Below are 144,179 nucleotides of genomic sequence, written 5' to 3' on the forward strand. Positions count from 1 at the left end.
GAGCAGAGCTACTTCCGTCACTGGAAATGGTTTCTGCTACAGCACTGGTGTAACAAGGGCCATGCTCGCATTACTATCCCTTCAATTGTGGAAATAGTTCCTATCAATCAAGAATGAGGGGACTTCCCTGGCGGTCCAGTGGTTAAGACTCTGCGCTTCCACTGCTGGGGGCATGGGTTCGAACCCTGGTTGGGAACTAAGATCCTGCATGCTGTGTGGCAGGGACAAAAAAAAAAAAAAAGAATGAGGGGAGTTTGGGATTAACACATACACACTACTATATATAAAATAGGTAAACAACAAAGGACTTACTGTGTAGCACAGGGAACTATACTCAATATCTTGTAATAATATATAATGGAAAAGAATCTGAAAAAGAATATATATCACTTTGCTGTATACTTGAAACTAACACAATATTATAAATTAACTATACTTCAATTTAAAAAAAAAGAATGAGGGGTGGGTCCCTAATCTGAGATTATTTAGTTGCAAATTTCAAGAACTGTAAGTAAACAATTCTGCTTCTTCCCTCCCTCACCAATCAGGAGACCTTATTTACATGTACTCTTTTTTGTGTGTGTTAAATACGTTTTTCCTCCCAGTATTTTCTTGACCATTTAATACTTTTAATCGTAAAGCAAGTTTTTCTTCCTTCCTTACTCCTGCAATGTGACTTCTTTATCAGATCCTAAGGAAAACGTAAAAAGGTGAAAAGATCATGGCACTCAGTATGAGATTAAGACAGATTTGGATTATACAAATTTATGACAATAATAATTCCAGAAAAAGAAGCTGGATTTCATGGGCGCTGAATAAGCCCTGGTAAAATAAAAATTATAGGAAAAGGCACCCAGTTACGTAGTTCATCCATAATTCCATCTTGCAGACATTCGGTGACTACTGTGTGCATCATGTCTTCGTTTTGGGCAAGCCCTTCAGTGAGATCCACAGTTGAATTACAGCACAGTTTCCTCAAAGAATGTATTATTTAGTGGAGAGAAGCTGTGACAAGGTTACGAATAATTCTAATAAAAGGCAATGAAAGATATATGACTTTAAGAGATGCCTGAACAATGTGCTGTGGGGATTTATGGAACACAAATGTGACTCTGAAGTTTAGAAATACTCCTAATTTTGGGAAGTAGCATGGATTTAGATAAGAGGCCCTATTGAGTTGTTTTCTGTATTCATTTTTGTACAGTGCCCCAGGAGGAGCAATTGTTAAGTACTAAAATATATGAATATGTATATTTTATATTTACATATAAATGACTCTAGGATTTTAAAATTGACACCTCCCACCCCCCTGCAACTTTTTCCATTTCTCACCGGACTCCTCCCTTCTGTTTTCTGATGTTAATTCCTCCATCTTGACTTCAGATTCTGTTTTTTTTGTTTTGTTTTTTTTGTTTTTGCCACGCTGCCCGGTTTCGGGATCTTAGTTCCCAACCAGGGATCTAACCCGGAAGACAGTGAAAGCACTGAGTCCTGACCACTGGACCTCCAGGGAATTCCATAGATTCTGTTTTCATCTCCCCTTCTCAATCATCCTCCCCCACCAGCTGGATCTTCCAAATCTCCCTCTTCTGTTGTTTTCACCTCAGCCTACAAACTGCTCAAGGCTTCCCAATCTCCCTTTGATCCCTTGGCCCACCCCCTCCTTTTTTATACCATTCAATTTCCTGAAAACGTACCAAGCAATAAATCTTGGATCCATCTCTTCACCTCTAATGTATCGCTCAACCCACTGCAGCCTGAATTCTGGCGTCACAAACTCAGTCTGTCTGTGTGTCTGGGTGTGTATCTGAGTGTGAGAGTATAGATTTAGTCACCAATGACCTCTAGGTTAACTACGGAGGTGAGTTATCACAGGAATTAAGTACAGGAGCTATGGAGTCAGCCTCCAAGGGTTTGAATCCTGGTGTAAGTTTAGTGCAAGTTACTTAACTTCCTTGAGCTTCAGTTTCCTCAGCTATAAAGTAGGGGAGACCAAGAGTACCTACCTGGTATTTATTGTGAGGATGAAATGCGCTAGTTTATGTAAATAATTTGGAACTGGCTAGGCGTTGCCAGTTCTTATTATGATTACAAACCAAATGATGCTTTTCTGTCTTTATCTTATTTGACTTCCCTAAGAGATAGGCAACACCTGAACACTCCCACTCTCCTGAAAACTTCTTGTGCCACAGCCCTCTCTGTGTTTGCCTTTCTGACCCTTGCTTATCAGGATCCTTTGTGGGATCCTCTTTTTCTGCTTGTCCCTTAAATGTGGGTGTTTCCCTAGGTGTTGACATCAGCCTCTGTTTTCCTCAAGGGGGACACTCCATCTGGGGTGACCTCATCCAAACCCTTGGCTGCAGCCACCTCCCTATGGCCTGGCCTGTGCTGAGCTCCAGGCCTGGGTGTCTAGCTTGCATGATATCCACGAGCACCTCAGACCCACCAGGCTCAACTCCACATCCTTCACTTTCCATTAAAAAACCTGCTTCTGGGGCTTCCCTGGTGGCGCAGTGGTTAAGAGTCTGCCTGCCGATGCAGGGGACACGGGTTCGTGCCCCGGTCCAGGAGGATCCCACATGCCGTGGAGCAGCTGGGCCCGTGAGCCATGGCCGCTGGGCCTGCGCGTCCGGAGCCTGTGCTCCGCAACGGGAGAGGCCACAACACTGAGAGGCCCACGTAGCGCAAAAAAAAAAAAAAAAAAAAGTTAAAACCTGCTTCTGTGTCTTGCTGAAAGGAAGCATGTTGGAGCTGACATCAGAAATCGGTCCCTCTTTCCACTCACCTTCCACAGTACTGTTGGGGATCAAGGCCTACAGGTCTGCTCAGCATCTCTCTTTTTCACCCCCTCTCACCATTCTCACCTCCACAAACTTAATCCAGTTTACCACTCCTCCTGTGGATCACCACATTAAGCTCCTATTGTCTCAAGTCTTGGGCCCTTTCCATACATCCTTCACTGAGTCTTCCCACTATCTTTTCAAAATGTTAACCTTATCACATCTGGCCCCAGAGTAAAGTCCTTTAGTGACTCTTCATAGCTTGACCCTTCATCAGAGGATGAAGCTCATGATTCCTGGCATGAATAGCTCTTGTTTATCTCCGTCTCAACTCTTCCCTCCCCGTGAGGCCCTGCTGCCCTACTTGTGGTTCATATGCCTCACGCTGGTTCTTGCCTCCAGCCCTTGGCGTGCGTGCTTCCTACCTCTCCCTGTTTTGCCTTCCTCTCCTCTGGATGCCTCAGAATCTGCCATCTCTTTGGGGGAGCTTCATGAGGCCACTGTACAGCATGATCGAGGTGCTCTTCTGTGTTCAAACATCACCCTGTGCAGAGCTCTGTTAGAGCACCTGTAACCATTTCATCTTTGACCCCCTTACGTGTCTCTCTTCTTCCTCTGCACATCCCATGAGGACAGCATCTCTGTCTTGTCTAACTCTGCGTTCCCAGCACCAAATAGAGCACATCTGGCACATAGAAGGTGTTCAGTCAATACTGAGTGAAAGCTTGAACTAAGAACATACATTATCTTTTTTCATCCTCACAAACTGTGAGGGTTATCATTAGTACAGAGTCCACTAGTAAGGATCATATACTCATTTCTCCCATTTGATGGACAAAAGACTTTCAAATCGTTACTGGGAAAACAAGGTCTATTAAGGAGCAAACTTGAAAAGGATTATTCCCTCGATGTAGCAATTCCACCCCTAGGAATCTATCCTAAATAATTAATAGGAGGCAGGGAAGTTTTATTCACCAAGATCTTCATCACCAAGTAATTTATGATGAAGAAAACTGGAAAAAAATAGAGAAATGATTAAACATCCAGAATTATGGTATATAAATAGGATGGACTGAACATTATATTACCATTATATGGTATGTTTCCAAAGAATTTTTAATGATCTGGGACAACGCTTGTGTTATGATTAGTGAAAAAGCTAGAAAGAAAATTAGCAAATATTGTAAAATCAAATCATATAATGAAAGAAAAAAAAACCCTAAGAATAGGCAGAGAAAAAAGGTTTGAAAGAAACACACCAGGGACTTCCTTGGTGGCGCAGTGGTTGGGAGTCTGCCTGCCAATGCAGGGACAGGGGTTTGAGCCCTGGTCCGGGAGGCTCCCACATGATGCACCCGTGTGCCACAACTACTGGAACTGCGTTCTGGAGCCCTTGAGCCACGGCTACTGAGCCCACGTGCCACAGCTGCTGAGGCCCGAGTGCCTAGAACCCATGCTTCTGTGCACCGCAATGAAGAGTGGCCCTCACTTGCTGCAACTAGAAAGGGCCCGTGAGCAGCAACAAAGACCCAACATAGCCAAAGAAAGAAAGAAAGAAAGAATTTCTTTGCTTGGCTCTGTAAAAAAAAAAAAGAAAAAGAAACATATCAAAATGAACTCTTCAGTAATTATACCTTGGGTGATTTTTGTTTTGTTTTGTTCATTATAATTTTTGGTATTTTCTAAATTTTCTACCATAAGCATCTTTTACTTTTACAATCAGAAATAGAAAAAATCTTCAAATTACAGATTTGGGCTGTGTGAGATTACACTGAACGTTTTTGGTTCTCTTTGTGTAGCATCATTCCTCCTTCTTCTGTTGAGAGGACCTCTGTTTTTCTTTGAGAACACAGTCCTCCCCATTCCCTCGTGATGTGGATGAAGTGGGCCCCCAACCCTAGCTCCAGGGATGGGAATGTGACCCAGGCCTGGCCCATCCTCATGTTCCATCTGTTTGGCTTCAGTGACTGGTTCTAGATGGGCATGTGACTTAAGCCAAATCAGTACTTTTGCAGGAGATGTTCCTGAGGGCAGAAAAGCTCTGTTTGCATTGGTACTAATGAGCTGTAAGTCTAGAGCTGCATATGAGGTCAGGGAAGCAATACAGGAAAGTATTGCTGAAGGATGGAGACGAAAAAGAATGCATGTGTGTTCACATGCACACACCCCACCTTCAAGTCTGATGACTTTGAGCTCTTAGATCTAGGAAAGTCTGGGACATTATCACCCCTTGACTTTCCAGTTATCTGGGCTAATACATTTTAGGTTTCTTTGCTTGCATAAACTCGTTTGCAACTTCTACAAGTTGCAATCAAGAGTTCTCATTAATACAGTTATGAAAACAATAAATATACATAAAGTATAATCCATGAAAGGGTCCAGGGCTAATCACAAAACAGAGTACAGAACTGGTCCCACAAATCCCACCTGAGATATAAAACATTTCCATTATTGTAAATGTTTCTACTGGACATGATCTAAAGTATAGTTTATTCCCCTGGAAGTTCACTCATAGCACCTTCTATATGCCTCCTTTTAGTACATAGCTGGCAGGGGGTACTATTAAAAATAGCTAATAACCCTAAAGGCACAAGGACTGGAAGCTCTCTGTTGTGCCTGGCCTTAAACCTTTAATTGCTGGATCTGGGGAGATTTGGGGTATCTCAAGGGAGGAGTTGGAGTAAGAGGGTACTAAGGTGTTTAGGGAGGTAGGTTTTTTTCCAATCAGTACAGAAAGATTTCAATATTCTACCAACCGATATGGCCAGCCTGGGTGTGTACAGGCTGAATACGAGCCCTGTTAACAGATATTTTAGTTTCTTATTTGGGTATCTGTTTTTCCTCCTGGAACAAGAATCCCTCTAGGTAGAGACTCCGTCTCACTGATTTTTGTAGCGTATGCCTATCTAGGTGCTCATAGGTGTTTTTGAATGGTGAACATGAATGATAATCCAGCATTGTATAATTCCCTATTGTTTTTTATTTATATTTTTCTGATAGACTTTTCCTGCCTAGAATTAAATTGCAGTAGGGTCTCTTTTCAGCCACTCTTCTGAAGACTTGTTATCCTCTCCAGTATCAGTTGATTGAAGAAGAAAATTGTAAATTTTCTCTTTCAGGCAAAATGTTGATATTTTTAACACATAGTGATTTTTTTTCCCCACTACAAATGATTTTAGAAATAAATCAAGATCCTAGAAACTTATGATTGCTTTGAGTGGTAGCTTTTATCTCTGTCATTTTAAGAAGAAGATGTGGTCTGATGGCCCTGAGCACAGAGCCCTTTGAATTTCAGTTCTCCCACAGCTGTGTGCCTTGAACCATTTGCTAGGACGTGAGGGTGTGGGTTCCCACACTTGACTGTAAGGATTGCAGCAGGACCCACACCTGTCTATGAACAATGGTCCTCCCAGTGCCTAGCCCGTCCTTTTCACAGTAGACACTTAGATGCTTATTGAATGAATAAATAAAAACATTTAAAGAGAGGCGATCATATATATTGATGAAGTAGTGATAATTTTTAAGTGATTAGCTTTTTAAAAATATGTATTTTATTTATGGTTGCGTTGGGTCTTCATGGCTGTGCGCGGGCTTTCTAGTTGCAGCAAGCGGGGGCTACTCTTCTTGTGGTGCGCAGGCTTCTCATTGTGGTGGCTTCTCTTGTTGCAGAGCAGGGGCTCTAAGGCGTGCGTGCTTCAGTAGTTGTGGTTAGTGGGCTCTAGAGCGCAGGCTCAGTAGTTGTGGCGCATGGGCTTAGTTGCTCCGCAGCATGTGGGATTTTCCCGGGCCAGGGCTTGAACCCCTACCTCCCCTGAATTGGCAGGCGGATTCTTAACCACTGTGCCACCAGGGAAGTCCAAGTGATTAGCTTTAAAAGTCACTTTTCTGAAACCAATTTAGGTCCTATCAACATCGAACAGGTGAGCTTTCAATATTAAATAAAGGGGGTGGCAGAGAATTGGTTAATTATAAATTTTGGCTGCTACTTTAGAGAAGAGTCTAGGTGTATCTAAATTATTCCATAGCTTTTTCTTATGGGCACTTCCCATTTCTTTTCCATTCTGAAGCTTTCTGGAGAGGTGTTTACTGATTTATTAGAATGCACAGAGAAAGCTCATCATACCTGGGGTCAGTCTTATAATGACTGGGTCTCCCCTCTTTTAGCTGTGTGATATTGGGCTACTTTTAGAATTGAAATAATATACATATCTGTTCCACGACCTCACAGAGCTGTTACTGTGAGCATGAAATACCGTTCAGCCTAAGGAGGAACTATAAAACCCTATACAGATACTGTTGTTTCCTTGGGTAAAGCACTTCCTAGGCCGTGAAACTTGGCTTAAGAGGTTCATTTTACTATTGTTTTGCCTTGGTACAGGCTAGGGCAGCTAAGAAGAACACAAGAATCCCCACCCCTGTAACTGTCGTCTGATAGAGAGGCAGAGAAACCCTACAGAAAAAAAAAAAAAAAAAAAAAGGCGCCCAGAGGGCCTCTAGAACAACGACTTTGGCGCAAATGGATTTCAAAACTCGGGCTCCCAGAGTAAACTTCTCAAGGCCCCTTCCCACCCCAAAGCCCCAGTCTCCAGAAAGGTCTCAGCAGGGGCTTGTTGGGCAGAGGCCACGCCGACCAATAGAAGCCAACTGTGATCTTACAGGTTGAGGAGCAGGTGGAGAAACAGAGCATTAATAATTACCTACGCCTGGGCTCAGCTTTTTACCGCGGCGCCTGGCGCCACGCTTGATCCCCCTCGAATAACAGGAATAGAGAAGAAGGTCGGGGCCCAATCCCATCGCCCCCCCCCGCCCCGTTCCTGTCCCCCGCACCACCTTCCACCACTAGCGGCGTCCAGCCTCCTCCCTCGGGAGCGTGCTCGAGGGGCGGAGGCGGACCTTTATTGTCTGGGGAGCACCTGCCAGGTGGCGGGCCGGTCCCCTGATGTGCGCGTGGTGCCCAGCTTCACAAAGCGCGCGGGCAGCGCCACTCTCGTCCGGGAACCGCCTCTGGCAGCCCTATCATATCACAGGAGAGAAGAGGTGGAGAGATGAAGGGGCTCTGGGGTCAGGAGCGGGCGGCGAGGGCCGGTGTGCTCGCTCCCTACCCGCGGGCTCGGTCCCCTGGGATAAGCTCGTCGAAGGCTCAGGGGTCAGGCGCCACAGCCAGGGAGCAAGACCCTGGAGTGGGGGAGGGAGGGAGGGGAGGCGAGGAGGGGCGCGGAGAAGGGGCGTGGCCGGCACGCAGTGGGAGGGCGCTGGGAGGAGGGGCCGCTGCTCGGCGCTCGCAGCTCTGGGGGCCCGGCTTTGCCGCGCTCAGTGCACTTGGGCGAGAGCAGGAACGGGGAACGGAGCTCCGCTCTCAGCGCAGCCACCGCGATGAGAGGCGCTCGCGGCGCCTGGGATTTCCTCTTCGTCCTGGTGCTCCTGCTCCGCGTCCAGACAGGTGGGAGGGCGCTGCGGGCACCCGGACCGCGTCCCCCGGCTTATCCTGTGCCCCACTAGGGTCCGAACACGTTGGGGTGTGTCGGGAGAGGTGGTTGCCGGCCCTCTGGTGCCGGGGCATTTCAGCCTCCGGGAAGATTCGGGGCGGCCCTGGTACTCTCCTGCGCCCTGCCCTGCTCACCTGCGCAGGGAGCCCCCTGTCGTTGGTGGTGGGCGCGCTGAGCTGGGGGTCTTCCGGGAATGGGGGCGGCGAGGGGGGCTTAGGCTGAGCGAGGTGAGGCTGAGGGCAGCGGGTTGCGTGCGAGTTTGGGGATGCTTTTGTGCGGAGGGTGAGCGGGCGCAGAGGCGGGCGGCGAGGGGGTACGCATCCAGCGCTTTAATCTCCGCCGGGCGAGGCGCGACCGCTGCTTCCTTTTGTTAAAAGTTGTGCGTGTGTGACCGGCGCACCGGAGGACCGGCCCGCAGGTTCTCAGCCGCGCGGAGGGCGAAATTGGAGGAGAGCCTTTTCTTTGCTCTGCGGCGTCAGCTTTCCAAACCGCGGCGCTCTTTGTGCCCCAGAGCAGGGGACGGACCCTCTGCCTCTTCTGCTCCAGGCGCCATCCTGGACCCGAGTCGAAGACTGCGTTGTCCCCGGGTCCTTGGGTTATGCCTTTTGCACGGGGAGCGTGCCGCGTGCGGCTCTGTGGCCGCGAACCTGGAGGTGCGGCTCCAGAGACAACTTGGGTAGGGCGTGTGGAAAGCAGCCGCTAGGTTGCAGACTTTTTGCTTTTGTAGATTCCGTGCCCGAGGCTCGCCCCTTTCTGCCGGGTGCCGTTTCTTTCCTGCAACGCGCCTCGGAGCGGCTGAGGGCTGCGTTTGCCGCCTGCTCCCGGGGGAGGCGGGGACGGTGCGCCGGGACAGTGAGGTTCCTGACCCCAGCAGCCACCCACGCACGGCCGGAGTACCCGGCCAGGCTGGCAGGGCTCTGCAAGCCCCTCTACACGGTGTCTGCGACCTGTAATCGCAGGTCCCTGTTTTCTTTGGGAATTTTGAGATTCGCAACACCCGCTCCCATATGATATCTCTGCTGAAGGGCTGCCTGAGGTGAGGGGTGGGAGATGGAGTGGAACTTTCTGCAAATCTTACTTACATCTTAAAGCTGTTATGAAAATCGGTTATATCTGCGCGGGAACTTGGGTCTTCAGGTGGAGGAGGATTTGCAGGCTCCTGGAAGCCCTCAGATTCCTGCCCCTTCTCTTTTCGTTCTGGGCGTCGCTGGTGCGCAAGCAAGTGCAGGTCGCCCGGCTAACCCCTGAAGCCCTGCTTTTTCCCAGGTCTTTTTTTTTTTTTTTAACCTTTAAGGCTAACTTGATGATGTAAGGATAGAAAGTGAGTCTGAAGTGGAATTCAAGGGCTCCAAAGGAAGCATCGCTGTGAACTATTGTGGGACTGTATCTACTGCTGATCAGTTTTCCCATAAAGTCTTAAGATGCAGCCTTCCCCTTCCCGGTCTTATAAGGCATTGTGAGGGCTTTCCTGTGGGGGAAGAGAGGTAGGAGGGATCTTGAATGAGTGTCCGGATTCCCGTGGCGGATTTGACTGCCTAAGTTTCAAATTAGACCTTTGGTCCTTTCCATCTTTTGGCCTTGACATTTTAATTTCAGTGAAGGGGTGTACACTGGACCTGACGGGCACACAAGAAAGGTAGACCACACATACTGTTTCCCATTTTTTAAATTAAATGAATCAGTTGCTCCCTTATTCCTCATAATTAGCCGGCTCCATCCAACAGATTTTTTTGGCAAAGGGGATTTTAAGGCCTGGCTCCTGGGGGGCAGTGTGGTGTAGTGACAAAGGCTTGTGCTGCCTTTCTGGTTCTCCTTTTCTCAGCTTCTGTTGGCTGTGTGCCGTTGTGCCAGTCCCTTAAATTTGTGGGAGCCCGGGGTCCTCAACAGGGCAGCAAGGGGTCTGCACCATGAAGGATCCTTTGGGTCCCAAATTCTCCTCTTCCAGTGTTATGAGCATAGACCCTACACTTCTTCTGAGCTCTTTCCCTGAATCCTTCCTGCCTCCTTGAAATTCCACTGCCTCCTGGTCACAGCGACCGCTTGGTGGTGTCCTACTGGTCTGCCTCTGGTTAAAACAGGGAGATGTGTGTTCTCTCCAGTCCACACATGCTCCCCTACAGTTTCCCTTTGAGGCCTAGGAGGTGCCAACTCTGCAGGACCCTCCATCATCACCACGTCCGCCCCGCCCCAGTGTTTACAACTCCTGTGCCCAGCAGGATGAACCTGCAGTGAATAGTGAATCATACCCTCCCCTCGTTCCTGCAGGTGTGAGGCTAGAGTCACCCCCAGCAGCTGGACACATAACATTCTGAATTACTATCGTGCTGGAAATAACACGATGGTCTTATAAAAGGGAACCCAGATAATTCATTTATCCCCTTCCTGGTGTTTCCCACCCATCCACACGTTTTTTCTTCAGACTTTATAAACCATTCATGCTGTGCTATTGCAACATGTTTTCTAGGGTGCCTCCAATTTCACGTTAGTGCCAGACCCAGTGCTGGTGCCTTTGCCTGCAATTTCCAGTCCTCTCAACAAGCCCTGGAGGTAGTCTTGTTACCATCCCTCCCATTAAAGCTGGAGAAACTGGCTGAGGATAAGCCAGTTCCCAGAATAATCAGGGGTGAAGCCTGAGGTTGGCCCCATATGCCCAGCTGTATATCCAATCACATGATTTCTCAGAATCAGTTGTAAAGTGAGATTTATTTGAAACTCTTCTATATCATATGCCAGACATTGTTGGAGGTTCTGGGAATATAGGATGGCCAAGATCATTACTTTCCCAGTGTTGGTGAAAAAGACCTAGATTTCCTGTCATACAATGTCTGAGTTAGTGTTCTCAATTTGAGGGAAGTATTCATTGAAGGGGGAGTCGTTCAATGATAGCTTCCCTGAGGGGTATGTAGGCATTTGACGCTGGGTATGAGGGCTTTAGGTGTTAGCTGTCCTATTCCAGGTAGAGTCTCTCCAAAATGAAGATGCACTGTCTCTAAAATCATGGCGCAAGTTAGTTGAAAAATTTTTCCATCCCCACTGCAAAAAACTAAAAGTGGTCTTAGCATTATATACTTGTGGGGTACTTGTGAGAGAGAAAAACCCCAGGGATGGGTAACATCATTGGCTGTTTACCCTGGACGAGCACAGTGAGATATAATGGCATCTCAGCACTCAAAGCCTTTCTTTTTCCAAAACAACTGCTCATCAGAAATGTGCCAAGTTATTTTGTGGGCTTCCCTTGGAGCACGTTTACGTACAGATGTTGTTGTGATAGATTTTGCTGCTGTTGTTGACGGCCCTTAGAAGTTGCCCTGAGGATTTTGACTCATTTCCTCAAGTCTCCCCGAGCTGATTAAAGAAGGACACCAGGAAATGAGCCGCGGTGTCCTGAGCGGGAATTCTTGAAGCTGGACTGCAGTGCAGGGACCCCTCAAAGGCAGCGTTCAAGGCTGCAGCGGCATTTTCTCCAGAATGAATTTAGTTTAACAGCTCATAGGCTAAGGAAGTGCTTAATGTTGCTTCATTCACATATGGTAACTTTTTAAAAAAGGGGACTTGAAGGACGTTTGAAGAAATCCTAAGCATGCAAAATTTCACCTGCAGTCTCTGTAACTTGGATATTTTTGTGGCTGCACATCCAGAGTGAAGAGGGCCTACAAGGGAGTCACCAGAGGTAAAAGTTTGAATCTAGGCCGAATCCAGTGTAAATCTTTGTCTTGAAAGCAGAGAGGACTTGTGAGGAAGCCTAGCCTGGCAGCTCTAGTCTCTGACATTTTGGACCCAAGACAGCCCATCGTTTGACTTCAGACTCTTAACTGCAAACTCATAGCCCTTGCTTGGATGTGTTTCGTTTGGCCCACATGATGCTTTTTTAGAAAACATTGGGGCAGTATTTAACATATGGAGAATTTATATCAAGATGTAGGTTTCTTTATTCTCTCGAAGAATCGAAAACTCCCCATCTTTAGATGGGACCTCTACTCTTTCCATTGCTCTAGACAGTACCACTCTATACTGCCAGTTGGGCTTTTAGGCATTTAGCCTTGGGTCCCGGTGAGCACAGGTGGGACCACTCAGGTACCTAGTGGAAGGAGCACAGGCCTAAGGAATGAAAACAGCCTTGTATTAGTCTGCTGGCTCCGTGGCTGACAGCTTTGTGACCTTGGAACAAATTGCTTACCCTTGCTGAGCTTCACTCTTTCATCCTAGTTTTAGCTGTGTGACTTTGGGGAAATTACTTAACCTCTCTGTGCCAGTAAATGTGTGGCTACATATAAAGTTTTTAGAATGGTACTGCCTGGTACGCTCATGGTACAAGCTCAACACATGTCAAGCTCTGTACATATTTATTATCTGTAAATTAGGAATTATTGCTGTCCCTAAAATGGGAATAATGCCTTCTCTAATATGATTACTCTAAAGATTAGAAACAGATTCTTGTAAAGATACTTGGCACAGGGTCTGGGATGGCATAGGCACCTAACAAATGAAGAAATTCCATGAGTATGTAGAATCTGACTATTTCTCTTTATAATCCTTGCACGCAGATACTAATAGGTACTAACTTGACAGCTTTTAAAAGGAAATAAACTTTAATTTTTGTCTTGAGTTTTACATAGCTTTTGACAAAACAGTTGGGAATCACTAGTGTTAAAGAGTGAACAGATCTTGGACTATTTTTTCCCCCGGGGGGGAGAAAAACCCAGAAGATTTTTTTTTTAACATCTTTATTGGAGTATAATTGCTTTACAATGTTGTATTAGTTTCTGCTGTATAACAAAGTGAACCAGCTATATGTATACATACATCCCCCAGAAGATTTCTCTAGTGAAAACATTCATACCTTCTAATTTTTCCATTCATCTTATGCTTTAGCCTTAATGCTTACATTTTGGTTATGAAATGCGTTGGTTAGCTATTTTCTACTGCATACCTTTCTGACAGTTAGGTTTTTAAGGCTTTTGCAAACTTTAAAGTTTAAGCTAAATTGTTATTCAGGGCATGAGGCATCAGAGTTAAGAATTTGGGCTCTGAAGTTGACAAGTTTGTCCAGCTTGGCCTCTTGCCAGCTCTGTGACCTGGGACGAGACCCTTCACCTCTGCTTAAGCTTCAATTCCTCATCTGTAAAATGGGGATGATGGCATAGGCCTACTGAAAGGAGTAAATTAGATCATGCACGAAACACACTTTGCATAGCGTCCCTTACAGGGAAGGCACGGGGACTCCACCATCAGGCTGATTTTATGTTTCTTTTTCAGTATTTGTCTCTTAGGAAAGAAATTTGGAAATGGTTTTAAACCAGATTGTATAGAGGGGTTTCTTTTAGTATTAAGATGAAGCTTATCCATTCAATGTCTAGTTTTTTTTAAAAGGTTCGCAGATAGTATTACTGCATACTTCTCTCCCTGGTTCTTTGTTTAACCTTGTTTACAGGCTGCTTTCCACCAAAGGGAATATAGCTTTCTGGATAAAAGTTTGGGAGGGGAAAGTTCTGTAAATGGCCCAATTTCTCAATGAATAAGTAAGTGTAGCTCACAGAGGGTCCATGAACCCTATTGCCTTGTAAAGTGGCATTGAAAGCACCTTGAGAAGGAAGAAGCTTTTCCGTGACTATATGAGGCCCTTCCCTAGCTGTGAGGGACCAAGCTGAGCTTGTCTGTTGCCCTGGGCTGGACACACAGCAGTGCTCAGGCAATACTGGTTTAACTTCTCTCCTGTTCTCCAGCACTTGTACAGAGCTTTGAACTAGTGAATGCTGAGTCAACATTTCAGATTCAGTGTAACAAAGGATGAGCAATCCCTATGCCTTGGGCCTTGTAGGGACTATACGTGTGGGCTCTGGGGGTGGGGTAGGAACAGAGTAAGAGCAGAGCCAACAATTCAAAGAGAGAATTGGTGTCGTAAGAAGTGCAAAGTGCCCAGGCAGTATTTCCCAGGAGAGGAGTTTCCGTCTTGGTGGGCATGTGATAGAGATCAGGGATCAGTCCATGTGGGAGATAATATTTGACATTAATTTCTAAACTTTAAAAGAGGGTAGAGTGTCTGTAGTGGAGGCTTGTGTTGGAAAAAGCTCCTGAAACAGGGAGCAAGAAATTAAGATCTTATTTGAAGATTTTCAAATCTTTCAGTTGGTGTTAGGACTCGGGGTAGAGAATTGGAGGTGAAGAGGCTGGAAAGGTGGCCTCTGATTAGCCTCAAGGAGCACTGGAGGGGGAGGGTATATTTAGTGTTGAGTTTGGTCCAGATTCTGAAAAAAACTTTGAAGTCAAGGCTACGGTAGACTTGACCCAGTAGTGGCCCTCCCAGCTTTGCTTGCTAGTCCAGGGCTGTTCGCTCTACTATTCTGTCCTGTTAAGCACACTCCCCAACCTGCTCCAAAAACTTGGACATCCCCTTGGTGTGGGCAGCCAAAACTAAGGGAGGGGTGTGTGTGTGTTTAAATTTTAGTAAAATGCACGTAACATAAAATTTACCATCTTAACCATTTTTTTGGTGTACAGTTCAGTGGTGTTAATTACATGCACGTTGTTGTGTAACCCGTATCCAGCACACTTACATCTTGCAAAACCAAAACCCTCTACCCATGAAACACTCCCTGAGCCCCTGACAACCATCATTCTACTTTCTGTCTATATGAGTTTGACACTCTAGGGACCTCATTCAGTATTTGTTTTGTGACTGGCTTATTTCATTTAGCATACTGTCCTCAAGGTTTATCTGTGTTACAGCGCGTGTCAGAATTTCCTTCCTTTTTAAGGAAGGCAGTGTATGCCTATGTATATGTATGTACTGACCACATTTTTTCCTCCATTCATCCATCTATGAGCACTTGTATTGCTTGCCCCTTTTGGCTATTGTGACGAATCCTGTTATGAACATGGGTGTACAGATATCTAGGGGAGAGTTTCTGAGGGGCCTCTGTTAGGATGGTTAGGCCCATGGCTGAGAGCTGTGTGTTGATGGGAAGCTGGGCAGAGGGACCATCGGTCATACTCTTTAGATGGTTAGGTGGTCTCTGGATGAAGGAGTGAGTGCTTGCGTGTTGGGGTGCATGCTCTGGAAAGAAGGGGGAACACTTAAGAGACATGAGGAAGATAAAGGTGGCAGACTTAGTTACTTTGCTTGGCAAATTTACAGGCATCTTGGATGTGCCAGGCACTGACGAGATTGTGGGGAAGGGGAACAGAAACTATTGTGGGTGTGGTAACGGAGATCTGGGGGTGCTATGGAGTTCACAGAAATAAAGCCAAGAAGAGGAGCCCGTTTGAAAGAGGGCATATGATGCTGGACTCTGCTATGTTTGTCTATTGATTATTTACGGGCTGCATTGACTTGACACTTAACTTCACAGACACGATGATAGATATAAATGAAAATCTTCTTAGGGTCAGGACCATGTAAAAACTAAACCCCAAAGGTCACAGACCATGGCTCTATAATATTACAGTAGGATTTGGGGATTATAAAGAATTGTGTGTTGTGTACCCATCGTGTCACGAAAAGTAAATTTTCATGAAAAGAAATCGATGGCAGGAAGATAATTCTTCATTTAGTCTCTGCATTAGACTATTTTAAAAATATGTTTATTGGTTTTCTCAGAGAACAAAATGGATGTTTTAGGCACAGAAGAGGTCGTAGAGTTGATTAAAGCTTTGGGTAATAGGCCCTTTGAAGGCAACTTAAAGAATTGGAATTTTGAAGCCTGGAGAAGATAAGGTAAAGGAAGGTTTAGTGAATAACAGTCTTCAAATATTTGTAGTATGTGAGTGAAGAATGGGACAAAATGAGAATAGTTGCAATTGCCCCAGAAAAAAAATTGAGGTTTTTTTTTTTTTTTTTTTTTTTTTTTAGGGAAAATTCTTTGATTGGAAGGGTTGGAAAAGACTTTATTGTGTTACCAGAGTTATAGGGCCTTGGCTATAGGTATGAGAAAAGCCAAAAGTAATTGTCATTCTGAAATGGTTAGGTCCTGCCCACCTCAGTTGGCTTGATGACCCTTTAAGGGCCCAGCTGAAATCTTTCTAAATAAAATAACCAGCTGTTTTTCTCTCTTCACTGCCTCGGCTGTGGGGTGGACTGTTTCTTATAAATTCTGGGTAGACTCTAACACGATCCTCACAGTTTTTGGTTATATTGAAAATAGCCAATAAAGAACCCACACCTAAAAAGGGGTTATTGATCGATCTATTGGAGTTAGGGACAGTGGATCTAACCACAGGATGAATTGTGCAGTGCACGATAGCTTAAGCTGAGTGCCAAAATAAGAAAAACAAGGAAGTTCGAGGTCTAGAGAAATCTATAATCGACCATAATTAGCCCTAACCTAAGAATGATTGTGCTCTGTGATCACCCGACTGACTGTTGATTCTGAGACACAGCCAGCCATGCTGCATGTAGGCTGACAGATCTGTAAGGGTGAAGGAAGTCCTTTTCCCTTGATTACTCAGGGATGGACTGTTCAGTCTGGGGTTTACCCAGCACCCTCACTTCCCTTCCCACCTGTCCCTTCCCTTTGGTCATTTTGTGGTCATGGCTCAGTGGCACGTTAGATCAGCCAGTGGTCCAGCAGGGGAAGGTGGTAGAAATGAAATTGCAAGTGGGCAGTCTCTGGTTGATTACATCATTTCACTTGTCATGTCAACATGCATGATGATTTCTGAGATGTGATCCTTCCCTTCAAGGAGCCTGGGATCTGTGGAAACATAAATGCTTGGTGTAGATGCTAACCTAGTAAGATTTGTAATAAGATTTAAATACTAGTGCTGGTCCAGAAGCCAGGACACATATTCATTTGCATTGGGTTGGAGGAATGAGCATCATTTCTTGAGTAGAATGGCTGATTCCAAGGAAGATCTGGGACCTGAGTTAAATCTTGAAGAATGGGGCAGGAATTGGTCAAGGTGTGAACAGCAGAAGTAGAGGTTTACAGTTAGCTGAAAGACTCCCATAGAAAAAAATCTCTGTGGAGACGAGCAGAAGATGAGATAGGATAATTTTTAGGGCACCTGGATTTTTCTTCAGTAACTGCAGTGTCTCCTGCGGTACCATATGTGATGAGATTTTTGTATGTGTAATCTGGTCAGAGAAATAACTTTAAAAAACGGAAGAGTATAGGTCTCACTTTTTTTTTTTTTTAGTAGGTCTAACTTTTGCATGATATTACATATATTGTATGCACAGTGCAAATCCAGAGTAGGTCCACGGATGTGTACTTTGAGTTGCTTTTAAGTCCAGGGCTAATTACCCTCCCATACCTCCTACTCCCCCGCCACTCCCCCCCAGCCAAGATCACAGATTTTGTAGGCTCAACATCTGATAGTAGCAAGAGATGGTCTTTGAGTCTCTGCTTCTTAACAAATTTTAAATATTTATTAAAATGATAAGTCAGGGGGCTTCCCTGGTGGCGCAGTGGTTGAGGGTCCACCTGCCGATGCAGGGGATGCGGGTTTGTGTCCCGGTCCGGGAAGATCCCACATGCTGCGGAGCGGCTGGGCCCGTGAGCCATGGCCGCTGGGCCTGCGCGTCTGGAGCCTGTGCTCTGCAATGGGAGAGGCCACAGCAGTGAAAGGCCCGCGTACCGCAAAAAAAAAAAATGATAAGTCAGGAATGTAACCGTCTGCATAAATTCACTTATTCAACCAACCAACCAAGCAACCTGGCAACAGATGAAACCCCCAAGCCTGATAAGAGTCCTGACTGGCTTAGGCCATCTTGGGATTCTGCTGTAGGTTCCCTAGCCCTGCATTTAGAAGGTAATTAAAAGATAATGAGGGGTGCTGGTCACTGCCCTTCCCAAAGCAGTGAGCCTTGGGGAGGAGGTGCCTGTTTGTGGCGGGCAGAAATCTATCACTTAAGGAAAAAGTGTGAGTGATGGTACTTTCCAGGGAATGCCTTGTTCTTGACCTAATGGATTAAAAAATAATAGGGAAAATGAAAAGAGGAGAAATCCTTACTTTTTTCCTTGTGTCTAAGTTCTTCAGTGAGGCAAAACATCCCACTTCATTTGGGTTTATCCCAGGTGACTCACGTTATTTCAAAAGGTGTTATAAAATTCTTGAAAACAATCAGGGCTGCCAGTAATTTAAATGTGATGGCCTATGCAGACTCGTTAGCAGAGGAATTGCTTTGCAGGGTTAGAACAAAGGTGGCGTTGTCACAAAGAACTTTGGAAATTATTTGGTGTCTCTTTTTAGTGGAAGGAAGTATTTATAGAACGGGATCTAATGTAGATGTGGCTTCTGAGGAAAACATTTACTAGCGATTTTGTGTGGCATTTGGCTGTTATTCTGCTTGGCTAGTGCATGCTTAAAAAAACCAAAACTATTGTTTAAAAAATTGAAAATTATACTACTTGGAAAGACTATGGGTCCGTTATAAAGTGATAAGTTTTTAAGTTTATAAATGTTAAAATGCATTTCCAACCTAATTTTCACAATGTAGATTTCTTTTTTAACGGCTGACGGAAGATTTTCATTTCAAGGAATGGTCTGGTAAAACTGCACGGACTGGTCTTTCGGCTTTTCGTCATTGTTAAGTCAAACCAGGATTCTTCCTCCAAAAATATGTCTTTAGAATCACCACTTGAAAACAGTTAATTGGGATGTTTAAAGGTTTTTCTCCTATTTTAGTATAGTCAGTATATTTACTACAGGCAAATAGTAGACAAGTTTCTAGCTCAAGCAAAATGTATCACTTTCATGAAAAAGAAACCCCCCTTTCCAGCTTTTTAAAATAAACTAGCATATGTAGAAGGGTTTATGAATTTTTTAGGAGATCTGAATGTGTAGCCTAATTTCCATTCCAGTCTTTTCAAGGGATAGGATTTTAAATGATCACCTTCGTTTCAGAATGACTGCCTTCTAAGAAGAAGCTGGCCAGGATGCCGAAAGAGCTCAGGTAGTGAGCAGCATGCCATTAGGTGAGGACAAATCCAAGGCAGGTGCAGATGGCTTGTCTCTCCGTTCGGAAAACTTGGAACAGCAACTCTGGGCATAAAGCTGTAGTGCTTAAGATTTACAGTTTCATTCTGTTAGTCCCTTCAGTATCTTTTAAACGGACCCTACACGTACCAGGAATTTATAGATTTGTTCACAAATAATTACTGACGCAGTAGGGGGGCGAGTGGTATAGCTGTAAACACACCAGGCAAAAATCCTTGTCCTCTTGGGGCTTATGTTCTAGTGAATTCTTTTTCTTTCATGAGTCCAGGTCCACAAAGAGCCCAGAAGGAAGAAAAAGTCTAGAGTCTCTCAGAGAAAACGCCTTCATTTAGATTTATTTCAGTTTCTTATTATGGTCAATTAAGGAAGGAAGCAGGGAAAGGCAAGGTTTCCCAGAGGGTTGGGGGACGGGGTTCACAGGGAAGGAGGGACCAGAGGAGGCAAAAATGAAGTTAGGTAGGGGTGGGTTGGGGAAGGGCCTGGGTTGGGGCCGACTCAGGAGGAGCTTTGTGAGATGTTTGTCACTTGAGTCCTGTCTGCCCCGTCAGTGCCCTTGGAAGGGCTGAGCATCACACGCCAGTCTTCCAGCTTGTCACGGCTCCAGTCTTTGTAATTTCAGCCTCTCCAGCAGACATGAGGATGTACTGATGAAGGATGTACCGAAGGGGGTGGCAGAAATGTCTGCAATGCCGGGGGAACACAGATAGGTGTCTTCACTTTCAGGACTTTGTGGAGCCTTGCATGTGCCAAGTGCATCGTCCGTCTGTGGCTTTGGAACCATTTTTCCCAGAATGGACCAGAATGCTTTTTCACAGCTGAGAGAGGATGCTTCAGGGGTCCAGGCTGAATGCTCTCCAGTACGGCTCCAAGGACTGGAGGCTCTGCACCTCCTTTATTTATTTATTTTTTCTTTCCGGTACACGGGCCTCTCACTGTTGTGGCCTCTCACGTTGCGGAGCACAGGCTCCGGATATGCAGGCTCAGCGGCCATGGCTCACGGGCCCAGCCGCTCCGCGGCATGTGGGATCTTCCCGGACCGGGGCACGAACCCGTGTCCCCTGCATCGGCAGGCAGACTCTCAACCACTGCACCACCAGGGAAGCCCCTGCACCTCCTTTTTAAATTCTTTCATCTTTTTCTTGTCGAAATCCGACCACCTTCAGTTTTTAATAATACCTGTATTTAACTAATGGCACTTTTGAGTCTGACAGAGCGCCATTTAGCCACCGTCCGTTATACTGGGCATGGTGTGTCAACTCCCGTGTTGCTGCAGCCAGCCTGGGTGAGGTGACAGGGTGACTTCATCTGACTTTGCATTTTAGCCTTAGGGTGGCCTTTCAGAGTTCCATGAAGTGATAAGCCCTCCAGCTTCAAATCAGGGACTCCCCCAGATGAGAATTGACACTGTTGGTGCCCAGAACTGGAAAGTTCCTTCTCTGTCAAGTCTTGGGCATGGAGTAGGACTCGTGCTGCCTTTAATATTGTTAGTGTTGATCCTCAGGAAGGAATCCAAGATAAACACTGTCCAGGGACAGAAAGTGGTACCCTCTTGAGTTATGGGCAGGAAGGCATCCACTGACCACAGCTGTGATTGAAGGCATTAAGGTAGATACTCAGGTGCTTGGTACCATGTCAGTTAACAATTTCGATGAAACCAACAGCTTTAGGTATACAAGTGTGGATGCTTAAGTAATTATGAAATCAGTTGCCTTAAAGCACTTGGTTTAGATTTGACGAAAGACTATAGTATTTCTAAGCCAGAGAATTATTTTTATCTGGTGTCATCATCCTTGGTTAGCACCTATTGTTTTGGGTGAGAATTTCAGGGCCTGAATTTAAATAGACCCTGTTTAAGTTTGCTATCAGTTGACTAGGAAAGAATTTAAAGAAAAAGGGGGCTGTCCTATGACTTCTAGGCTGGGTTATTTGAAAACCTATTAGCCATTTTATTTCAAGATGGAGGAATTGAATCTCACGTTAACTTTAAAAAATATGTAACTTTGGGCTTCCCTGGTGGCGCAGTGGTTGAGAGTCTGCCTGCTGATGCAGGGGACACGGGTTCGTGCCCCAGTCCGGGAAAATCCCACATGCCGCGGAGCGGCTGGGCCCGTGAGCCATGGCCGCTGAGCCTGCGCGTCCGGAGCCTGTGCTCCGCAACGGGAGAGGCCACAACAGTGAGAGGCCCGCGTAACGCAAAAAAAAAAAAAAAAAAAAGTAACTTTAAAATACATAGAAATGTAAGTATATATATATTTATCATGGGACCATCTCACACACGGAGAATAGTGAACGAACCCTCATATACCTATCATCCAGCTTCAGCAGTTGGATCAACACCAGTCTTTCTGCTTTACCTCTACCCACTTCATCCTCCCATTTTTTTTGGCCGCCCCACGTGGCTTGTGGGATCTTAGTTCCCCGACCAGGGAACGAACCCGGGTCCACAGCAGTGAAGGCCCATGTCCTAACCACTGTACCGCCAGGGAATTCCCTCCACCCTCCCATTATTTTGAAACATTAGCATCATAGAATTGCATCTGTGAACATTTTCAGTATGTAGCTCTAAAATAGAAAGGTTCCCTTCCCTAAACATAATGATGATGCCAATGTCACAGCCTTCCAAAGCAATAAAATTCCACAGTGTCATTGAGTAACCAAGATTCACATTTCCCTTATTGAAAATAAATATAAAGACATATACGAATATATAAATATTTGATAGACTCTAAGCAAGAGCCATATATGGCAGTTTGTTGATATGGCTTTTTAAGTCATTTCTTATAGGTTCTATTCCCCAATGTTTGTTGAAGAAAACTGAGGATTAGTCCTGTGCAGTTATCCACAGTCCGAATGCTGCTGCCTGCATTCCTGTGGTGCTGTTTAACATGTTCTCTGTTCCCTGAATTTCCTGTAAATTGGTCATTTAGAGGTGTGATCATACTCAGGTTTGATTTCTTTTTTAGTAAGATGACTTAATAGATGGTGTGTTCCTCTATTATTCTATTTTCTTTCCCTTTTTTGGATATACCGTTGGGTACTTAAAAAGATTTGTGTTTTCTGTTCTAATGGTTGCCTTTATACTTATACCTTTATATGATACCCTTGGTTCGCTCTTTTTGGGGCTCTATTTTCTATTGGTTTCCTTCTGTGAGTAACAATTTAAATTAGCTAGTAGCCTGTCCTTCCCTCTCCCTTTTCTCCCCTACTTGGGATTTGAAGTAATATCCTTTTACTCTAAGGCAATCAGCAAGCATATTCTACTTTGCAGATACTCTCCCTCCCCTAATTTTTCTGATAACTGCACCAAAACTACTTTATCAGAATATACAGCAATCACATACTCTGTTGTCTCCTTTGTTACCACCATTTAATCTTAGTTCCACAAGTAAATATATTTTTAATGCTTGCCACTAGTTCTTATGTTCTGTCTTTTCTGACATTTTGGTTTTCTGAAGCTCATCCTCTAACAGATACCTCAGGAAGCATTCATGGGAAGTGTTTCCTGAATTATGTTCACAACAGCTTGTCTGTAGCCTTCGCTTTTATACTTACTTGGCTCATCTTTTCTTTGCTCAAGGATCTTTAATATTTTACTATATTGTCTTTTGCCATAAGGTGTTGTTAAAGTCTGCTGGCAATCTGATTTTCTTTCCCTCATATTTAACTTGGTATGTTTGCCTAGATACCCTAAGGCCTGTTTTTTGCCTTTATTCTTTGAAGTCCAGTAGTTCTATAGTGTTAGATGCTCTGGGTTGATTTTTTCAGGGACATACTGTGCTACTTTAGTAAGTACAGTATCCTCCCATATCTGCAAGGGGTTGGTTCCAGGACCTCCATGGCTACCAAAATCCTGGATGCTCAAGTTCCTTATATAAAATGGCACAGTACAGCCGGCTCTCTGTACTGTGGTTGTGGAACCTGCAGACACAGAGGGCTGACTGTAATTTCAAACTTTCTTGTAGTGTAGCTTTTGCTGTTTGTTCTAGTCTTCTTCTTGGCTTTTGGAACTCCCAGTGTGTGTATGTTAGATCTTCTTTGCCTGTCTTTTTATATTGATCATTTTCTCTCAAATCCTTTTCATGTTTCATAATTCATTTGAATTAAAAAATTTTTCTCCTTTCCATCTTCTCCTTCTTTTGAGACATTATTCATTTTATTTCCTCTTGTGTTTTTTTTATTTACCTTTATTTCTGAAATGATTTTTTTCTTTCATTTCTAATTCTTAGTTCTTTACCTCCATTTTCAAATCTTCCTTTTCTCCAGTTCATTTCTTTTTTTTTTTTTAATTGAAGTATAGTTGATTTACAAGGTTGCGTTAGTTTCTGGTGTACAGCAAAGTGATTCAATTACATATGTATATTCAATCAGCTCATTTCTGAGTTTTAAAAATTCTGATTTAGGCTATTCTTTATAGCTTCTTTTTGTTTAATTTCTTTTAGCTCATTTTTGAAATATTAGGTTATAGTTTTCATTTGTTTTGTGTCTTTCTGGCATGATTCTATTTTCTATACTGGGGATGTCATTCTGTTCCTTATTTTTTCTTTAAATAACATATTTGGAATTCAACTGCCATTCTTTTCTGTTGTTCGCTATGAGTTTTCGTATACTCTTAGTAGAGCCATTATAGCTTTTCTAGCTTCACAGTTCTAGAGTACCCACTTAACATTGTTTTCACAAAGTGGTGAAAAAAATGGTCTTTACTTTTCTACACCTAAGATCTTACTTTTTTTTGGTCTCTGTTCTCAGCCCCTACTTATCTGAACCTTTCCTTTCCTTTGCCTATTTAACTCATCTTAGATTCATCCTTAGCAGTTTCTCCTCAGTGTGGGGCTTTGACCTAGTTTGTTAGTTCGTAGGGATCAGACCTCTCCCACCCCAGAACATTCCAGCCCATTAGAAATACATGGGTCACAATCCCCTCTGTACTTCCTAGGGAAGTTGGAACCTGCAGAGTCGTCTGACAGCTTCTGTGGGTGTCCCCAGAATGGCCCTCTGAGCATTGCAGTGCGAACCTAACGGCAGTTCTTGAAGCTGTTGGTAGTTTGTCCCCACCTCCTTCATACATAGGAGGGGGATATACCTTATCACCTGGTTTTGTGGGCAGGGGATACCTTATCACCTGGTTTTGTTGTAGATGCTATCCATAGGGTTTTTGGTTCTGCTCTATTTGTCTGTTTTTATGGTTAGGGTGAGTTGGGGATATTCAATAATTATGCTTCCACCACCATCTTGCCAGAATCTATATGGACATTTTAACATAAAATTTGTAGACCTTTGGGTCTACCAAGTCAGGACGAAAGTAGCAAAGTCTTGAAACATTAAATCAGTAGTACCTGCCTTTAAAAATAATTTTCTTCCAAAATATAAGAAAGTAGAGAGAAAACTTAATGGTTTTAACTATCTGAAAACTGTCCACTTTATGGGCTACCTAAGCCATATTCTAAGCTTACTGTTTTGTTTTTGAACTTTATTAATTTTTTATACAGCAGGTTCTTATTAGTTACCTATTTTATACATATTATCATATATATGTCAATCCCAATCTCCCAATTCATCCCACTCTAAGCTTATTGTTTATGACAAAATGTAATAGTTGAAATCATCTGAGTACCAGGAAGCCCATATCTGAGGAAAAGTTGTAAAGAGTGACACACTTTTGCCATTGTTTGTTTGGTTTGATATTCCTTGAGTTCTGAAGGAGATAATGCTATTTTATAGTTTTAAAAGGATTAAACCACATTTACACTTTTAATACCATCTAATAAAGATAAAATCATTACTTATTAGGTGCATTTTTCTCTTTCAGCCTTTTTTTCCCCCAGTGAAGAATTTGCATATCTCTAATTATAGTCATTTGAAAAAAAAAATTCTGCCAGGACTTGACATAATATTAATTTAGATTTCCAAAAATACTAAATTTCCTTCCTCCAACTTGAGTTTCCTCCAGTTGGCCATTGATTTAAGTTACATACTAAAAGGTGACAGTTTTAGAATTGGCCCTTTATTTCTCCTGTATTTAGGGATAGCCATTGTTCTAAAGCCATAGAAGGAAGAAGTAAAACTTTCTCAATGGGTATATTGGAAACTTTTTTTATTATTCTGGAAAATAGAGTAAGATCATTTTCAGACATTCCCTCTGGTTTTCTACAGAGATTGAGAAGAAATCATTTCAAAATGGGGCTGGTCATTAAGAATTCTTTGCAGACGGGTAGCAGGCTTAATGTATCGTTTGAAGTGAATGTCACCCAAGAAAAATTAAGGGAAAAGTCAACACTCATTAAGCAAATTGACCAGCCAAGTGTTTTGATGAATGTCGCAACAAATTTGAATAAATGAATTTTGTCCATTAGTGTGCTTTTAGACCAATGTGATTGTTTTGGTCTAATTATTTTTTATTTTGTGTATTCAAATGTAGAATGGCTGTAGAATTTACGATTGCAGCAATTATCTGATCAGCAATTTAGAAAATTGGTGAATAGTATCTGACTACTCACCAAGAATGCCTGGCATTTGATAGGGCTGCTGCAGGACCACATACAGTCCAAGGAGAAGCCTGTGCTCTTTTCTCTGTTTCTCACCCACTGCAGATGAGAGCCCAGAGGCCATCACTGGGTTAGCTTAGGCTGTGGACATGGGCTCAGGGCCCTCGGATGTCATGCACCAGATTGAGGTCTGATGTGCTACAGAAGTTGTATTTGCCACCCAGTGTCACTATTCCAGAGTCCTGTAGCTGTGACTGGTGAATTCTGCAACATTTCCCACTTCTCAAGCTTGGGGATTCGAAAAATCTGTGCCCGAGTGGCTGCCAAAGCTTGTCAGGGGGACCCAGTGTGAGGCCGATTTCTAGGTGTAAAAGCCAGGCAGATTTGCTCACTCAAGAAAATCTGTTTTGAGGTTTGCTTTGAATTCCAAGATACAGATTCTGGTAAAAAAAAATTTTTTTTTTCTGCATTAATGCCACGGGTTTCTCCTGATAGCTGCCTGCCTTGTGGGGGAGGGGATAACTGGTCCTCTACGTGTGGTCCTGGACCCGAAAGCAGCAGGATCACCTGGGGCTTGGCAGGAATGCACACTCTCCCTTCCCCTCCAGACCAGGGGGCGAGGGCCCAGCGGTCCCCTTTACCAAGCTGTCCAGGTGATCCTGGTACAGACTAAAGTTTGAGAACCACCAGTCTTCAATGCAAAAATGATTGGGTTTTGTCACAGCGTTGGGCAGTAATCGTTAAAAAAAAGTACTAAAGTTCGTGTGACCTCTTTTTTTTTTTGCGGTACATGGGCCTCTCACTGTTGTGGCCTCTCCCGTTGCGGAACACAGGCTCCGGACGTGAAGGCTCAGTGGCCATGGCTCACGGGCCCAGCCGCTCCGCGGCACGTGGGATCCTCCCGGACTGGGGCACGAACCCATGTCCCCTGCATCGGCAGGCGGACTCTCAACCACTGCGCCACCAGGGAGGCCCCGTGTGACCTCTTGAATGTCAGGCGAGGGTGCAATTCTCAGTTCTCTTTCTGTGGCACTAAAAAGATAGATAGAGGAGTTTCAGTTGGTCCAGACAGGAAGGCAGACAATTGCAGCACTGTGGGACAGTGCCCCGCAGAGGCTGCAAGGGGCCTTCAGAAAACATGCATGTACCAGGGGGAGGGGTGATATTTTAAAGGAATAAATGAGATCGTGTCCCTCTCTGATTAAAACCTTTCAGAGACTTCCCAGTGTTCCTGGAATAAAGTCTGTCCTTGTAGATCCCATCCCACGCCTCCAGTGCCTCCTCTTGATCTCCATTTTGCAGATTACCTGCCTCATCCTTTGCTGTCCGTGCTTTCTTCACTCCTTAAAGATGTCCTTGTTCCTTGGAGCTGCAGGAGCCACCCTGCCCCTCTGCCCACTGCCAGGGGCACTGTGTTTCTCCCTGGTCTCTTAGTGCACCTCAGACCCCAGCTCGCATGTTTCCTTTGCAGTCCTTTCTGACCCCCCCCCCAGGGTAGGTCAGGTCAGCGCCCCTTGTGTACAGTGCACTTCTCCACACTCTGCACATTGTAATTATAAAATTGTATAATGATTGGTTTACAGCTTACCCGTGGAGCTAAATATAAATTCATATAAATTCCACGAGAGACCCTGCCTTGTTTCCCTGCTGCCCAAGGGTCCAGCCCATGGCAAGCATTCAAGAAACATTTTTAGCTGAATGAATGAATGTGGGGGGGGGAGGGGCAGTCCCATTTTTATCCCTAGGACATGCGGCTGGTGAATGTATGCAATTTTGATGGAGGTGTCACCTAATGAATTCTATTTACAAGAGCGTATTTGTCACCATCATCTAATCCTTCTGCTGGAAAGGTGAGTCCCTTGCACAGTGGCAGCAGAATCTCATGATTTGGTTCTAATTTGGGGTCTGGCATGTGGACCACCCAGAAGAAGTTCTTGAGTATTATGCTTCCAGGGATATTGGGAAAGGAGGGAAATCCTCTGACCTTGGAGATGTTCATAATACCCAGGCCAGAAGCCAGCAGCCCGAGTGGTAAAGGTGGCACCTGCGAAGTTTCCAGGGAAATGACTGTTGTCCCCAGTCCCCTCAGGGCTTCCTGGAAGAGCTGCCCGCTCTGCTCCTAGAAGATGGTTTGGGGGCAGCTTCTTTCTCCCCACCCACTTTCAGGTCTATTTGGTGGAAGAATAGAGATGCGCTCCTTTGCCTCATTTTGGTCAATTTGTCTTGACCTGGGTAAAGCCAGGGGTTTTTATTCCTATTCTAGAAGGTGACAGCATGGGAGTTACTCCCAGAGGCAACAGCTTCAAGGTGGGGGGCATTTTACCTCCAGTCAGAAACTAAGTAAGTCTTACATTGATAACTCATGGAAGGGCTGGCAATGGCACACATGGGTGTAATTTATAAAAGGACACGTACTGAGAGCAAGGACTCAAATCCTTTTTAAAGATGGAGATTTAAGATCTAGAGTGGCTTGCGGGAATCTTGCTTTTGATAGAGAAACTGATAATCTGCTATTTGCCAGTTAATTGATTGTTTTTGTTTTACATTTGGGGCTCAGCATACTCTCTTCCAATTTTTTTTTTCATGTATTTATTTTTGGCCGCGTTGGGTCTTCGTTGCTGCACGCGGGCTTTCTCTAGTTGTGGCGAGCGGAGGCTGCTCTTCGTTGCGGTGCGTGGGTTTCTCATTGCGGTGGCTTCTCTTGTTGCGGAGCACCGGCTCTAGGTGCGCAGGCTTCAGTAGTTGTGGCACGTGGGCTCAGTAGTGTGGCTCGCGGGCTCCAGAGCGCAGGCTCAGTAGTTGTGGTGCACGGGCTTAGTTGCTCCGTGGCATGTGGGATCTTCCCGGAGCGGGGCTTGAACCCGTGTCCCCTGCATCGGCAGGCGGATTCTTAACCACTGTGCCACCAGGGAAGCCCCGGGAGCCCCTCAGCATACTCTCTATACCCAGTGTAAACTCCTGTTAGATTTAGTGAAACATAATAAACACAGAAAGTTTTGGAACAAACATCATAAACACTGTTTCTCACTTGCAACCATTTATTGAACATAAGGTAGGTATAGGATTTGTAGATAATGTATGAATCCTGATGTATCTCACCCCCAATTTATAGATGTCAAAACTCTGAGGCTTGAGCTTCCCTGGTGGTGCAGTGGTTGAGAGTCCGCCTGCCGATGCAGGGGACACGGGTTCGTGCCCCGGTCTGGGAAGATCCCACATGCCACGGAGTGGCTAGGCCCGTGAGCCGTGGCCGCTGAGCCTGCGCGTCCGGAGCCTGTGTTCCGCAACCGGAGAGGCCACAACAGTGAGAGGCCCGTGTACCGCAAAAACAAAACAAAACAAAACAAAACTCTGAGGTTTGGAGAGGTCAGGTAACTTCCCCAAAGTTTCACAAAGTTTCACATCGCTCAGTTTGGAATCTGCAAAACGTACACCTTTTCCATTGTATTCCTGTTGCTTCCTGTGCTCATCCAAGCTCAGAAAAGCACCATCAATCTCCAGTCTCTGAGCTTGCTTCTAGACTTTAAAATATTGCTGAATAAAGGTTCAGAAGTTGCAAGATGACTACAAAGAACTTCAGGATACCCTTCACTTAGACTGCAATTAACATTTCGCCACATTTACTTTGTCCATGTAATATACATATTGGCTTTTCTGATCCATTTAAGAGTAAATTGCTAACATGCTCCCCTGAAAACCCATTTGAGCCTCAGCCTTGGGTTTGATGAGAACGCTGAGGCCACCCAGGCTGAGTTCCTTCTTCTGCCCCCCACCTGTGTGGTCTTCCCCCTGGCCTCTAGGCTGGGGCCTGGCTCCAAAGAGGGACACTCAGCTCACTTTCGCCCTCAGCCCTAGTCCCAGTCCTTTAAATTTAATTCAGACGCTAAAACCCATCCAACTCCCTTTCTGGAAATTGGCTCTCTCCAGCACTTAGCAGACAGAACCTCTTCTATGGCAGGGTAACACAGGCAAATAACAGGGGGCTCCCTGTATGTTTCTACCTGTTTCGTGAAAAAGTGGGAGACCAGGGACTTGCCCCAGCTTGTTATCCAGGGCTGCAGCTGAACTGTTTGGCCCCTGCTAATTCACGTCTCTTTTCAAGACAGTTACCAGTGCTGGTAACCTTTTCTCTGTCAACTGCTTCAGATAAAATTGCTTTTTTTTTTTTAAATTAATACTTTTGTTTTTACTTCCTTTGTTTTAAACCAGCCCAGTGGCTATAGAACGACATTTTGAAAGTGGAACAGAAGGAAAAAACATTCTCTCTGTTCCATGTGTGGGATGGAGGGGAAGGTACAATTTCCCTTAACTGACAGGTCTATTAAAAGCAGAATTTAGTATATAATCACTAGTAAAATGTATTGATTTACCCATTATGGTGAAAATTAGCTTAAATATCTATTTAAGCCAAATATTATTCCAAGCATCTTTCAGAACTAGAAAAGCAAAGAGGCCTTTCAAAAATGTAGGTCACATTTGAAGACAGAGTTTAAAAACTGCCTCAGGAAAACACTTCAAATGTCAGGATAAATGGATAAACTAAAATATGATATTCCCATACAGTGGAATACTATTCAGCCTTAAAAAAGGAAATTCTGACCCATGCTAACAACACAGATGAACTTTGGAGACGTTAGGCTGAGTTAAATAAGCGAGACACAAAAAGGTAAGTATTGTATGGTCCCACTTACACGTGGTCCCTAGAGCGGTCAGATTATTGAGACAGAAAGTAGAATGATGGTCACCAGGGGCTGAGGTGAGGAGGTGATGGTGGAATGGGGAGTTATTCTTGAATAGGTACAGAGTTTCACTTTGGGATGACGAAAAAGCTCTGGGGACGGATAGTAGTGATGGTTGTACTACATTGTGAATGTATTTATTGCCACTCAAAATTTGTATAATTAAAAATGTTTAACATGATTTTATGTTGTGTATATTTGACCACCAAAAAATGTTTTTAAATGCCCCAGTTGGCATATATTTATGTTCATGGGTGTAAAAATATTGACCAGACAATCCCTTGCTTATTGATATTACACTTGATGTCATTAGAATGAAATGCTATAGAATTAGAACCAGAGCTTATGGGTGTCACATATTTTTATTTCTTAAAGTTTTCATTTGCTGCTAACACAAACTCACTTCCCCTCCTGAGCCTGGGAATTGGCATGTTGAGGAATTGTCAATTTCTTGGTTGGAGGAAATGGCATAGTGATTACAGGCCCACACTCCACCACACATGTCCAGGACAGTGCTAAGATGAAGGCAGTTTACACCTGACAGGTCCTTCTGCAGGTCCTTTCAAGGGTCTAGCTGTTGCCCTCTGTAAAGCGTGCAGCCAGGAGGTCTGCTTGGAGGTGAGACGCGCACACGTCTGTTTTCCTTGGTACTTGGTAGGTCTGGGGTGAAGCTGGCCTTTGACTAGCGTGGCCGACCTTCCATGCTCTGCTTGCCGTGTTCTTTTTCACTTGGCTCTTTTTTTTTTTTTTCCTCGGTACGCGGGCCTCTAACTGTTGTGGCCTCTCCCGTTGCGGAGCACAGGCTCCGGACGCACAGGCTCAGTGACCATGGCTCATGGGCCTAGCTGCTCCGCGGCATGTGGGATCTTCCCGGACCGGGGCACGAACCCGTGTCCCCTGCATCGGCAGGCGGACTCTCAACCACTGCGCCACCAGGGAAGCCCTCACTTGGCTCTTTATTGTTCTTCAAGTCAAGGAAATTAATGTTGAAAGCAGTCAGGAGCTTCCCCACCCCAGCTTCACAGATGGTAAGGGTCTTGTTCTGTTGTGTATTGGATTTGAGTCCTGCTTCTTATCTGCTGCTTATTTCATTAAGTGCTTTACAGAATTCAAAACGTGGAAATCTACGTATTTACAACAGGAGCTGCACTGAGCTATCAGGAAAAACCCACTGGAAATTAGGATGTTCCTCTTTTCTGCTGCAGGGATGGATCCTCATACATTATGCTTGTCAAATCCAGACCTCATCTGACTCCCCAAAGACCCACTTCATAATGGCCATGCGTATCTTTGAGATCAAAAGGGGAAGTCCTGGGGCTTCCCTGGTGGCGCAGTGGTTGAGAGTCCGCCTGCCGATGCAGGGAACACGGGTTCGTGCCCCGGTCCGGGAAGATCCCACATGCCGCGGAACGGCTGGGCCCGTGAGCCATGGCCGCTGAGCCCGTGCGTCCGGAGCCTGTGCTCCGCAACGGGAGAGGCCACAACAGTGAGAGGCCTGCGTACCTCAAAAAAAAAGGGGGGGGGAAGTCCTGCTCCTTCAAACATCGGGTTGTATTTTTCTTAGGGTGACTGAGTAGGAAATATATTAAGTAACCTTATGTAAGCCTTTGTTGCTGGGGATGTATGCGTGTCTAGAAGAAGTTTTGCAATACAATAAGCTGAGAAGGATCCTCCTTTCATTGTCGAATGGGTGATACATGCATCTCCACACTTACTGTTCACTTTATAAGATGTAAGAGCCAGGAATCAAGTTCCATGTTTAGGCCCTTATTTAATTCTGTGTTCAAACAGTGGTTTAAAAACAAAGCAGGGCTTCCCTGGTGGCGCAGTGGTTGGGAGTCCGCCTGCCGATGCAGGGGACGCGGGTTCGTGCCCCGATCCCGGAGGATCCCGCGTGCCGCGGAGCGGCTGGGCCCGCGAGCCATGGCCGCGGAGCCTGTGTGTCCGGAGCCTGTGCTCCGCAACGGGAGAGGCCACAGCAGTGAGAGGCCCGCGTACAGCAAAAAAAAAAAAAAAAAAAAAAACAAACAAAGCAGGTGATTAGTTATATTATTTATATCATAAGAGAATCACTGCTATTCATTATTGCCATAAATGGCTGAGTACTTTTTATGTCCAGCCAGTTTTGTTTTTTTTTAAATAAAGGGTTTATTTATTTTGACCCTACTATGGCCTAACTACTTGATTACAGATCCTAGAATCTTAGGACTTTTGATGGCCTCTTTTTAGTTTTTCAGAAGAGGAAACAGACGCCTCGAACCTAAGGGACTTGGCCACAATTTAGAATCCAGAATTTCTCTATGTCCCCACCATTACATTTTTCCTTCACTAACTGCTTCAGAGCAAAAATACATAGTTACACATTTTATCTAAAACGTACAAATATTAAATATCTTAGCAGACACCAAACAGTAATTTTGCACGTGCCTCCAACCTGAGAGAAGCTTTGACAGATGTCGTACCTTTAGAAGGCATTTATTGGAAGCCTGAGTCCTTGCTGCTGAGTCCTCTTAGTAAGTTTCTTTAGAAGAATGCAAAACATCTAACATCTCCTTGATCTTGGGTATGCTTTTCAAACAGCAAAAGCAGCCTGAGGGCAGCTTCTCTTGCCCCCAGATGGCATGCTTGTGAACGGTGAATTGATGGAAAAGAAGGAGTTGAGGGTTCAAGTACAAGGAAGCTCCCAGTTGGCCATCGTTGAGGGATCTGCGTGGGGACATGCTTTAATAGCAGAGAACGAGGCCTGCGTGATTGGCCCAGGGATCATGGTAACAGCCAGAAAAGCAGAAAATACACATGTTACAGGAAAGGTGTGATCAACACAGGTGATTTATTAGTGCTGGGTTTGTCCATGTGGTTAAGGCAGAAAATAGAGGAGCTGACTCGGCCCCCAGGAGGAAACCGCTCTCAGGAGCAGAGGCCGGAAGGGCCCAAACCACAGGTGAACCCACCCCGGCTGAAAGCCTGCAGAAAGGTGAGCCAGTGTGGGGTGGGAGTTGGGGTGATGTGGCCCAACCCTGCCTCTCTAGAGAGGGGCACCCCTGTTTGCACTGGGGCATCCCTTTCTAGCAGTAGGGAGCCTGGTGAATCACTCTTGCTCAGATGTCCATGAGAATGTGGGACCCACATGTGGTAGCACGGCTCCTTTGTGCCACAGATGTTTTTCTGAGAAGAGCGTGTTCAAAGAAAGAGGGGCTTAAAAATAGTGTTTTTACCCCGCCTCAGTCACCTCATGGCCACATTCATCAGCCCTTGAGGTCAGTAGCTGCCTAGGCCTCTCCAGCCCAGCCAGTCTGTGTCGTGGTCTTCTCTGCTAGTCACTCCTCTGTGTCCCTGAATCCCATTCCTTCCTTCCTTCCTTTGCTGTTCTCCCTGGCTGCCTGCCCCCTTGGATACTCATCCCCCCCACCTTTTCATGCGAGACCTCTGGCAGCTTCCATGTCTTCCATTTCCCCATCAGCCATTGCCTTCCTGCTCACTGACTTCAGGAGTCCTCCGTCCTCGTCTTCACCCGCTCCTCCCTCCCTTCCTCCTCCTCCTCTCCTTGATGTGCAGTCAAGGCTCCTCTTCCCCCACATCCCAGGCCTGCAGTACTGTCAGAGATTCTGGCAGGATGGGGTTCTGGTGTGCAACCAGGGTTGCAAATGAGTGATATAAGTTCCATGACTCTCCATCCCTCCTCCCTACTGCCAGGGACCAATCCTTTGTGCTGAAGACTTTAGGGCTGGTTCTCTGTCCATTTCTGTTGCCCCCCCTGCTGCCATGTCCTCCAAGATTCTAGCATCCTTCTAGAAGTCCCTCCGCACCCTCTAGCCTGGAATTTCCTGGTTCTCTCTTACCAGTCGAGTCATCACCATCTCCACCCTACTGTAGCCACCTTGGGCCTTGTCATTTCCTTCTCGGCCCCTCTGTTCTTTGCACTCTCCACTCCCTCCCTGGGTGATTTTATGGGCGCCCCGGGATACCACCCCCTGTGTGCTGGCGACTATGTTTGTGGCCCTGACCTCCCCTGCTGTCCCCGCCCCCATCAATTTGCAGAACCTTCCAGCTGCCACCTGCTGATCCAAATGCCTCTACATCAGTTTTTTCCCCCTGCAGTCTGTTGGCATCCCATCCTCTCGTAGGTGTAAGCCAAAAACAGGGGTGTCTTCTTTGCTTCCTCTTGCTTCCTTACTGCCTAGATCCACCCATGCGGAGGCCCCGTACTCACCCAGTAAACACCCACCTCTCCTGTCCGTCCCATACCTCTGGCTTATGTTCTCATCAGCTCCTGTCTGGACCTAGTCTCCTCACTGTCCTTGTCTCTAGTCCTGTTCTGTCAGTACTGTCCTTCACTGCTCCCAGAGGGGTCCCCCCAAGACACACACCAATAGCTCCCCATCTGGGCAGGCTCACCTCCTTACCATGACAAAGACCCTACTGGGTCTCTGGCCTCACACCTTGATGCTGCAGGGATTTTGAGTGACACCTGACTTCAAAGCATGAGTCTTGCTAGTTCTGTGACATTTGCTCCTGTGGTTCCCCCACTCGATAGACCATCTGCGCCTGCAGTCTGGCCAGGTCACACACATTTTTTAATCTGAGCTCTAGGAATCCTTTCTGACCCCTCTTTTTTTTTTCTTTTTAATTTATTTATTTTGGGCTGTGTTGGGTCTTCGTTGCTGCACACAGGCTTTCTCTAATTGAGGTGAGCAGGGGCTACTCTTTGTTGCGGTGCGCGGGCTTCTCATTGCGGTGGTTTCTCTTGTTGCAGAGCACGGGCTCTAGGCACGTGGGCTTCAGTAGTTGTGGCACAAGGGCTAAGTAGTTGTGGCTCGTGGGCTCTAGAGCACAAGCTCAGTAGTTTTGGCTCACGGGCTTAGTTGCTCCATGGCATGTGGGATCTTCCCGGACCAGGGCTCCAACCCGTGTCCCCTGCATTGGCGGGGGGATTCTTAACCACTGCGCCACCAGGGAAGTCCCTTGCCCCTCTTCTTGCCCACACTCTCCGTTGCTCTTTTTGTCTGCCCTTGCTTCGTTATATCGTCGCTATGTGTGTGAGTTCAGCTTCCCCACTGGGCTGTCATGCCCTGCTCTGTATTCCTGGTCCTCCCAGGCCCCAGGCCCCACCCAGGCCAAATGGTAGGAGCTCAATTACCATTGCATCCATGAAGACACGTTTCTGAAGTGCTGGCTTTGTTACTGAGCCCTCTCTCTTTGTCACTAATGACTAATGCTCCAGTTTTTCTTTCTCTGTCTTTCGGTTCCCTTCTGTCAATTAGTTCATAATCTTTACACCAACATTGAACTGTGCTTAAGGAGCTGCTTTTTAAAAAAAAAGACTGTGCTGCGGGGTGTCTTTGTTATTGATATTTTGTGATTTTAAACTGACTTTCAAATGGCTTATCATTGTATAATGGTCTATTGCCATTGCTTGAAACCCTACGCTGTCTCGAATATGGAAACAGATTTTGTATAATCACTAAATATCCTGGACCTAATGTAGTACCAAGACCTGGCATGCAGAGAGAAATTTTATTTTTAAAAGCTAAATACAAATTTGCATTGTACCAAGGAATTGTTTTTTTCAGGCCCCGAACTTAGGGGGGTGTTACAGTGAGAGACTTAAAGGATGGTGAGGAGACTGTGTCAATTACCTATTGTTTATCTCATGTCTAAACCTGAGTAGATTTTAGCAGTGAGTTCTGCTCAGTTGAGTACTTTAAATCTCTATGTTATAAGATTAAAGATATATCTCAACTTTTCTGTTACCCAGAAAATCCTTTGGACAGTGTTCAATTGTGAATTGGAATTCAAGTGATCCATTTAGGACTGTTCTCAAACTTGTCCGTGGAGGTGCTTTTAAAGGTTGGAGGTGGTCGGGATTTGGGTGGTGTGTTTGTGAGTATGAAGTCGTGAGGCAGTTCAATTTCTTTGAAAGCTCATGTTTTCCCCCTGAAAAAAATGCGTTTGATTTTTTTCTTTCTATTTTATGCTATGTATTATAATATAAAAGGATGTTTACTGTTATTTGTCACTGAGTGAAATTGACCTTCAAGAAGACTGTTAGCGGGCTTCCCTGGTGGCGCAATGGTTGAGAGTCCCCCTGCCGAAGCAGGGGATGTGGGTTCGTGCCCTGGTCCAGGAAGATCCCACATGCTGCGCAGAGCGGCTGGGCCCGTGAGCCATGGCTGCTGAGCCTGCGCATCCGGAGCCTGTGTTCCGCAATGGGAGAGGCCACAACAGTGAGAGGCCCGCGTACCGCAAAAAAAGAAAAAAAAAAAAAAAGAAGACTGTTAGCAAACACCCTAGATGAGGAAAGCACTGCTCTGTAAGATGATGTCTCAGATTGTCTTCCCATATCCTGCACCTCTGCATTTCCTATATGTAGTCATTCCTTCGCTGTGCACTTAGTGAGCACATGCTGTATTCCTGATGCCCTGTGAGGCTTTGAGGCTAGTGATGGCTACAGACCTTGCTTTGGATTCTGAGAGCTCACAGTTTGGGGGGTGGGGGGAGTGGGATGGGGTCCTCATAGGATGAGCTTTTCCTCGAATACACATACAAACACGGGCACATGTAAACACACAGACAAAGATTTCCTGGCTCAGCTCTCATGGCCCCTCCCCCTAGAGCTTTTCATGGTCCTTTTGGGCAGAATGATAGCTGCTTCCTTTGAGTCTTGGGACCTGTTTGTGACCTCTCAGTATTTTTGTTTCATTTGTATTAGATTTGTCTCCTACACAAGGCTGAGTTCCCCATCAGCATCTAGTTCACTAACATGGTAATAATTATGCAATAGATGCATGTTGACATGAAAGATTTCTTAATGGTTCTGGTGGCGTGGCCTCACCACAGTGGAATGGGGGCCATGCTGGATCCTCCATGGCGTGGCTTCCTCCAATTTGCGTGGGGATCCAGAGTGGATTCACACTCTCCCTGTCGCTGGGCAAGAGTATTTTTAAGGACTTGTGTGGTTTTCACTGAGCTCATAACCCCCCACCCCAGCTTTATTCTATTGCCAGTATCATCTACTTGTTTTTAAAGCCTTATGGGTGTTGTGGGCAATTACTATGATCCTTCCATCTTGATTTTTATCCAGTTTACTCCTATGGGAATATAGAAGTGTGTCAGAAACAGTAGGATATACAAATCATTAGCCCTTTTATTACGAATTGTGGTTGAACAGTATGTGAACCAGAGAGGAGCTGAACTGCAATGGAGCTTTGAGCTTTGCCTTATTCACAGCTCTACTTCCCCAAAACTAGAATAGGCCTCTCTGTGTGGGTTTTCTTCCCTGCCATTATTTTGCCTGGTTCCTTATATTTGTGTCCAAAGAGGAGAAGGTTTTGAAATGACTTCCTTACTTTTAACCCCAGCTATAAATTCAGTCTTTGCAGCTTTAGACATTTGTGAAGGGTATAAAGAAAGACCTTAGGAGGAGAGTTGAGACTCCAGATTGACTAACAGTTGACATGGTCCAACCACTACTGAAGGTGATTGGGGAGCACCCTGTGCTCAAGCCAGTCACCTCGACTTACACAGGTCATTAAGAAGCTTGTACTGTAGAAGCCCACTCTGGACTCGAGTCTTTTAAGCCACAGATCACAAAAAATACAGGTCTACCTTGAATGGTTTATTTCACTTAAGAAAAGAAAGATGGGTGGCTTTGTTCTTTTTGATGGAGAAACAGAACTTTTTCTTTGAGTTTTGGTTGACTTTGAGTTTGGGTTGACTGATGGGAGTTCTCAGGCAGTCTGAGCTCCTGTCTTCCCCATACACCACACCCACAATATAAGGCCTGCAGTTTCTAATTTCAGTTTCTTTAAACGTAGTGCCTGTGAGAGAGTCAGAATGCAGAATCCCCCTGTGTTTGTGAAGTGGAGACCCTCCCCCAATCTTCTCAAGTTTCACCCACATTTAACCTGAAGTACCTGTAGGGTTTTTTCAGTTGAGCCACCTTATAGAGTCTTGCTTAGTTATCAGAGAATCAACAGCTTTCCCCAAACACACACACACACTCACACACACTCATATATTGCAGCAATTTTCATAACATGTACTTATATATAATATAATATCAAGTCCCACTTCCATAAACAGGTTTGAGAATAAAACCAAAGGACTCAGATGGTGTGAGGAGAAAAGCAAAGATGTACAGGAGAAGAACTCTAGTAGCCTTGAGCGTTCAAGTCTCTTGGGCAGTAGTCAGTGTGGTTTAAAATTTCTAGCTTATTCAGCCCAGAGCGCTAAAAGAGGCTTCTGCTCTGAATGGCTACTCTGTATAAGGTAGTAGAGAGCTGGGAAGAAAGAGAGCTGGTGTTCAAGCCCTGAAACACAGCTGTGTGGAACAAATAAAAATAATAACAGTGATTAATTTGTTAACGCTGTGATTTAAGATAAACTTGGGGGGCCCACAGAGGCTACTACTAGAGGTCAGAGTTGTCAGATAAGAAAGAGTCAAGGTAGCTGAGAAAATTTGAGGCTTCTCCTGGGCCTTGAAGAATTACTGATTTTTTAAAAACTTTAGTTTTTAAAAAAATTGTGGTAAAATATACATAATATAAAGCGTATCATTTAAAAGTGTCTAATTCAGTGCCATTAAAGTACATTCACAATGTTGTGCAACCATCACCATATCCATTTCCAGGACTTTTTTTTAATCATCCCAAACAGAAACCCATTAAACAATAACCCTCCATTCCTCCCTCTTCCTAGCCCTTGGTAGCCTCTATTCTACTTTTTGTCTCTGAATTTGCCTATTCTTGATACCTCATGTAAGTGGAATCATACAATATTTATCCTTTTGTGTCTGGCTTATTTCACTTAGCATAATGTTTTCAAAGTTCATCCATGTTGTAGCATATGTCAGAATTTCATTCCTTTTTATGGCTGAATAATATTTTGTTTTATGTATATACCACATTTTGTTTATCCATTCATCTGTTGATGGACAACTGGGTTTTTCCACCTTCTGGCTATTGTGAATAATGCAGCTATGAACGTTGGTGTGCAAGTATCTGTTTGCATCCTGATTTCAATTCTTTTGGGTATGGTTGAATTTTACACTAGAAGGAGGTTACAGAGGGTATTTTGGTATTTATCTTGAACTATTGTTAAAATCTTGCATTATTGACTGTTCATAAGTGCCCTTTTCCTCCCTTATTTGTGCTTCTTGAGAGCAAGGACTGTTTCCTAGGTCCAGCACTTAGCAAGGTACCTGGGATAAGTATTTGCTGAATAGGTCCTGGAGTTCCTAGCCCAGACCCATCATTCATTATAGTACTTGGTGCCCAGAATGGTGGATTTTGCCATCTATCATTTTTTGGGGGGCTCATTAATTAACATGTGTTCAGGAAACAGAAAGCAACTCTTGATATTTTTATTAGCCAAACATAATTAGGGAAGTATATGTTCAAATGCAAAGGGTCCTGATATAGATAAAACCCATTTCAACAAACGTTTGTTGAGAACTTGCTATGTACCAGATATATTTCAAAATGTGTGATTCCAGAGCAATTTCAGAGGTCAGTTGGAATAAATTATTGGTATTGATTTTTTTTTTTTTTTTTTTTTTTTTTTGCGGTACACGGGCCCCCCACTGCCGCGGCCTCTCCTGCCGCTGAGCACAGGCCCCAGACGCTCAGGCCCAGCGGCCATGGCCCATGGGCCCAGACGCTCCGCGGCACGCGGAATCCTCCCGGACCAGGGCACGAACCCATGCCCCCCGCATTGGCTGGCGGACTCCCAACCACTGCGCCACCAGGGAAGCCCCCGGTATTGATTTTTAAATATAATAAAAGTATGTGTGTATATATGTCTGTGTGTATGTATATGTACATACACACACACATATATATCTTTTAACAGGAATCTCTAGTTGTTTTTTTTTTTCTTGTGAGAGCATTATAGTTTGGAGACAAGAGAATAATATCCACAGTCCCACTCTGATATAAGCTCTATTTTCATTTTATAGTATGAGTTTGAGGGTTGAACTTATCATTTATTTTGAAAATAAAACCCTGGATGTTTCTGGGTTTAAAAACTTTATTTTTTAAAACTCTAGAAGTAAAGTGCAAACTAATGATATCAAATTTGGAGGTATCCATAGTAGTTTTAATGGATGAATTAAGCCGCTCCCTTTTCTTAGTGGAGCAGCAGAATAGACAGTTGTGCTCTTTGGGGGATAGGTCGGAAGACTGTTAACATCTGTTACAGGAGCTGGGTGTTTTGGAACCTGTCCTTCCTCCAATCTTTTATATGTTCAGAGATTGAAGGGACTCTTTTTTATGACTATGCTAGGGAAAAAAGTACAATTTAGGATCCTTACCCTGAGGGCCCTAAGACCTTGCAGTAGGTAGAGAAGGTAAGATATAGATGTAGACCACTATGGTACAACAGTAGAAGCCAAATGGGTGATGGGGCTGAACATGTTAGAGGGATTTAGTGGGGACAGGTGATCACGACCTGGAGTGGTTAGGGAACAACAGCCATGAAGACTGGGCTTTCCGTATGACAGAGAGGTGAATTGGTGGAGTAGCTGTGTCCTGGGGACATGGGCAGAGAGATGGGCATAGCAAGGACTGAAGAGTGTTTGCAGCATCCTTAGCTTAAGGGTCTGTCTGACTGGAGAGGCAGGTTGGGTCCAGAGGAAACAGCTAGAAATTAATCCCGTGAAAATGCTTTGTAAGCCGCACATGATGGCAGTGTTAGCTGCTGCCGCCTCTGTGAGGGGTTTTGAGGCTGGGAGTGGGGTTGTTGAAAAAATGGTGTTTTAGGCTGGTGGGTCTCAGGGTTATGATGTTGGATGATTTGGGGGTTGGGTGAGTGGAGGCTGGAGGCATGGAGATCTTTCAGGAGAGGATGTTCTCTCCATGACATTGTAAATGGCTAGTCTGGGGCAGGACAGCAGGAGTGGAAAGGCATACAAGGATGTGTGGCAGAGGCTGGGGAAAGATTGCTATGATTTTACTGCCAAGGAGGGCAAAGTCAGGCAGAAATCTGTTTGGACCCATTCACATCCATAGGAAGTAAGTCAGGACTGATTGGAGGGAAGATAAGAGATTCTGTTTTTAGAATAATTGTGTCTCGTATTTATTATGTGTTTTTCTATGTGCCTGAGCACAGTTCTGAGTGCTTTACATAACAGCTTTATGAACAGGTGCTGTTACTACCCCTACTTTCAAGATGAGGAAACCGAGGCAGAGATGATTGGTAACTTGCCTAAGGATCACACACTTAGTAAGTGGCAGAGAGAGCCAGGATGCAAATCTGTACAGTCTTATCTCTAGAGATTATCATACAAACTGAAGTAAGTAAGAATGAGAAAGACAAATACCATATGATATCACTTATATGTGGAATCTAAAGTATGACACAAATGAACTCATCTACGAAACAGAAACTGACTCACAGACATAGAGAACAGACTTGTGATTGCCAAGGGCAAGGGATGGAGTGGGAGTTTGGAATTAGCAGATGCAACCTATTATATAGGATGGATAAACAACAAGGTCCTACCATATAACACAGGGAACTATAATTTCAACGTCCTGTGATAAACCATAATGGAAAAGAATATGAGAAAGAATATGTGTATACCTGAATCACTTTGCTTATAGCAGAAATTAACACAACATTGTAAATCAACTATACTTCAATAAAACAAATTTTAAAAAAATTTAGAAACCTCAAAAAAAAATGAGTCAAGCTCTTACCTAGGATGCTTTACTGCTTCACTGTAATAGCTACCATTTATTACAAACTGCAGTGCTGTGTTAAGCTCCTTGCGTGTATTTATCGCATTTGATTTGCATTAGAACTCTGTGAAATGAGGGTATTTCTATCATCATTTTCCAGATGTGGAAACTTGGGCACAGAAAGCCCTAGTGGCCTGCCTTAGGTCACACAGCTAAACCTTGCCTACGTTGGGGTGGCAGGTCTCCAGAAGTCAACAGTATTTATTCAACCAGGTTGTAGTATCTGCATATGCCCTTAAGACCCACTCATGAGAAGATTGAATTGATTGAAATATATTGCAATATAAATTCTTGAGAACTTTTGGATTCAGTTTACTGTCAACGTCATTCATATGGACTAAGAAGTACTCCTTTTTTATTTTTTTGGCTGTGCCATGTGGCTTGTGGAATCTTAGTTCCCCAACCAGGGATTGAACCCAGGCCCACAGCAGGGAAAGCACCAAGTCTTAACCACTGGACTGCCAGGGAATTCCCGGAAGTATTCCTTTTTTAAAGGGGATAAATAATTGAAATAATAGCGTCTCCATTTACCGCTGTGCCCATTTTCATTATTTAATGCACTGTATGACTTTAAAAATAATCCTAACCACTTCATTCCCACATTCTGGCTCCTCCATTTAGATGCTCAGTCTAGTGGGCACACACAGTCTCGTCCATAGCACTTCTCATACTGTTGGTGCTCAGTAACATTTTTTGTTTAACATCTTTATTGGAGTATAATTGCTTTACAATGTGTTAGTTTCTGCTGTATAACAAAGTGAATCAGCTAAACGTGTACATATATCCCCATATCTCCTCCCTCTTGCGTCTCCCTCCCACCCTCCCTATCCCAGCCCTCTAAGTGGTCACAAAGCACCGAGCTGATCTCCCTGTGCTATGCGGCTGCTTCCCACTAGCTATCTATTTTACATTGGGTAGTGTATATATGTCCATGCCCTCTCTCACTTCATCCCAGCTTACCCTTTCCCCTCCCCGTGTCCTCAAGTCCATTCTCTACGTCTGTGTCTTTACTCCTGTCCTACCCGTAGGTTCTTCAGAACCTTTTTTTTTTTTTAGATTCCATATATATGCGTTAGCATACAGTATTTGTTTTTCTCTTTCTGACTTAACTTCACTCTGTATGACAGACTCTAGGTCCGTCCACCTCACTACAAATATCTCAATTTCATTTCTTTTCATGGCTGAGTAATATTCCATTGTATATATGTGCCACATCTTCTTTATCCATTCATCTGTCAATGGACACTGAGGTTGCTTCCACGTCCTGGCTATTGTAAATAGAGCTGCAATGAACATTGTGGTACATGACTCTTTTTGAATTATGGTTTCTCGGGGTATATGCCTGGTAGTGGGATTGCTGGGTCATATGGTAATTCTATTTTTAGTTTTTTAAGGAACCTCCATACTGTTCTCCATAGTGGCTGTATCCATTTACATTCCCACCAACAGTGCAAGAGGGCTCCTTTTTCTCCACACCCTCTCCAGCATGTATTGTTTCTAGATTTTTTGATGATGGCCATTCTGACTGGTGTGAAGTGATACCTCATTGTAGTTTTGATTTACATTTCTCTCATGATTAGTGATGTTGAGCATTCTTTCATGTGTTTGTTGGCAATCTGTATATCTTCTTTGGAGAAATGTCTGTTTAGGTCTTCTGCCCAGTTTTGGATTGGGTTTTTTGCTTTTTTGAAATTGGGTGCTCAGTAACATTTGATGATTATGATTGAACTTACTGTTAATCTTCTGTGAATCAAGGTTGCTGAGCATCTTCTGATCTGGGGGTGTACGTTGCATGACATCATGGAGCTACAGTTGATGCCATGGTTGGAAGGTGCCCAGATGAAATATTTGTCTGAGTAACAAAGTGAAACTGAGACTGGTCATTTATACACACCTTCAGGGGGCAACTTCATCCCTTCTTTAGAGCACCTTTGGTTTGTCTCTCTCCATGGATTTTGTTTCTTCTATCTTCAAATGCCAGCAGGCCTCCTATTTTTTTTTTTTTTAACTTTTAACCTTGTTTGACTACAGACCTATTTCTTCTGTGGTTTCTCCTGCCACAGCTCTCTAAGAAGAGGTCTACACTTGCAGCCTTTAACCTTGAAGCCAGCAGAAATTCCCACTCAACTGAAATTGGATTTTCTGTGGTATCTTTCTAACCAAGTCTGGGGAGGCTTGGTTCGTTCCCTTTGATCTTGCTCAGCATCTGCCCTGGGACCCACCCACCTTCTCTTTGAAACGTTTTGTGTGTTGCCTGCCTTGACTCTTTAGCCTCTCCCCTTCCTTTCCGGTGGTCTCATTTTCAAAAATCTCTTTTGACTCTTTCCTACCCCCTCTTAGCTGGTAAGATCGGTACTCATTGTGTTCCTCTTTTGTCTACAAACCCTTTCCTTGGATTATTTGTTCCTGTCTTTTAACTTCACAGGTATTACTCTTCTTCCACCATCGGAATTTCTGGTTGTCAGGTGAGAAGTCCATCTACCGCCCAGGTAGCACCTGGGAGCAGGTCTCTTGCTTCTCCCTTCCCTGTCCCTTTCTGACCCTCGCTTTCTTCTTCTTTTCTTTTTTCTTTTTTTTTTTTTTGCGGTACGCAGGCCTCTCACTGTTGTGGCCTCCCGTTGTGGAGCACAGGCTCCGGACGCGCAGGCTCAGCAGCCATGGCTCACAGGCCCAGCCGCTCCGCGGCATGTGGGATCTTCCCGGACCGGGGCACAAACCCGCATCCCCTGCATCGGCAGGCGGACTCTCAACCACTGCACCACCAGGGAAGCCCTGACCCTCCCTTTCTATCTCCATCTTTGTCCTGAACTTGTGGAGAGGCTCCTGGTATGGCCTACTCCTGCTGCCGCCCCTTCCTCTACCTGGCTTGGATGGCTTTTGCTCTTCATTAACCCACGTCAGTTCTGTCTCTGACCTTGTATGTGTGCAGGGGGCACAAATCCCAGGCACATGAACCATTCCCCCCATGATCCTGCAGAAGTAGCTGAAAGCCCCCCAGGGGGCTCTGTTATCCTGGTGCCCTAGCCCATCTCACCCAGGTCATATGTGAGTCAACCTTTTGTATTTTTCATGGCACTCTAGCCACTAATGTGCTCTTCCTCTGGCAGTCTCAGATCTTCCTCTTTTTGTCTCAGATCCTTGCTGTGGGTTCTGTGGCTTCTGCCTACCTGAGGACCAGAGCTTTTCACTGGTTTCCGTGAATCCAGTTGATCTCTGGTATCTCACTGTGCATGAGTGTCTCCGTGGCATATATCTCTGGTACATGTCTGTCTTTTCTTTCTCCTCTTCTTATATTGTGAAAATCCAGCCCACTTCTTTTTCTTTAGCCTAAAGCTAAACCTTGTATCTTTGTTTCATTATTCTGACATTGAACACTGTGTACTTTAAGCTCTGGAGTGTAAGGACTGTGTGTCCTATTTATGTGGATTTTCTCCCAGCACCTAACAGTGCTTTTGTAGATCACAAGTAATGAACAGATACTTGCCTTCATGCTACAGATGCATGCATACACAAATGAATGAATGAATTGGCTGCTGTGAATTTTCTAAGGTTCAGGTTTCATATTCAGAGTCTATAGTTTATATCTTTAAACTAGTTTCCTATGTAGGAAACCTCTCTAGGCATTAGGTTGATCAGGCTGCAACCCAACGTAGGCCAGGAAATCTCATGATCTGATCATTAAAATAAGATTTTCATTTTCTGCCTTATTATTTGAAACTTATAGATAGTCCTTTTTTGATGACCATCACCATATAAGGAGAATTGCATAGAAATAACTGAATTCACAAAGTTTTAAGAAAAAGCCAAGTTAATCATGATCATGTACGTTTTGCTTAAAGAGTGACAACCCAGTATTTTTTTTTTAATAGTGTTTAAGATTTTGTTTTTGTTGTTTCTAGACTGGGTGTCAGCATGTCAGTATCATTGCAATGGCCTATGTTCAGAGTGGAAACTTGACCCCGCTGTGTGTTTAACCCAGAGAAGGCCATGGCATCCAGCAAGTCTTGGCTTGCATACCAAGGGTGACCCTCAGGATTAATTGAGGGTTGCAGAAAATAACTTAATTTTCTAGATGAACTTGAGAAACTTTAAAAAGCACTCTCTGCCCATAAATAGCTGGGCAGCTTTGTCCTATTTTTATTGTCGAGTACACAGAAGATGGAAATCAATATTGGAAGAAATCCTTATTTCGCCTAAGAAAAAGATCACATTCAACACGATTTTCATTTTTCTTGGCAGGCTCTTCTCAACCATCTGTGAGTCCAGGGGAACTGTCTCCACCATCCATCCATCCAGCAAAATCAGAGTTAATTGTCAGTGTCGGCGATGAGATTAGGCTGTTATGCACCGACCCAGGATTTGTCAAGTGGACGTTTGAGACTCTCGGTCAGTTGAGAGAGAAAACATACCCAGAATGGATCACCAAGAAAGCAGAGGCCACAAATACAGGCAATTACACATGCACCAATGAAGGCGGCTTGAGCGGTTCCATTTATGTGTTTGTTAGAGGTAAATGCTCAGCTTTCTTTGATGCTATACTTAGACAACTTTATATCCTGTCCTTAATTAGGGATGACATATAGATGGCTGAGTCATGGATAAAATATTACTGGCTGGGTCTAGGAAGCATAAGTCAAATTTTTATTGTTAGTTTCCCCCGTCTTTTGATACATAGTGGCTTTGGGTATGACTCCAGCTGAAGGTCTGCAAGGCTGTGATACTCTTCCTAATGAGATTACAATATGGTTTAGCCCATTTGTCCTGGTGATGTGAGTAAACCCTGAGAATAAATTAGGCCCTTTGGGAAGGTGGCATTTTAATGCCTTGAGATTCCAGATACTCCCACTTAGTAAAAACATTTCAGGGAACTAAAGGCCTCTAAAGGCCTAAACAGACCAAAGCTTCAAATGAATTGACCCATTTTTAGAGAGTAAATTCCAGAAAAATAACTCAGTTGGCTAAGCACCCCCTGTCCTTCCTAGGTTCTTAGTAGAAGTCAGTTCATTCATTTAAAAAATTGTGACCTCTTAGAAACAAAAGGAAAATGTGATGGTTGGATTTCTGTACCTCATCTCATGTGATGAATGCAGTGATTCATCTGTGTTTGTGCTTTTAATATCCTTGTCAGGAGGAGATTTCCTAGGGGGCTAGGGGCAGGGATAATAGAGGAGTCTCTTTTTGCTGATGTAAAAACTAAAGCACTTAAAGCTTAAGACACATACCCACATTATAGGAGGAGAAATAGTTTCAGTTCTAGTCCTGGGTTTGTACCTGGCCTGGGGTCATCCTTGCAACCTCATGCATGGTATTGTGGAAGAGGACCGAATAAACTTATCCTAGATTGTGGATCTGAGCCACCCCTAGAGTCACAGTTCCTTATGGCAACACTTGGATAAGATCGCCTGCTCTGTCTTCCTTATGTAATTGTTATCAGGGAGACAAAATTGTGCAAATTCTAGTTCTGTCAAGGGTTAGTAAAATCGACTCTCATGTTCTCTGTACAGAAGGTTGCCGTGAAACTGACGCTGCCTCTCCTTAGTTTATCTTTTACTCTTTCCTGGGTGGGTCGCTGCAAAGAAAGACGCGTTGAAAAGCCACAGCTAGCCTCCGGGTATGGTTCCATAATTGTTGAGGCAACCATGTTCTGTTCTTTTACATTCAAGAAGGTACTCTGTAATTTCCAGGTGGTAATGAAGTATCATTCTGCTTATTAATAGGATGGGTAGACAGCTGAATAAATAGGGAAACTGCTGCATTAGCCAAATCAGTCTCACAGAGCTCACAGATTTTCTTGATGGGGGAAGTCATCCCCAATAACTTAGAACTATACTTAATTATTACCAATTTAAGATGTTTGGATGCTTAAGTAATTTGTCTTAAACAGCAATGAAGGAAATTGGGGCATTGCTGTAGGAACTATGACTCAAGTGACTTAGAAAGAATAGATGGAAAATTAACCAGCTATAGCCTCGAACCATATTTCAGGCATTATGAGATAATTTGTTTGCAGAATAACTTAGTAAGGCTGGGAGGTGCATAATTTGTTTTGGAAAACTCTTGGAAAATTGGTCAAAATTATATGATAAGTATATTTCAATTGTGTCATTGATTTTTGTGGAACATCCGATTTACAGGTGGAAAGGACAATTAAAAAACATTTTAAGTGTAATCTGTTGGCCCAACCCTGTATCTGTGTTATCTTTACACAGTAGAGGCGGCAGCATATTGTGTATACAGAATGAGGTTTGTATTTGCTTATATGAGGTCCCAGTCGACCGGAGGCTTTCCCAGTCCATGCCTGGTGTCCTGGCATAATTATTAAGAGTACCCCTTTCAGTCACAAGTATCCTGGTTTGGACAATCAAGTATTTGCCATAGCATTTCTGAAACTCATAAGCTCCCCGTTTGCATATCAATTTATTTGATTTCTAGAAGTTCTATTTATACATATCTTTTAAGGAATATGAATAGAGAGAGGCCCACGTGTTATTTATACTGTGTGGCCTCCTGATAGTTTTCTAGATTCTATTCAGAATCTGGAGGATCCTGGAGACTGGGATCTCTGGAAAGAGGCCCACGCAGAGGGGTTAGGGTTTTGTAGGAATGAAAACACTAAATGACAATTTTATGATGATTCAGTTTTGTTCATTTTCAGTCTTAATTGTACTCTATTGTTACTTATAAGCTGATTGAAATTTATCTTAATGAAGAAAGAATTGTGTGGAAAGTCCCTGTGCTCAGGGTGTTCACCTGGTTGTTCTCAGGAACTTTCTGAAACCCGTGTTGTTACAAACAATGGAGATGCTGGTAATTCTCTCACTTTATAAGGAAAAACATCTGGACCCCTCCAGCTCATTCTCCACATTGATGTACTCTGCACTGTTACTACTGATTATCATCCAAGCTTCAGGCTGACCCATGGGGTTCCCATATTCCTTTCTTCTTAGCACATCTTGAGTACTGATAACATGGGCTAGTCCCCTTTTTAAACATTTCTTATTTTTTTCCCTTTCCTCTCATTGAATACCCTCACATGGCTCCTAGATCGTGGTCATTTTGCCTCCCTCTAAACCTCTATGTTCTTCTTTTAATTCATAGACTCTTCCCCATGCCTCTCCCTTAGTCTTGGAGGTGTAGTGTACATATTTGACTTTGAAGTCAAGCACCCTTGGGGACAAATGAGGCAAGTTATTGTATCACCAGAGGGAAATTATTTCACCTTTCTGAACTAAATAGGTCTTCTTACTTGTTAAATAGATTTTTTAAAAAACATACGATTAATTTGGAAACTGGTACAACATGGAAGTATATTTGGACACTTTTCAAAAAAGTGATAAAGGCTCATGCAAAAGTAGAAGTTGTGTCAATTAGATAAGATCAAAACAAATTCCAGATTGGACAGTAGGTGGGAAAGTCCTGAACAAGGTATAATTCCACTTTTTCCCACCCTATTAGATACCATCAGGCTGGCTTATTCTTGGCCCAGTTTCTTTGGAGTGTTACCTGCTGTAGAAAAAAAGTAATTATTACAATAAAATATTCCCAGAGCTTTAAGAGTTCAAATTGTGGTATCAGTCAGACCTGGCTTTGAGTTCTGTCTTGCCATTTCTGGGCTGTGTCACTTAAGGAGAGTTACTGTTTTTGAGACTTCAGTTTATCGATAAAATGGTGATAATGATAGTGCCTGTCGCATAGGGGTGTATTGAGGATTAAATGAGAGTGAGAAGTATGTAATGGTCCAGGCTTAGTGCCTGACACATGGGAAGTGTTTACCAAGTGCTAACTCTTCCTTATTAGTATGATTCGGATAAATTCTACTTTTGTTTGCAAAGAATAAAGTCAGCAGCCATTTGGGCCATTAGGGATTGTTGTTATGAGCGGCAATGTTTTAGATTTTTATAAAATGTTTTCAGTGTCTGTGACCAAGCCATTCAAACTACTGGTTGTTGATATGCTGTAGATCCTGAGAAGCTTTTCCTGGTTGAGCTTCCCTTGTACGGGAAGGAAGGCAACGACACACTGGTCCGCTGTCCTCTGACAGACCCAGAGGTGACCAATTACTCCCTCACGGGGTGCGAGGGGAAACCTCTTCCCAAGGACTTGACATTTGTCGCTGACCCCAAGGCCGGCATCACTATCAGAAACGTGAAGCGTGAGTATCATCGGCTCTGTCTACACTGCTCGGCGAACCAGAAGGGCAAGTCCGTGCTGTCGAAGAAATTCACCCTGAAAGTGAGGGCAGGTACGGGCCCTTGTTTGCTTTCTTCTGGGAGTTGGAGCATCCTTTGATCTAAAAGAAGGCTTCTCTCTTCTCACTGGTCCAACTTAGTATGTCACTCAGGTAGCTTCTCGGATCGTTTCCCCCAGCCTCAAAATAATGCTGGCTGCTTGTGAATACCTTATTTCACAGTCTCCATCCCGTGTGTTGGGTCCATGACCACCTCCAGCTGGGTGTGTCTACCAGGGATGGGCATTCAGATGGTCCTGGGGACAGTCTTTAAACCTACTGACATCAGGACATCCCAAAGTTTCATAATTGCACAAACTGTTCCTTCCAAGAGAAACTCATTGGGAAGCCTTAGTTACACTGAAAAGATTAGCATACAGATTTTTCATTCCTTGATTTACTATTGATCTATAAATTGACTTCCTCCTCAGCTATTTAATTTTTTTTTTTTCTTTCGGTACGCGGGCCTCTCACTGTTGTGGCCTCTCCCGTTGTGGAGCACAGGCTCCGGACGTGCAGGCTCAGTGGCCATGGCTCACGGGCCCAGCCACTCCGCGGCATGTGGGATCTTCCCGGACTGGGGCACGAACCTGCGTCCCCTGCATCGGCAGGTGGACTCTCAACCACTGTGCCACCAGGGAAGCCCTCAGCTATTTAATTTTAATACTTTCTCAAACTATTCACAATCTGAGGAGGAAAGTACCAGCTGACTTTGGACCTTGTTATTAATGTGGCATTATATTTTGATAGCTGGAAGATACCCAGATTTTTGTATTTCAGAGATCATCTAACTCAATGCCAGTTGGCATTTAGCTATTGAGTAATTTTTATTAAGGCTTTTGAAAAAGGATGCTCTTTGGAATTAAGGAAAGTTTGATTATTGAAAACCTGTGATTTTAAGAAATAAGATGTTATTTTTACATCACATGGGAAAGATGCCTGTTTGGTTAAAAGAATATAATTAGTTGGTGGTCACATTCTCATGAAACCAGCAAGTCAAATAAAGATGAAGGCAGCTTCACTATGCCAGGGCTTCTACCTATTTCAAAATAGCATTGCTCAGGATTATTATAATCTCAAAGTAGACAGTCTATCTTTTTCACTCGGTGTTAATGAAGTTACTTGAGGGATGTCCGATTTAATTGCTGATGTCTTCAAATATACAAGTAATACAGATCGGTTAGTACCATACTTTATATCTTATTTAAAAGACCACAAAGTGAGCTGGGCACAGCTGAGGAAAAATGGTAAGTTAAAACGTTATGCTATACTACAGCCAGTTATTTGAGGGCCACGTTTCGTTTTATTCTAGCCATCAGAGCTGTGCCTGTTGTGTCTGTGTCCAAAGCCAGCTATCTTCTCAGGGAAGGGGAAGAATTTGCAGTGATGTGCTTGATAAAAGACGTGTCTAGCTCTGTGGACTCAATGTGGATAAGGGAAAACAGCCAGGTGAGTGGATTGTTTTCTCCATTGGCCTCAATGTATCATTCTCTCTGTGTGGGAGAGTTGAAGGTTTTTCTTTAAAAGAGTCTATTTTTTAAAAATTTATTTTCTTGAAGTAGAGTTGATTTACAATGTGGTGTTAATTTCTGCTGTACAGCAAAGTGATTCAGTTATACATACATATATACATTCTTTTATATATTCTAGAAAAGTCTGTTAATTGTCCTGGGGATGGCTCAGCTGGTGTGTCTGTCAGAGGTGGAACTGTCTGGAGTGTGTACAGATGTGTATTTACCCCTTTCATTGCACCATATGTAGATGTGTACGTTCATTATGAGTAACAAAGAAATGTCATTTTGTACATTTATTTTGAGAAAGTCGTAGAGAAAACTTCAGACTTGTTATTACTCCATGCTGTTTCTTTGAATGACTTCCGTGGGGGGAAAAAATTAATGGTTCAGTGAGTAACTACCTTGATTTTTAAAGCTACTATGGCAACTATTCAGGCCAGATTATTTAAAATATTGGGGAAAGTTGCCAGTTTTTTTCCTTCCATATTTAAAACATAAATCAATGGTCTCAGATGTTAGCCAAGAAGCCCTTCCCTCTGCCACAGAGAGAGCTATCTATTTGAGAGATTTCTTTTTGTATGGATCTGATTTCCTCCTTTGAGGCTGCTTACCCGAGATCAGGTTGCTAATGGTTTTCTATTTGTTTTAGTCGCTATTAATAAAATGGTTGTCATCAATCTGAAACATTTGGACACGTTTAGGTTATCATTCATTTAACAAATGCATATTGAATGTCTACTGTATGTCAGATACCGTGTTAGGCATATCTTAAAATTAAATAAAATTTAGCCAGTTATATTTGAAGGTTTTTCTCCCTCTCTAATACTCATATTAATAACAAGGTCTTTAAAATGTCCAGTTTCCCTAATATTTTACCTTAAGATTCCCATTGACTGAGTTTTTAATAATTTTTGTTTGAATGATGTTGGCCAACTAGTTAATTTGCTATCGTGGTAGTTTTTCTTTAGTACACACATGCGTATTACATTGGAAGAAAGGAAATACTGTCTTTTCATCCTCCTCTTCCTCTTCTTCCACCTCATGCTCTGTATCCAACATTGGCAGTTTCATGCCTGTTTAGAGAATCCTTTGCTAAACAAGTAACTATGGTGATTAGCAAAATGCAAACCATTATAATGGCGTTCATGTAGACCTGTGATGGATGATACCTTGCTAAGTGAAGCCTGCCATTAACAGGAGAATGGAACCAGTGGGTCAGAGAAACAAGTCCTATCATAAAACCAAAAGCTCACATATGAATTTTTGACTAACCTTATAGAACACAGTCCCATATTAATTGCCTTTCTATGATCCTTGATTTCAGATGAGAGAACAATTTATGGTGTGTGGAACTGAGCCTCTACAATAACTTGAAAATTAGCCTTTTTGAGATGAGCATTAAATTGCCCCAGGCAGTTGTGTTCTGAACCACTTTTTCCCAGGAGTCCTGCATGCCATTCCCAATTAATCCACTGGCGCTGGTAGATAAGCCTGCAGTGTTGGGAACTCTCTGGGGAAATCGCAGTGAGCACCTCCAAGGCTTAAGGAAAAGCAAATCACGTGCAAACAATATGTAATGTGTGACTGGCAGATGGGGCTCATGGCTGTATGCCAGGGTTCATCCATGAATCTTTTATTGATACCCTTTGGCTTAATTTGGAATACCTAGCACTGTTAATAGCACTATCAAATTCTTTAAAAATCCGTAGTATTTGATCTGGATCTTTTAGAATAAGTTTAACTCACAATGAAATTTAGGGTAAAACAACTCTTGTAGTATGTTTGCAGCTGTTTGTTTTAAAACGTAAGAGAGTCTTGGAGTTTATTCAACACTGTGAATCTTGGTTAGCTTTTCTAAGGCTTCTAAACCCTCATATTTTTGCTTGCTTTTATTATGATCTTTGACAGTATCCTAAATTATGGCCTTCGGGTTTGGGTGTTGATGTTGTATCAATTATTAACAAACTATTCCTTCTAGCACCAATGTATTCATTGTCCTGTTTAGCTCCCTAAACAGGGACTCCTGGGCTCTTGCAGGAACTAGAAGGAAGATACCGGGAATCTAGAATATAGTCTGTGACCTGTCCCTTGTCACTCTGCCTTTGCTGAGGAGAAGTCTGTATGATGGACTGGAAGAGGCCAGAGAAAAATGTCACTTCCCCTTTGTCTCTTCTTAACAATTACTCTTAGGCAGGAAAATGTCAGCTTTCTGCCAATTATTAGAAGAATCTCTTAGAAGGGATTATCTTCAAATCGACATAGCGCTCCAAACCGGAAAGGCCTTTAAAGATTATTCTCTCATTGCCTTTTAGAAACAAAAGCTGAGACCATAGTGGGTGGCATCCTTGACTTGGCCAAGATCTCACAGTTAGTTAACCAAGCAGGTTTCTCTTCTTTTTAATTCCAAAACATTCAACTTTGGCAGTCAGCTTTTATGTATGCTTATCTTAGTGAAAAAATTTCCAAAAATATAATAACATGAGAAAAAAAGAAATAGCTATAATTCTAACACTGTACATTAGCAGCGCTGTGCAGTAGAAATATAATGTGAGCCTCCTGTGTAATTTAAAATTTTCTAGTAGGCACATGACAGAGTAAAAAAAAAAGTAAAATTGATTTTAATGTATTTTATTTAACCCAATATATCAAAAATATTTTATCATATAATTAACATTAAAAAAATTTTTTAACATCTATATTGGAGTATAATTGCTTTACAATGGTGTGTTAGTTTCTGCTTTATAACAAAGTGAATCAGTTATACATATACATATGTTCCCATATCTCTTCCCTCTTGTGTCTCCCTCCCTCCCACCCTCCCTATCCCATCCCTCTATGTGGTCACAAAGCACCGAGCTGATCTCCCTGTGCTATGCGGCTGCTTCCCACTAGCTATTTTACGTTTGGTAGTGTATATATGTCCATGCCACTCTCTCACTTTGTCCCAGCTTACCCTTCCCCCTCCCTGTATCCTCAAGTCCATTCTCTAGTAGGTCTGCATCTTTATTCCCGTCTTGCCCCTAGGTTCTTCATGACCATGTTTTTTTTCTTAGATTCCATATATATGTGTTAGCATACAGTATTTGTTCTTCTCTTGCTGACTTACTTCACTCTGTATGACAGACTCTAGGTCCATCCACCTCACTACAAATAACTCAGTTTCGTTTCTTTTTATGGCTAATATTCCATTGTATATATGTGCCACATCTTCTTTATCCATTCATCTGTCGATGGACACTGAGGTTGCTTCCATGTCCTGGCTATTGTAAATAGAGCTGCAGTGAACATTGTGGTACATGACTCTTTTTGAATTATGGTTTTCTCAGGGTATATATGCCCAGTAGCGGGATTGCTGGGTCATATGGTAGTTCTATTTTTAGTTTTTTAAGGAACCTCCATACTGTTCTCCGTAGTGGCTGCATCAATTTACGTTCCCACCAACAGTGCAAGAGGGTTCCCTTTTCTTTGCACCCTCTCCAGCATTTATTGTTTGTAGAACTTTTGATGATGGCCATTCTGACCGGTGTGAGATGATATCTCACTGTAGTTTTCATTTGCATTTCTCTAATGATTTATGATGTTGAGCATTCTTTCATGTGTTTGTTGGCAATCTGTATATATCTTCTTTGGAGAAATGTCTATTTAGGTCTTCTGCCCATTTTTGGATTGGGTTGTTTGTTATTTTGATATTGAGCTGCATGAGCTGTTTGTAAATTTTTGAGATTAATCCTTTGTCAGTTGCTTCATTTGCAAATATTTTCTCCCATTCTGAGGGTTGTCTTTTTGTCTTGTTTATGGTTTCCTTTGCTGTGCAAAAGCTTTTAAGTTTCATTAGGTCCCATGTGTTTATTTTTGTCTTTATTTCCATTTCTCTAGGAGGTGGGTCAAAAAGGATCTTGCTGTGATTTATGTCATAGAGTGTTCTGCCTATGTTTTCCTCTAAGAGTCTGATAGTGTCTGGCCTTACATTTAGGTCTTTAATCCATTTTGAGCTTATTTTTGTGTATGGTGTTAGGGAGTGCTCTAATCTCATACTTTTACATGTACCTGTCCAGTTTTCCCAGCATCACTTATTGAAGAGGCTCTCTTTTCTCCACTGTATATTCTTCCCTCCTTTATCAAAGATAAAGTGACCATATGTGCATGGGTTTATCTCTGGGCTTTCTATCCTGTTCCATTGATCTGTATTTCTGTTTTTGTGCCAGTATCATACTGCCTTGATTACTGTAGCTCTGTAGTATAGTCTGAAGTCAGGGAGCCTGATTCCTCCAGCTCCATTTTTCATTCTCAAGATTTCTTTGGCTATTCGGGGTCTTTTGTGTTTCCATACAAATTTTGAAATTTTTTGTTCTAGTTCTGTGAAAAATGCCAGTGGTAGTTTGATAGGGATTGCATTGAATCTGTAGATTACTTTGGGTAGTAGAGTCATTTTCACAATGTTGATTCTTCCAATCCAAGAACATGGTATATCTCTCCATCTATTTGTATCATTTTCTGCATACAGGTCTTTTGTCTCCTTAGGTAGGTTTATTCCTAGATATTTTATTCTTTTTGTTGCAGTGGTAAATGGGAGTGTTTTCTTAATTTCACTTTCAGATTTTTTCATCATTAGTGTATAGGAATGCTAGAGATTTCTATGCATTAATTTTGTATCCTGCTACTTTACCAAATTCATAACATAAAAATTATTGATGGGATATTTTACACTACTTTTTTCATATTAAGTCTTTAAAATCTGGGACATATTTTGTATTTACAACACAACTCAATTTGGACCTACTACATTTCAAGTGCTCAGTAGTCTCAAGTGGTTAGTCCTTATAAGTGCTATATTGCCTACATTTTTTTTTCATGTTTATTTTCTCTCTCCCCTCATGCATATGTATTAACACATGGTTGCTGTCTTAAGGTACACTCATTTTATGCTTTTTACATAAAAGAAGCATTTTTCTTATTTTCACGTATTCATAATTTTGATACCTGGTATACATTTAGGTCTTCTCCAATTTTTCACCACAGTAAATATCTTGGAGCTTTTGTTTTCTTGTTTTTTGTTTTCTTGTTTCCTTGAGATAAATTTCCTGGAGTTGCTCAGTGGTCTGAACATGCTTCCAAGTTGCTTTCCAGAAGGACTGTTCAGATTTACAGTACCGTAAGAATGGTCTAATGCTAATAGGTTCACAATAGCCTGGCCAGGGAATCACCCTTGATCTTGTTCCATGTCAATATCAGCTCCTGTTTATTTTCTTTTTTAGTTGCTTCCCTTCCCCCATTGTAATAGGAATGTGTTCATGTTACAGAAAATTTGGAAGATGCAGAAAGCTGTATGCTATTCCTTTTAATCTTTTCAGAGAGTGGTTATAGTTTATATTATGGTTGTTTCCCCATGACGTTTTCCATACAAGAAATGTCTCCATGTCTTATCTGCAGATAAATATTAACAGTGGCGTGGTGATACCACAAGAGTAAATGCACAACCTTTTCTCTTCAGCTCATGTGTAAATAATTTGGGATTTTGTCTTATATGTCTTATATACTTTGGAACTCCCTTTAATACTTGCCAAAATTCTGCTGGGTAAGAACTATAGGATGAATTTTCGAGTTAGTCTTAGACACTGTAAGTCTATTTTTATTCATGAAAATAATATAAATGTTAATAAAATAGAACGATTGTTACTAGTGATGTGTTTTCTTTCAATCAATGGGATGTAGAATAGAAAAAAATATATACAACAGAAAATATTGATAGGATATAAATATGCTGACTTGTAAAATATCAGTATCCTGTATTATTTCTTATATAAGAACTTTTAAATTTTGGAACTGTTAAAAAAGATTTAGCACTGCAGAGAATTTGGAATTATGTATGCTGTGGTTATTAAGAAATGAATTTTCATGTTTTTACAATCATTAGTAATGACTATCTTTCAATATAATCCTGTAATATGAAGTGTTCCAATGACAGACTTGTCATGGTGTTTTATTATACTTACTTAAGTAGTGATAATGAATGCTAATACGGAGAAGTTAATTGCTGCTATTTTTAATTTATCTAGGAAAGATCCTGAATATAAATTTTATGGTAATCTTTGATTTTTTTCCCTTCCCTTCTGAAACTAGCAGACTAAAGAACAGGTGAAGAGGAATAGCTGGCATCAGGGTGACTTCAATTTTCTTCGTCAGGAAAGATTGACTATCAGCTCAGCAAGAGTTAATGACTCTGGTGTGTTCATGTGTTATGCCAATAATACTTTTGGATCAGCAAATGTCACAACAACCTTAGAAGTAGTAGGTAAATATCTCTGGGAATGGATAAATTACTGGCATAGTGAATGAAGAAATTACTAGATAGTTTCCTTTTTACGTTAATGGAATGTTGAACAGATTCTTAGGGTTTTTATTATTACTGAATGAATGGATGAATATATGAAAGAAAATGATCTTTGTAGCCTCTTCCAACTAGAGCACAAAAGCAAATTCTACCAGTTTAATAGAGGCAGGTGGAAAGTTGTAACTGTGAAGCTATTTGAACATGTCATTCTCTGCTTACCTCCTCTACCTCAACAAATACAATGTAGATTGAGCCTTTCCAGAAACTCTAGTCCTTGCTGAATGACTTGAGTTTGGAAATGGATGGAGACTTCTCTGTGGAGGAAGGCATATGCTTAGAGCTTAATGTATTTCTCTGAATCTTTTGGTGAGGTTCCGCAGCCTTTTGGTTTATCGTTTTATGATTCATGGGCTCTAGTCACCGTTTGTAGCAGGAAGGACTGAATTGGCTTCTCCTCCTCAGTACACCCCTGACCTCACCCTGTCCTCCAGCCTTATAGGCTGTAGAATAAACCTTCAGGAAGGCAGCCCACCAGGCATGGGTCATTGATTCTACAGAGCATAAACTGAAACATGGTAATCTGTGCCCTAACCCCATCATTATCTGGCATACACAACTGGTTTAATCTTCCGTGCTTTAGATCTTACTGAATATTTATTTCCCAAGCATCTACTTAATGAGATCAGAGTGTGGTATTTTGAATTACTGAAAATAATAATAATTTTTTTTTTTTTTTTTTTTTTTTTTGCGGTACGCGGGCCTCTCACTCTTGTGGCCTCTCCCGTTGCGGAGCACAGGCTCCGGACGCGCAGGCTCAGCGGCCATGGCTCACGGGCCTAGCCGCTCCGCGGCATGTGGGATCTTCCCAGACCGGGGCACGAACCCGTGTCCCCTGCATCGGCAGGCGGACTCTCAACCAATGCGCCACCGGGGAAGCCCAATAATAATTTTAAAATTACTTTGTTTACACTTTTCTTGTCTTTTGAGTACTGTTTGCATTTAATCTATTTTCTTGTCTTTTTAATGCAACCATATTCTCAGCGCTTGACTTTAAGTACTTGTAGGGTGGTGAAATTCATCATGAGCAATAATAAAATGATGTGATATTTGTTTTCATTTCTCTCCTTTCCCCCATATTTCTTCAATAATTTATGTAACAGTGTTAGAGGTCTGCGATTTATCCCACAATAATCTCATATGATTTTGGCGTCTCTGCCCATGTTGTAACGGAAAGTATCTCACCAGACTGAACGTGAAAAAGACACTTTACTTGCAATTACAGAGCCAGCCCAGAGGAAGGGTACTACTCTGTCCCTAAACGTGATTGTGAACCATTTATTAATTTGAATAAAAGGCTATGCTTTTAAAATATTAAACTCCATAAGTGCTAATTTGCTAAGTTGATTAGGGAGCATGTTGATATATCAGCTTCAGCTCCAGAAAGCAATTAGTAAGGATGTTTGGAGCTTATTGTTGTATGTAATCAGATTTTTAAAATCCATTCATCAATTTCCAAGAATATAGCTGTATAACTGGAAAGACTTGAGGCCGTGAAACCTGAATCTGGCTTTGTACTATTTCAGGAGTGGGTCGGGATGGGACGAACAGTAAGAGACAAAGAGAAAACGAATTTCTTTAGGGGCTGGGAGTAGGATTTGGACACAGTGTGGAGTAGCGCAAAACACAAGGCTTCCGGGTGGCCCCAACCTGGTTTTGAGTTGGAGCTCTGCCACTTACTTAACTTTCAAATGCACCCCACTTTAACTCTGCCTGCATTTTCTCTTCCAAGAAACATAGCCTCTAACTCCCAAGGCTGTGGAGGGAGAAAGGCCATATATTTTGCAGATGTGCCCGGCACAGTGTTTGCACTTGATTAAATGTTAATGTCTCATCAATTTCTTAAGTCATCCTCTGTACCAACCCAGGTGGGGTTCTTTGAGTCTAATAATTCTTACACTTCATGAATTTGAAGCTGTGTCCTATTATAGGACATAAAACTATATTGAGCAAACTGGACTATAGAAAACTCAGGAGAACTTTAGTATTTTGTACATGATGATAGGGAGAGAAATCAGTGGAAATATTGTTGTCTGTGGTGTTTGAATATTTTGCATTGTGTGATATCTTTGAATTTATGACCTTGAGTACCTGAAAATTTAATGTGACATTCAGACAAAACATTTATTTCCTCAAAATTAATCTAAATTAGCTTAAAGAATGGCAGGGGTGTACCATTTATGATTCGGGTATTAGAACAAAGTGGCGTTTTAATTTCATTTGGATGATTTTTGATTTTCACCTGAAAAATATCTTTTCCATTGATACAAAGGACAGTTTGACTCCATTTTTTTATTCTGAATCTGTAGGAAACTAAAGGAGAGTCAAATACTCTAATGTCAACCTCATGGGGGCTATCAATATATTTAACCAAACAGTGCCAAAGACAATGGCACTGTTTGGTTAAATGACAATATAAAACGTTATAATTAACTTTCAAATTTTGAAAAATAAATGGAAGATTAAAACTCTTCCATAATTCCACAAACTTGATATAACCTTTTTTAGGATTTGGTATATGGTTATATTTTTATATGCAACAGGGTTTTAATTATACATACAATTTTATGTTCTCTCTCTTTCTCACTTAAAGTATGTGGAGACTCTAGGCTGTGCAACAGTAAAGAGACCAGCCTTGGGTTCTTACAGACCTGTATTCACATATAGGCTCTGCTTTGGGTAGCCAGCTATATGGCTTTCCAGGACTTGATTTCTTTTTCATCTATAATTAGCGGTTACAAGCGTTCTCTTTCAGTATTGTTATAAGTTAAATGTTTGTCATAATTATTAAATAAAGTGTATGCTAAAGAACTTAAGGCAGTTCTAATAGTAAGCATTCCATAAATGGAGGCTATAAATACGATATTGGCAATTATTTTATGATGGTCTTTTTCAAGCTCTTCCTTGTATTGTTATTATTATATAATAATTTCTAAGGGCTGCTTTATTTACTTAGCCAGTTCTCTATTTTCTCATTTTTAAAATTATTATGACTAGTGTAAATAACACTTCTTTTTGCACGTAGCCATCTACCTCACTAAGAAGAGTTCTCTGGATTAAATTGAAAAATAGATAATTTTTAAAAATCTATATTGCTAAATGCTTTCCAAAAGAGTTGTGCCCATTTACAAAGTGCTACTTTAATTACACTTGCAAAATTATTGAATTTATTTCAGATTAGTTTTGCTGTTTTTCCAGAGTGGGTATACATTATTTTTTAACAGCTTTATTGAAGTTTTGCTACTTTTAATATGTGAAAAGGAATGCCTTATTTAAATTAGTAGTTTATTTTTCCTTCTATATTTTTATGTCCTCTTTCTCCTATTACCTTAATTAATTTTCCTATATATAGATATTTTTTGAAAATGTTTATGTATTTAGATTTGTCTTTTATGATTTTTATTTCTTTGGTTGCTTCTAAAAAGCCTAGAAAACTCCCCTTGCCCTCCCTCCACAAAGTTTGATAGAAGTAAATTCCGTTGTGTAGTTAAAAATATGGTTTAATTATTAAAATGCTGTCTTAGATTCATTTGTGATATATGATATGGTAAGAAGACCTAAGTTTATTTTTCTCTAAATACTAAATGACATTCTTGCAACATTTTTATTAAATATTGGGGCTCTCTTCCCCTTCTTGATTTATGACATCTTCTTATCACATATACCCAGATCTTGGATCTGGGTATGGGCTAACTATTTAGTCCAAATACTTTTTAGCCTAATAAACATCAGGACTGGTAGTTCTAGAAGACTTATAAGATGGTGATAGATCTTTAACAGACTTGCTTAAGAGACAGAGATAAGAGAATAAACATTTCCAACATGTGTCCTTTCTCACTTTATGACTATGATTCTCCAAGAGCAAAATAAAGTGTAAAATGGCTAGTCAGAATTCTTACTTGTCATTGCCAATTAATACTGGAAATCAGTCAATATCTTTATAATCCAAAGATGAAGTTTTGTTATTCGTCAAGATAACATTTTGGGGATAACAGTTTCTTTCTGTCTCATTCTGCTGTGATTAGATAAAGGATTCATTAACATCTTCCCTATGATGAATACAACAGTATTTGTAAACGATGGCGAGAATGTGGATCTGGTTGTCGAGTATGAGGCATATCCCAAACCTGAACACCGACAGTGGATATATATGAACAAAACTTCCACTGACAAGTGGGAAGATTACCCCAAGTCTGAGAATGAAAGTAACATCAGGTAAGAAAAGGGCCTTGTTTGGGGAATTACACGTTCCCCCCACCCCGTCCCCTTGGCTTACCGGATCCTATTTCTGTGACCCGTCAATGTATGAGAGGACAGCTGATACAGAAGGAAGTTTGGGGCTGCTTCCTGAGTCGTCATCATTTCATTTTGCTGTGTGTTTAGAGCACACAGAAAAGTCCATGCGTCAGTTTTCTTGTTTGTAAATTGGAGGATAGTTCTCTCCTAGAGTTCTGAGGATAGTTCATAGCAGTGACTAGCATATACTAGGACACATTAAGTAATTCTCTTCAGAGAAAGAGAAATGTTATTGCCTTTAATCATTTTTTTAAAACTGTAAGAAAACTAAAAATCATTAAGCATCTTTGGGCCAGGCGGGGAACCTAAGTTTCTTTTACATCAGACATCTCTCTCTCTCTCTCTTTTTTTTAATTTTTACTTACTTACTTATTTATTTATGGCTGTGTTGGGTCTTCGTTGCTGCATGCGGGCTTTCTCTAGTTGCGGTGAGCCGGGGCTACTTTTTGTTGCGGTGCATGGGCTTCTCATTGTCGTGGCTTCTCTTGTTGAGGAGCACGGGCTCTAGGCGTATGGGCTTCAGTAGTTGTGTCACATGGGCTCTGTAGTTGTGGCTCGCGGGCTGTAGAGCGCAGGCTCAGTAGTTGTGGTGCACGGGCTTAGTTGCTCTGTGGCATGTGGGATCTTCCTGGACCAGGGCTCGAACCCGTGTCCCCTGCATTGGCAGGCAGATTCTTAACCACTGCGCCACCAGGGAAGCCCCAGACCTCTCATTTGATCCTCAAAACACTTACAATAAAAACAGTAGAAATAGTGACACTTCATTGTAAGCTGTGTGTGCTTTTTTCCTGCCATGTGCTGTTCAAAGTCCCTCATGTACATTAACTCAATAATTTTGGTCCTCACAAATCCAATGAGGAAGCACTCTTACTTCCCTTCTTTCTATAGAAGAGGAATCTGAGACCTAGATGGGTTAATTTGATCAAGAGCCCACGGCTGATAAGAGGTAGGTGCCTAGATAGAGTTAGTATTTCGTCCTAGTCAGGAGCTCTTGGCTGTTGTAAGAGTGTGGATAAGAAAGGATGCTGTCCTGGGCCTCGGTCTAAGGGTTGGAGGGAAGAGCATGGATTGGGAGGTGTCCAGGCTTCCTCCTTAAAGGTGATCGAAGGGCTAGGAAAGAGGCAGGAGCTGAGGATGCTCTCAGGAGTCTGGTTGTGGCAGCCAGGTTGGATGGTAAGAGGCAGTACTATTCGAGAGGGAGGGGGCAAAGGCAATGAGCTCAGCTTGGGGTTTGTTGAATTTGAGGTTGACTGTGGGATCTGGAGCGGGGGTGTTCAGGTAGAATGTATCGTAGGTCAGCTTCCCTGGATGCAGCGCCTGCGGGAGGGATTCACAGGCAGGGTCTTCATTAAAGGAGAGAGAGACCTGGCGGGGAGTTGGGGGGAACAGGGTAGGGAGGGGAAAGGACAGAAGAAAGGGTGTGGGTGAGCCACAGTCCAGTCCCAGGGGCATTCTGGACTGGGGGGCGTGGGATGTGAGCATAGGTCTGTAGAGGAAGAAGGCATAGGACAGGGAGGTCTGGACTAGAGGTCAGGATCTGTGAGCAGACAGTAAGAAGTTCAGGGGAGCGTGGATTGCCCAGGGAGCACGTGCAGTGTGAGAGGAGAGACTGAACCAGCCACCGAGTGTCGAGTCGATTGTGGGGGTCAAGGGGCGCCCAGGGCGCTCCGTCCATGCTGGAGCCCGTGTCAGTAATGCCCCCGATGGTGGTACTGCGTGCTCAGTTATCACAGCCATCTATGATGTCCTTGCGGTGAAACAGAAGGTCGAATAGCACATGCTGCAGAGGACACTGGGAAGAAGCAGCGGCGGGGGGGGGGTGTGTAGGAGGAAAGCCAGGAGACGGTGGTGTCACAAGAAGGAAGGTGAGGGCAGCGGTATTGACCTTGCCGTGTGACCCTGAAGCATCTGCATGGAGACACCTACATGGAGATGCCTGCCAGCCTGGCGTTTTGCCAGGCAGGTGCTGTTAAAGCAGGGCGGGCGAGTTCAGGACACTGATGAGAGGGAGGCTGAACAGGGCAGAGAAGGATGCGGCCGTGGGGACAGCTCAGGAAGAGGAAGAGGCTGCCATGTCTGTGAGGTTGCTTTAATGCCGAGAGAGCCTTTCCCCACTCTGTATTCTCACACGCCAGGCATCTGTCCCAAATGAAATACATATGTGTGTTCTTGTTTGTTAATGTGGATCTTGTTAATACTGAATTAAGTGGGGCATATTTTTCCAAAATAAGCATGTATTTCCAGGTAGAAACTGATAAAGCCACACGCTCCGAGGCCGGCCGTCCACAGGTGACTGATGGGTTGTCCTTTCTTTGTAGATATGTAAGTGAACTTCATCTAACCAGATTAAAAGGGACCGAAGGAGGCACTTACACATTTCTCGTGTCCAATTCTGATGCGAATTCTTCTGTGACATTTAATGTTTACGTGAACAGTGAGTAGAACGAATGGCTCCTTTTTATTTTTTTATTCTTTTAAGTTGTGGCTAGTGTTTGTAACAGCTGCTGCACTGAGTTCACTGTGTACTGGGTCAATAACGTTTCATGATAATTTGACCTTAACAAAGACCTCGTGGTTTGGTGGTTGGAAGACTGTGTACAAAAACCAATTCCTTGTCCTACATTTCACTGACCACATGACCTTGTAGCTGGCACTCAGATGCTGGGTGCTGCCTTTGAAGTCAACAGAGGAGCCATAGAAGTTAAAAATAGCAAACAGTTTGAGGGAGAATGTATTCTTACTGATTGTTGAAATGGGGAGCCGGAGGTTGAATAGGAGCTAGATTATGGTATTAGGTGGGAAAGAAGTGCTATCAAGCCCTGACAAACAATTTCTCGTTACAACACTTTCTCTTTCGGGGTTGGGGTATTCTTTTTTTTTTTTTTTTTTTTTTTTTGCGGTACGCGGGCCTCTCACTGCTCTGGCCTCTCCCGTTGCGGAGCACAGGCTCCGGACGCGCAGGCCCAGCAGCCATGGCTCACGGGGCCAGCCTCTCCGCGGCTTGTGGGATCTTCCCGGACCAGGGAACGAACCCATATCCCCTGCATCGGCAGGCGGACTCTCAACCACTGCGCCACCAGGGAAGCCCATGTTGGGGTATTCTTTGTGTGAGATGAATGCAGTATCGCTCAGCTCAGTGGGTCCCCACTGCGTATCGCGTGGAGGCTGTGGGAGAAGGGAACAGGTGGTTTAGGGTGGGAGGATGGCAGTGGACGTGGGAACCTGAACACCTGAGCCCCGTGTGGCCCACATCCCACAGTGTCTTGGGGCAGCTTCTCTGCACAGAGGCTGATGCCTGGGGCTGTGCTCACCAGCTGGGACTTTTGCCAAATGTAAGGCCTGCTCTGCTCTGGGGCCCCCTGCATTTCCCAGGAAGGGTGGCAGGTGCCTGCCACACCACACCAGCCAGGGGACCAGAGGCAGGAGGCCTCCAAAGACACGGAATCCCAAGGGACCGGCCCACAAAATGACCATCGGAATTAGCCATCCGGGGCATGACGGGGTGGGGGTGGGGCGTGAGGAGACAACCTGGCACATTCCCTAGAGAACAGCTTAGTAACAGCTTGTGTGTGTTGGGCTGCACGATGGGAGCCAATTCCCTGTCCTCCAGGAGCTTATTACTTGCTGCATAGAGTGATTTTCCATCATTACTTCACTGATGCTGCCGCTCACCAGCGTGGTGGGGTGGCGAGCGTGATCCCTTTACAGATGAAGACAGGAAGCAGCTAGCAAGTGACCCTCAAGACAGGTTTTTGATGGCTAATCTGGAGTCTTTTGTCAATTCCAGCATTTCCAAAATCGTGTTTCCTGAACAAGGTATTAACATGTATTTAGATAAAAGAGCATCACATCTGCATAAACATTTTTCTTAACTACAGACCTTCTCAGCATCCTTCATATGCTAACGTGTATTTTGCCTGCCCAGGAGGAGGCATGGGAATGAGCATATATCTCACATTTGTATGACCACAGAACTCTGCTTTTCCAAGGGAAACATGTTAATTAACATCTCAGTTCCTGGGGACAATTTTGATTATGTGGTATCTCATTGGCCTGCAATTCAAATATCTCTAGATTAATTCAGTTGTTAATCAGAAGAGTTTAGTGTATTACACATGGGCAAAACTACCTGCTTACTGTTCAAGTAATTGAAGAGATGATTGCAGGTAAATCAATATCCTTGCAAGCGTCATATCCATACTGTCCATACAAAACTTTATTTAGGGTGTTCTAGTGCAGTGCTTCTCAAACTGTCTGTGGTAAAGGACCTTTTGTATTTTTAATTTCTTATAAAATACAATACTTCTTATTGTATTAGATCAATACTTATTATAAAATACAGAAAGAACCAGTCACTAGAGAAGTGAGATGGAAAAGAGCAAAGATATATAAAATCCAAGAATGGATTTTTTTTATTATTAGATTTCAACGGATACAATTAAGTCAAATTGCTTAGTCTCGGTTTCTATGCTTAGGTCCCCAGTACCAGTAGATCATGGACATGGCCTACTCGACAGGCCTCACTTTCAGAAGCATAGTAGTTGGGAACTTTATAAAATTGTGTCGTTTGCATTTCTCTTTCCCTGGCTTCAAGGTCCAGGGTGCATTAAGATCTGTCTCTTTCCCCCTTTTTCCTGCTTCCATTTGCCAGTGTGTGTGGTCTGCCAGTCAGTCATGAGTCATTGACCTTAGAAAGACATCTCTTAAGTCACCCTTTCTTTTCTCAGGGTGACAAAATTGCTACCTTTTTACTTACCAGCCTAATTTGCCATCCGATAGGATCGGTGTTAATGACCTCTGCTGGTGAATTCACGCCTGTTTGAAACTAGAGAGGAAATGGCCTGAACTGTCCCAAATTATCCCTTCTTGGATTCCCTGTTAGTGCAGGAGGCCTTTTCTATTGTATACTCTGGGGCCTGGGTCGCAAATACCTCCCAGCACGTACTGAGCTCCTGCTTCATGGCACTGGGCACACGGATGAGGGTGTGTAGTGTCTGCCCTCGTAGGTTAAGCTCTTCAGGGAGTCTCTTCATTGATGTCAGTTTATTACAAACACTAAGCTGACTATAAAGGCATTTATTTCACTTAACCTAACATGCTGGATTTCTTGATCTCCAAATGCTTTGACAGAGGTAGCATTTTTGTGTGAATCTTTTATCTGTTTCTTATGAAGTATGTCCCAATTGCTCTTCACAGATATAGTTAGCTAATTTCTTTGTTAACTTTATTTTTTGGATTGAAAAAAAATTCTAATTGATGTATCATGGGGCCAGATTTTTTTTAATGTTAAATTTAAAATCAAAAGCTAAAAATAGTTTTAAAATTTAAACTTGGACCAGTTGTGTCTATTTTGACATACCATTTTAGCTGAGCCAAATACATATGTAGATCTACTGCATATTTTATTCTGTAAATAAGCTTAGCCCCAAGGGTGAAAGGAATTGTGCTCTGCAAGAACTAGAATGAATAAAAATCAGAATAATAAATGCATGCTATTACTGTAGGAATTCAGGCTACTTTCACTCAGTGACAGGGATGCATAATTGCTTAATAGATTCAGCTATGAGAAATGCTCAGGAAGATCCTTGATTTTGAACAGTTAAATGTTTGGTGGTTGAAGAATCCATTTGTTTTGAAAATTCCACATGTAGATTTGAGGATATCGTGCGTGTGTGTGTGTGTGTGTGTGTTTGTGTTCTAATCACTTATGTGGAGCCTTTAAGAGAAAAATATATGTATACACGTTAAACTTGAAAATGTTTTAATACTGTTTTTAACTTCTCTAACAAGCCATGATTTACATGGGTCTGGTAAGTAGGCTCACTGATATTAAAGGTGGTTTATAATGGCCAAAAAGTGAAACAAAAAAGTCAGTGATTCTTTGCATTGAACTTTCATTACTACAATTACTCTTGAATTGCTTATTGAAGGTGTATACAGAAATCAGATTCTTAGTTCTAAAAAGAAGTTTGATATCTTAGGTGAAAATGGCCATTTGTTTCCCTTTCAGATCAAAATTGGGAGGAAAATAGAGTTCTAAGAACTATAAAACTACCCAAAAGTGCTTTCTTAATAGGCACTACTCTTTGCAAAATTCCTGCAAATGTTTAGAAAAAGTGACATCACCAAGATTCTGTAGGTAGCCTGTGATAATGGATTAGAAACTTATGGTCTCTTTGGTTACAATAAATGGCATACAGTAAAGGTTTTTATCAGATCTAGGACAAATAAGAGGCCAAACACATATTTTAACCCTGGTTATCCACTTGGCCCCCCTGTCTCTCTCTCTCACACACACACACACCACATTTTCTTTACTCATTCATCCACTGAAAGAAATTTAGGTTGTTTCCATACCTCGGCTGTTGTGAATATTACTGCGGTGAACGTGGGAGTACTGATAATCCTTCGAGATAATAGTTTTGTTTCCTTTGAATTTATACACAGAAGTAGGATTGATGGATCACATGGTAGTTCTATTTTTAATTTCTCGAGAAACGTCCATACTGTTTTCCATAATGGTTATACCAATTTATGTTCCCACCAACAGGATATGAGTTCTCTTTCTCCACATTGTCACCAACACTTGTTTTCTTGTCTTTTCAATAATAGTCATACCGACAGGTGTGAGGAGATATCTCATTATGGTTTTGATTGGCCAGTAACTTAAAATGACACTAGTAGCATTATAAAATGTTATCTGGTAGCATTTCCAGATCAGTCTTATGAATTTAAAACTTGTAGCAAATGATATCTGGGAGCCATAAATAGATCCCTCTCCAATCTCAAAGGTCTATCCTTTAATGACAGACCTATCAGCTGAGTGAGAGCATGGTGGTACTCAGGTGGTGGTACAGGAAGGCCATGAGGACAAGTAAGGTCTAGAGAATGAAAGCGCTTGCCTTTCATCTTTGGGATTACACGGAACACCAGTAATGTTAAGCTCGATTGGATATCCAAACAACGGCTGAACTCTACACCAAACTAATTCTCAAAATCACCGATTTCCCTCCATTTATGGCAGAGTGTTAACAGGGGGTTGAAACAATTTAAGGAAATGCTAAATAATATATTATTTCTAAACCACGGCATCATATAATTAACATCCTGTCTGGTGTAAGCGATTATTTATAGATCATACAATATACCCAAATCAGTCAAAGTAATAAATCATCTAGAATGAGGCTTCTTCATGGGAGTGTTTCCCTTTGACCACATCTACAGAATCTGAGCTGCTTTTTATGTATTTTTTATTTTGGGTCATAGTTAAATCCAGTTATGGATAGCTAAGCTATCCTTCTTCCAGGGAGAAGCCACCCTAAGTGCAACACTGTGCAAATAAAGCACATGCGCTGCCCACCATTTGCCGTAGGTGAGGGTAGACCTAACAGGACAGCCGTGTAGCTAGATGGCTTTGGACAGTCTGCCAGCCAGCCAGCCAGCCATCTGGGTCATCCACCTGGCTGGAAGTTTCAGTGACTTTATCCAGGGTAAAATAATACCCAGGGTGGCTGTGGCAGTTTGGGGGTTTGGGGCACCTTTCCAGATCCTCATGAGTCAAGAGAACAAAGTTACTAGGACCTTGCCTTTTGGGAAGGTGGAAATGTTTTCCTACCTCTTAACCTATTAGCCTTTCTATTTCCATTTTTTAAAGATGATAGGGCCTTCCAAACATTTGGGTGTCCAAACCATACTTGCGGTAGAGGCTACAATTTTAAGACTTACTGCTAATACACTTATCAAGTTTTACTTGAGAAGCTTTGCTGTTTAGTGTTTTTCTGTTTTTTCTTTTCTTTTTTCCTACTAGGTGGATTCTATTAGACCTACTCCTATACTAAATTACTGGAATTCTTCAACATTAAATAAAGCTAGTGCTAAATAGACCTCCTTTCTCTGATTTATTTACTTGCTTTTGAGAGTTTGCTGTAAGGCTACCACAGTAACCAGAATGTAGCCTGGTTTGTGCAAACATTTGTATACATGTGTTTTTAGCTTTAAACAATTTTTTCTTATTATAAAAATGTTATGTGAAGGATAGGATAACTTGAAAACACAAATAGGCAAAAATAAGAATCAAACAAGTTTTAATTGTACCTTTTGAAGTTTATTTACATGTTATGGATTACCAGTGCTAATATATCTCTTATATATATCTTTACAGACCATTTTTAAAACTTTTTTTTTTGTGTGGGGGTAGAACAAGAATGAGGTTCTTTTGCTAACTAACCTTGTGTGCTTTGGTGCTGAGCAGTGAATGCACTGTAAGCAATCTTCCATGCCATAATATTTCTTCTACAGTATTACTTTGGTAATCTCATTGCATGGCTATTTGATAATTTCTTTAACCCGTATTTGATACCATTTTGAGACATTGTGGTGTGTGAGGGTGGGACTCTGAAATGATGTGACTGAGTTTTTAAAGAAACCAACCAAATGATTATTTAAAGTTTATAATTATCTTGTTTAATCTCAAATGAGCGACCTCAGCTAAGTGCCTGGAAGTTGATAAGGTTATCATCTGTCACCTTTCATGCTCCTATGTCTCGAACATATGTCACGGAAGATACACTGTGATGGCTTGCAGGACAGTTCCAAATTAAGGAATAATTTTCAGATCTTCTTAGTATGGGTAGTTAATCTATATAAAAATAGTTTCTTATCTTTCTACATTATTTTTTTTATAGGTAATTTGAGACTTGACAGTATCTGAAGTCTGTTTTTATTTTCTTTTCCTGAACTTGAAATGAGTTTTTGTTCTTAAATTGCTTGGGAGTTATGAGTGTTTGGTTTTTTTTTTTTTTCGTTTTTTTGTTTTGCGGTACGCGGGCCTCTCACTGTTGTGGCCTCTCCCGTTGCGGAGCACAGGCTCCGGACGCGCAGGCCCAGTGGCCATGGCTCACGGGCCCAGCCGCTCCGTGGCATGTGGGATCTTCCCGGACCGGGGCACGAACCCGTGTCCCCTGCATTGGCAGGCGGACTCTCAACCACTGAGCCACCAGGGAAGCCCATGAGTGTTGTTTCTGATGTGGCACTTTAATATCTCCTTCTCCTTATGAAGAGGATCTCTGTGGATGCAAGAATTGCTATAGACATTTAAATTAGAAGAAAAAAGGAATATCATGGCAAACTACTTTAGAGTTTGATTCTCTTATATTTTGAAAAAAATTTAGGAAATGTGTTGGTATCATTTTTCTTTCATGTCTCATTAGAAAGTTGGTCTGGTGGGGTCTGTTGGTAATTTGGAGATCTGTTTAATCGCTGAACCAATTGGAGGACAGGGAAACCCATCTAGATCGTTAGGCCCTTTGTTGGTGTGGTCTGGCCATTATTTCATGTTTATGGTGGAAAAGCAGGAGAAGAGGTTTAGGTTTGGAACCATGTAAGCTTCAGCTAGAATTGACCCTGGACTTGGGATATACTTCTGTGAAAATAACATGAGTAGTCCCTTTCATATTAGTGGAACTTCTGCTCTATGGAAATTTCCTTCCCAATTGAGCCACATGTGTTCTTACATCAAATTAGCCCCCTTCAGTTACAAATGTATACAGCATCATCTATAATGTAGTAGAAATTTAAATTAATCCAAGAATAGGTACATAATCTTTCCATGGGCATTGTTTCAGTAACCCTTCTCTTCCACTTCTGAATTATGTGGCAAATTGAGTTCACTACTCATACAGAGTAGAAAAGTAGCACTTTATCACATGCCTGCACTCCTTGGCAGTAGGGAGGGTTGCATTGTGATATATTACACATCCCCCCTCCCTGTCTATGTCACCCAGTGATGGTGCTCCTGTAAATTGGGCACAGTGATTCTGGCTGAGGAAGGCTTTCTCCAAGTTGTTTCATCATTTTTTTTTTAAAGCTAACTTTCAGGATAGGGAGATCTTTTTTGATGGCTGTTTAGAATAAGGATTGGCAAACTATAGCCCTCTGGCCAGATTTGACAAGCATCCTGTTTTTGAATGGCCCATAAGCTGAGAATTTCTTTCTTTCTTTGGGGTGGCGGGTGGGTGGTAGGAATGGTTGGAAAAAAAAAACACCAGAAGATTTGTGAGATGTGAAAATAAAAGTCAAATTTCAGTGTGTGTGAATAAAATCTTATTGGAACACAGCCTTGCACATTTGCTTACATGTCTATGGCTATGTTTGTGGCAGAATCGAGTATTTGTGAGAGACTATGGCCTCTAAAATGTAAAATATTTGCTGTTTCACCTTTTACATTAAAAAATTGCATACCTTTCATTTAGTACATCACTTCAGTAGGAGAATGATTTTTTTTTTTTAAATGATAGACACTCTGCTAAACAGAACTGGATGTAGGACACTATAGTTGAAGTTTTGTTTCATTTGTTAAACAAATTTCTATTAAAGTACCCATACGCCAGTTGCTGGATATCTTTAAGAATGTATAAAACAAAATGTATTTTCTTTAATTTTTTTTTTGGAAGTATAGTTGATTTACAATGTTGTGTTTCTGGTGTACAGCAAAGTGATTGAATTGTACATACACAAATAGTACATATATTCTTTTTCATATTCTTTTCCATTATGGTTTATTACAGGATATTGAATATAGTTCCCTTATAGGACCTTGTTGTTTATCCATTTTATGTATAATTGTTTGTATCCAAAATGTATTTTCAAAATGTCTGTTCTGGGGATTTTTTTTTTTTTAAAGTATTAAAAAAGTATGATATTCCTTTTATAAGTAAAAGTTAACCTGAGCTTTTTAATACTTCTATTTGAGTTGATTTATATTCCTTTATTATAACGATATTATGGCAGGAACGTAGATTTGACTCAGACCCAAACCATGATCGTGACAAATTGCTACAAAGCATTGCTGTATTGCCATTAAATATCATGGGACCCACAATTGTAAAAACATACCCACCCGTAAGATCCCTCTTCATTTTGTCTTTTGTTGTATGGACACTTAAGTCTGTGTTCTTTGCTGATTAGAGAGTGTGGGCAGATGCACATTTGTAGCAGGAGTTGGTGGAGGTAGTTAAGTGGAGCCAAGAACTATACTCAGTGCTTCCCCACCAGTTACCTGTGCACCTCCTCCCACCCACCCCCCAGCTCTTGTTGTCTGTGCTGTGTTCTTTTATTTGTTTTTTTTTTTTTTTTTGCTTTATAACAAATTAAATCAGTTATACATATACATATGTTCCCATATCCCCTCCCTTTTGCGTCTCCCTCCCACCCTCCCTATCCCACCCCTCCAGGCGGTCACAAAGCACCGAGCTGATCTCCCTGTGCTATGCGGCTGCTTCCCACTAGCTATCTACCTTACGTTTGGTAGTGTATATATGTCCATGCCGCTCTTTCACTTTGTCACATGTGCTGTGTTCTTTAAAATTCGATTTGTTCTTGCCTTCCGTATGGACATGATGTTGGTGAAAAGGAATATTTTGTAAGATCACATATCTGTGGGGTAAGTCAGCACATGGTTGGGATTTTTAATTGCATGAGCAATAAATTCTCAGAAGAGTTATAAGCACTCTGAAATCTGCCTACGAGCTGATCAGTGTTGTCGGAGACGCCAGATGACTGAGGTCCACAATGCTTTGAAAGGAGGCAAGGCTAATTTTTATCTCCACAGGAAATACATAGCTTATACACCTCTTAGGCTTATCTAAACCTCCAACTTGGGAGGAATTAAGGAATGTGTCATTTGGTATACTGCTGATTGCAGAATATCTAAGAAAACACTGCTCAGATTTAACCTGGAGAATTGCAGGGAGTTATGTGTCTTTAAAAGCAAAATGTATATTTAATGCCTTAGACGGTGCGTTGAGGCACTTACAAAATGCAGATGAGCCCAGATTTTCATTTTTAGGAATCAGAATTATACCTAGCTCATTCTTTATGCATTAAACATTTTTTGTAGTGCAACTTGCCATGTACAGCCCAAACTGTACTCGTGTAATTTAGCCTTTTCACAATGAGGTCTCTTGTCACCAACATTAGGGACAGGGCTGGAATTAGGATGAGGCAGGAGAGATGCCTAGGTTGCCAAATTTAAGGAGGTGCTCACTCAGGGTGCCAACCTGTATTTGCAAGACCTAGAGAGTGAGAAGCTTCTTAAATTCCTCGCCTTAGGTGCTCTTCTTGCCTCACTCTAGTCCCGGCCCTGATAGGGTCCCTTGAAGATTCTCTAAAAAAGCCCTTTGCTGGGTCAGATACTCAACTTATTAAATCTCTGGAGATGGGGCCCAGGAATATGCATTTTAGCCTCATCTCCTCATGCTTCAAATGCACACTGAAGTTTGAGGAGCCCTCTGAGCTTGGTTTGCCAGCCTAAGGTCTAACAGGACAAAAGCTGCTCTATTAGCCTTAGGTTAGGTTGGGATAGTAGCTTAAAAATCTGCCTAATTAACCAGTACATAGGAACAAGTAGGTCAGCCAGAGCGTACCTTTTGCCAGCCCTGGCCGTTGTATAACTGCTACCAGGTGTCATGCTAGAAGGCTTGGATCTTAGAGCACTTGCAACCAAAGCTAAATGCAATTGATTATGTAATTTTCAGCTGTTCCTTTTTTTTTTTTTTTTTTTTTTTTTTTTTGCGGTACGCGGGCCTCTCACTGTTGTGGCCTCTCCCATTGCGGAGCACAGGCTCCGGACACGCAGGCTCAGCGGCCATGGCTCACGGGCCCAGCCGCTCCGCGGCATGTGGGATCTTCCCGGACCGGGGCACGAACCCGTGTCCCCTGCATCGGCAGGCGGACTCTCAACCACTGCGCCACCAGGGAAGCCCCCAATTTTTTTTTTAATTAAAAAATGTCTTATAGGTTTGTTATTAGCTATGTGTTCACTGTAAAAAAAAAAAATTAGAAACTAAGTCAAAAGAATGAACTAGAAACTATCCATAACCCTGCTACTCAGAGATAACCACTGTGAACATCATCAGGCATCCTTTCAGCCCTTTCCCCCATACTGAGTAATATTTAATTCCACTAAAAATTTGTCATGTAGCGTTAGGAAGAATGAATGACAAAAGGAAGGTTGGTACGAGGAGATCTGTCTTATGAACTTGATTCCCATTTGAGTCCTATCCAGTTATCTTTACTATCTATGTGTAGACCTTCCCCTCTCATCATAAATCTCAGTATGCAAAAATAAATCACATAGCCAGGTATATGTGTGGATTTCTTATGTCATGGCCCACTATTGCAAAAATAGTGTAAATCCTGCCCCTCACCATTAGGCTGTTCTTCCAGGTCCCTTTTTGTGACTCTAATTGAATTCCTTTGGAATATGAGGGACTTGTTCCTCTGGGGGGACTTAATCATTCAACAGCTCTTACTGTATGTCTGCCATAGGTCAGACTCTGCTAGGAGTCAGAGGTACAGTCAGTGAGACATGGTCTTTGCCCTTGAGAACATACAGTGTGACGGAGGAGGAGGCACACCAGGATATTGTATAAGCGCGTCAGGTGCTCTAAAGGGCTCTAAAGGGCTTCAGGAGTAGGGAGGCGAAACTAACCAACTTGGCTTTGGAGAGTTGAGAATGGCTTGGAAAAGAAGATGACACTTGAATTGAGTCCAGAGAGACCTGCCGTATGGTGCCTGCAGTCTTCAGCAAATAGCATTCTCCTAAAGTTCCACTGCTTTCTGTGTTACGTCCTACTTTTCAGCCTGATCACACAGTTGCCCATGATAATTAAATGAAACTTGCCAGATGGATGCTTTCGTAAGACGATGGCTTGTCTTCTTGCTCTATTTGTGAAAGCTGGCATTGGATCCAAACTCTCAAGGATGCCCCTACCTTGAGACTGCTTTTGGAGTGTTGCTCTTTTGTGTATATTAGCCAAATGGCCTGCGCATCAGCAGGGCCAGGTTGAATGACAGGTGGGTGTGCCATGCATGCAGACACTCTGATCCCTGCCAAGCCATTTGCCTGCAAGGAGGTGAGGTGCTGAGAGGTTGTTCTACAAAGATGTCATTTATCAGCTACTTCCTTCCTTCAAGGAAATAAGCTTCTGATCTGTCAGTCTTTTCCTCTGACCACGTATATTTTTCCTATCAGTTGCAACATAATCAATGTCAAATTCCCAATGCATCGGGTTAAAACACACACGTTATCATGCTATCTTGAAGCAGTTTTTAGATATTGAAGAGAATATTTAGAGTGGCAAACAATTAACCTAATTGGTAGCAAACTTGATTAACCAAGGAGGGTGGGTACTCTGAATAGAAAAGAATAACTGAATAAATGAATAACTAATAAATTAGTAATTAATACATTTATTGTTTCGTCTCTGTGAATCATTCTTGGTTCTTTGTGTGCGCCATCTCATTTAGTTGTCACAGCATCCCTATGAAATGGGTACTCTTGTTATTCCCACTGGACACCCGAGGAGACTTGGTGGAAGGCAGAGAACCTCTAAGTGTCGGAGCTGGGGTGCAGGTCTGTCTGCCGCACGCGGCCGCCTGTAGCTCTGTGCTCATGCTTGGCGTCGGCACATGCGATGCTGTACCAGGGATGCAGGATGAGCACATCACCATCCCTGCCATCAGGTGCTTACAGTGGAGCTTACTCATTCTCAAAGGGTTAGAATCCTTCAGATATATTACCAGTAGAACAACTGTATGTAAATTCATCTTCCATTCACTTTAGAAATAATCTCAAGAATTTTCAGTGCTTTAGGGCACCCTTGATTGAACATCAGTTGATTATTATAGTTATACAGAAATGTCAAATTAGAGCATTCCTGCTGATACAGTTTACTTTTTCAGTGATTATACTCAGGTTTAGACATATGTATAAATTAAACTCTTGAACTGGTTTCCTCTTCTCATTTTCTGTTCCTGTTTTGTATTTGAAATAAAAGTTTGGAGTTAAAAGCCCGTACTGGGTTTTACTCTTATGTTTTGGCTTCTCTGTAAAAGGATGATTCACCTCCTTATCTGCACCACCCCCTTCCACACCCCCACCCAAAAAAAGGGGAAATTTCTGAGGGGGGGATACTTCTCTTTTCCTATAACTCCTCCTAATTTCTTCTGTTCTAGTTCCTGCAATAACTTGAAATTCCTATAAAAGTTTCAGTCATTTGAAATCCTGATGGCAGGAAACCTTTAAACTGGATTTCCACCTTTAAGATAGTTGGGAATCCTAGAATCCTGATTAGATGCCATCTTTCAGGTTCCCCCTCACTGGAAACAGAAGCCCTGCCCAGTGGTCTTGCAACCTCAGCCATCCCCGGGACAGGGAGATCTCGGAGACCCTGGCATCCGCAGGATGGACAGTCCACACGGGGGCTGGGCAGCTCTAACTGGGAAAGCCTTTCTTGGTCAGACCCTCACATCTGCCTTCCCTGTGCCTTCCACTCACTGGTTCAGATTCTCCCCTTTGAACAACATGCTCCTGGGGGTCCGCTTCGGCCTCGAGAAAGTTTTTGAGGATTCAGAAAGAGTGGAGTGAGCCTTGGTGAGGTTTTCCAGCAGTCTGACATAAGGCCACTTCTCTCTCCCTGCAGCAAAGCCAGAAATCCTGACTCGTGACAGGCTCATGAATGGCATGCTGCAGTGTGTAGCAGCAGGATTCCCAGAGCCCACCATCGATTGGTATTTTTGTCCAGGAACCGAGCAGAGGTGAGATGATTATTTTGGGTACTACTTAACATGCATGAGGAAAGGACTGCAATTCACTTGAATTTCAAATATGTTTTCAGATTTTAAAAAAAACAAACTTTGTTTTGATTATTTTTTTTTTTCTATCCATGGGGCTTTTTAAAGGACATAATTGCTATATTTTTCTTGGTAGACATGAATTTTGTTTGCTGAAACATGATTACTGAATGACTTCTCTATTTTGATGGTTATCTTCTTGGATTTATCATGCAATTTCCACCCTGCAGGTAGATAAAGCAATTTTCCAGGACAGAGTAATTAGATTTCCAATCTATACACAGGAGGTAATATGTGTGGGAAATGTGGCTGTAGTTATCATGAAAAAAATTACCTCGGAAGTTAATTGCCAAGTTACCAAAAAGTAATGATTGCACAGTACCACATACATGGGGCGTTTGGGGCTATGTGTTTTAAAAAGGTTTTCTCCTTGATTGAGGTGCCCAGGCCCTGAGCAGAGCACATCTGGCATTGTACTTCCTCTCCCTCACAATCCACACTTAAACCTTAAATTGTCCTTTCACATTACCTGAAGATGAAAATGGGGTCAGCATTGCTGTTTTTATCCATCAAATGCTATTTTACACTCAGGCCAGTGTAACGTCACAATCATTTAAATAGTAAGGATAATAATAGAAATTTCATTTTTCACAGAATAGACCTTTTTTATCAACACCAAGTTGGAAGAGGTTATATAGGATTGTTGTTCTCAGCTGAGTTTTAGTGGAGTGTTTTCTTTGGGGAGTAATAGGGGGTTCAAGACCCCACAGGGGAAGCAACCACAGTAGTTTTAGACATCTGTTGAGCAAATATTTATGGAGTTCCCCCTGTAGGCCAGACATGGGTCTAGTGAACAAAACACCTGAGTCCCATTTGTGAGTTTATATTCTAATGGACAGAGATGGGCAGAAGATGAAATAAATAACTACCATATGCAGGTGTTAAGTGCTGAGGGGGAAAGTAAAGAGCAAGGTAAGGGAATAGAAAATTGCCAGGCATATGGGGGGGATAAGTTAAAATAGGGTCATCTGAGTCTTTGCCACCTGGAGTCCAGCCCAGCGGCATGATCGTACCTCGAGCCGTAGGGTCCTCACTTCTGGTGTTTGGCGGCTGGCCCTGTCTTCATCCTCATAGACTTTACTGCTTTCCTCCTCCACGCTCTTCCTTTTCAATCCTTCATACGTTCTTTCACCATTTATTTATAAAAGGCTACTGTGTGCCAGGATATGAACCAACCGTCTTATTGAATTCATCTCTGATCCTTTCGATAACCCTCCAAGATGGGTATTACCACCCCAAGTTTACAGCTGTAGGAAATGAGTCTTGGAGGGTTTAAGTACTAGTCAGTCGGAAGTCAACAGAATAGGTGTTTGGGCCCAGATTTCAAACCCACTTCTCACTCTGAAACCTCTTTCTTCTTTTCCAAGCGCTTTTCTTGCTCATGGTACCACAGACGTGCTCATCCGTCATCACACTCTTCAGTTGTAAAAGGAAATGTCTGATTACAAACCTCTGACTTAGTTTTAAAAGTATGCCACATCCAATGTGTTTGATCGATTGATTCTTTTTCCTAGAGTAAGTCTGCACTGCTGTTTTTTTTTCCCGCTAGATGTTCTGTCCCCGTTGGGCCAGTGGATGTGCAGATCCAAAACTCATCTGTGTCACCGTTTGGAAAACTAGTGGTTTACAGCTCCATTGATGACAGTGCCTTTAAGCACAATGGCACGGTGGAGTGCAGGGCTTACAACGATGTGGGCAAGAGTTCTGCCTATTTTAACTTTGCATTTAAAGGTAACAGCAAAGGTATATTTCTTTTTAATCCAATTTAAGGGGATGTTTAGGCTCTGCCTGCCATGTCAATCATGATTTTAAGTCCATTCCATCACTGGCCATGTCATTTCTGGTAATAGTCACATTGCACATTTGATTGTCATCAAACTTACTGTTTCATTCTGTGCTACTTTGTTAATAAAATGTGTGCAGTAACCATGTACTATATGTATTTTATGCGTGTGTGCACGTATGTATGTGTGTGCATATGTATCTATATAAAATTAATTGTGTATTTCCAACGGTTTCCATTAGAAAGGGGTAGAGAAAGAAAATAGAAGAACTAGACTTACTTTACATCCAAACAGAAACAGAATCAGGGCAATTTAAATATTTAAATTCAATTAAAAATTATTTAAGTTGTGATTTAAAATCAGTTATTTTTAACAGATTGCCAGACACCATATCAGAAAGTTAACATTACCTTTTATGAAATCATGTTAGTGAGCTATTTCTTTTTTTTTTTTTTTTTTCTTTTTGCGGTATGCGGGCCTCTCACTGTTGTGGCCTCTCCCGTTGCGGAGCACAGGCTCCGGACGCGCAGGCCCAGCGGCCATGGCTCACGGGCCCAGCCGCTCCGCGGCATATGGGATCCTCCCAGACCGGGGCACGAACCCGTATCCCCTGCATCGGCAGGCGGACTCTCAACCACTGCGCCACCAGGGAGGCCCAGTGAGCTATTTCTTTACCATCTTTAAAATTTGATTCATGAGTGACCAGCTCTCCTAACATAAGTTGAATGATCCATGTGGATGAATTGATGAATTGGTATGAAGTCAGAAGACAAAGGAACTAAACACCTACATTCTTAGGGCTCGGTTTTTGTTTCTTGAGTTGGCAAAGACGAGTGCCAGAAGGTGGTGTTTGTTCAGTTTTTGAGTAACGAGGGGAAGAATCTTACATTGTTCTTCATCATAGGTTTTTTTTCAGGTAGTGCAGTGAAAAGAACACTTTAGAAGTGTTTTTCTCGGTTGTGAAAAAAGCTCAGTGTTCAGTGTAGAAAATTTGGAAAATCAGGAAAACATAAAGAAGAAACTATAAAATATCCATAAAGGAAACACCTTAAAGTTCAAGGCAGGAATTTGAAGTGCAAAGTTCACTGAGATGTTGCTTTTAACTGACAAACAGCGTAACATTATGCTTGTGCTATGGAAATCGCAACTTCTTTTCCACAGTCATCTGGTTTAAAGCTGTTATTTTAAAAGATTCCTTTGAATAACAAGAATAAGATAATAATCAAGGCAAGGAGCTCAGATGCAACTGGTTTGACTTCTGCCGTGATGGGCAGTAAGGTGGGAGGTGGGCGAGTTGGGGGCAAGGTGGTCGTGGTGAAGATCTGACCCCACTAACAGGTTGTGATTCCACGTTCCTCCTTCATTTTAGAACAAATCCATGCCCATACCCTGTTCACGCCTTTGCTGATTGGTTTTGTGATCGCAGCTGGTATGATGTGTATCATCGTGATGATTCTCACATACAAATATTTGCAGGTAACCATTTATTTGTTCTCTGCCTTGAACGCTGTAATGGCTGAACCATTAACCATTAAAAGATGATGCCTCTTTCCCTTTCTCCCTCCACCAGAAACCCATGTATGAAGTACAGTGGAAGGTTGTTGAGGAGATAAATGGAAACAATTATGTTTACATAGACCCAACGCAACTTCCTTACGATCACAAATGGGAGTTTCCCAGAAACAGGCTGAGTTTTGGTCAGTATGCAACAGGGGCTTTCCACGTAACCTTTTTGTGTACACATAACAGTGACTTTAGGGAACCCCAGTAGCTTCCTTTGTTTTATTCCACCTGAAACAATAAGTGTTTTTTGTGAGATTTCACCACCTTTCATAGATTTGGCATTAAGCACACTTTAAGGAAGTGTATTTAGACGAATTTGTCCGAAATCCTTTATTGGTTTTGAAATGACACAAATAGTCCTTCAGTCCCACCACACCATTGCCACTTACTTCCTTGTGTTCCTTTCTATAGGGAAAACCTTGGGTGCCGGCGCCTTCGGGAAAGTTGTTGAGGCCACTGCATACGGCCTAATTAAGTCAGATGCGGCCATGACTGTTGCTGTGAAAATGCTCAAACGTAAGTTCCTGCAGGCTACTGTGTATGCCCACCATCAGTGTCCCAGATTTGTCTTTTTTTGGCTTTGTTTTTTTTTGGGGGGGGGATATAGTTGTTTTACAATGTTGTGTTAGTTTCTACCATATAGTGAAGAGAAGTAGAGTTCCCTGTGCTATACAGCAGGTTCTCATTAGTTATCTATTTTATACATATTAGTGTATATGTGTTAATCCCAATCTCCCAGTTCATCCCAAGCTCCCCCCCAGATTTGTTTTTTGCTAAAATAAGATGTTTCTTAATTTTAGCAAGTGCCCATTTAACGGAACGAGAAGCCCTAATGTCTGAACTCAAAGTCTTAAGCTACCTCGGTAATCATGTGAATATTGTGAATCTTCTTGGAGCATGCACCATTGGAGGTAAGGCCATGGCCAACCTGACTCTTGTTATGGGTCAAATTATCAAAAGATGGGAGATTTTGATATGGTTTTTGACAATGCTTGATTATAAGCTCCTTGCAAGATTTTGACCCAGGCGGCTAACCTCTTGCTGGATTCCTGCACCCCACCACCCAAGCTATTGTACTTAAGAATGTATATTTCAGGTTTTATCATCATGAGGCAGGACAGCCAGGACATACCCTAGTTACAGTCGTGTATGTCTCACCGACATTGACCTCTTGAATATCTCGAGAATGTCTCATCTCCTCCAGAAAGCTTTTCTTTTACCTTGTGAGCTTTTATATTTTGCTGGATGACATTTAGCCACTAAAGGGTTAATGTTCATGTACATACCATCATTAAAAATAGGCCTCTAAGCCTTCCAGCCCTCAAATATACACCAAATGAGCAAACACTTCACTTCTATAAAAAAGAAATTTCCAATTCGGAAGCAGTCATTAGTCCTCTCATCAAGCCTTTCTGTGATGTTGCCAGAAGGCATTTTGGTCAGAAGCAACAAAGATGTGTAAAATGAGCCATTCCTCAAGGTCTGAAGAGATCCACTGTCAAGTTGACAGGTTTATATGATTTCTTAAAACAACCCCCATAAATGTTGCTTCACCACATCACGAATTGTTCCTGAGAGATTCCTGCCTGAGTTAATTAGTTGCCTGTTAACTTCAGAGCTACAGTTTTTTAGGCGTTCACAACACCAAAAAAAAAAAAAAAAGTTCGACAGATAGTCCCTGGAACACAGGTGATGCCCCGTCATTTCAGGGTTTCCCCCACCTCCCAGTCTCAGCTGGTGGTTCTGGTGGTTGGTTTTCCTATTATGCCACAGTTGTTTTTTGTGCTCATCATCATTTCCATAATAACATTACCAAGAGGCGTGAAGCCCCCATTGTAAACAGAAGTGAATCAAAGGATTCATATAGGAAGCTTGATAATAATGTAACGGTGAAAGCTATAACTCCTGTCTAAAACCAGCAGTCATGCCTGGCCCCTAATCACTTAGAAATTCAGGTAAAAAGGTTACTCTGCTGCTTTTTGCTAAGCAATGTTAATAGATAGGATTGTACTTGTACTAAGTAGGCTTAGCCTTGAACCTGAGTGTGAATGGCCATGATCACCCTTGGGCATTTTTATGGGAGGCTGGATGGTCTGTATATCTCACCTTTTTCTAACCTTTTCTTAAATGCTCGTAGGGCCCACCCTGGTCATTACAGAATATTGTTGCTACGGTGATCTTCTGAATTTTTTGAGAAGAAAGCGTGATTCATTTATTTGCTCAAAGCAGGAAGATCACGCAGAAGCGGCGCTTTATAAAAACCTTCTCCATTCAAAGGAGTCTTCCTGGTAAGACTGATTTACATAAATAGCTGTTGGCAGGCAGTTCATGGAGTCATGAGGGTTTACAATCAAGGCTGATTCTTTAAAAAAGTGAACCTGAGGTACTTTGAGGTACAAAATCAGAATTATTAAATCATTTAAATGTGATTAATGGTTTAGAAAGTTCAAATGGTGTTTTTAAAGATTGAAATAGTGTTGAACTTAAATTTTTGTTGATTCTTAAAAATGCATCTTTAGTGTTTTTCTAAGCTTTAGTTCTATTTAATTGAATGAATTCTGTACCTATTTCTCTTACCATCGTTCTGTTCTTGTGTGTCATTCTCTTTATACTGTTGAGCCAGGTACTGTATGCATCTTTACAGTGAGACACTGTTTATAGGGAAAGTGGGAAAGGCTGCCAAATTGTCACAGTAAATTCCTTTAAAACCTTTAACAGAATGGCAAAGAGCTCCAAACAGCTCTCTGCCCATAAGTTTCTCACCATCTACCTTTGAATTATTTCTGTATACCTTACCCTTTCTTTTCTTAACTCATGCTCTCAAAGGCACAACTACTCCAGCACATTTTTAAAAATTGTGCCCCATTTTCATCTCTTTCATCCTTGATACCATTCTGAATTTGAGTGATGTGTCAAAGGCTTCAAGTTCCTTTAAGGAGAATTGGTGTAGTTTACAACCAGAATAGAATTCTGTGCCATGTCTTGCCTTTTCTTTCCAAGTGTTGTTAAGATCTGCCATTTAAGATTTCCTAGATTTACCCTGCCCAACAGAAATCATAGTAATCATGCCTAATCCCTTATACTTTATATTTCTGCAGTTGTGTGGTGGGTTTCCTCTTTCCTTTTTATTTACTATATCCCCTACATTTTGAGAAGGCAAGACTTGTCTCCTAAACTTAACCCCAGGCCCTCAAGGAGACCTTGGTAAATATTGTTGATAGGCGGTTACCTCCTAAAGTGTTTTTCTATACCTCTGGCTAAAGTTTTAAATCCTAGGTGAAGCTTTTTAATTTTTTTTTCAATCCTGTAAACTGAGTAGTGACAAGTGGAAGTAAAATACAGTATAAACCAAACCATCTTTTGTTAGTTTCTCTAGTGCACATCCTCTTTTTTTTTTTAACATCTATATTGGAGTATAATTGCTTTACAATGATGTGTTCGTTTCTGCTTTATAACAAAGTGAATCAGCTATACATATACATATGTTCCCGTATCTCTTCCCTCTTGCGTCTCCCTCCCTCCCACCCTCCCTAGCCCACCCCTCTAGGTGGGCACAGAGCACCGAGCTGATCTCCCTGTGTTGTGTGGCTGCTTCCCACTATCTATTTTACATTTGGTAGTGTATATATGTCCATGCCACTCTCTCACTTGGTCCATCCTCTTTATATGAATAAATGAGCCACTTTGCCTTATTTCTAAAACCTTGGCCCCTTATATATTTTTTAACTTTCTGAAGTAATGGCCTAAACTGTTCAGTCCTGTGTAGTGTTTTTGTGCTTTGGGACCCCATATGGGATTGGAACCACCAGCACACTCTGAAGGAGATTGTTGTCATGGTGTTTCTATGCTAATCAGAAGCAGGAAGTACTAGAAATCTTGAAGGCTCTCCAGCCAAATGTTGCAGATTCAAGAGGTCCAGATGGTTCAGAAAATCATCCAAATTATTGGTGTTTATCTGAACCAAACTTGGTTTTTTTAAACCTTCTTCCATCAGTTGCTATATGTTAGGGATCTCTGTCTGTCTTCCCCCACTAATAACACATCTCAGAAGCTCTGGTTCTTTGTCTCTTTCATCTTGTCTCTCTTGAGGCTAATTTAGAGAGTTTGAAGTAATGTGGGATAATGGTTTTGGTTCTCTGCTTCTCATTAAATCCCTGTGTCAAGAGATGGGAAATTTCTGACCTGAGTTCCATCTACAGTTGAACACAAAAAAGGCCATCTAATTCCTGGGGATTGGACCCGAATGTTGAATATTAAAAACTCATACCTTACTGAACAAGATTTTCCTTATTGAAACTTGGCAATGCTTTCTTTAAATAAAAGCAGCCTCTTATGTTCAAAAAGGGATGGGGAGATAGAGACTGGCCCTTGTGTGCTCCCCCATTTCCCATTTTATTTAATCATGATTTGATGGATGTTTCATCTCTCCCAGCAGTGATAGTACTAATGAGTACATGGACATGAAACCCGGAGTTTCTTATGTTGTACCAACCAAGGCAGACAAAAGGAGATCTTCGAGAATAGGTGGGTACCTATCAAGCAATAAAAACAACTTCATTGACAGAGGGTTTCTCATACCACTGTGGAATCTGACACCATTCCTGTAGTGACCAGTTCTCCTTTAGGGTAGGATCCAGTGGCCTAGGATCCATTGCCGTTCGATCCAGTGGCAATGCCAGTGATCAATGGCAGTTAAGGGTTGCAAGTGGATATTTGGGGTCAGAGCGTGTGTTATTGTATCTGAGCATTTTACTGCATATATGATAACATGCATATCAAAATATATCAAATACATATTTTGCATATAAAAATATGAGCCTTTTGTATTCATCTGCTGTCCTTCTTCCCTGAAGATTCTGTAACTTAGCCCAGGATTGGGAATATTAGCTTTGTGATTCAGTACCTACCTGTCCTTAACATTGGGGAGGTGATTTGCCTGCAAGTTCACATCAGTTCCTTGATTACCAGCCCTTGGAGGTATTGTTGTCACTGTCTTTTACTGTCCTTACCTTGAAGGTTTTAATTGCTAGGAAAATCCCTTCTCCTCCTAACAGGTTCATACATAGAAAGAGACGTGACTCCTGCCATCATGGAAGATGATGAGTTGGCCCTAGACCTGGAGGACTTGCTGAGCTTTTCTTACCAGGTGGCAAAGGGCATGGCATTCCTCGCCTCGAAGAATGTAAGTGAGGGTGATTCTCAGAAGAGTCCTCTCCTTGCCCCCATGGCCCCCAAGGGGCATCTTAGAGCCATAGTTAGAAGGCAGAGTGTCGTTTGAAATGTGGTAACCAGAAGCAGAGGAAATACAGTTTCTTCATGTTCTAACAGCTGTCTCTTCGGAATTCATGTTCTCATTTATAAGCTTTAAAGTGCAAGCCTGTCTAAAGGAGCTTTCTATGAATATATTTTTATATGCAATGAATTCATTTAAAACTTGGCTTTTAGGATATAGGAACTGCTCTTAGAAAACAGATAATTATTTTATCAGCCAAAGGAGGTGGTACCTCATGTAGTTGCTGTGCTCGGTGAAGCATATACTTGGGTCTTTTTGAAGTTAGACCTCAAATATTGCATGTATGGTTTACAAAGTGCAGGGGAGTAAGGAATCAAGAGAGAGCACTAAACATTTGATCAGAAGGTTGGGGGTGGGAAGAGAATGATGGAACCAAAACAAGGAACATGGTCTCTGGAAGGGTGAGAGGAATTCCTTAGGAAATGGCACAAGCAGAATAGAACGAGGTTACAGAACCTACCCTTAAGTTATCATTGGTGACATTTCCAAACGATTACCAAACTAAAAGAGGATATAGGATGGCTGAAATAAAGAGCCTCTTCCCTTTGTCCTTAGGAGGTATCAAATTGAAGTTGTAGACATTTTAGAAACTCTTATTTACAAGAACATTCAAAGAGAAGCATGTAAAATGAGTTTTCCGTTTAAAAAAATGATGAGACTATTTATAATGTATTTTCCTATGAATGAAAGTAGTCCTAAGGAAAAAAAGAAGCACTTATTCAAGTTGGTTTTGAAAGTGATTATAGTAATTAAGGTCCTAACAATGTGAAACACAAATTTGAACATTATTCAGAGTGTAATCTAGATATTTATTTTTGGTGCACTGAATAGTTTAAACGTAAAGCAAAAGTATTGGCACTGTATGACATAAGCAGCATTCTAGTATTAAACATAGCTTTCACTCTTTAAAAGTTTAAAATAAATGTAAATGGTTTTCTTTTGTCTCCCACTCTCCTAATAGTGTATTCATAGAGACCTGGCAGCCAGAAATATCCTCCTTACTCATGGTCGAATCACAAAGATTTGTGATTTTGGTCTAGCCAGAGACATCAAGAGTGATTCTAATTATGTGGTCAAAGGAAACGTGAGTACCCACTCTCTCTTGACAGTCCAGTGAAGGATTTTTGTTTCAAGTTTTCTTAAGTATTACTTTTTATGATTTTCATAATGCACATCCTACCTTTGCGGTACCATGCATTTTAGCAGTCAAATTAAGTGTACTTTAGCAAAATTCCGATAATAGAATTCCTAATTCAAATTGTGTAATTATGGAGCATGTGAAGGAAACAGAAATAGCCTTAATTTTCATTATAGCCTGAGAATAGCAATGAACTTGATTTTGTTCAAGTGAAACAAATGTGGACCTGAAGGTCACAGCAGGAGAATTTTATCTTGAGATTGACACGCTATGTGAAAAAGATAATCTTAAGTCTAAGATAATGTTCAGAGTTAGGTATATAGAATGTTGAATCTTATAATCAAGAGCTTATTAAAGACATTCATACGGAATAATTGGCTTACGGAACATAGTGATTTTATTTCAAAGTGCTTTCATTGCCAATTTTCATTGTATCATCAGGACAAACCCTTGGCATTAGAATGCAAGTCTTCACGTTTTAAAAGTTGGAGAAACTAAAAACAGTGTATTTTAGTGATATTTGTCTGAGATGACACAGGCCAGTAGAGGCTGAAACCAGAGCCTATGATTTCTAGAGGAATATTCCATTAGTATGGGAAGCCAATAGTCTTGAACATATATTCTTCTACATCTATTTTCCCAGGCCCATACCTATAGTCCAGAGCTATTCCTGGAGGTAGCTCTTGTATGCCTTATAATGATGTAATATTTCCTTCTCCATCACTATGGCATCTCTGTGGGTGGTCTGTACTAGACTTGTTTCTTTGCAGAAATGTTCCTGGATTTACTTCCTGATGATCGCATGCGTTTCTAGTAACTCACTAAGGCTAGGAGTGTTAATAACACCAAGTCCTCTCCGTCCTGGTACACTATTGGAAGGAAGAATGAAAGGTGGCTCTCTATCCAGGCCTTTGAGTATTGACAAAAGGCTACTGGGTTCTGGACCCAGTCTTGCTGAGTTCGAACCTGGTTCTATCATTTAGTGACTGTGTAATATTTGGCAAGGATCACCCCAGCACCTCTGAACCTTGATTTTTCTCCTTTTGGTAATAATACTGTCACCTGCCTCATAAAGTTGTTGTGAGGATTAAATGAGTTAATATACATAGTAGAGTGTTTAGAATAGTGCCAGGCACACTGTGGCTAATACTTACATGAGGCACTTATTATTCTGGCTAGATGTCTTATTTAGAATCTAAATAATCGTGACAGTGGTTATGCTGCAGCTTCTTAATAGCCCGTTCTTGGCTAGTGACCTTAGTTGGAATTAACAGGGATGGGTCAGGTGGTTAGGCCCCACCAGGCTTCAGATTGTGGACTCCAGCTAAGCCAGTTCAACTAACCAGTCACAGATATCACTCTTCACCAGGCTACTGGGTAAGGAGACCTAATGGGACAAAATTAAAAGCAGGGAAACTCACACAACATGTTATTGGCCCCAAATTTACATCATAGTCATTTGAGACCTCCTCGTTGTGTCCATTTCTCTGAAAGTTCTTCACGCGCGTTCTTGGTCGTTTTTGTGCTGTGGCCCCTATCATAGTCTGGGGACACCTGTGGATCCCTTGTCAGAACACTGTTTTAAATGCATAAAATACATAGGATACTGAGAAAAGCCGTTAAATGGAAATGAAGTTATTAAAATATTAAAAAGTACCTCTGTGATATTCATTACACGTGCTTCTTTGTTACACAGAACAACATGTTCTAACTGTGGGTCTAACAACTACTGTAATTTCTAAGTGATGAATATAAAACTGTAATATGAAGGTATCTATGTTACTGTTGGTGACAAAGTCACAGGCACTGCTAAGACCTGGTGCTTTATTGCCTGCATTCATAATTTAAGGAAATGCTCAACTTTAGTTAGTGAACACAAGAATATAATTTTTTCCCTTCCAAGTTCACAAGCCCCTGAATTCCAGACACCTTGTAAATCTCAGGTTAAGGGCCTCTATAAGAGCTTTAGTGCAAAATCTGGGAGGGGATACTGGAAAGCCTTTTTTTTCCTACTGACTAAAATAACTTTAAGACCAGAAAAAATTGTCTTCCCAGTTTTCAATCCTAAATGGATTAAGCGAAGGATTGATTTAGTTTTTTATGGTAAATTAAGATCCAGGAATCCAGAAATGTCTCTAAGAGGAATAGTCACAGAAAGTTTGGCTCGAGGTTAGTGGGAGGAGTTCAGGATGTGAAGTTCAGCCATTGAATTTCAACCCCGAATCTGCCACTCACCACCTTGGAATAGTCATAGTCAGCATATCCGCTACTCTCTATATCACGTGCTTGCTTGTACAGGGCAAGTTTTCACACACTAGTGAGTCAGCAGGACCCGGCTAAGCACTGGTACCCATATTATCTCATTTAACCCACAAGACAACTCATGGAATTTGAAGTATTATTTTTGCTTTACAGAAGAATATCCTGAGGCTTAATTATAGATGCATAAGTGACTTTCCCACTGTATTAGTAAGGGATAGTTTGGGTTGCATATGACAGAACACCCCCAAAAAAGTAAAACAAGTATATGAGTAGCAGGCCGGGCCTGCTACTATGGAGGTTCCATGATGCACTAGGGGAGTGAATTCCTCCACCTTTCTTTTTTCTTTCTTTTTTTTTTTTTTTTTTAACCATCCTTGGTGTAGCCCTTATCTTCATGGTCCATGATATGGCCATGAGAGAGCCAGCCAACACATCCAGAAGGCAGGATAATGGTGGAAGAGACAAGAAGGAAAAGGCCACAGGGCACATGCCAGCTTCATTTTAAGGAAGTTTTCCTAAAGCTGTCACACAACACTTATATACCTTAGTGGCCAAAACTGAGCCACATGGCTGCACGCAGCTGGGAAGGAGCTGGGCCATGCAGTCCCTACCGTGGGAGGCCATGTTTCTATTAAGGGAAAAGGGTAAATAATGTTCAGTGGTAACTAACCTCTGTGTTACACAAGGCCAGTGGTGGAGCCAGGGTTAGAACCCATGTATCTGTGTCTGACATCTGTGCTCCTATCCACCACACTGTACAGACTCAATGTCCCCATCTTGAAAATGGGGATAGTATACAGTTGAACAATGCAGGGGCGAATCTCAGTATAAATTAGAGCCAGCCCTCCGTATCCACGGTTCCTCTGCATCCTTGGATTCGACTCACCACAGACCGTGTAGCATTTATTATTGAAAAATATTCATGTGTAAGTGGACCCATGCAGTTCAAACCCTCTGTTGTTCAAGGGTCAGCTGTACTTGTGATCCACCTATTTCAGAGGCAGTCGGGGTCATCTGAGGTTATGTGGGTGGAAGGCCTTCGTGAGATGCCCGTCAAGTTCTCACCTCCACCTCTCAGCAGAAGCAACATTTATAGGAATATGTTCTGTTCCGTTTTTTTTGAGCTTCATAATTACCATTGTTGACTCTTTTATGCTTCCATTGCAGGCTCGGCTACCTGTGAAGTGGATGGCACCAGAGAGCATTTTCAACTGTGTGTACACGTTTGAAAGTGATGTCTGGTCCTATGGGATTTTTCTGTGGGAGCTGTTCTCTTTAGGTAAAACGAGCCTTGCCAAAGCCTCCTTGATCAGACTCAGAGCATCTTCTTTAAGGTGTTGTCAGCGTCCTGCTTGCTTATTGTTACACTGATTTGCAAACTGTTTGTGCCTCAGGAAGCAGCCCCTACCCTGGAATGCCAGTCGATTCTAAATTCTACAAGATGATCAAGGAAGGTTTCCGAATGCTCAGCCCTGAGCACGCACCTGCAGAAATGTAAGGGCCCGGACATTCTTCCTTCAGATAATGTTTCCCCTTTTATTTTCCTTTTTAAAGACAAGCTCAGACGTTGAGGGTTTTCACTAGCACAGTTTGAAATGTCGCTTGGTTCCTTTTTTATGACATCCTGGTCAAATGGCATTTCTGTAGCTGATTTTCATAATTCTTGTCACCAAATATACAGAAAGTTTTGGCAGCATCTCATAGACACAGTTTTATTTTATGCCCATGTCATTCACTATGTCCAGTTGCGTAGCCCTGGAATTATTTTTGAAATTGCTGCATGGCGTGCACCTGAGGACCAGTTAAGGGCATTGAGGAGTGATAAGTGGCCCTCATTTTGCAGGTATGACATCATGAAGACTTGCTGGGATGCTGATCCCCTGAAAAGGCCAACATTTAAGCAGATTGTGCAGCTGATTGAGAAGCAGATTTCAGAGAGCACCAATCACGTGAGTACACTCTAGCCAGGCAAAGGACCTCCGTTCTCTTGGTTCCAAGCGTGTCCTTCTCAGGCTCTGGGGGTAAGGACTAAGCTACCCACCCCTTCTCTCCTTGGCTTAGTCTGTAAACTGGGCTTTGGGTAGGAAAGTAAAGCAGTGGAAACAGTTTCTTTTTGCCCAAATCCCCATTCTGGGCCAAGGGCTATGAGACGAGGAGATGAAAGAGTAGAGGGCTTGGCACTCAGAAGTGTGGACATGGATGTTTCCATAAGGATTTGCCACATTTCCTCTTCCACCCCAAGAGCTGGTCATGGGGTCGGCATGCGGTCTGCCTCACGTGTCAGGCTATTCAGACTTTGGAGGGTTGGGGTGATGTGCACTAGAATAAAATCAGAGAAAAGACAGCTTGTTGCTGCAGTAAAATAAACCCTCTGCTCAAGAAAGCATAACCAGAATGTGGCAGATAGCTGTATGGCCACAAGCCATAGAGAATGAAAAGTTGTTTGAAGTTGGGAGATCCCTTCCAGTGATTTGAGGAGGGGGGAAGTCAAAACTCAAATCCATCATTTCTTTGGCTTTTAAGGAAGAATGAGTGATCCTTACTTTGACTCAGATTTTTTTTAACCTGCTTTTTTTCTGGTTTGTGTGTTTGGAACCGTCTTTTCTTCAGCATATATCACTGATACTTTTGGGTTGAAGCTTGCTCTTCCGGGTGTCAAAGCACATTTTGAATTAAACAGCGTTTCACACCCAAGAGCCTGGTTCTCAATGGAAAACCCCTGGAAGGACCACCGATTTCTTAGTGACTGACACCAGCCTTTGGATTGGAGTTGGCTGTAGAGATTTATACACCTTTTATAAAAGTTACATCATTCTCTTTCCCAGATGTGTCCCAGCAGAAAAGCACATTTTGCACCATCACTTCTTAGGTAATCAGACCTTGGGGAAAATGAGGGATAGAACAAAGCTTGTCTTTGGTCAGTATGATTTGGTTCTTGGCTGTAAGGTCTTGTAAACCTCCTGGCTTTAGGAGTCTTCATAAGTTGTGATTCTGAGGCTGCAGATGTGCCCCTTTGTTGCTGTGCTCATTATGGGGACTGGCGTATTAACTGCGGACTTGTTTTTCTCAGATTTATTCCAACTTAGCGAACTGCAGCCCCCATCGGGAGACCCCCTCGGTGGACCGTTCCGTGCGGATCAACTCGGTGGGCAGCAGCACATCCTCCACGCAGCCCCTGCTTGTCCACGAAGACGTCTGAAGCAGAATGTGCATCTGGGGGTGGGGGGGGACTCCCCGACAAGAACGGCCCCCATTCTTTTGGTTTTCATAATGGTTATTTTGTTTTCCTTCGACTCGAATCCTACTCCAGGGTAATGGACACCCCACTGTACTCCTGTCTTTATGAGCACACTTTAGTGGCCGATGATTTCTGTCATCAGCTACCATTGAGCTGCATATGTTCCCAATTGCAAGCTAGCCCCTGTTAACGGAATAACTTCACACTTGGAGAAAGGGTGGGTGGGATGGGCTATAGACACCCTGAGTCCTTCCCAGGGCTTCTCCAATTTCTGCCTGAAAAGTATAGTTGATAGTTTATTAGAATACATGGCAGTAGTCACCTTCATTCCTCATAATCATCCGTAATGATATGATGATACAGCAAGATTAGAAGCCGAAAGCTCATCCCTTGATGTGGAAAATAGAATGTTATTCAAAGGGCAGAAGCCTATGAGTATCTGGGCTCAAGAAATCTAGTATTTCATGCTGGGAGTGAGACGTAGGCCGTGGAAAAATGCTTTCCAGGCATGAATAAAGATAGCTGGGTGTGAGCCTTTGTGCTCCTGACCTGTTTTCTAAATAGAGTTCACAATTAGGGAGCTGAATTGGAGAGAAGGCCTCCCCAGCCTGCATTTTGTATATACTCATCTGTAAATTGTACAGATTCACATATTTGATGGGGGAAACCCACAAGGTGTAGTTTCTGGATACGATTCTGGCTTGAGTCTGCTGTGTGTAGGAATAGCTGAAGAGCCAGACAAGTTTGAAGGAAACAGTGCTTTTTTTTTTTTTCTTTTTTAAAGAAAATACATAATTGCCAAGCACAATCTTAACAGAGATCTCCTTTGTAGCTGATGAACTTGCTCTAGAGATTGTCCAGAACAAGCTGACCAGCTTCAGAATGGCATTGTGTTCAGTGGATTCGATGCCATTTGAAAAAGTGACCGATTTACTGCATGACTCCGGCAGAAGTGACAAAACAGTACTGTCTCAGTTGGAGTCTTCTGTAGCCGGAAATAAACTTTAGATTCAGCATCCATCGCAGACATGTCCTAGACACTGGGCCAGTAGCTATATAAGTGTGTATGTGTGCACACGTGTATATGCTTGTAGACAGATATTTTGGGAGTAGTCTTGCCTTGAGCCCAAGAGGGTCCTTCAGTACCCAAGAAGTCACTTGACTTTCTTCAGCACAGCTCTTATTTCACTCCACCTAGCTGTGTAGAGAAGCTTACCAAAAGCTTATGTAGAGGCATATAGGAAGTGGAGTGCTTAAGTACCTGTTTATTTGCAATCCACCTGCATTTAAGGCACTCTGTTATTTATACTCAACATACTCTGCCTGTTCCTTAGACCTTATTAATGCTACTTTCCCACTGAAACATATTTAAATTTTACACTTTAGGCTGTAGCCTGGGTATTACTGTTAGAGTTTACCTTTTTTTTTCCCTGCCCAACTATAAGAGATCCATGGGTACATGGCACGGTTTGTGTGTTGTCTCATGAGATTCAGGTATGCTGCCCTCACGGTTTTCTCCTCCTAGGTCCCTTAGCTTTCATTTAGAGAACTGTGGCCATTTATCGGGAAGTAACCATTTGCACTGGAGTTCTATGCTCTCGCACCTTTCCAAAGGTAACATGTTGGGGCGTTTTGTTGTCACGTAAGAAGTTGTCACTGTTTGCCATACTTTGAAAATTTCCTTTGTGTTTCTATTGACTTTGGTTATAGTAAGAAAAATAGTTGTTAATTGTAGATGTCTAGGTACTTCAGGGGCACTTCACTGAGAGTTTTGTCTTGGATATTCTTGAAAGTTTATATTTTTATAATTTTTTTTTTTTTTTTACATCCCATGTTTCTTTGGCAGTGGCTTAATGTTTGAAATTATTTTGTGGCTTTTTTTGGTAAATATTGAAATGTAGCAATAATGTCTTTTGAATATTCCCAAGCCCATGAGTCCTTGAAAATATTTTTTATATATACAGTAAGTAACTTTATGTGTAAATATGTAAGCGGTGCAAGTTTAAAGGATGTTGATGTTCTATATGTTTTTTCTCTGATATGTTGTCCAATTGTTCACAGTTCTGAAGAATTCTAATAAAAGTGTAAATATATAAATCAAGTGGAATTTTTAATTATTTCAGACTCAGGGAAATTAAACTTGAAAGTGTTAAAGTGCATTCACCCTGACATTAGAATGGTTTGTACCTAGTATGCATAAGATACATGCGAGGCTACCAGATTGCTAGGATTTATATACTTAAAGATTCAACAGACATCTGTTAAGAATTTGTATGTGCTGTATTTTCTCATTTTATCTCTACAACCCAAGGTCTCCATTTAAATTGAGAAATAAATATAGAACACATTGAGATTACTGCACATTTCTATGATGATTATTAGGTTGATTCATGTGAAATGACCATCCTGGTTAGCAGCAATTTTATGTGGTTCGATCTAATATAACTGGCATGTTTCTTCCTAAAAGAGGTTGTCTAAAAATTAATATGAACAGTAAAGTAATTCACAAGGTTGACATGAGGAATCCCAAGAACGTGGTTTGTATTCTTGTTGGCTTGGATTTTTAATATCCCTTCTGAGATGTTCATGCTCCACCCTTTAATCTTTATTCTCACTTGCTTCTGGAACAAAGTGAAGTTCTGTCACTTGCTTGGAGGGAGGTGACTTGTGCCTTTTAATTCGGTAATGTCCTGTGGCTGGAGCAACCTTTGTGATCAGCAGGGACTGTCCAGACCATTGGAACCTGCATAGAGCCTGAGTGTTATTCCAGCTTAAAACAAAGAATCACCCCAAACCACAAAATCCTATTAAAAATGAGTTAAGCACACAAAACACCATCAGTTTTATTTTATTTTTTGACATGGCATCTACACCTGCAGAAGTAACTCCTGGAAGGAGAGGGAAAAGGGGTGAAAGGTGAACTGTAATGAAGAGGAAGCCTTTTAAAATCAGGAGGGAATGATGTGGCCAGAAACATCAATAACCAATGAAAAACACCCACATTTCAGTCAAGCATTTTCCATTATATTATTACAGACAGGAATGAATGCTAACTGACCACAAAACAAAGAAATCCTTTATGAATGGTTTCACTGTCATTTAGACTTTTTCATGTGTGTGCAATCAAGAGTTAGAAGCAGTCCCTGGCCCTTATATTATTAGTGTAGCTGTTACCTTCAGTGGCCCAGCTTTTAATCACAAAGTAGATGCTTGGTCTCCAGTCTGTCACTGGGTTCAAAGGTGCCAGCCTTGTCTCGACCCCTTACCTGCTCTGTGACGTTGGGCAGATGAACTCCTGAAATTTCATTTTCCAAAACCGTGGTAACTGCCTCAATGTACTAAAATGAAGCTGTCAGACCACCTTGTTCATATGCCTATTACATAAATGGCATTAAAAAATGGTGACCTTTGTCATGGCTGATTAGGCTGTTAGGAAGGAAGAAGATGCTCCCGTACCAACGTAACCCAGTGGTTACCCCGCATAGAACTCTACGGTCAAAAATGTGCTTCTAGGGCTTCCCTGGTGGCTCAGTGGTTGAGAGTCCACCTGCCGATGCAGGGGACACGGGTTCGTGCCCCGGTCCGGGAAGATCCCACATGCCGCGGAGTGGCTGGGCCCGTGAGCCATGGCCGCTGAGCCTGCGCGTCCGGAGCCTGTGCTCTGCAACGGGAGAGGCCACAACAGTGAGAGGCCCGTGTACCGCAAAAAAAAAAAAGAGAGAAAAAAAGTGCTTCTAGCTGTTGTCTTTCTCTAAAATGCAAACAGTACCATACTAGTTGGCTGGTGAAAATTGACTTTGCTACAGAGATTTCTGTGTTTTATTAAAATCCCAACTTTTTAGCCAGGAATTCAAGGCTCTCTATTCTTGTTCCAGCCTTCTCTCCACGCTTCTCTCATGTTACCCTCGACTCATAAATAGGCCCCACTCTTCTGCTTCCATCCATTCTGACTTTATGTTGTCTCTTCTCTCCCAACAAGCCCCCCACCCTTCAAGACCAGGGAAATAAACTCAATTGGAAGTTGCATTTGAATCCCCATGACATTTGGTACCCATCGTTTTTATTGCTCTTAACAATCTATTCTGCCTGGTACTGTAATTATTTTGGTGTTTGTGTTATCTCCTCCCCGCCGGTATTATAGTCAGTGTTAAAATTAATTAGCGTAAAATACCTATATGTGGTGGGTCACTAGTTTCTCTGGTTATCATTCACTTGTTAAAATTAGACACTCCAGAGGTTAAATTGCTCAAGAGTTTGCAGGAGGTAAAGACTTGCCCAAGTTCGCTTAGTGGTATGTGAAGTCTGCACCTCCGTGGTGGCAAGTACCTGGTCTTCCCAGGCTGGCATCTCCCTATCCATGTCCGTGCAGACATCACTCATGTAACACAGCAGTCTTTCCCATGGAGATGCCTTAGAAGTCTCACCTTTCTCCAGGAAGCCTGTACTTGTCAATTGGAGTTAGCCTAAGGAGAGACTTACCCGTCACCCTTAAATGATCACTACGTTTTGGATTTCTTGAGGCACAGGTGTTATCTCTCAGATGCTGCTGAGGCTTCTAGCACAGTGGTTCATGAGTGATTAATTAATACTTATTGAATGAATAATTAAACATTCCATCAGCATGGAGTAAGGGAGAGCCATCTGGGAGGAAATGGGTTCAGAAAAGACAGGAAACATACAACATTTACCCAGAGTGGGTGGGACCTTGGAATGCAGTTTCATTTCACACTAGGGGTGAGGCTTTGGGGAGGAGAGAGAAGGGAATTAGGAAAGTTCTTTTGGGCAGCCTCACTGAGGCATGCAGAGCTGCTTTGTGGGAACAAGGAGAAGAGAAGTAGAGAAAAGGAGGTTTTGGGTGGCCGGGGAAGGCTAGAGAAGGGAAAGTGGCAGAAGTTCTGTTCTCTTCTTCATGCAGCGTGGAGAGAGGTGTGGGGGCTGCCAGGAGGCCCCTGGGGGCAGAGAGAACCAGCCAGTGGAGCACAGAGGGCAGACGTAGAGGAAACATTCCAGGTGTTTGGAGACAGCTGGAAGCTGTCCATGCTGATTTTCGTGGTTTTGAAGTCTAACCAAATGGTTAAAATGGCCTTTTCTTTGTTCTGTGTAACGTCTGCCACACTGTGGTTTGTCCAGTGAGGTGTGAGGACTTAAGTTCGAAGCACCTGAGGAGCCGTGGCAAGCAAGCCACAGTAAAGACGTGATTTGGGGAAACTTAACAAACTAGAGATTTCTCATGATGCCACTCATTTCTGTAGCAGAACCATTTTTTTTTCTATGTGTGGTATTAACATGTATGTGCTTCAGTGGTAGGAAAACTTGAAAATTCCAAAATCCTTATTAGTTCCCTATTTGAGAGGCTGGTGAAGTAGGATGTGTGTACGTGTGATGTATTTATTACATTATTTTGAGAGAGTAACCGTCTGTTATGTGGATGTACATTAGGTACAGCCAAATTGAATATTTCCATTTGGCGAGGAAGGTAGGATTCATGAAGCTCAGGCCTTAACCAGTAGGTTGGATGACAAGACCAACAGAAGCCTTATGAAATGTCTTTTTCTTGCTCCTGTTATTTTTGTCTTGAGTTCATTGTCTCATTCTTTATGATTATTCAAATCTTGTGCCTGAAAGTTTATTTTGCTTAATTATGAAGTAGACATGCATGTTTATATTTATGTAAAGTATTTGCTGTAAAGTTTTTTTTTGATTTATTCTCTTAAAAGATCACTATAGGTAAAAAATGAAGGCCAGCAATACAAAAAAAAAAAAAAGAAAAAGACAGGAGACCTCCACTGCAGGCTTGACCTTGGGAGTGATCGGCCGGGCCAAACTCTCCATGAGGAAACCCCTCCCTGCTCCCAGGAGGGGGTCTTGGGACCAACCTTGCTAGTACCAGCTGGGCAGCCTTCAAGTGAACATTTGTAAAGGGAAGTGCATTAGTCTGCTAGAGCTGCCGTAATGAGGTACCACAAACTGGGAGGCTGAAACAACAGACCTTTGTTGTCTCACGGTTCTGGAGGCTAGAAGTCCAAGGTCAGGGTGTTGGCAGGTTTGGTTCCCTCTGAGGGTTGTGAGAGAATCTGTTCCTTGCCTCTCTCCTAGCTTCTAGTGGTTTGCTGGCAATCTTTGGTGTTCCTTGGCTTGTAGATTTCTGCCTTCTTTACGTGGTGTTCTCCCTCTGTGTGTGTGTCTGTGTCCAAATTCCCTCTTTTTATGAGGACAGCGGTCATGTTGGATTAAGGGCCCACCCTACTCTAGTATGACCTCATCTTAACTAATTATGTCTGCAAAGGTCTTACTTCCAATAAGGTCAATTCTGAGGTACTGGAGGTTACCGTTATGACTTCAGTATGAATTGGTGGGACACTATTCAATCCATAAAAGAAGTGTCTCAAAAATTCTCTGTACTGTGGCAGGTGACCTGATCCTCACTAGAGCACTGAAACTGGCTCTCTGAAAACTAAGAAAATGAGTTTTCTCCAGGAAGCCTGTACTTGTCAATTGGAGTTAGCCTAAGGAGAGACTTACCCGTAACCCTTAAATGATCACAATACGTTTCATTGTGCTGATTTCAGAGCACTCTTTTCAATTATTTGATTATTTAGAACAGTGCTTAGAACAGTACCTGGTCTGTAGCAGACACTCAATACTTGTTGAATGAATGACGTTTTATGCTTCTCCTTGGAACTTGCCCCCTGGCCTGCCCTCACTGGTTCTCCTCCTCTCTGTTTTCCTCCATCACCCCTTCAAAGGTCAGAGTTGCACAGAGTCTGGCCCTTCATGTCTTTTCATCTGACATCTCCCATCAAGCCCTAGTCTGTTTCATCTCATCCCTGGAATGTGGCCATCACCTACAAACAGACGATTCCAATTCTGTCTCTAACATTTCTCCCCTTGAATAGACTAGGGTTGCCAGATAAAACAGAGGACACCCAGTTAAATGTCCCATACAATATTGGCGACACATAGATGCTAAAGATGTATTTGTTGTTTATCTGAAATTCAAATTTTAACTGGGTGTCCTGTATTTTGTTTGCTAAATCTAATAACCCTTGTCTAGATTTTGGGAATATTCAAGGTCCAGCATGTGGAAGAAATGAAGAGTTTCAGTGATTGTAAAAAACAGAGGAGGAACTTTATTTTAGTGAAGGTCTGTAGGTGGGAAATCTTGTTTTTGCTGTCTAAATTACTTCACCGTCATTCTTGAAAGATATATTCACTGGATATAAAACTCAAGATTGGCAACTTTTCAGCATGCTTATTTCCATGCTTTCTTCTGGTTTCCATTGTTGTTGTTGAGAAGCCAGAGATCAGTATATTGTTCTTTTGAAAATAGTTATCTTTTTTTCTTTATTGCTTCTAACATTCTGTCTTTGGTTTCACTATTATATGTCTAAGCTCGAATTTCTTTCTATTTATCTTATTTAAGATTCTTTGGACTCTGAATCTATGGATTGGTGTTTTTCACTGATGCTGGGAAATCCTTAGCCCTTTTAAAATTGCCTCTGCCCATCCTGTTTCAGTTCTCCGTCTAGGATTCCAATTCATTGCATCTTAGAGCCCCTCACTCTGTCCTCCATGTCTCTTAATCTTTCATATTTTCCTCCTTTTTGTCTTTCTATGCTGCATGCAAGGTAATTTCTGTTCTTCCTGTTATCTGAATCCCCCTTCAGTGCCTGCCTAGGGAGACAATTTTTTAGCACCTTTATTGAGGTATAATTAACATACCATGAAATCCACTCATTGTAAGTGTATAATTCAGTGATTTTATTAAATTTATAGAGCTGTGCAACCATCCCCATGATACAGTTTTAGAACATTATCCCAAAAATTTACCTCATGCTTGTTTGAAGTTAATGAGTATTCAAATAATTTAAATGAATTAATTTTCAATAACTCTTGCCTTGTAAGATGACAGCACATTTTTGGCACAGCACATGCACGCAGTCATTTATGTCTCTGGGATCTTTCTAGATTAGATGTTGTGGTCATATAAATAACAGTGACAGTTGATAGGTTGCCTTGTTTGGATATTATCAGTGATGATGATGACAATGGTGATGAAGATAATGATGATGGCTACCAATTGTTGAACGCCTACTCTTTACCTGGACCTACATGGGATGTTGTATGACTGTTAGCATTACTGATGCCATCTTGGGCCTACACAGTTCCTCCTGTTCTTCCACTGTCGCTACCCAGGACTATGCAGTGCGGTAAATCACTTCTTCATTGTTAAGGGCTTTGTAGTTAATAGATATCGTTTAATAATCATTACAACCAGGTGGCCTCTATGCTCTGGTAGTCTCTAAACCATGATGAAATCCTTTGTTGATGTATTCCGGCGCCCATGAGACTAGTTATCCACTCATAAATCTCGACTTAGGAATGCACTCTCTGTTTCCAAGCACGTACCCCCATACCCTAGGTTATCTATAAAAGTATCCCAGTGGCCCCTCGGCAGTGTGGAGTGCAGCTGTACATACTTCTAGATCATTGTCTGCCCAATCCACCCCGTAAGTTACCCTATGATAAACTGATCTGTTGATTAAATGGAGCTGCCTGCCTCACTTTTTGATCTCAAGATAATTTCTCAGTTCGATGGGCATTTTTTGTTCTCCCTGTCCTCCAACAGATGTTTTACATATTTTACCTTATTTAAGCTTCAGAATAACACTAGGAGGTAGGTATGATTTATCTCTGTCTCAAGGTGAGAAAACTGCCTCTGAGAGGCTCACTGTCTCGCCCTAAACCTCACAGCCATGAGCAGTGGAGTTGAGAGGCAAACTCTAGTTTGTTTGATCTCTGAATTCTAATCACTATAAACTAGTTGGTATATAGGCAAGCTCCTTATTGTCCTTCTCTGGGCTTTGGATGATGTTTTAGCCATTTCAGTTCACCTTCAAAAATACAAGAAAATGTAGAGAAAACAAATCAACAATTTTGCTTCCTATTACCAACTCCTCTAAATGTTGGTGAGAATGGTGGTTGAAGTCGAAGTTAATGTGAGGCTCCAGAATCATCTGTTGATTTCCCAGGTTCATGATCTGCCCCCTCCCTTTTGTACCATGGGACCTTCCTCATATCCTTCAAGAACATTTTTGCCTTTATATTTCAAAGAACAGTCTTGTTCATTTGAGCCTTGTGAGAAAAACAAAATGTTGTGTTTGCAGAAGGGGCTGGGGTCTGAAGTGCAGAGAGAGGCATTAGAGAAAGAGGGCAAGTCAAGAATTGCAGATCAGTGAGAGTGTAGGTGAAAATACCACCTTGCCTTTGCTTCAACAGTTGTTATTGTTGCTTATAAATTAACAAGCTGTCACCCATATGTCTCCTTCACTGTTGATTCCACTTTTGTTGGTTAAATGCAGCTTTTATGATGTGGGTTCAAGGAGGGGTTTAACCTCACAAAGGCTGGGTCCTCAAGGTAAAGGCTCCTAATTGAAATAAATGTTCTCAAGTGGCTCGCCTAGATGTCTCCGTCCATCCGTGGTTGGCTTTGAAGTGTGCACACTTTTTCAGGCACATCAGCAGGACCCTGGTGTATTTTATGAGACTGACCTTTTTCTTTGTGGTCTGTGGCTTAGCAGCTGCTCTTGTTCTATAGGTAATGAAGAATGAGGACAGGCAAGCACTCTTGTCGTGGTTGCTTGTCTCAGAATGTATTCTAGGGCAGCTGAAAACACTTGTGTTGACACAACAGGCTGCTGGGCCTAAGGGCCAAACAGCCCTTAAACGGCATCATTTACCACTAATCAGGGTATGCTTTATCCTTGGGGAGTGTGTGGTCTAGAAAACTGGTATGGGTAAACTGACTTTCTCCACTGCTTACATCCAAATATTCCAGTTGACTAGGATGTGAAAACAGTTTTCATTTGGTGAGCTTATCAATCAACAACTACTTGGAGCAACTGTTGAGAAGGATACAGGGACCTCAAACAGGTTGAGTGAAAAAGAATGCTGCTGTTGATTAGTTATGTCTGCCTAGACATTGGTATGGGGAATGCAGTATATGTGCTAACCCATACAGCACCCTTATATAGCTCTAGTTATGTTCTAAGTGCTTTACGTACATTAACTAATCTGATCCTCTCAACGACCGTGTGTAATATTTTATAGATGGGGAAACGAAACGAAGGCATAGAGAGATCAAGTAGCTTGACCAAGGTCATTAGCTAGTAAATTGCCAAAGCAGGATTTGAATCCAGGGAGTCTAGCTTCAGAGTTTAGGTTCTGAAACACTGTGTCACACTGCATCTATTGTCCTATTATAATCAAGTCAGACTACCTGGGTTAGCCTCATTCAGTAAAAGCTTCACATTTTTTCCTGGCATCACATACAAGAAGGGGTCTTCTCCACCATGATACTTACTTACTGGACTTTGTAGGTCTCTGTTGCCCTTCCCTCCTCCCAGGATGACCAGGACTTAGATATCTGACCTTGCAAAACGAGATGGCTTTTTTAAACAGACGGTGAAGGCGGAAGTCCCCAGGTGCACACAGCATGTGTGTGTGACAACCACAGGTCCAGGATAACCCAGGTTTCTGAAATGAATAGTGCCTAAAGGTGACAGGAAAAGTTGAAGATAATCGTACCATGGAAGGTATTCCAAGCCCGTCACTTGCCCTGCTCATGCCTCTATTTACCACTCAGGTGAGCCTTTTTCCTTTCACATAACCATTTATGAAGCACTAAGCACTTAACTTGCATTATTTCATCCTCACAACAGCCCTAGGAGGTAGGACTTCATCTGCATTACACAAGTGAGGAAACTAAGACTCAGGGAGTGTAAGCAAATTTTGTTTGACTCCAAAGTCCTTCTCAATGGAATCAGAAATTTACAATTTCTTTCGCTGGGGTTGCTGCTGAATCACCAGTTAAATGGAAATCCCAGTAAGCAAAACGTTCAGTGGCAATGGGGTCCCAGGGGCCCGCCTGGCAGGCTCTTACCCTCCCTTTCCCACAGCAACCCCCCAGACTCTCTAGTCCATCACAGACCACATTTGGGAATCCCCTGAAAGTTTCCTGCAGTTTAGCAGCTTAAAAATCCCGTCCAAACTCTGTGTGGTTGACTGGCCGATGATGTCTCCTCTTGCTGGAAGATTTCCTGTCCAAGGGCACTTGGGGAGCATTTCCCAGCCATTAAACAGAGACTCCTCTTTTGACTCAACAGAAAGATACTGGAGGAAGTACACCTTCCTTTTCTGCAAGTTTTCCAGTCTTCTGTGGCACAAAGGCTGTTGTTTTCAAATTAACTGTTACTCTCTCTTAGGTAATCAATGTAAACTTTGATATGGTTCCTTCATAACTTTCTATTTCATACAAATATATCTCTACCTCTATCATCTCTCTCTCTCTGTATATATATATCTCTTGTTCTTTAAAGTAATGGGATTTTTATATATTCTGCAACTTACATTTTTAATTTCCACTGTACCGTGATTATCACTCCAGATCACTACATGTAAATGAAATTTATAATTTCGCATTTCATGGACATACCAAAAGCCTGGCATTTTCAGGTAAGAAACATCACACTAGCTACTGGAAGTTTAAGACCTTATATTTGGGGCCCACTTCTAACAAATGTAGAGGTTGGAATGCATTTGTTTGTTTGGGTTAAAAGCAGAGTCAGGGGGAAGTATGTGATAATAGATTTTAGTTCGTTTATTAGATAAAGATGATCCACATGTGAAAGCCTAGAGCAGTGCCAGGTAAGGTGCATGTGCTCATTAAAGGTTAATTAAATCTGAAAGTATAATATCCTTTAGTAAGTCAAAAAGGCTGACAAAGTAGAAGGTACATTAGTGTGCCTGGATTGATTTTTATTCAGTGAATTTTAAAAGGAAGATTATTAGCTTTTCTCAGATGTCTAAAGGAAATTGGAAGAGAAGGAGTTATTTTCCAATTACACATACAGTTCATTTGCCTATGATTAAAATAAAGCCAGACCACACCAGGGTTACATTAGATATTCACTGCTCAGACAACAATGGGCTATCACTTTCTCTCTGAACTGTTCTCCCATGATTGCAAGTCCTCTACCCCCAAGAATGTCAATCCTTACCTGTTTGGGCTGATTAGTAAAGCTTTAGCCCGCTCTTAACCGATGATGCAAACAACTGCATGCCAGGTACTTTCAGGCCGTATAACCTCCAACTCCCCGACATTCTGAATCCATCAAAATCCTAGTTGATGGAAACAATGCTTATGCACAATTGTCTAAAGAATAATCAGTTCATCTCTCCTCCCCTATGAAATGCAAGTTCTATCCATGAACATAAGAATGTTATGTGCATGGACGAGACTATATTGTACCATTACTGAATTATACTTTGGGATATTCCATCAGCTTCCACCTTAGATTAAGGAAATTGTAAAAGAACATTATTGTGATTAATGTTTGGCATTTGGAGTTGAGAAGACCTGAATGTTAATCCCAGCTCTGCCATTTATTAGCTTTAAGACTTCAGGTGAGTCATGTAATTTCTCTGAGCCTCGGTTGCCTCAGTTATTAAACAGAAATAGGAACAGCTCCTAGCTCACTGGCTGTTTGTAGAATTAAATGAGATAATCCAGGTTAAGTGTCGGCAGGACAGTACTCAATTCATGGTCTTCCTGGAGCAGCCTTGGCTGAGGGTCTAGACACCTGGAGGGCCTGGCTTTCTATTTCCTCCACCCTGTGGGTCTCAGACAGTCTCCCCACGTACGTCGACAGTGTCCCCACATACGTCCCCAGCCTCCCTGGCAGGTCCCCGCTTGCCTCCCCACCTTTTCAGGGAAAACCTAGCATAATGCCTTCTATGAACCTAGGCTTTAAAAAATGAAGGCTCCAAAATGGAGGGGATATTTTCTTCCAGCAGCTTCTGCCTGTCACACAAACTAACCTTCTAATGAATTATACTGCCACATCTGAAAAAGTTTTTTGACCTTTCAAGTGTTTTGCAAGTGCACAGAATATAACTCAGGGCTTCACTATTTGTCTAACCCATCTGTCGGCTGGTCCCAACAAGCAGCAGCACATCAGCTGTGGGCTCCAGAGCATGCCCTGCCAACAACATGCTTGATAGTACACGGCACCATCCCCATCATTGTTTTTAGTGGACTTGTATTGATTACAAAAGAAGCAGGACATAATGGAGGAAACTTCTTCAGATCTGTCGAATCCCAAACCCACCAAAGGCTGCTCGGCACCCAGGTGCCTTCTGCTGGATCATTTAAACTCTGGTGGGGGGGGAGGCGGGGCGGGGGGGTTTGGACTCACCATCTTTGAAATGAGATGGTCACAGTGTATCAGCGATTTCCAAAATACTCAGTAAACAGGAGGATGGGAGTGGGTGGGACTTTGAGTTCCCACCCTTGGTTTAACCAGAACTACCTGACGTTTATCTGGTCCATATATCTGGTTAGAAGAAAGATGTCTGCTACCCAAAGCAAGAAAAAGGTAAAAACCACTGGCTTGGTTGATCTCTGGGGTCTGTGATTCTGTGAATGCAGCAGAATCTGCTAAGAACGGGCCATGACTTTTCTCTTGTGCGTTGTCCCACCCAGGCCCTCTCTTAGATGTGAGCAAATAACAGGTGCAGCCCCAGCCATGGCTTCAGAACCCAGACACACAATGTCAGGACTGAACCCTCTGGGATGTGCACGGCTTCCTGGGAAACATAAGTTTTGGCCAAGTGCCTCCTAGCCTGGCTTTGGCAATCTGATCACTCTCCCTTGCTTGCCTCACCCTCATCCCCAGTCTTGCCTTGGGCTGCGCAGGTTTGAAGTAGATGAATCCGGACTCAGACAGGCAACTGTCCACTTTCTCTCTTGGCTGCCTTAGCTGCTGCTTTGGTGTTTCCCTACTAGCCAAGTGAAGCCTGCCATTCTAGAACCGAGTCACTAGCTTCAAAGTCACAGCAGGTGATATTAATTAATCAATCATGGAATCCCAATTATCCAACAAACATTTTCTGAGGACCTCCCCCGTAGGAGGCTCAGGACTGGGTGCCAGGCATACAGAGATAAACAAAGCATGGATGGTGCCTTCAAGAAACGTCTGGGCTCCTGGAGGAGATGGATCACACGTGTACAACCCATTACCAGGGATCAGGGTACACACAGTGCCTTGGGAGCACAGAGAAGGGCTCAGTTAGCTTTGCCTGGGGAATTGGAAGGGGAATTATGGTGCGTGGAATATAGTAGCTCCTCAGTAAATATGTACTGAATGAGGGGGTGTTTGAGAAGGTGGATTTGCTTAGAATTGAATCCCAGTTCCTTCAGTTCATCAGACATGAGACTTTTGGCAAGTTACATAACCCCCCTGTGTCTCAGTTTTCTCATCTGAAAAAAAAATGGGGCTAATAGTACTGACTTCACCTCACAGAGTTGCTATGAGGATTAAATGTCAACACGAGGTCCTCAAATCAATGTTTGGCACGCAGTCAGTGGGTCAGTGCCAATGACCGTGGGTACTGAACAGGAGTTGGTAGATTAGAGAAAGGAGGGGAAGATGGGATCCAGATTAAAAACACAGGAGTTCCTTTCAGTAACTCCCAGAGGGAACTTGCTCTTAGCAGCATTCAAAAACAAACAAACAAACATGGGCTTCCCTGGTGGCTCAGTGGTTGAGAGTCCGCCTGCCGTTGCAGGGGACGTGGGTTCGTGCCCAGGTCCAGGAAGATCCCACATGCCGCGGAGCGGCTGGGCCCGTGAGCCATGGCCACTGAGCCTGCACGCCTGGAGCCTGTGCTCCGCAACGGGAGAGGCCACAGCAATGAGAGGCCCGCATACTGCAAACAAAACAAAACAAAACAAAAAAACACAAAAATACCTGGCCCAGGATCCACAGTTCCCTGAATTTGCCTTCCCTTCCCCAGCCCTCCCTTTCCTTTTCTTTCCTCCTTCACCTCCCTTCCTTCTCTTTTTCCCTTGCTCCATCCTCTTTTCTTTCCCTCTGTCTTATTTTTCTCTCTGCTGCCTCCTCTCCTTCTCTTCAACTCCCTTCAGCCCTCTGATATCTGCTCTTTTCATCCTCCCTTTCTCCCCACCACCCCTCTCCCTGTATCCCTGGTCTTCCTGCCCCTACCCATCCCAGCCCAGCTGGCCCTATAAACATTCTCCAAAGCATGGAAAACCAGACCCTCTTCTGCTCTTCGTCCATCCCTCTTCCTCTAGCAAGTGGCATCAGAATAGAATGAAGAGAGACCAGAGCAAAGAAATAAATCTTTTTTGCTGTTGTTATTGTTGCTTCTCAGGGAAAAGTACTCCTGGGTGCCCTTTCTTGCCAACACAGCCAGGGCTCTCTTGATGACATTTGTAGCTTGGGGTGATCACAGCTTTTGGCCTGCTAACGTTTTACTGTCAAACACTCTAGCAGTTTTCAGGGTTTAAATGGCAGCAATCGACATGGACAGAACCACCCCTGCTGACACCCTGAGGGGGACAAAGCCTGGCTCCACAGAAAGACAAAATTCACGAGTTTACTGCACTCAGAAATTAATGCTCAAGCATGAAGAGTGACCCCTTCCCTCCGAGAAGTCTGGCCTGGGCATCTCCCTTGAGGGACCCCCCTTTCCTCTATTCTGCAAATGATTTCTGCACGTTGATCATGAGCCAAACACCATTCCAGGCTCTAAGGAGGCAGCACTGCCAGGACAGAAGGGAGAGGGGGTCCCTGCTCTGCTGGGATAAATTCGAATGGGTGAGGCAGACATGAACAAGTAAAAGCAGGACTAATAAACTTGTAGGTCGTGACAAGTGCAATATAGAAAATAAAATAGAGTAATTAGTAAACGCATCTTGGTAGGGAAGTGTTCGCTTTAAATCGTACAATCAGGAAAGTTCTCCCTGAAAGGGATCCATTGAGCTGAATCTTTAATAACACGAAGGAGCCTCCATGTACACCCGGGGAAAGGCGAGCACCAAAGACTCAAGGTGGGAAGAGTTTGGAGAAAAAGACCCAGAGGGATGGCGTGTAGGGACCTAGTGGAGAGGTGATATGTGATGAAACTGGATAAGCAGGAAACGACCGGGTTTTATCAGACACATTTACAAGTCCCTTTGTAAGTAACAGTAAGTAACAGAGACGGATTGGACGATTTTATCAGAAAAGGAATTTATGGAAAGGAACTTAGGTAGCCCACAGGATTGTCAAGGACATGTGTGGAAAAGTGACAAGAGCAAGGGACAGCAGCTGGACACTGACATTGCTAGTGCTTGTGCTACCATCCCTTTCACTGGACACTTCCACTGGACAGCAGCAAATGCCACTTTGGCTGCCTTCCAGAGAGAGTCCCTGCAGTCACCGAAGCTTGATTCAAATGGTGGGTATGTGGGTAAGTTAGGGTTCTCCAGAGAAACAGAACCAATAGGATGTAGGATGTCTATCTATTCTATTCTATTCTAGAATTGAGTCACATGATTATGGAGGCTGAGAAGTGCCAAGAGCTACACTTGGCTGGCTGGAGAACCAAGAGGGCCTGTGGCATAAGTTTCAGTCCAAGTCTGAAGGCAGGAAAAGACTAGTCTTCTCCAAGACATTGTCCCAGAGCACGGCATGGAAGAGATGCCTATCATCATGCAAATGACAATATAAAGTAGACATTACAGGTATGATTATATGACACGTATGATTCAGGAGAGTAGGAAAGGTTGGAGATAGCAATTGACAGGATGGACTTGGGAGCCAGACAGCTTTGCTTGGACTTTTGTTTCTTCTAATTACTAGTTGTATGATCCTGAGCAACTTGCATAAGATGTTTGAGCTCCAGTGTCCTCAATTATAAAGCAGGGTTGTATTCGTTTCCTAGGGCTGCATTAGCAAAGTACCACCAAACGGGTGGCTTAAAATAACAGAAATTATTCTCTCACAGTTCTAGAGGTTTGAAGGTAAAAATTAAGGTGTAGGCAAGGCCAGGCTCCCTCTGAAGGCGTTAAGGAAGAATTCTCCCTTGCCTCTTCCTAGCTTCTAGTGGTTGCCAGCAAGCCTTGGCATTCTTTGGCCTGCAGCTGCGTCACTCTGATCTCTGCCTCTGACATCAAATGGCATTCTCTTCTCCCCTTTCTGTATGTCTCTGTGTCTCTGTGTTCAATCTCCCCCTCCTTTCTCCTATAAAAACACCAGTCACACAGACCTACTAGAGAATGGACTTGAGGATATGGAGAGGGGGAAGGGTAAGCTAGGACAAAGTGAGAGAGTGACATGGACATATATACGCTACCAAAACGTAAAATAGATAGCTAGTGGGAAGCAGCCGCATAGCACAGGGAGATCAGCTCGGTGCTTTGTGACCACCTAGAGGGGTGGGATAGGGAGAGTGGGAGGGAGGGAGATGCAAGAGGGAAGAGATATGGGAACATATGTATATGTATAACTGATTCACTTTGTTATAAAGCAGAAACGAACACACCATTGTAAAGCAATTATACTCCAATAAAGATGTTTAGTAAAAAATAATAATAATAAAATAGAAAAAATAATAAATAAATAAATAAATAAATAAATAAATAAATAAAAAATTGAACTACCATATAACCCAGCAATTCCACTCCTGGGTATAGATCCAGGGAAAAAAAAAAAAAAAAAAAAAAACACCAGTCACTGGGTTGAGGCCACCCTAATCCAGTATGACTTTACCTTAGCTTGATTATGTCTGCAAAGATCCTATTTTCCAAATAAAATCACATTCACAGTTCAGGGGTTAGTAATTCAACATATCTTTTGGTGGGAACACAATTTATCTCACAACACGGGATACTGTTTTAACTACCTGGTCCATAATAGTTGCTCAGTAAATGATTGCTCCTATTCTTTCTGTTCTCTTTGGTATGGGAAGCTCTGGTGATGGGGTAGTTCTGAACATACTGGTGGAAAGCAACAATGACAACACACATGCTTCCTTAGCACGGTAATTCTGGATCCGTAAGAGTCAGGGAAACAAAACTTTTAGAACACTACTGTCTTTGTCTTTCATTGTCACTTGGAACCTTTTGCATTGTGCTGGAATTCAGTCAATAAGCATTTGTAAGTTAAATACTGGTTGCATTTCATTGTTCTTATATTGTTACCTTCTTAGGTTCCGCTTTGGACTTCAGGTAGCATATATTCTCTCTACTTTTCAGCACTACACTTGGTGCCTAAAACTGGTCTTGGCACATACATAGCAGCTGCTCAATAATTGAATCAATAAATGGTGTGAAAAGCTCCTCAAGTGTCCCAGACATTACATTTTCTCAGACTTAAGGGATATTAAAAATGACTCGCGAATCGTTGCTAATTCTCCTGGCAGGAGTCTGACAGGGTTACTGGGGACAATTTTTTCATTAACTTTAGCTGTATGGCTGGGATTGGCGTACTTCTCAGTAATGTAGAATGGAACAGAATGGGCTGTGCAGGATGTTCAGTCGTTGATTTATTCATAATACTTGTAAACTCAGAAACCATGTCAACTAGCATCAGTGCAGTGAAGTTGTCCAATAAGCCAATGTATTGTGAAAGCTTTTTATTTGGAAACGACTTTGAATTTGGAGAAAATATGCAAGAATAAGAATAGCATATAGGGAATTCCCTGGCAGTCCAGTGGTTAGGACCTGGCACTTCCACTGTAGGGGTCATGGTTTTGATCCCTGTTCGGGGAACTAAGATCCCGCATGCCACGCAGTGCAGCCAAAAAAAAAAAAAAGAGAGAATAGTATATAGTAAAAAAGAATGGTGTATAAAACACAATTAATATCCTTGACCTGGATTTACCTGTTGTTAATATTTGCCCCATTTGCCATCTGTTGGCTCTTCTCTCTCTCCTTCCCTCCTTCCCTTTCTCTCTCTCTCTCAGTTGACCTCATACCTCTCATAATTGGACTCCTTTTGTGTAGGATCAGGGATTGCATTTAGCCATTGTGTCTCCTTGGTCTCCTTTGATCTGGAACATTTCCACAGCCTTCTTTGTCTTGCATGACACTGATATTTTTTAATAATATGATCCTTCCTCCCCCCCCACCTTTTTTTTTTTTCTTTTTTTGTGGTACGCGGGCCTCTCACTGCTGTGGCCTCTCCCGTTGCGGAGCACAGGCTCCGGACACACAGGCCCAGCGTCCATGGTTCAAGGGCCCATCCGCTCCGCGGCATGTGGGATCCTCCCAGACCGGGACACGAACCCGCATCCCCTGCATCTGCAGGCAGACTCTCAACCATCGTGCCACCAGGGAAGCCCCTCCCCCTTTTTAGTAGATTGTTCCTCATTTGGGGTCTGAGTGACATTTCCCCAAGTTTAGATTCATGGTCGCATTCCAGGCTGGATTGCTACTGAGTGATGTCATGCTTGTCTCAAGACGCACATCTGAAGGCAGAGGAGAGCCATCTGTCCCGTATTGGCAAAGCAACTTTTTAAGCAACATTTTTGTTGAAGCATAATATACATACACAAAAGTGCACAAATAATCGATGGACTGCTCAATTGGAGATCACAAAGTGATTGCACCCATATAGTCACCACCTAGATCACAGTAGAACATTAGCAGCATCCCAAACCCCATCCTGGGTCTCCTTTCAGTCACTCCTTCCTCTCTCCCCCTTCCCAAAAGGTAATTGCTAACCTGACTTTACATATCATAGATTAGTTTTGCCTATTTTTGTATGTTTACAAAGGGAGTCATATATATGTTTTGATCCATTTGTCTTGTTTGGCTCAACATTATGTTTGTAAGATTCATCCACATTATTGATATAGTTGTAGTTCATTCATTTTCACTGCTGTAAAATATTCCATTTTACTTTTTGTTTAATTTTTATTGAAGTAGAACTGATTTATGATGTTGTGTTAGTTTCTCCTATACAGCAAAGTGAGTCAGTTATACATATACATATATCCACTCTTTTTTAGATTCTTTTCCCATATAGGACATTACAGAGAAGAGTTCCCTGTGATATACAGTAGGTCCTTATTAGTTATCTATTTTATATATAGTAGTATATATTGACATATACAATCCCAATCTCCCAATTTATCCCTCTTCCCTCCCTTTCCCCCCTGGTAACCACAAATTTGTTTTCTACATCTATGACTCTATTTCTGCTTTGTAAATAAGTTCATTTGTATCATTATTTTAGATTCCACATATAAGGGATATCATATGATATTTGTCTTTCTCTGTCAGGCTTACTTCACTTAGTATGATATTCTCTAAGTCCATCCACGTTGCTGTATAATATTCCATTTTAAAATACAACACAGTACATCCATTTTACAATTGATTGACAAATTGAGTTCGTGGTTTGGGGCTATTAAGAATAGTACTGCCATGAACAGGTTTGAACATATAGTTTGTTGAAACTAAGCATGTACCTCTGTTGGGCACATTCCCAGGAGTGCAATTTCTGCATCATAGTCTTTGAATACATTCAGCTTTAGTAGACATTGCCAAACATTTTTGCAAAGAGGTTATATTAATTTTCACTCACACCAGCAGTGTGTGAGAGTTCCCATTGCCCCACACCTCTCACCTAACACTTAGAATTTACTGACTATAGTTTAAAGACTTGGCCAATCTGGTGCATTAATAACACAATCTCGTTGTGGATTCAATATACATCTTCCCTACTGAGGACCTTTCCTTAGGCCTGTTGGCCATTTGGTCATCGACTTTTGTAAGGTTCCTAAGTCTTTTGTGTATTGTTCTACCGTTTATTCCGAGATTTTCTTATTGATTGGTAGGAGGTCTATGCATAGTCTGGACTAAGTTGTTTGTTGGTTTTCTATATTGCAAATTTCTTCTATTCGGTGGCTGGCCTCTTCACTCACTCCCTTAATGATATCTTTTGATGAATCAGAGATTCAATGTAGTCTAATATAGTAATTTTTTCCTTTATGGTTATTACTCTTGGTGTTCTGTTTAAGAAATAGTTTCTTCTTTCAAGACCATGACAATATTTTCATATTTTATCTTCTGGAAGCTTTACCTTTTACATTAAAACTAGAATCCACCTGGAATTGATTTTTGTATGTGGTGTAAGAGTCAAGCAGGATTTTCTTCTGTATGGATATTTCATTGACTTGCCTCCTTTTACTGAAAAGAGAATGCCTTCCCCTCTGCTCTACTTTGCCACTTTTATTGTCAATAAATTATCCATATATGTATAGATCTACTTCTGTGCTCTCAATTATGTTCCTTCAGTTTATTTGTATATCCTTGTGCAAACATTACATAGTCTATTACCAGAGTAAGTCTGGATGTCTGATAATCTAAGTTTTCTAAATTTGATCTTCTTCCCAATTTTTCAAGGGGCTATTCTTTTTTTTTTTTTTTTTTGCGGTACGCGGGCTTCTCACCGTTGTGGCCTCTCCCGTTGCGGAGCACAGGCTCCGGACACGCAGGCTCAGCAGCCATAGCTCACGGGCCCAACCGCTCCGTGGCATGTGGGATCATCCGGGACCGGGGCACGAACCCACGTCCCCTGCATCAGCAGGCGGACTCTCAACCACTGCACCATGAGGGAAGCCCCAAGGGGCTATTCTTGACCTTTTGTATTTTCATATAAAATTTAGAATTGGCTTATCAATTTTTAAGGAAATGACCTATGGGAATTTAGATTGGCATTGCATTAAACTTGTAGATCAGTTGGAGGAGATTTACATCTTTATAAAATTCATCTTCTGGTTCATGAAAATTGGCATATGCTTCAATTTATTTAGGATTTCTTAAATTTCTCTCAGGAACATTTTATAATTTTTAGAATGTAGATCTTCAACAGTTTTATTATATTTAGTCCTAGGTATTTGATTGTTTTGATGCTTTTGTAAATGATATTTGAAAAAAATTTTATTTGCTAACTATGACTGGTATATAAGAATATAAATAATTATATTTAGCAATCTTACTAAACTAACTTATTTATAATTTATATGAAGATTTCTTGGGTATGGATACAAATCACATCATCTGTAAAAACTGACAGTTTTATTTCTTGTCTTTCAATTCTTTTACCTTTTATTCCTTTTTATTACATTATTGCATTTATTATATGATATTGGCTAGGACCTTCAATATAATGTTGAATTGAAGTAATAAAGCGGGCATTCTTATCTTGCTCTTGATTTCAAGGTACAGTTTCTGTAGGATTTTTGTAGCTACCCTTCACTGAATTAAGGAAGTGTACTTCTATTTGTAGTTTGCAAGAGGTTTTTATTTTGTATTAGTGTTCAATTTCGTGAAATGCTTTTTCTGTTTCTATTCAGATAATTTATATTATTTCTTCCTTTGTTCTATTAATGTAGTAAATTGCATCTATTGATTATCAAATATTAAATCAACTTTGCATTCTTGGAATGAACCTAGCTTTGTCCTGATGTATTTTCTTTCTTATATTCAATTTGCTAATAATCGTCTTGGGATTTTGTATCTATGTTTATGAAACACTCTGACCTTCATTGCAATGTGCTTATTAGGATTTACTATCAAAGTTTTGTTGGTCTAATAAAACAAGTTGGGAAATGCTCCCTTTTTTTTCTATTCTCAGGAAGATTTTATATAAGATTGATGTTGTTTCTTACTTAAATATCTTAAATATTTGGAAATATTCACTGGTGAAGCCATCTGTAAAATTCTTACTTCAGAGTCAATGACTTTAACAGACACAGGATTGTTTAGATTTTTCTATTTATTCCAGAATCAGTTTGGGTAGGTTTTGTTTTTCTAGTTATTTGTCGTTTATCTAAATTTTTAAATTTATTGGCAAAAAATTGATCATAATATCCTTTTATTATATTTTCAGTGTCTGTAAGATGTAAGTGACAATCACTTTTTCATTCTTGATATTGGTTGTTTGAGCATCATCTCTTGCTTTCTTAATCAGTTATCAAGAAGTTTATAAAGTTTTTAGTCTTTTCGAAGATTCAACTTTTAATCTTTCATATTATATATTGTTTTTCTTTCATTAATTTCTGCTCTTGTCTTTATTATTACCTTTCTTCTACTTTCTTGAGTTTTAATTTGCTCTTCTTTTTCTAATCAAGACACTTAATTTCCAAACATTTGGGGATATTTTTGTTATTGATCTCTAGCTTAATTCTTCTGTCATCAGAGAGCATACTTTATATGATTTCAATCCTTTGAAATTTTTGAACTTTGTCACTCAGTATTTGGATACATTAAATAAATATTCCATGTGCATTTAAAAAATACATTTATTCTATGATTGGGTATAGTGTACATATATGTATGCTTATATGAGTATGTATATATATACAAAGGGTCAACTTAGATGCATTATCCACTTATATATTTATATCTGTTATATTTATAAATTAGGTCAATTTTATTAGTGTTGTTCAAAGCTTTTATATCTGTATTAATATTTCTGTCTGCTTATTTTATCAATAACTAGGAAGATGTGTTAAAGTCTCCCACTGTCTTTGTGAATCTTTCCATTTCCTCTTTTAGTTGTGTCAGATTTTGCTTTATAAATTTTGAAGGTTTGTTTTTGCTCCTGCAGGCAGTTAGATTAGGGTTGGATCACCTTAATCCAATGAGCTGATTTGAAGCTGGGTCTTTGTGAGCATTAATCTAGCCCCATTTATCCTTCACAGTTAATATTGTGTAATATTTTTGAATAATTCATATATTCATCAATTTGATAAATATCTCTTGCATGTCTACTATGTGTTAGACACTACAATAGGTGCTGAATCTTCTATGTTCTTTTAGAGTTATAAATAGCATGCAACTGTTTTTGAGAAGGAACCTCCAGCACCAAGGTGGTTATTTCTTATTTGGTCTCCTCATTTCTCAGGATTTTCCATCCTACATTCCACTGCCAGAGGAATTGCTATGAAGCATCTCTTTCTTCTCACCATTTACACACTCAAAAACCTGCTTTTGTTTCCCAGTGCTTGAAGAATAGAAGTCTTTTTTTCCCCAGCTGGGAGGATCTATGAGGGACCACCTTATATCTTCCTCAGAGTCTTAACAAAAAAGTCTTACCCCACGTTTGATCTGAGTCAGTGCCTTGGATTTGATCTTTCCTTGAGAACATTTCTTAATTTCTCAGAACCTTTTTCAGATTGGAAAAACTATTTTTGGATCTCTGTATTTCCTCTAAATTCTGCTTGAAAACTGCACAGTTCCTTCTTTAAACCCTCTCTTCTTTTTTTTCCTTTTTAAGATGTTGGGGGTAGGAGTTTATTAATTTAATTTATTTATTTTTGCTGTGTTGCGTCTTCGTTTCTGTGCGAGGGCTTTCTCTAGTTGTGGCAAGCGGGGGCCACTCTTCATCGCGGTGCGCAGGCGCCTCTCACTATGGCGGCCTCTTGTTGCAGAGCACAGGCTCCAGATGCGCAGGCTCAGTAGTTGTGGCTCACGGGCCTAGTTGCTCCGTGGCATGTGGGATCTTCCCATACCAAGGCTCGAACCCGTGTCCCCTGCATTAGCAGGCAGATTCTCAACCACTGCGCCACCAGGGAAGCCCCAAACCCTCTCTTCTTATGTTACCATTGGCAGCTTGATGAAAACAAGTTGACACTTTTTTTAACATTCTGCCTGGAAATTTCCTTGACCAACTACTAACTAATTACATACCCTTTCTGTCTTCCCTGTGACGGGGGTGAGAGTTTTGCCAAACTTTCTGCAACTGCTTAACACAGGTCACCTTTTCTCTAGGCTCCAGTAAAAATTGTTCTTAGTGTCCATCCAGCCTTTTCTAAAAGTATTCTCAAGGCTCTTCTGGTACCTACCTGCCATTTGGTTTCAAAGCCACATATTTTAGGCTTTTGTTATGGAGCATCCCATTGCCGGTAGCAATTTCTATTTCTGCTATTTATTGATGCTTAACAAATCACTACACAAATTGGAGGGTAAAAGCAACAATAATTTTTAATTTCCCATGATTCTGGGGGCTGACTTGGCAGTCTTTTTGTTTCACATATAGTGTCAGTTGTGCCCATAGTCCTGGGGTGTTGATGACTGAAATCACCAGACTTTGTTCTCTCACATTTCTGGTAACTTGGTAGGGACAGCAGGAAGGTTGGGTTCTGATGAGATGCTGGGATGGCTGGGCCGTTCTCTCACTCTCCACATACTCTCAGGACCTCTCCCGCTACACATGGTCTTTCTGGCAGGGTAGCTGGACTGGTTCCAACTGGCTCTTTATTTCTATTTATTTCATTTATTAAATAAATGGCACTTTATTTCTCATGGCCTATGGATGCCCTATGAAAACTTTATTGGGTCCCAGGTCATTTGGACATCAATGAAAAAAGTAACAGGAGAGAAAAATGCAGTCAGCTTTTCTAACCTCTGGCTGGAGATTAATTCTACAGTTATTAGAGGATTACTTGGGACGTTCCTGGCCACTCTTAGTTGGTACATTTTCTAAAAGTATTTCTCCTTCCTAAGTGAGTGAACAAAGGAGTAGAGGCAAGGGAAATGGGAATCTGTAGAAATGGATTTGTTTGCAACTCTGAGAAAATGTTTGGTAATGTAGAGTGGCTATTAAGTAATTGATGTCTTGGTATTTCCTCTGGATTTAAAAATACCCTGTATTTATATAGCTCTTATTTTTAAACTACCAAAGCACTTTATCTTTAGCCTTTTGATATCCCCAAAAGGTTACAGAAGATGTTTTCATCTTAATTTTTTTTACCATGTTTTCTAGTTTCAGGTGTACAGCAAAGTGATTCAGTTATTTATATATATATATGTATATATATATACATATATATGTATATGTATGTATATGTATATATATATACATATATATATATATTCTTTTTCAGATTCTTTTCCATTATAGGTTATTACCAGATATTGAGTATAGTTCCCTGTGCTATACAGTAGCTCCTTGTTGTTTCTCATTTTAATTTTATACATCTGGTAGAAGATGAAGATAAGCTAAATAACTCCCCCAACATTATCCAGATAATAAAACCATCCATCTATCTAGTCATCAATTAATTTTTTAAATTATTTATTCTTTCACCCATATTTATTGATTACCATTATTTATCAATGATCAATTTCAACTTATATTTCTTGATTACCCAGGTTTCTGGGTATACAGTAGTAAGTGACCATTCATGAAGCCTGTATTTTAGTACATGAGCAGACATTAATCAAATAATTATATATATTCAAATTTGATTATGACATGTAACACATAAAAGGAACCATGCATGCATGTTTTAGGAATACATGATCTATCTCAGGGGGTCAGAAAAAGCTTTCCTGAGAAGTGACACTGTGGTAGATGTAGATGGAAAACTAGAAGAACATCCAGTCAGAAGATAGATTGTGTATAAGGCTCCAAGGCAGGAAAGAGCTGTATACCTCTGAGAAATGGAGTGAAAGTCCGTGTGGCCAGAGGTTTGACAGCACAGGCCAGGGAGTCGTGGATGTGGCTGATGGGGCAGAAGGAGACCACATTCTAGGGGCCTTTACAGGTTACACTTATGAGCCACATGGCCTTAGGTAAGTCCCTTAACCTTCCTAAGTCTCAGTTTTCTTAAAATGGGCGTAATTTTCAATATGCTAAAGCTCCAGCCTTGACCTCTCGTCTGGGCTCTAAGTCCTTTAGTGCAATTTGCCATGTTCATTTAGAAGTCCAACCAACACTGCAATGCATTTCCAAAACAGAACTGTTGATTCCTGAAGCTGCATCCCCGAAACTTCCTCCTCCTCTATCTTCCCCTATTTCAGTGACTCCCTCCATCACCCACCCAATTGCTCACATCAAAGTCTCAGGAGTTAGCCTCCATTTGTCACCTTCCTCATTTTCCATATAAAATAAGTCTTGTTGGCTCTGATGCCAAAATAATGATTGATTGCAATCGTGTCTCAGCCGTCTCCCTGTCTACTCTTGCTCTCCTAGAATCCATTATCCATTCAGCAGCCAGAATGTTCTTTTTAAATGTATATTTTCATGTCATCCCTTTACTTGAACACTCCTACAGTTTCCCACTGCATTAAGAACGAAATACAAACTCCCTACCATGACAAATCCCCAGATGAGCTAGTCCCTGCCTGCCCCTCCACTACTGTCTGGTACCACTTTGCTCACTATGCTCCAGCCACATTGGCCTCTGTTCCTCACACATGGCAAGCTCGCAGCTGATCTTCATGTTACTGGGTCCTTCTCATCACTTAGTCTTCAGCTAAAAAAATCACATTCTCAGGGCTTCCCTGGTGGTGCAGTGGTTGAGAGTCCGCCTGCCGATGCAGGGGACACGGGTTCGTGCCCCGGTCCGGGAGGATCCCACGTGTCGTGGAGCGGCTGGGCCCGTGGGCCATGGCCGCTGAGCCTGTGAGTCCGGAGCCTGTGCTCCGCAACGGGAGAGGCCACAACAGTGAGAGGCCCGCGTACCACAAAAAAAAAAAAAAAAAAAAAAAAATCACATTCTCAAAGAGGTCTTCTATTCGATCTAAATTAGGCCCTCTCCAGCCTCCTACTGGGTAGTCACTGTCCCATCACCTTTTTAGTTTCTTAATAGCCACCACCATTCTCTGAAATTATCTTATCCATTTACCTATTTCTTTCCGACTTCCAAATATAAGCTCCATGGGAGCAGGACCTCGTCCATCTAATCCTCCTCACCTGGTGTAGGGTCTGGCATGGAGTGGGACCACAATACACAATACAGTGGGAGCAATTTGTTGGGCTAATGAATGAATATGTGAATGAAACCACCTCACAGGGGTATTACTAGCCCAAGAGCCAGGATCATTTTGCCTGGACTGCATGCTCTGGCTTCATGGCTGGGACACACTGAAAGCAGCTAGTTCTTGGATTACAACCAGAATTTTGTTAGTGCAGACTCAGTTTCAGCTTTCAAGACCCCAAATCCATTGTTTTCAGTATGATTCAGGGACTGTTCTCAACATCATAATCTATTTCAATAAACTCATCAGAGCTCAGATATTCCATCTTGATGTGCGAGTTCCATGGGTAACTTATACCCATGATCAATTTTTATGTATATTTCAGTTTAAAAACAAATATAAAAGTCCTCAGGAAAACCCTCTCCCACGGAAGGGCATAACTTTCAAACAGTGGCTTAAAATGTCTATTGATTGCCCAATGGATGATTTGTAATCACAGATTACACATTTGGGTAATAGGTCTTTGTGGGCCCTCTGAAATTTGTTTTATTGGGTTAACAGATAATTAGGGTCTTTCACACAGACACACCATAACCGCTCCTTTGGAGCAATTAAAGTTTGTGGAATGGATGCCTGGCTCTGCTGTTTCACTGGTGCATCCCTCCAGCTCTTTTTACAGCCAGAGTAGCAGGGAAAGGCCCAGCCTGGTATTTAAGAAGGGAGCTGTTTTGAACTAAGGTAGATCCTAGCAGCAGCAGCCTGGGTAAAGGGAGGGAGGGAGGGAGGGAGAGAGGGAGGGAGAGAGAGAGTTGGTCCTGCGTTCCTGGAGGCCGCCCAAGCCCCGCACAGCTGGCCTTGGGCCCAGTGTAAACTTTGGACTGCTTGCCCAGCAGGTGTGGGCCCACCTGAGCTGGATCAGCCTCAGCACATTCTTCTCTAAGCAGGACACACCGTTTTGCAGATTTCAGTTCCAAGTATTTGTTCCCAAGCTGGTGCCATGTCAACACCACCTTTTCTTTTTTCTTTCTGACTCCTAGTTTGAGAAGTACTTTCATATACTCATCCCAAAGTTCTACTCATTGTTCAGGCTCACGAGAAACATCCTGGATTAGAGCCTGGACTCTGACGATTCTGGGTTTTTACCCTGGCTCCGGTGTTTACTAGCTGTGTGACCTTGGGAAATTACTTAAACTCTCTGTAAACCAAGAAGAAGGATATTAGTAGTAGCCAACTTTTAATGGACCCTCGCTTAGTGCCAGACACCATGCTATTTACATGTATTCTTCTGTCTTAATACACACAAGCAATACTGATTTATTTTAAAATTATCATCTTCATCTTCAAGATGATGGAATGCTTTGGGCATTAAATAACTCTCCAAAGGCCATAAACCTGATACATGAAAGAGACCATTTGAGCCAAGGTCTGGCTCATGTGCTTAAACTGTTATGTTCCCCTGCCTCCTAAAAGCGCCCTTCTCATTGGATTGTTTTACAAATTTGATAATGTTCCTAAAGCGCTTAGCACAGAGCTAAAGAAATGTTCAATAAATGCATGTTATTATGACTTGTATTCTTCTTCTTATAGTTTCCTTGTGAAGTTTTCCTTGACTCTTCCTTGACCACTCAGTGGCCCCTTCCTCTGGGTTCCTGTCATTTTGTACCTATTTCCCTCTATCACATTTGAACTATTCTTTGTTTACCCACCTGTCTGCCTTGCTGGCCTGCAATCTCCTCAAGGCAGGAATTTTGCCTTATTCATTAGCAAGCACAGTGTTAGGTGCAGCGTAGGGGCTCAGGGAAAACATATGGAATAAACAGCAGTGAGAAGATGGACTTTATAATTCATGGATGGTAGCATCTGTGAAGCCCCAGACTCTTGAAAGAGAGCCCGGCCAGTTTTGGACCTGCGGGCAGGGAATCATGGCTGGGAATAGAATCAGGCAGAGGTGGGGGGTGATTGGAGGGAAGAATTAACAAGAGATAATGCTGAGGAGGTAGCCAGGCCTCTTAGGCCATGTGATGGCGTGGATTTTATCTCAAGAGTAATGGGGAACAGTAGAGGTGCTTGAAGCAGGAGAGCCGTGTGATTGGGTAAGTTTCAGAAAGGTTGCTCTGTGTGAAGTGTTGAGAATGGATGGGGGTGGCGTGGAGCAGAGGCCAGACCAGAGGCAGGGAGCCCACTTAGGAGTCCTTTGCAGTGGCCCAGGCAAGAGACGATGGGGGCCTGGGTCAGGAGAGGTCCTGGAATGAGGTTTCAGGGTGGTAGAAAAGAAAGAGTTGATTCCCAGTGCCCAGGAGACCATGGGGCTCTTCACAAGCTTTCCCCTCTTCAATACCAGAAAAGAACCCCAAATAGCTATTTGGAATACCACTTGTACTATGGATTATTTTCTCACCTGTTTCAGAAGCCAAACCATGGGGAATGGAGAACTCTGGATCTAGCCTGTTCTGAGGCACTCTGTTCATCTCAAAATACTGGAAGGTATTAGAGAACTTCTCGAAGGTTCCAAGGATGCTGATGCCCAGGTCACCAGTCTACTCACTGCTGAGAAGAAGGAAGTCAAAGGAAAACATATATCCTATACTTTGGTCTCCACAGGTGACTTCTACCTACTCTGATCCTTCCCACAGAAGATGACCTCTAGCCATCCTGACATTTTCCCTAACATAGTTACAAATACTACTGCTTTTTCAAATCTAGATCAACAAAAAGGAAGAAGACTTTCATCAAAGCCCCTGAGAAAAGTTTTAGGTTACATTGGACACAGCCCTTCCTTCGCTAAGCATTTAAGAGAGTGATGTCTACCTTAAGGACAGATGAGAACCATATGTGACATGTACCTGCAGAACTTTTCCATTTTAAAGTAATCACCAGACACTCTGATCCTCCAAGGGCATTTGCTCTGTCGATACACATGCCCCTGTGGGTTTCCCTTTGGCTTTGTGCTTTGGAGGAGAAGTCAGTTAGCAAAGAGGACAAAAGGTCAGACAGGAGGTGGTTGAGTTTATGAAGCCTAAGTCAGCAACATGAGCCTGTAGGCTCAATCAAGGGACCAGTTTATTCCTTGGGGCATGAGCTGGGTCAACTTCTCTCCTTACTGAACCTCTGAGTGCCCTGGAGCCCAGTTACAAGCCTTGTAAAAATTGCCCACGTGTTGTTCACATTTGCTTCTTCTGCAAGTTTAGCTTGGTAGACTGGAGGGAATGCCCTTTGCTTCAGAGAGATGATGCTGGATCTAATGTTTGAAATTTTGTAATACGGTTTAATGATCTATGAAGCATTTTGTATACATTATCATATATCTTCTCCCTACAGATCCTGTAACATGGTTATTATGAAGTCCATTCACATATGAAAAGATTGAGACTTAGAGAAGAGGTTGAATATATTTCCAAAGGTCACATAACAATTAGGTGGTTGAGAAGGAATCAGGCTTAAGAGTCACTCAACTAATCAAATATTTCATCGGTACCTAACATGTTCAGACAAGGTCTCAGGCACTGAGAATACAATGGTGATCAAAGACATAAGGAATTTTCCCTTGTGGAGATTACAGTCCAGTTGGGGAGACACTCATTAGACAAAGAAGTACTCAAAAAAATAGAAAATGATCCATATGAATAAGAGGTCTGAAGGGAAAACACAGGGTATTAGGAGAAAGTGTAGCAAGGATGTAATTTAGATGTGGTATGTGTCTGTGTGTATGGTGGTGGGGAGGGATGTGTGTATCACTGAAGACCAACTATAACATTTGAGACCTGAGAAACAGGGGGAAGGAATTGGAAGAAGAGGAGGGGTAAGGGATTTCAGCCGGAGGTGGCAGCATGTGTAAAGACACTTAGGCAGGACAAACTTGGTGTGCTTGAAGATCTGAAAAAGGCTGAGTGAGTCAGCTTGGAATGGAGTGAGCCAGGAAAAGAGAGATGTTAAGATGAGATTAGATTATTGGTAGGTTTTGCTGGATCACAGAGAGCATTTAGCCATGGGTTTTATTCTAAATGTGATGAGAAACCATTGGGGGATTTGAAGCAGGGAAGTTGACTTGGTTTTGCACATTAAGGTGATCATTCTAAATGCTCAATCAAAATTAGATTGTAGAGGACAAGTGTAGAAGCAGGGAGACCAATTACGGGGAGGACGTTGCAACAATCCAGGGGAAAGTTGATGGCCCTATATCTTTAAATCCTGAAGTTTTGGGTTATGGTACGTGCTATTGTAATTCTAGAGACCTGGCTGACAGTTGAGAAGGGGTGTCACTTACTACATTTTTTAAATCACCCTTGAGTTTTCTCTACTTACTTAGGTGGTAAGGGACTTAGATGTCGAGGGACAACAAAACCATTGACACATTCAAGGATCAGCAAAGATTGCAACCACACTGTTCCAGGATTAAGAAAACCATCTCTTCATGATCATAAAATGCCATGCAAATGACATTTGGAAAGGAAACTGACCACCAGAACGTTTACTAACTGATCCTCACTCAATAAAGGACTCTATCGTTTTTACTAGCTTTATGACAATGAACAAGTTACTTAACCTCTCTGAACCTAATTTACATGATCTGTGAAAGAAGGATAAAAGTAGTACTTTTCTCAAAGAATCATATTAGAATGACATTAGATTAAGAATTAGATCCATATGAAGATTAAATGAGATACTACATGTAAAACAACACAATGCCTAACTGAATAAGCATTCTGCTTTCAATAAATAATAGCTATCATAATTAATAATAATGATGCCTTTAAAGGGTAAATGGAATAAAATTAGGTACCAACATTACTTCCATGGAATAATTAATTTCTGTCCCCAGGCAAAGTATTGACATATGTAGCTTAACTTATGAAGCATTACATTTCCCATCACCCCAAACTTTTAAAATGCTTTGAAATTCTTGGATGAAAGACATTATAAAAACATAAAATATTATTATTCCAAAGAGAAAGTTTATCCTACAGAGCGAGACTTTCCCTAATGACTATAAGCCATCTTTAGAGTAGCCCATTTTATTATCAAACTGAACAGCTGGCAGTATTGAACACAATTACATACTCTGCTTTAAAAACCAAACATTAATTGGATTTCTGAATGCCATTTGAGCTACAGAGAGAGACGATTCTTCTAACTCTAAAACCTACTTCCTTTCAGCATAGCACAGGAGTTTTACATCTTTGAGAGTCTCCTGATGGCTTCAGGTAAGTCTGGAACTAAAGCATTAGATTCTCAGTGGAGGAAGAATGTATCAAATATCAAATGCATGGGGCTGCCATTTATCTCTTTCCAATTCTGCTGAAATGACTGCCCTTTGAAAAATCTGTCTGATGAGAGAGTACTGTAGGGGAAATTCCTGCAAATATCATTGTTTCTAAACTTCAGTGGTCTGACCTTAATCCAAAGACAACTCAGAAGTCCCTATACTTACCGGAACTTCGGTGTGTAGCCTGTATGCCTCCTTGACCCACGTGGCTCAGTTTATAGAGAGACTTTTATTCAAGGATTTATGGATCAAACAGCCAAAAGTAATCAAGAAGGAAACCAGGCTCTAAATTGTATCTCTTTAAAAAGAGGTTATGAGGATCCAACTTATAACTGAGCAACACTACTCATCTCCCCTTTTTTCTCCCCTGAGTCTCTTGCACCACATGTTACTTTGCATTCCCAGTCACTAACAGCCCCTCTTCCCACAAAATGCTTCTCCATCTCATTTAGCTTTTTGTCTCTCCCTCAGTATTTAGATGAACTTGGTTTCTTTCTCTGCCTTCTTTCCCATAACCTCCAACTTGTGATCTTCCTTTTTTCTTTGCCCATTATCCAGTTCTGTATTATGAATGTCAAGGAATTCAATTGACAGTGGCTAATTCTCCACAGAGAGCCACAATCTTCCATCTTAATAAGGCCTTGATCTTTGGTCCTGTGATCTGGTGAATATTGTACTGGAATATAGTGCACTGTGGGCATGGGGCTTGGATCATTAGGTTCCTTGTGGATTATACTCAGTCCCAGTTTGGACACAGTCCCCTTGTCCTCCATGGGAAGGAATTGAAATGGGACAGGGAAGGAAGGGTGGAGGGCAGTGCGAGTGAAGCTGACTATGTCAATCCCAGTGGAAACTTAGAAATATGGAAAATAGTATCTGCCATCAGAGGTGCTGAGGAAGGAAAAAAATGGAGCAGAGAGAAAGGAGTAGGGGAGAAAGGGGATGATAAAGATTGTAGAGGGTCCCAGGGGCTGGGGCAAGAAGGGGTGAAGAGAAGAAACCAGGTGCAGAGAGAGGTGAGGGACCCTTCCAGAAAATCTATAATCAGCAACTTGACTGCTTCTGACAGCAGTCACTTGATTCATGATCCAGGGAATTGAAAGGATTACAGTACCTTTGGTGATATGTCAGGAGCAGGTTTCTGATGGGAGACTTGAGACTGTGATCAAAAATGTTTCTTGGCTGTTAAATAGTTGAATTAGCCTCCTAGGAATATGGCCCCAAATAATGAGCAGGGATGACACACTTCTCTGTTATCTACATCCATTTGATTATGCTTCAGAAATATGCCAAAATCTCTTCCCCAGCTCCTGAGACATCCAAGCCCAGAATACCTGTTTCTGTGGCTGAGTTATAGAGATTAGGCTGAAGTTTACTTAGACATTGCCTCTCATTCCAAAGGAGGTTTTAATGGACTGCTGGCATTTTTATTTTAAGGTTGGAAGAAACCTTGGAGATCTTACTAAAAACTTTCTTCCTTTATAATACAAATGGAAAATGAGGGGCAGAGTGACAACTTAAAAAAACATCGACTTCTGAGCTTGCACCCATAGCTCTGCATCTCTGGAAGAGGTAGAATGAACTCTGTGTTGCCTCAAGCTTGATTAACAGGACAGGACTAATGATGAATAACAGAGGGCAGAGCTCTTCCATTTCTACCCCCAGAACAATGCAGTGACAAGGACAAGTGGGGCAGACCCACTTCACAGATGAGGAAACTGAGTTCAGATGGCTGAAAATGCACAGATAATAGGGAGAGGGACCTCCTGCTTCTGACAGTCCAGATGAAATGTGGATGCCACCCTAACAGGCTGCTTCCTTCTTACTTGTGTGAACGGTTTTCTTTACCCGAGTTTCAATCTCTGCGGTGCTGCTGAAATTGAACAGTTCCAAAGTGGAGCCATTTTGACTCATCAATGCTTAGTTTTAATGTTGACCACACAGAGGCCTTCATAGTGTCCACCAGTCGAGAGAATCACTCAAAGGCAAATTGCACAGTAGAGAGACCATTCAAGAGTCAGGGAGGCGGTGACTGAGAAGGAAAAGAATCTTCCTTCCTGCTTCACACCTTTGGTTGCTTCTTCCCCCAGGGTGGTCCTTTGATGCACATTTTAGTGAGGGCATCAGGAGGAAGATGGTACAGTGCGGTGTACCAGCAACATTGCCATGCTGCTGGCTGATGGGTAGCCAAATAGGACAAGGCAAATAGCATCCTTCCCCTACTAAAGACCTCTCTTTAATTTGTACTGCCTAAATACCCCAAACGCTATGTATGAGCTCCAGGAAACCTCAAGAGGGGTCTGGTCTGTATCTCCTCTGATAACATTTTCTGCATATGTGATAGGGTAAAAGCCTTAATAATATATAAATATTCCCAGTATGTTTCTTAGCATCATCCTCCACCAATGAAGAGGATGCTGTCTTTGGTGGCTCAGTTTTTTCCCTCTCCCGTTACCCGCTCAGGGGACCAGCCCTTACTTTACCATAGATTGTTCCAAAGCTCCCCAGACTACCCAGTGTGGCATTTAAATATTTTCCTTTCCTGACTCTCCAATTGGTCTGCTTCTCCCAAACTCCTTACTTTCTGCTTCAAGTTATCATCCTTTTTTTCCTCTTTTAAATCATTAGGTCAACATCCACTTTCTCTACTGGACACGCACAAATGAGGAAAACTTGGCGACTTTTTCTTCTGTCCTCAGCCAAGCACAGTTTCATGACAGCTCAGCGCTGGTAGTGGGAAGAGCCTCAGAGAAGGATCCTCATCCAATAAACCTGGGCTGTTGTTTTTGGATCACAGGCTGTGAATTGATTTATTGTTTGAAGTGATGAAAAAGGGTGTTTGGAGACTCGTTCGCTCTGTGGTGATGCCTCTGCAGTCAGGAAACAGTTTTCTGAGCAATTCGGAGTGAGGGAATGTGGGGTTATTTTGGTAGTTGTCAGCAGGAATTGGCTAGAATCTGTATGTTAAATGAATACAAACTGCCTATTTAATTATTTAGCAACTAGAACAAACATCCCACTGTTGGCAAGTGGAAAAACAGCTAACACTCAAACTCTGTAAAATCCCATCTCATTAGTTCCCATGATGTGATGTGACCCTGCTCACACCACAGTCCTGCCTTCAACCCTCCAGGGCATCTTATCTTGATTTTATTGGAGTTTGCTGGAATTGGAGTACAAGTGTCCTTAAGCAAGGAAATGCTGGGGAAATAAGAGCAAGTCAACCTCTAAATGGGTTCCAAGGCAACCACTGTGTTGAAACTTCACTTGGGTTCCACTGGCTGTTTTGTTTGGTTTGTTTCCTTCTGCCTCTGCCAGATTGTTGGCATCCTTGTCTTCTAGAAACTGCTGAATTTGAGCAACCAGGGGCAAGGAGTCTCTCCTTAATTTAGGAAGACTACAACAAGAATTCAAACTTGTTATTTTTGAGAAAAGAGCTGTGATCGTATGTTGATTTTACTATTTGCTTAAAAAGACCCTCAAGGTTAATTAGATAGCCATCTAGAAACAGGCTGAGCTAACTAGAATTTGTGTGGCCTAAAGCCCTGAACACTAAGAAACTATTTGATTCTAGCCTCTACCTAGACAACCCTTTTAATTTACTCTCTCTGTGTGTGTGTGCGTGTGTGTGTAAATATAAATAAAACTTGCTTTTGTGATAAAATAAAAATTTTGCCATGTTTTATACACATTTTAAAATTTTGGAACCTAGAAATGCCTGATAAGCATTTAATATGAAAAAGTGGCTATTTATAGTCAAGCTGAATAGACTAGCTGACATGAATCTATCAAAGTGAACAAGAAGGTAGAGGGAAGAGGAGACAAGTAGAGAAACGAAGGGAAGGATAGAAGAGAGAACAGACCACATCAAAACTAGGAGAGCTCTGGGCACCAGAACTAAGCGTTGTGCTTCTTGCTAGTAGTTTTTGCAACTTCTAAGGGCAGCAAACAAGTTGGAGGCCTTGTCTGCACACAGATTTCCATTTTTATAGTACGTCGCATTCTTAGTGTTTAGTAAATTGATTGGGCTTTAACCTCGTTTTCCATGAAGCCCTACCTTTTGATTTGGTCTAAGAATTATGATTTTGCTTTGCGAAACTGGAACTTTGTGGAGAATCTCCTGCCTCATCCATGGTGAAACCCCAGAGCCGGTGGTTTTTATTTCCACATCCTCAGCAGACACAGCGTAGAGACTGTAGTTAACACCTGCTCATCCTGACATCTCAGCTCAAAGGCCCCTCCCTCAGGCGGGGCCAGACCCCTCTTCTTATACTGATACATTCTCAGGACCCCTGTGCTTTTCATTTGGAGCATTTACTCCAGACTCTAATTATATATTTAGGTTGTGATTATTTATGTCATGGTTTCTTCCCAGTTAGATCGCAAGTTCCATGAGAGCTGCGGCCATACCTGTATCCCTTACCCTTGTTGAGACAGCAGCTACACAGGTCTTAGGACGTAGTAATTGTTCGATAAATATTTGTTGAATGGATGCTATACTACTATACATAAGCATGTATGCACATAGTCCTATACTGTAGGAGGCATAAATAGAGTTGACCTTTGAACAATGTGGAGGTTAGGGGCGCCAACCCCCCCAAGCAGTTGAAAAGTCTGTGTATACCTCTTGACTCCCCTCAAACTTAACTACTAATAGCCTTCAGTTGACAGGAAGCCTTACCCGAAAACATAGACAGTCGGTTAACACATATTTTGTATGTTATACGTATTGTATACCCTATTCTTAAAGTAAGCTAGAGAAAGCAAAATGTTATAAAGAGAACCATAAGGAAGAGGAAATACATTTTCAGTGCTGTACTGTCTTTTTGACACCGTTTACAAGATGAATCGTCTGTCTATCAGTACCTACATCAATATTGTCCTATATGATACAAAACACTGTAGATGCCGTATGTATTATTAACACTACTCATCAAAATAAAAAGATAATATGAGAAAGAAATTCATATATATTTACAGGTATAACATTCATGCACTGATAACGAAGAAGCAGCAATATGATTGTTTTATGGTAGCCTATGTAATCGATGTGATTGCTTCATGGTAGCCTAGCCTATATACTAATGAATGAATCACTATAAAACTTTTATGGCATACAGCATCACAGTCATATTCATAATATAGTATTGAAAACATTGTTACATTTTTTTTAAACTATTTACCTGTGATGATAGGCTGATATGCAATTTCTTCAGTTACTAGAGAGAGAGGCATATGTAATTCTTTGAAAGCAAAGTTATAAAACAGTAAGGAAACTAAAATGTTATTCATTTTATATTAAATATCGCTCACCTTATGCCTACATAAGGATAGATTAATATCTACATTTATTTTATGCATTCATGACATAATTTTTTCTTAAAGTTTTTTGATACTTCTGGGCTATGCATTTCATCTGTGAGCTTGTTCTAATTCTCACAAATCTCCAAAAAATTTTCCAATATATTTATTGAAAGAAAACACATACAAGTGGACTTGCATAGTTCAAGCCTGTGTTGTTCAAGGGTCAATTGTGTGTATAATACAGTGTGTGCATTCATGGAGTGAATATATAACAGTGTGCATACCACCACCCCCAGCACAACATCCAGTATTTACTTAATCTCCCTGAGCCTCATTTCCTCATTTGTGAAGTGAAAGTTAATGTGAGGCTCTTTGCAAACCCCAAGTGCTGGACCAATAGAAGGGCTCAGAATCACCTTTCACTTCAGACCCTGGGATAGAGACCCCCATAAATGCCTTACATGCTTCGGGAATGCATTTAAGCATCTCTTAGTCAAGCTCTCTCTCCACCCAAGCCAGTCCATCATTCAAATTACTCTAAATTTAGGGTCATTTCCAAACATAGTACATTTCCTGGGCAGTTCCTTCCCTGAAAGACAGCCATGTCCAACCCAAAATGAGGGCTAATGCTTCTCATCAGCCTAGTTGCATTTCTGTCTCCCTCTTGGCTGCAGTGTGTAAGCTGATTGGGGACCCATGTGGCCATGTTCATGTCCAAGCTCAGTAGGATGAATTTTTCAAGCATGATTTGAGAGTCACGCTATCACATGTATCCCGAGTCCAGCTGTGTTGCAGCTGCCGCCTCCCCTGTATCCGTTCATCTTGCACTTGGATCAAAAGCATGAGTACATTTGCCTGAACTGATTTGGTCTCAGCCCAGCTGTTTGTTCCCCATTGTCCTCAGGATGTTTACAGACCTGCTGTTCTGGCCATTCTTGTTTCATTATCACACTTGGGTCTGAAGAGCATTTTCCCACATGGCCCTAGCTAAAGAGGCAATTTGGCTAGGTTGTTACTGAAACTTCTCTGAGGCATTTATACCTTATGATCTAAGTATACAACTGGGTATTTCTACAGTGAAAACAAGAAGAGGGGCTAAGGCTATAGACTTTGTTTGAGACAGGCCATGAGAGTCATTTTTGGCCCACTAATCTTATGACGTGATTTGTTTATTACTGTTTGACAAGAGAGCAATTTCAACCGGAGACAAAGCCAGATTAGAAGAAGAAATTCATTCTTCCTCCTCTTATTTGGGTTAATTGGGTAAACATATTTTACCTTCCCAGAAAGTTATTTTGACTGTTCTGAAAACCACTGATGCCTGTCACACGCCAGCAGGTATCTTGTTGGCAGGATCTGTGCTGGCAGAAGAGTGGGCGGGGCAGGGGTGGGCTGGTGGCGTGGAAAGGAGCCTGGTGGTTTGCATTGAGGTTCAAGGGCTGGCTGACCCTCAACTGTGAGAATACGTGTGAGTCACTCACTCTCTCTGGGACTCTATTTCCTCCTATTAATAACAGGCACCATGTATTATCATGTTAAAATCTGTAGTTAAAAATCTGCTTTAGAAGTACAGACTTCCAGACACCCGCAAAGATCCTGTTTCAGTGTCTGAAGTGGGACCTGAGTCTATATATTTTGCAGTATCACAGTCCATGGCCAGTGTTTCCTGGGGTCTCCCCTACAACCACTGTGAGCTTTCTGATCCAGGATATTTTATGCTGTTAATGAAGTGTTCCTTCCTAATAAAGAGCATGGTTCTGATTTCCCAGTAGCTCAGAACATTAAAAGGTGCAACCCACATACCCATGATGGGCTGAGACTCAGAGCCGCACTCAGGTCAGCCTCAAGTGCAGTGGTGAGGACTGGACACGTGGCTGGTTGGAACTGGGATGCAGTGTAAGTATAAGATATGCATCAGATTTCAAAGATTTAGTATGAAAAAAAGGAATGTAAAATACCCACTTAATCTTTGCATCGACTACATGTTGAAACAATAGTGTTTTGGATAGGATGGGTTAAAGAAAATATATTATTCAAGTTAATTTCACCTGTTTCTTTTTTTTAATGTGGCTACTAGAAAATTGAAAAGTCCACCCGTGGCTTGCATGTTTCTATTGGACAGCATTGCTATCGAGCACAAGGCAATTTTTTGAGAACGGCATACCCATGAGGATAGACCATTAACATGGACTGTATCACAGTAGCCTTATAAAATGACCCAGGGTAATTCTGCTGGTCCTGCCTGAACCTCAGCTCCCAGTTTCCATTCTGACTGGTGGAATTTACAATGAAGGCCTGAGAAGGGATTGAACAAGCAGGCGAAGGGGATACACTGTTTCCTAAATGAGTAGATGTTCTCCTTAAGGCACGTCTCCTGCCTGGATCCAGATCTTTTTAAAAATAGAGAAGTTTTACCCATTCCCATTATAGACTCAGATTTTTCCCACTCTCTCAACCCATTCTTCTCATTCTCCACTTCACCCCTCGGTAACCTAACATCAGGCTGTCCCCTTGATGGTATGACAAACATTAAATTAGAATAAAAAATTTCCCAAAAATATCCATTATAGGAAAAGGTATAGTGAAACCGGGACACTTCTATGTTGTTCGCAGTAGCAAAATTTATAACCCCTTTGGAAACCAATGTGACATCATATTTCAAGAGCTGTATAAACGCTTTTAATCTTTGGTTCGGTAAAGCCACTCCTAGGAATGTGTCTTAAGGAAACATTCAACAGAAGCAAGATAAATGTATAAAGATATTCAAAGCAGCGTTATCTCTACTACAAAATTAGAAGCCATTTAAACACCTAATCATTGAGGAACAGTTAAGAAAAGTATGCTGCACAATTCAATATAATATTATGCGTTCATTCAATTTATAATTATGAAGACTATATAGCAACACAGAAAATTGTTTACAAGAATGTTAGATTTTATAAAGTAGAACACATAAATTGTACGTAGATTATGATTGCATGCTAACAATTATGCATGCATATGGAAGAAGACTTAGAAGAAATGTGCAAAAATGAAATCTCTGTTAGAGTTATTAAAAAATAAATCAGAGCATTTTAACCAGGGGACTATACTTCTTATGGGATCCAGAGATGGGCACCCACAGTGTCCATAAATCAAGTGAAAATATGTAATATTTTGTGTGGCTGTGCATAAAATGCATTTTTTGAGAAGTGGAAGCATAACTTACATTAGATTCCCAGAGGCGTTGAATGATCACTTCCCTCCCCAATTAAGAACCAATGCTTAATGATTGTGCTGTTATTTTATTGTTTTAATAGTTAAAAGAAAACGAGGCATCTCCTCTCCAGGGGCTACCCCAAGGTGAATTCATAAGCGGGCTTGAGGAAGAATAAGAGCCCTTAGATGAGAACAGGTCTAACCCTGGTAGAACTTGTGGGGAGAAATAGGAAACCTTTAGGAACCCCACATATTCCCATTTATAACTGATCTCACCCTCTTCCAGTCCCTCCCATTTCAAGGGCTCAATGCTTCTCCCTGTAAGGACCCTTCCCTTACCCCTCCAACCTCTTGACCTGTTCCAATCAGGTCAACTCACCCAACTTCAGGCCTTTGTAGCCCTCTAATCTCAGAAACAGTTGCCTGCTAAATGCCCTGCAGGGCTAATGGCTTAGCCTCCTGGGGAATCGTTGCCTTTCAACAGGCGCTTTGAATGAACAACACTTTACCCCAAAGGAGGGTTAGCACAAGAAGGTATCAGACACTAGGGCAGGGCCAGAGACAGATCCGTGTGGGGTACTGGCTGCTCTCTATCCCTCAGACCACATCGGGGCCACCTAGCCGTTTGAAGGATTCCTGGCATATGAGAGACATTGTTCCATGAGTCCTAGCATTGTTTTCTCTCCTCTGAGCCAATGAAAGAATATGCTAGTCAGGGCCTTTTTAAAGAACCCCTTAGAGAAAACAAATGCCATATGATATCACTTATACGTGGAATCTAAAATACAACGCAAATGAATGTATCTACGAAACAGAAACAGACTCAACAAACAGAGAGAACAGACTTGTGGTTGTCAAGGGGAAAGGGGGAGGGGGCAGGGAAGGATTGGGAGGCTGGGATTAGTAGACGCAAATTATTATATGTAGAATGGATAAACAAAAAAGTCCTACTGTATAGCACAGGGAACTATATTCAATATCCTGTGATAAACCATAATGGAAAAGGATATGAAAAGAATACATATATGTGTAACTTTGCTGTACAGCAGAAATTAACACAATATTGTAAATCAACTATACCTCAATAAAATAAAATAAAATAAACAAAACAAAAGTCCAACAAAGATCTTAGCTTTCCGGCAAGATTCTGGTTGTTCTTTCTTGTCCATGTACCTTAACAGTGTCTGGATTCAGTCATCCTCCACCCCACCCATCCTCCCTTAGTCCAATGCATCACTGTTGTTTTTTTTTGCCCTCATTGATGGCTTTGGAGTTGGCAAGATTTTCTTTTTCTGAGACTCTCGCTCCCAACACCCCGTAGAGTCTCCTGGGCTGCCTGGAGCTGCAGTCTTGTCTTAATTCATCAGAGTGAGATTTCTTTCATGTTTTCCAGTTAGTCTATTTGCCTGTAAGAGAGTAGATGTTCTGTAATGGACACCTATTATTGAACTGAAGAAAAAGCAAAAGAAATGAGCATTTCAAGAAAAGTAGCCCAGGAGCTCTCCCATTGAAGAACTGTTGCCAACTTTACCCCGCGTTCATTTGTTAATGGCCTCACTTCCCAGCATTTCTTTTGCCCCTGACATTTTGGTGAAAGCCTTTTTTTTTTTCCTATTCCAATTTAACATTTACCCCTTCAGCTTTTCTGTCAGACTTATTTTTCCCTGGAAACCTTTAAGCTAACCAGATCCAGCAATCATTATTATTATTTTTTTCTTCATGTATATATGCCCCTTTCTTTCTAATCACAGATTCACTAGCAGTCTAACTTTCAGGGGAGAAGGCCCCCCAGATCCCAGGCAGTTTTCTCTTGCCCATCTCTGAGCATCTCTCAGGAAGGGCAAGATGATGTTAGACTTTTCTTCAAGACCAATTTCCACGCATCATTGTGGTAAGACGTGGAAAGTTCTTCTTCATGTCTGACAAGTGATGGCCGTCTAACTTGATAATCTCCCACCTGATGGCAGTGGGGCTTTGGGAGCTTGTTGTCATCACCTTGAGGACCCTTGATTGTGTGAGAAGCAGTCGCTCTTATTTGTTAAGAGGACAGATTGTAGCAGAAAAATATTGGGGATCAGATCAAACCCCGGCCACTTCCTAGCTGTTATGGCCCTTGAAGAAGAAACCAAGCCTCAGTTTCCTCATCCGAAATAGGTAACATAATAATGATGGCTGTTTCATAAGTACACACACATTCCATTGTGACAGAGATCAGTTTTTGTTACTGAATATCTCTTCCCCTTTTTATCCTCCATAATAGAATCTTGGATTTTCAGCTGGCTTCTTTGCTGTCTGGAATGAATAAAGATTATATTTCCCAGTCTCCATGGCAGCTAAGTGTGGCCATGGGACTAAGTCCTGGCCAAAGAAACGCAAGTGGAAGAGGTGTGGGTAATTTCCTTGAAGTGTCTTTAAGTTGAGGGCTTGCACTTCTTTTTTTCTTTTTAAATTTATTTATTTATTTGTTTGTTTGTTTATTTATGGCTGTGTTGGGTCTGTTGCTGCGCGCGGGCTTTCTCTAGTTGTGGCAAGCAGGGGCTACTCTTCATTGCGGTACGTGGGCTTCTCATTGCGGTGGCTCCTCTTGTTGCAGAGCATGGGTTCTGATGCATAGGCTTCAATAGTTGTGGCATGCAGGCTCAGTAGTTGTGGCGCACAGGCTTAGTTACTCTATGGCATGTGGGATCTTCTGGGACCAGGGCTCAAACCCATGTCCCCTGCATTGGCAGGTGGAATCTTAACCACTGTGCCACCAGGGAAGTCATGGGTTTGTACTTTATCCTTTCATCCTTTGTCTTGTATAAAATTGGGATGCAATGGTGGGAGCTCCTGCAGCCATCTTAAACAATGAGGAGACTCAGTGAATGAAATCCACACATGACAATTAAACAAAATAGAAAGAGCTCAAGTCCCTAACATAATAGAGCACCATAACTGCCTTGGATTTTTTGCCTCCAGAAGTTGGCAGGGGAGAGAGAAATACATTTCATCTAAGTATTGTATTATTTTTCTGTTGCTTGCAGTCAAATTTCATCCTAAACAGGACCCTAAACATAATAACCACTTAGTACATGATAAGTGTCACTTAAGTCATCACCTATGCATTTTGGAGAACCTCTCCCCATCCCATCCAACCCCCACAATATAACAGAACTTGCAGATGCACCTTTTGTGATGCTTACGTTTATTGAGTGTTAACGATATCCCTGGCAAGATAATAAGTGTCTTACATGGAATATCTCATTTAAACTTCACAACAAACCCACAAGGTTGGTACTATTTTAAACTTTCATTTTATAGACAAGTATATTAATTTCTTAGGACTGCCATGACAAAACAACACAGACTGGGTACCTTAAACAACAGAAATTAATTTTCTCACAATTCTGAGGCTAGAAGTCCAAGATCAAGATGTTGACAGGGTTGGTTTCCTCTTAGGACTCTCTGTTTGGCTTACAGGTGGCTGCCCACTTGCTGCCTCTTCACATGGCCTTCCCTCTGTGCCTGCACATCCCTGGTGTCTGTGACTTAATTTCCTGATATTATAAGGGCACCAGTCAGATTGGATTAGGGCTTATTCTAATGGGCTCATTTTAACTGAATCATTTATGTAAAGGCCCTATCTCCAAATATAGTCATATTCAGAGGTACTATGGTTAGAGCTTCAACATATGAATTTTGGGGAACACAATTCAGCCCATAACAATGAGGAAACTGAATCAGAAGAGAAGTAATTTTCTCCAAAACTACACAGTGAGGAAGTAGCAGAAGTCTGGTTCCTGAGTCCAGGGAATGAAACATGGCACATTCCATGTTTCCATTCCATGTTATCATCTCTAATAAATTTAGCTTGACAATAAGCCCCCAGTTCCCAGAACTCCACACATTTAATGGTCTAAGTTGCAGTAAATCTATAAACACAGACTTGAGCTTTGCAGGGGTAGCTTTATGTAATCACCCTTCTCCTTTGTCTTAACCCTGGTTGTCACCTGCTAATTGTCCTGGGAGCCTTTAACCCAGGTCACCACCAAGAGCCCTAGTGGCTTCATTCCTCCAGCTCCTGGGTAAACGCACCCCCTGGAGTCCTCTCCCTTCCCCACTAGCCAGTACCCTGAGCACAATGCTTTAGGAAGAGACCTAAACACATCTACAGACATCAAGGAGGAGCTACAAGCTTCTTCCACTCTTTCTAAATACGTCTCCATGTGGGTGACCCTAGAAACCTGCCATATTCCCAAACCCCGAGTCTCAAATCCTGAGTCATCGGTGGGAGGCAGAGAGTGACCCCAGCCCACGGGTCCTGGATGCTGCCCTATACCATTGCTTTCTCCCCCACTCTTGTGGTACTTCTGCAGGCACTTGGCTTCTATCCCACTGCCTGTGACCACCACAGATCATTGTCCTGGCACCTCCTTGAGCACAAGCCTCCCTGGAATCTGTCACTTTCATTGTCCCAGTTTTCTCCTCTGCCATGTCCTGCTGATCCTAAAAATGGAGAACATAGCTGTTGACTTGGGTGATTAAAAGCCAAAGAGAGCTCTTTTTCCAGCTCAATCACAAATATAAGGTTAAAATAAAAATAGCTGCAACTAAGTACTTTATACGAATTAACTCAATGACTCTTCACAACAACCCTAAGTTATTTCTCCCCTTCTACAGATAAGGAAACTGTAGCACAGAGAGGTTAGGGAACTTGCCCAAGGCCACACAGCATGTACAAGGCAGAGCAAGGAGTTAAACCAATGTAGTCTGTCTACAGAACTCATGCTCTTAACCATTTCTCCAAGTATCACAATTTAATCTTTTTTTCTCCCAAACAGCATGCAGATGTGGACACATACACATACATTCCAAAGACTGGCCTTGGATGAGTCCAACAGGAACCCATGAACCTAATTTGTCAAAAAATTTGACAAATACAAGTTGCATTGTCCATGTACCAGTACTTTCTATCCCATAACTGGCAAAGTAAGGGGTGCCCCCAAGGTCTCAGACCATTCCAGCCATTTTCACATGTATCATCTCATTTATCCTTGCAATATTATATTGAAGTAGGCACTATTATCTCCATTTTACTGTTAAGAAAACGGAGGCTCGGAGAGGTTGAGCAACTTGCCTTAGGTCATACAGCTAATAAAGGGTGGAGCCAAGGTTTGGACACAACACTTCAACACTTTTGATATAATGAGGTGTGCCCAGGTGACAGGCTATGTGACCCCAGCACTCATCTCACTACACCACCACGCTGCCTTCCCACCCTGAATGCTGCTGGAATTCTGAACAAGGCTGCCAAGGAGGAATGACAGGAAGTGTGCAGAGTCAGCTTAAAGAAAATATGACACTTATATTAGATCTAAAGTCCACATTATTGTATTTATACAAGCGTTCAAAAAAATTTTGAATTCTAAAATAAAACAGAGCTAATCTCTTGAATCCCAGCTACCACTGCACCTGTCACTTGCCAAAACCCATCCAGTGAAGAAACGCAACCTGAAACATCTCTACAGTATTTGTGCTTGAAGTCAAATCCATAAAACCTGCATTTACTAAAACCCTTTCTCTGAAAATCTATTAATAATGTATGGCCAGAACTTGCAGACAATGTGATCGTTGTTCTAGGGATTTGAAACCAAAATATTCCATTTTGTGGAGGTTTGATTTTTGCCCAGTGATGACATTTTTGATACAATTTTTAAGGAAGGCACATGTTCGTCCATTTGCTGATTCGCCCTGGCTCACAAAGCCAACAAAGACTTAAATCCAAATTGCTTTCGATCTTCCCAAGTACCTCATTTTTATCATAAAGGGACCTGCTACACAAACGATCTATCATTCAAGTAGGAATACTCATATGTTAGACGTAGTCAGTATAGTTCATGGTGCTAACCCCCTGCTAGCAGTTAAAGGAGCTGAGTTGTGGATATGGACAGCTGCAGTGAGGTGGGGAATTCTGGAGGATTCCTTAATTTCTTTAAGAAAGCCCAAATACAAGAATTCTAACCAACAAAGCAAGTAAATTAGGAGTGATTTCCTGCTGTGTTCCAGCGGTGCTATGGGAGATACAGAGAACTTACATGTAGGAGTTATGGATTCGAAGCCAGATCCAGCTACTTATCAGCTATGAGACCTGGGACAAGTTACTTAACCTCTCTGAACCTCAGTCTCATCTTCTGGGCATATTCAGTACTTATGTCTTAGGCAGCTATGAGGTAACAGATTTCACAATACCTACTATATACCCGGCACAAAATGAATATTGAAAATCTTTTTCAATCTTTTAATCTGAAAGATTAAAATTTTCAGCATTAATTCTGAATTTGAATTTTAAATAATTTTCCACCTAAAAGGGCAAAATCTTAATTTATATGTATTTCTCTAGGAACGTATCAATTAAGCAAAATAAAAAGGGAAATCCTGAAAGTTTGTAACAGATAGCAAGAATATCTGAAATCTTATTCTCACTTTCCCCTGCCACTGGGACAACTTGGAGTCAGCCAGCCATGTATGCTACTTCCTGCCAAAGACTTTTGGGCTGCGGGGTTTGTTCACTACGAAGTAAGCAGACCACCTGTTCCACTCCCTCACTGCGTATTGCCAAGAAGAGAATGTGTGTTGCCCGTGGCCATTGTTTAGTTCTGTTCCATTTAGTTCAATGATTATGGACAAGGCAATGCCCAAGGCACTGAAGATACAAACATGAAGGAGACATGATCCCTGCCATTGAGGGGCTCATAGCCTGGTGGGGAGACAGATGGATAAACAGATAATTTTGTGTGAGCTAGTCAACTCTGTGACTGGCATGTGAACATGGAGAATTATGGGCATGGGGGAATTAGGAACAACTTTCGGGAGGAGGTGATACCTGAGCTAAATCTGGAAGAACACATGCATCTATCTACCCACCCACCCTTCCACCCACCCACCCATCCATCCACCCACCCACCTATCCATCCACACACTCTTCCACCCACCCACCCATCCATCCACACATCCACCCATCCACACATCCACCCATCCACCCACACAACTTTCCACCCACCCACCCATCCATCCATCCACCCACCCATCCATCCACACATCCACCCATCCATCCACCCACCCACCTGTCCATCCACCCACCCATCCATCCATCCACACACCCATCCATCCATCCACCCACCCATCCATCCACACACACACCCACCCATCCATCTATCCATCCACCCATCTACCCATCCATCCACCCACCCATCCATCCACCCACCCACCCACCCATCCATCTATCCATCCACCCATCCATCCATCCATCCACCCATCTACCCATCCATCCACCCACCCATCCATCCATCCACCCACCCACCCATCCATCTATCCATCCTTCCACACAGCCATCCCTTTATTCAGCAAATATATGTTAAGTATTTACTCTGTGCCTGACATTGCTCTAAGCATTGTGGTTAGAGTGGTGAACAAGCAGATAAAGTCTCTGCTCTTATGGAAATTACATTCCACTGAAGGAAGACAGAAAATAAATGAGTGAATAATAAATATATAAATATAAATAGCTTCAGGTAGCAAGACAAATGCTAAGAAGAAAGTGGGGAGTGATGCTTCTGATCAGGACATGGAGCTGGAAGAGACTCTTTTAGATAATTTCCCCAGAGGAGGAAAAACTGAGTCAAGACCAGAATAACAAGATCGAAGACAAGCCATGCAAAAATCCAGAGTTTAGAGCACTAGGCAGAGGAAATGAGTAAAGGTTCTAAGGTAAGAACTAGCTTGGTCTAATCATAAACAAAACAAAGTTGAAAAAAACCATGCCAAAGCCAGTGTGGGGAGGGAGGGGATAGTCTGAGATAAGGTCAGATAGGAAGGTCTCTTTGCCTATGAGCCGTGGCATACAGTATCCTCAGTGCAATGGGAGGGTTCAGACCAGGAGAGGAGTGTGATCTGATTTCAGGCTTTTATGATTGCCCAGGAGTCAGCCAGCGGAAGTCCAGAAGCAGGCAGCTCCAGCCAGAGGAGGAGTATGCCCCCTCCCACGTGCGTACTTTCTCTGGTTAGTGTGGCCCCTCTTCTGCCTCTTCCTCCCCTCCTTCCCATCACACAGTGCTGTTGAGATGGTCATGAGGTCAGGGTCAGGGTACACAATCAGGGGCCTAACAGATGTCACTCCTGGGCAGCACTCTACGGATAATCCCTCCTACTTCTAGAAATGCTGGCTCAATTGCTAGACTCCTCATGTAGCAGCAGTGATGCCTCATATGTGTATGGTACTCTGACATTTTTGCAGGGTGTTCACCATCATTATTTGATTTTACCCAGGGAGGTAAAAACATCAGACTTTTTTTTTTTTTTCCTGTATGCGGGCCTCTCACTGTTGTGGCCTCTCCCATTGCGGAGCACAATCTCCAGATGCGCAGGCTCAGCAGCCATGGCTCACGGGCCCAGCCGCTCCGCAGCATGTGGGATCCTCCCAGACCGGGGCAAGAACCCGCGTCCCCTGCATCGGCAGGCGGACTCCCAACCACTGTGCCACCAGGGAAGCCCCAGGCATTTTTTTTCACACTCACGTGATAGATGAGGAAACTGACGCACAGTGAGGTGAATCAGTGCACACAAGGTCATATACCTAGTTTGGTGGCAGGGGCAGGATTCGAATCTGAGTCCCTGATTCACATTCTGTATTGCATCCACAGTGGTTCTCAATGGGGTGCTATTGAAGCTCAGTGGGAGGTGGGAGTGGAAGTGAGCAGTTCTTTATTATGCTAGACTGTCCCAGATATTACAGGACATTTTGAATTCCTGGCCCGGGCCAGTAGTATTCATGTGTAAAACCTTGTGACAACCAAAATGCCCCTCACATATTTCCATACACCCCCTGGGGAGGATTAGTAGTGCCCCTGGTGGGGAACAGTGAAGTTTAATCCTCTCCTGTATAGATGGGAAAATGAAGACACCAGAAGCAGAAGGCACTTAGCGGCTGCTCACACATTTGCTGCATATTATTTAAACAGCTGTCGTTAATACTCTCCTCCAGTCTTATCTGGTAAGCGCAAGGATGCTGACCCATGCACACCACTTATTTATTTAGTCATTTGACAGACAGTTCCTAATTACCTTGTAAGGAAGTGTTCTGTGCTCGAAGCTAAGGATGCAATGTTGCAGAGGGACATGGTGCTTGTCTTCTCATCACGGGGAAAGCAGGGGTGGAACCCCAGAAGCTAATGAACAATTACAAGGCAAAGAGGTAAATGTCAGGATGCAGTCACCGAGGTGATGGAAGAAATCTAGACAAGGGCACCCAGCTTGGG

At 42.1% G+C, this 144,179-nt stretch overlaps 1 protein-coding gene across 2 annotated transcripts; it reads left to right on the forward strand.

The window, feature by feature from the left end:
* Positions 1 to 8,038: 8,038 nt before the first annotated feature.
* On the forward strand, positions 8,039 to 93,737 carry KIT (KIT proto-oncogene, receptor tyrosine kinase). 2 transcript variants are annotated; one of them, XM_082611045.1, is made up of 21 exons: positions 8,039 to 8,220; positions 46,403 to 46,672; positions 50,124 to 50,405; positions 51,703 to 51,839; positions 58,028 to 58,196; positions 62,318 to 62,507; positions 64,907 to 65,022; positions 78,071 to 78,185; positions 79,831 to 80,024; positions 81,435 to 81,541; positions 81,636 to 81,762; positions 82,040 to 82,144; positions 82,429 to 82,539; positions 83,766 to 83,916; positions 86,061 to 86,152; positions 86,683 to 86,810; positions 87,883 to 88,005; positions 91,489 to 91,600; positions 91,716 to 91,815; positions 92,165 to 92,270; positions 93,392 to 93,737. In XM_082611045.1, exons 1-21 carry the CDS (start codon positions 8,154 to 8,156, stop codon positions 93,518 to 93,520), a joined length of 2,931 nt encoding a protein of 976 aa, XP_082467171.1. In that variant the 5' UTR covers positions 8,039 to 8,153; the 3' UTR covers positions 93,521 to 93,737. The 2 variants fall into 2 exon arrangements, with proteins under 2 accessions (XP_082467171.1, XP_082467172.1); XM_082611046.1 differs by having other exon boundaries at positions 79,831 to 80,012.
* The last annotated feature ends 50,442 nt before the right edge of the window (positions 93,738 to 144,179 follow it).

Source organism: Mesoplodon mirus (genome assembly GCF_964341445.2).
Source record: "Mesoplodon mirus genome assembly, chromosome: 2".
Taxonomy (NCBI): Eukaryota; Metazoa; Chordata; class Mammalia; order Artiodactyla; family Ziphiidae; genus Mesoplodon; species Mesoplodon mirus.

What these genes read in the sequence shown, in the direction of transcription:
- KIT (XM_082611045.1), top strand. Translation starts at nt 8,154, where the DNA reads ATGAGAGGCGCTCGCGGCGCCTGGGATTTCCTCTTCGTCCTGGTGCTC. An exon ending in ATTTAAAGGTAACAGCAAAG is followed by an intron (nt 80,025 to 81,434) that starts GTATATTTCTTT and finishes CCTTCATTTTAG; the next exon opens with AACAAATCCATGCCCATACC. An exon ending in CAGAAACAGGCTGAGTTTTG is followed by an intron (nt 81,763 to 82,039) that starts GTCAGTATGCAA and finishes TCCTTTCTATAG; the next exon opens with GGAAAACCTTGGGTGCCGGC.